At 51.4% G+C, this 143926-nt stretch overlaps 2 protein-coding genes, 1 long non-coding RNA gene and 1 other non-coding gene across 4 annotated transcripts; all 4 read right to left on the minus strand.

The window, feature by feature from the left end:
• Window positions 1-556: 556 nt before the first annotated feature.
• Window positions 557-9231, minus strand: acaa1 (acetyl-CoA acyltransferase 1). The gene is made up of 13 exons (XM_042332121.1): window positions 9085-9231; window positions 8329-8496; window positions 7222-7315; window positions 6582-6639; window positions 6254-6333; window positions 5514-5556; window positions 4850-4957; window positions 4335-4415; window positions 3658-3848; window positions 2657-2836; window positions 1746-1801; window positions 1142-1287; window positions 557-780 (listed from the first exon to the last, which is right to left on the minus strand). Exons 2-13 carry the CDS (start codon window positions 8482-8484, stop codon window positions 705-707), a joined length of 1269 nt encoding a protein of 422 aa, XP_042188055.1. The 5' UTR covers window positions 8485-8496; window positions 9085-9231; the 3' UTR covers window positions 557-704.
• A 1523-nt stretch (window positions 9232-10754) lies between these two features.
• Window positions 10755-13955, minus strand: LOC103173603. The gene is made up of 4 exons (XR_006084849.1): window positions 13890-13955; window positions 12406-12586; window positions 11797-11875; window positions 10755-11025 (listed from the first exon to the last, which is right to left on the minus strand). It is a non-coding gene; the product is annotated as an uncharacterized LOC103173603 (long non-coding RNA).
• A 13052-nt stretch (window positions 13956-27007) lies between these two features.
• LOC103188289 (sodium channel protein type 4 subunit alpha B-like) lies at window positions 27008-104838 on the minus strand. The gene is made up of 27 exons (XM_042332523.1): window positions 104539-104838; window positions 102655-102773; window positions 98173-98262; window positions 95115-95243; window positions 92255-92346; window positions 88702-88938; window positions 85146-85209; window positions 80147-80288; window positions 79796-80005; window positions 79364-79552; window positions 78525-78899; window positions 76626-76761; window positions 74371-74609; window positions 70050-70223; window positions 69069-69425; window positions 60866-61294; window positions 50533-50659; window positions 46845-46999; window positions 45760-45933; window positions 42125-42247; window positions 39889-40011; window positions 35895-36170; window positions 32731-32784; window positions 32266-32403; window positions 31874-31978; window positions 31091-31361; window positions 27008-28254 (listed from the first exon to the last, which is right to left on the minus strand). Exons 1-27 carry the CDS (start codon window positions 104800-104802, stop codon window positions 27008-27010), a joined length of 6039 nt encoding a protein of 2012 aa, XP_042188457.1. The 5' UTR covers window positions 104803-104838.
• Window positions 55728-55800, minus strand: trnaa-ugc. The gene has a single exon. It is a non-coding gene; the product is annotated as a tRNA-Ala (tRNA).
• Window positions 104839-143926: the final 39088 nt, after the last annotated feature.

Here is a 143926-nt window from a genome sequence, read left to right on the forward strand (position 1 = left end):
TGCTGTGATGGGGGTGGGGTTGGTGGGGTTGGTGGGGGGAACGGGACGGTGGGGTTGGGTGGGGTGGGGGTTCCGGAGAGGATGAGATCAAATCCAGGGGGAGACGGAGGGGGGTTGGTGACCGGAAGCACAATCAAAAAGGTCTTCAGACGGGATATGACAGTGGGGAGAGAGGGAGGGGGTAAAGCGGAGGGATTGAGTGAGATAGTTTCGGGGGGTAGTGGCTGAAGGGGACAATTCGGAGGGATCCAGTGTTATAGAAACATAGAACCTTACAGCACAGAAGGAGGCCATTCGGCCCATCGTGCCTGTGCCGACTCTTCGTAAGAGCTACCAACGGGGGAGTCCCACTCCCCCACTCTTACCCCAACTAGTCCCCACTCTCCCGCTCTTTCCCCAACTAGTCCCCCACTCCCCCGCTCTTACCCCAACTAGTCCCCACTCTCCCGCTCTTACCCCAACTAGTCCCCACTCCCCCGCTCTTACCCCAACTAGTCCCCACTCTCCCGCTCTTACCCCAACTAGTCCCCACTCTCCCGCTCTTTCCCCAACTAGTCCCCACTCCCCCGCTCTTACCCCATAGCCCTGCAAGGTTTTCCTTTTTGAAACCGTTGTCCAATTCCCTTAACCTTTGAAAGTTAGTATGTTAACTCTTTTGGGGACACCCTCTTTTCCCCCCTCACTGGCCTTGGGCTTATTCCTTTTCAGTGTCCTGGGTATTCAAAGACGGCTGCAGCTCCCATCCCCGTCCCGATACACATCGACACCACTCCATAAGCTCTGAAATCCAACACACACACACAGACACACCACAAGTCATGAACCAACAACAACTTGTGTTTACACAGCGCCCCCCCCCCACCCAAACCCCACACAGGGAGTGCCCCAGAGCGCTTGACAGTGGCGGAGGTGGGGGGGGGGGGGGGGAAGGGGAGGTGACCGTAAGCCCGGTCCGAAGAGGAAGGTCTTCTGAAGATGGCGGCGGGAAGGGGCAGGCGAGGCGGAGGGATTGAGGAAGAGCGTTCCAGAGTTAGTTTAGGTTTTAAGGCTGACTCGAAGACGGGAGGAAACGGGAGTTAGTCGAGGGAAAGAGTTCCAGAGATTAGGGGCGCTAATATTATTTCCGGAGCCACTCACTGACCTCTTGCCCCTGCGTTTGAGTTCATTCAGCAGGGTGATGATCTGCCTCGCTCCTGTACAGCCCAGGGGATGTCCCAGGGCGATGGCTCCACCGTTAGGGTTCACTTTCTCCAGAGGAATGTTCAGTTTCTCAACACAATACAGAGCCTGCGAGAAGGAGGAAGCCACGGAGGTCACAAGACACCGTCAATTCACTTTACAGTGGGTCCTGTGAAGCGCTTTGAGACGTCTTGAAGACGTGATAAGGTGCCATATCAAATGCAAGTGTTATTATTATTATTATTATACCTGCCGTCCGGCTAGTGAGAGCTCCAACCCACTTGTCGGATTTCAGATAGCAAAACTGATGACTATCCTAGCGGAGGTCGGGGGGGGTGGGGGGTGGGGTGGGGGGGGGGAGGTGGTTTGGGATCGGGGAGGGGAGAGAGGGTAGGAGGGTGACGGTCGAAGAGGAGACCCTTGGAGGCAAGGGAAGGGGGACGAGGTGAAGGGAATGTCGGACGGAGTTCCAGAGGGTGGGGGCAAACACAACAGCACGGTGAGTAAATACTAATCCCGTGCGTCTTTTCTAATCAAGCAGCGCCTTGTATAAAGCCTCTTCTTACCTGGCTGGCAAAAGCCTCATTTATTTCAAACACCTCAATGTCATCTACGGTCAGACCTGGAGTTGGAGGAAACGGGAGCCAAAAAAACAGTTAGTTCCGTTCGAAACGACCTGTTTATCGATCCCTTTTCGAGTCTTAAACCCCTTCCTTAAACGCGTAGGGAAAACTACAACAACTTGCATTTACAGGGCGACCAAAAAGTCCTGATATCGACCCGAATACCTAAAAGAAACAAAAAAAAATCATCGTTTCTTTAAGACTTATTCGACATTGTAATGGTACGGCGCCTTTTTTTGGTCACTCTGTGTATAACGCCCCTCACGCAGGTTAGAGTCGCAGAGCCCTTAGGGCTTCCTGACTCGGTGTCTGTCAGTTCCCTCTTGGCAGGGGAAGAGGGCAGTAATAACAATCATCATAGTAATAATCCTCGCATTTGATACAGCGCCTCATCACGTCTTCGAGACGTCTCAAAGCGCTTCACGGGATGCACTTGTACAGTGCAGTGACTGTGTGTTTTGTGGGCGAAACGCGGCAGCCAATTGCGCGCAGCGACGTCCCCCACAAACAGCCGTGGATTGCAGTGTCCAATTTATTAGTAATATTATTATTAATTTTATAAAGGGATTATTACCCCCGGAAAAACGATCAGCCAATCGACCAGCAACCCGGGTTCTTACTTACTGCTGGGCAAACACGGGTGTGTGTGTGTGTGTGTGCGTGTGTGTGTGTGTGTGTATGTGTGCGCATGTGTGTGTGCGCGCAGAGTAAGGAAACTTACCCAAGGTTTCGCCCTGACCAGCCCGGCCGGGAATCGAACCCGGGTCCTCTCGCTTGCGAGGCGAGAGCGCTCTAACCGCTGAGCCTCAGGGCTCCACGGATTGGTGCTAGAAGGAGAGCGAGCCCCATCTTACCCGCTTTCTCCAGCGCTGCTGGGATGGCGTAAGCCGGTCCGACTCCCATGATGTCCGGCGGAACTCCCACCACGGCGTAGGAGCGGAGAACCCCCAACACCGGCAGCCCCAACTCCACAGCCTTGCTACGTTGGGCGACCAGCACCGCAGCTGCCCCATCGCTCACTTGGCTTGAGTTTCCTTCAGAGTGTCAAAAACACAGCGCTTAGCGGCCAGGTCAGACCTGCGGCTCAGCGCTTAGAGCTCCTCGCCTCGCAAGCGAGAGGACCCGGGTTCGATTCCGGGACGGGGCCAAACCTTAGGCAAGTTTCCTTGGTTCGCAGGTTACTGCTGGGAAAGCAGAGGCACGAGCCTGGAGTAAGGAAACTTGGCCAACATTTCGCCCCGCCCGGGAGTCGAACCCGGGTCCTCTCGCTTGCGAGGCGAGGGCTCTAACCTCTGCGCTTTGGGAGCTCTCAATTTTCCTTTTCAAGTACCTTTTGAGAGTTGATATTGATCGTTCCCCCCCCCCCCCCCCCTTTCAGGCACTGCATTCCAAACCATAACAACACTGTGTAAAAAAAACATTCCCCTCATCTCCTCTAATTCTTTTGCCAATTATCTTAAATCTATGTCCCCTGGTTACCGACCCATCTGCCAGCGGAAACAGTTTCTCCCCATCTACTCTTTATCAAAACCCCTCATAATTTTGAACGCCTCTATTAAATCTCTCCTTAACCTTCTCTGCTCTGAGGAGAACCATCCCAGTTTCTCCAGTCTCGCCACGTAACTAAAGTTCCTCATCCCTGGTACCATTCAGGTAAATCTTCTAAATCACCCTATACAAGGCCTTGACATCCTTCCTAAAGTATGGTGCCCAGAATTGGACACAATACCCCAGCTGAGACCCAACCACTGACTTATAGAGGCTTAGAGGAACTTCCTTGCTTTTGCACTCAAATGTGGGGAGGACATCCCAAGGGCTCTGCACGTGAGAGGAGTGTGGGTGGTCAGTGCCAGACCTGCGGTGGTCGTGCCGTTCTCCTTGAACGCGGGCGCCAGTTTGCGGAGCCCCTCCAGCGAGGTGCTAGGCCTCACCCCCTCGTCCCGGGTCACGGTGAGGGGCTGGGAACTACCCGTCTTGCCCGAGACAACGGTGGTCACCGGAACCATCTCCACCTCAAACAGGCCCTCCTTCTGGGCACGAGCTGCCCTGGGTTTAATCCAAAACAAAAATCCTGTCAACTCTTCTCTCCTCCCCAACGTTGGACCGTCTAACGAGAGAGGTCGGGTGGGGGGGGGAGCAGGGGGGGCGGGCGAAGAGATCAAGAGGTAGAGAGTGTGAGAGAGAAGAGAGTCACACACGGTGAGACAGAGAAAGAGACCCAGACAGATCGACGGAGAAAGTTGGGGTAGATGTGTAGATGGTGTATGAGAGCGGGTGTGGGGGCGGGGGGTTGGGGGGGGGAGGTGGACAGGTTGATATGGGGTCAGTGGGTCACAGAGGAACAAGGCCTTGGAAGGCTTTGAGGGCAAGGACGAGAATCTTGAACTCTATCCTCTGGGGGTGGGGGCGGTTTCCACACAGTCTGAAGGAGGTTCCTTCTTTTGTGATAACCTTCTCCCCCCTTCCTCAACCCCACCCCCGTTTCCTGTTGCCGACCCCATTCCCGAGAGATTCCGATCCCGAGATGTTTACTTCTGGTGGGAAGTCAGAGCGAAGGCGTCTTGACGTTCCCTGGAAATTCCAAACTGTTCGGCCACATTCTCCGAGGTCAACCTGCGTGAGAGAAAGAGAGAGAGAGGGGGGGGGGTAGGACCAGGTCAGAGTCTGAGACACCCCACTCCTCCCTCAGACCCCCCAGACCCCTCTCCCCCGCTCACACCCCCACCTCCTCCTTCGCTCCCCGCCCCCTTCCCCCACATTCCCCCCCCCACCCCTCACTCTCGCTTCTCCCACACCAACGCCCCCCGCCCCCTTCACCCACACCACCCCGGTTTGCAGTCCTCGGGCTAACTGTCACACGATTATACATTTTGCGCACAAGACGCACGGTCACTACACGTGACAGCGTATCCCTCGAAGAGCTTCGAGACGTCTCGAAGATGTGATGAGGCGTTGCTTCAAATGCAAGGATTATTTTATTATTATTATTATCATTATTTCCCCCTCCCACCCGTAAAACCCAGGACCCCTGACAGAGAGGGCGTTACCCCATGGGGATGAGACACTGCCTGGCTTTCTCGTGCTCCATCATCCGGTCACTGACGTCCCCGAGGCTGGAAGGATCACCTGCGCTACGGAGGCTCATGCTCTCGACCCTACAACACAACCCGACATCAGTCACCGCGGCCTCCCTCCCCCCCCCCCACCAACCACCCCTGTGCTGTGTGGCGTCCCAGAGCGGCTCAGGGCGTCCGAGTCTGAGAGGGAGGGACGAGGCGGAGGGATTGGGGGAGAGAGTTCCAGAGATTCGGGGGTAAACAGGAGGCCGGGGCCAGTCGAGCGGAGCCTGACACCGAGCTGCGGGGGGGGGAGTGGGGTGGTGGGAGGAGGGAGAGGTGACTGTAAGTACCATCGAAGAGAAAGGTCTTCAGGCGCGACCCGAAAAGGGGGGAGGGAGGGGAGCAAGGCAGAGGGAGGACTATGTCCATTGAGGTGGACGTTAAATTCAAGGAAGTTCCTTCTCTCTGGTTGACAATTCGCCAGATAACATTGGTCACTCACCCCGTGGCTGTTTGTGGGGGCATCAGCAGTTGTCTACGGGGGTGGGGTGGGGTGTGTTGGGTGGGGGGGAAGGGGAGAAGAAGGGATATAATAGGATGTGGAACCAGATTGTGCTTCCAAAGCGTTGCTTATAGTTCTTGACTTACTTACCCACAGGCCAGTCCGAGATCATAGGACCCGTTCCTAATACCTCCTGAAATGGAGCGAGGAGCTGTGTGAATTTAATTACCACCCCCCACCCCCCCCGTTACCACCCCGAGATCAACCCACGCCCCCACCAAACACACTGAACCCCCACTTCCCCACCAGCGCACATCACTCCCTCCCTCACTGTCCGCCCAGGTCACCTCTCACTGACTCCACACCCGCTCCTCTCTCCTCCCCCCCTCTCCCCCATTCAACGTTCAGGTCTCCCACCCACTTAGTGACTGCACTGCACATCAGATCCCCCCCCACCCTCCCCCTCCCCCAGGGTGAGCCCATTAGCAAGCGAGAGGATCCGGGTTCAATTCTTCGGCGAGCTTCCTCACTCCGCGCACACGCGCACACGCACACACACACGCCTCTGTTTGCCCAGCAGGAAGTAGGATCGGTTTTCCGGGGGTAATAATCCCTCCCCCACCCCGAAAAATAATAATAATAATAATAATTTGTTGGTGGTGGAGCCCAATTCCTCCAAAAAAGATAATAATAATAATAATACTGAATAATCTGGTCACGGCTGTTTGTGGGGGACACGCAATCGGCCGCCGCCTTTCGCCCACAAAATACACAGTCACTACGCTTCACGGCGTATCCTGTGCAGCGCTTTGTGACGTGATAAGGCGCTGGGTCAGGCCTCACTGCTCCCCCCACCCCACCCCACCCCACACACGCACACAGCCACTCACCTGCTATGTTGATGAAGGCCTGTAACCCGGATGAGCATTGCCTGTTCACGCAGCTGAGGGGGACAGTCTCTGGAATGCCACTGAGAAGAGAGAAACGTATATATTTCTTTTTCGGGGGGTGGGGGGGGTGGGGGTGGGTTCGTGTCTGACGCACGGAGAAACCCATCGCCGTTGCTTAAAAATATCCAAACCGAGCTGTGGATTCCGAGCCGGAAAATCCCAGAGATAGATCATTGTCGGGATGGAATGCGCTCTCTCTCTCGCTCTCGCTCTCTCTCACGCTCTCTCTCACGCTCTCTCTCTCTCTCACGCTCTCGCTGATAAATACCTGAGAAACTGAGCCACTCTCGCCATGAAAGCTCCCGCTCCAGGCTGCAGCACGTTCCCTACGGAAAGGCAAGAGGTCCGCTTAACATTTGGCGGCTGCACTTGGCTGAAACCGCGGAGGTTCGGGATTGTTTCCCCCAGAGAGCGGAGAAGGTCAAGCGGGAGGTTTCAATAGAGGCGATGAATTATCGGCGATTTCCGTAGCGTGGGCCGGGTGTTATAATCTCACCGCAGTTGGCCGCCCGCAAAAACATACAGTCACTACGCTTAACGCATACGCCGCAAAGCGCTTTGAGACTGTGTTGTATTTTTGTGGGCGAAACGGGGCAACCAATTGCGCGCGGAGGCGTTCCCGCAAACAGTCGAGGATTGAGTGACCTTATTGCTATTAATAATATTTTTAAAGGGATTCTTGTCTTTTCACCCCGGAAAAAAAAAAATCCTTTACGAAATCTCCGCACTCCACAGTGATTCACTTGACAGTTTGTACGCTGTTCGCTACACAGACACCACGAGAAGTTTCCGCGTAAGCTGCCCGTTGGCGTCTTCACTAATGATTCCTTCCCCCCCACCCGCCCCCCGCCGTTCCTCCCCCCCAATCATCAATACAGGCTCAGTCCGTAGACACGCAGCACAGTTACCAACACAGATGTCGCCGAGGTGGTGTGGGCTCAGGTTGACATCTCTCAGTACCGCTGCCATGACAGTGGCCAACAGCTCATCGGGTGTAGTGCCCTACAGCAATGAAACGAGACCCGGTCACCCTCCGTCCCGGCAGCAAGATCTGTGTGTGTGTGTGTGCGTGTGCGTGCGCGTGTGCGTGAACCATAATAATAATAATAATAATAATCCTTGCATTTGATACGGCGCCTTGTCACACCTTCGAGAACGTCTCAAAGCGCTTAACGGAACTCCCTGACACGTGGAATCGACTGTGTATTCTGTGGTTGGGGAGACAGCGGAGCCGGGCGAGGGCGAGGGCTGGGGGTGTGAAGGGGGAGGACACGGGCTGCGGGGTGCTGAGTGATCTGCGGCTCGCTGGGGGTGGGGGGTGGGGGTGGGGGGAAGAGTCGGGAAGGACGACAAGCAGGCGGATTTCCGGAGTAAAAAAAAAATCCCTTAAAAATAATAATAATAATGATATTAATTTGGTCACTGAGTCACTCGACTGTTTCTGGGGACGTCGTTGCTGTGCGCAAATGGCCTGCTGCGTTTCGCCCACAAAATACGTAGTCACTACACTTTAAGGTATATTCCGTGAAGCGCTTTGAGACGTCTCGAAGGCGTGATAAGACGCATATATATACACACACACACAAACATGTGCACACACACACACATACACAAGCACATACACATATATACAAGCGCACGCGCACACACATATATACAAGCACACACGCACACACATATATACAAGTACACACACACATATACAAGCGCGCACACACACACGCACATATATACAAGCACACACGCACACACATATATACAAGGTCACACACACACACATATACAAGCGCGCACACACACACGCACATATATACAAGCACACACGCACACACATATGTACAAGGTCACACACACACACATATACAAGCGCGCACACACACACGCACATATATACAAGCACACACACACACAAACACACAAGAGGGGGTCAGTGACCCCCATGTCGGCCACGTCACCACACACCACGCAGAGCCCTCTGTCTCCCTCCTGCCCTCCGCGCTGTGCCCCGGATTCACCTTGAAGCACCCTCGCTTGGCTCTCCCTATGGGTGTCCTCAAGCCGTGTACCACCACCACGTCCTGGGGGCTGTCGGGCTGCCCGGCTCGGCAGGCACTCCGCTCCGGCCCGGAGCCCGAAGCCAAGTGACCGAAGATTATTTTCACCCTCTTCATTTCCTGGGATTCCTGTGGATGTTTTTTTTGTGGGTGGGGGGGGGGTGGGGGGTGGGGGAGTGGGGGGGGTGGGAGGTGGGGAGTCACATTGCATCGTTACAACACGTCGCGTTTCAATCACTGTTACAATTTAATCTTCATATTAATAATAATCCTTGCGTTTGATTCGGCGCCTTATCACGTCAGGACATACTGTAGAGTGTAGTGACTGTGTATATAGTGTGGGCGAAACGCGGCAGCCAATTGCGCACAGCAGCGTACCGCACCCCCCCCCCCCGACACACACACACATTGTTAATCGATTGACCGATGGCTTTTCCGGGGGGTAATAAACGGTTCGATAAATTGTGTGTATGTGTGTATGTGTGTGTGTGTGGTGGGGGGGGGGGGGGGTGGGGTGGTGGGGGGGAACGTGTCCTGCCAAGCGCTTGGGAGACGTCCCGATGGCGGGATGAGGACACCGGGTCGAACGCAGACAGTATTCATTAATTATTATATTTAATAACGTGCAATCACAGCAGCGGCACGAACGCAACGTGGCCACTCTGCGGAGGGACCGGAGGGGACCACCGACCCCTCCCTCAGCTCAGCTCAGCTCACCGGGCGACACCTCTGTCCGGATGCTCTCGGCCACCGCGTCTGCGCTGAGGATCAGCCCTCCTCCCTTCGTGACGTGAAAAGCAGCTCCTGTATGGCAAGCGGCTACTGCCAAGTACTGCAAACAACAGCCGGTCGGCCGCACTGCCTCCTCCCCCCCATCCCCCTCCTCCTCCCCCCATCCCCCCTCCTCCTCCTCCCCTTTGCAATCCTGTCTGAACCACGTGCCTCAAAACACACAGTCGATTCACTTTACGGAGTGTCCCGCGAAGGGCTTTGAGAAGGCTCTCGGAGACGCCAGCGTTATTATTATTATTATTATTATTAATTATTATTGACAAACCCGACAGGTTTGCGAAGCTCTCTCTCTCTCTCGAGACGTACGCAGAACATACTCTGAAGGGAATCGACTGCGTATTCTGTGGGCAGGAACACGGCAGCCAGTTGTGCACGGAGCGCCCCAAATTATTATTATTATTATTTACCCAACTATGGCCTCGGAAAGCGATCCGCCATTCCCCGAACAGCGAACCAACCGACCAACCTACCAACTCTCTGGGCTAACGAAGGGAGGCGCGCGGAGCAAGGAGACGTGCTCACTCGGCGCGACCGTCGGTCCCAAGGGCTGTTGATAACGGACGAAATAATCTCCGCGCGTAGCACAGCGCCCTTCCACGTCAGGACATCGCAAAGCACTTCAACAACAAATTATATCTGCACATAGCGCCCTTCACATCAGGACGTCCCGAGGCGCTAGTCAGGGGGTCCCGCTGAGCTGGTGGTTGGGATCAGTGGGTGTGGGAGTTGATTGAAGGCGCAATCGAACGGGGTGGGGGGGTATTGAAGGTGAGGGGACTTTGGGAGATCCCGACGCGCTGGTAACTTAATAATAATCATTGCATTTGGAAGAGCTCTTTACGGCTCGAATATACCGTGAAGTAAATTGACTGTGTACTTCGTGGGAGAACCTAATTTTTGGTGATCATTAAGCGTTGACCAGTGTCGCATCTGCTCCTCACCAACTCCCACGGTCTCCGCGTCTCGAGTTGACCGCCGTAAGATTGGGAGCCTTTAGGTCAGTTCTTCCAACGACCATTTCTAACATCTCGTAATCTTTCGACAATACTGCACGACGCTAAAGATTCATTGATATTTATTTCGAACAAAAAATATTGTTTGAAAACCGTACACTTTGTCCACATGGATTTACACAATAGAAATGTTACAACAAACACTAAAGAGTGTTTTGCGATCAGTTTGTCAGTCTTGTTTTTTTTCTTAATAGTGCTCAGGTGTCCTGTTGGGTGTTGCCAGTCTCTCCTCGTATATATTTATTATAATATTGGCATCACTTACTCCCGATGGCATAAACCCAGGTCTTGCGGGTCGCATTTAATGTCAGGACATTGGGGCTGTTCCTCCCGTCCTTTCAGTAACTATCTGATATAGCGCCTTATCACCTCTTCTGAGACGTCACAGAATACTGTAAAGTATATTTTGTGAGAGAAATGCGGGATTGGCAATTGCACACAGCAGTGCCCCACAAATAGTCGCGGATTTATTAGGATTCTTTTTTTTTGAAGGGATATTCTACCCCCGGAAAAGCGACTAACAACCGGGTTCCGGCTTACTGCCCGGTAAACAGAAGCGTGTGGAGTACATTTTGCCACTCTGGGAATCGAACCCAGGTCCTCTCGCTTGCGACGCAGAACCCCCCCCACCAATTTACGCCTACGTGGTTTCAGTTTACAGGGTGAGGAGCAGAAGAGCCATCAATAAATAGCTGCAATGGTGAACCGAACACACGCTGGGATTTACCGAGTGACACCAGGCACTCCCCAACACCGAGGGGGAGGGGGCGCGGAAGGTTTTATTTAGAACAATCCCCTGTGTCGGGTTCCGTTCACGTTTTCGTTGAGATCGGAGTATCTTAGGGCAGAGGTTCTGAAACGGAATAAGAAACAAGTTAGTCACTTGTTCTCGAAGTCCTTACGTTTTTTTCTTTGTCTTTCTCCCCCCACACCTCGTGAGACATTTCCTGCTTTCACTGCTGACCAGCCGAGCACTCACGTTAAGATGATGCCCCTCTTGTTACAAGATAAATGTGTGAAGTTTCTATAACCTTGCTTTGCGGGAAGTTAAAGCAAGGTCTCAAACAACAATCAACAACAATCTAGCAAGTACCAGGAAAGGCACAGCCATGAGCTGACTGAGACTTGCTGTAAAGACTTGCACGTGATAAATCTGGCCAACTACATCCCAGAGCCCCTCCGCCTCGCCCTCAGCTCCTCCTGGACCCTTCCTCTTTGATCGCTCCTTTGATTATCTTCCCACCATCCTACCCTCCAGCTCGGGTGCAGCGCCTTGTCTGTCCAGCGCCTTGGGACGTCCTCCCCAAGTGACAGACGCTGTACAAGTGAAATCTGTTGTTTGTTGGAGCTGCATTACCTTATCGGTTGGGCCCCATTATATTTCTTAAGGAGCCACTTTAAATTGGTAGTAGCAAATAACCACTGGCAACAGCCCAACATAATTCCTGCCACCGAATCTACCGCCAAACTCAAGACTGACAGGTTAAGATGCAACATACCCACCACACTGAGAACCAATAGCTACTTAGCCCCCACCCCAACTTTGTACCGAGTGAAAAGATTACACAAAGGTAGGAGAAAAGTAAAAACCTTAACTAACACCGAAAAGAAAGCACGAACCCACCTGCGTGCTGTGAGCTCCTCGTGAAGAAAGCAAAGAGGCACGAGAGAGCCAAGGCCCCGCTTCACCAAATACCGCCATTCTGCAACAAAAAGGCAACCGAACCGGTACATTAACAAACCCGGTCTGTGTGCTGACCAATAACATCGATGAACAGATTAACTGTGCGAGACTTCCTAACCTTTGTTCCTTAAGAGGAGTGAACAAAGCCTCAAATATCTCCCACGTCAATCTAGCAAGTACTCAGGAAGAGGCACAATCACAGACAGACCTGCCTTGCTGACACGACTTGCAGAGGGCGAAGTGATAAGAACTTGCATTTACATAGCGCCCCTCACGCAGGATAGCGCCCCAGAGCACACGGCCCTTAACAATTGGCAAGTCTCTGTAAGTCACTTTGGCAACAAACTCTAAATACTAGCGGTTCAAACCCCCAAACGTTCCCCTCTTATTATAACCATTGATGAGCACCAAAGTTTAGGGAACCACGGACCGAATGGCCTCTTCTGTGCTGTAACATTCTGGGATTCTACGATTGCAAAAACACACTATAAGACATCAAAAAAAAAACTTTTTTTTTAAAAAACCACACCAACGCGGTGAAACCTGTACCTGCTGAACGTGCTTCTTTCTCAACATGTCGGATTCAACAACGTCAGCGTACGAGCACAGGGCCTCATTAACCCAACACTGCCACCTCGCGAGAAAGCGTCGTCTCAAGGCGCCCATCGTGGCTCGGTGAGATGCTTCAGGGCAACGAGCAAACCATCCGCTCCTTTCAAAACTTGGGGACCTGCAACGGGAATGAAGACGGGTCGAAATAGGTCAGGAAACAGAAAAAAAAGTTGGTTAACCTGAAAAGTGCTCTGTAGTAATCTTTGAATTCGGTACAGCGGACTTTCACGTCCGCCCCGAAGCTCCTCAAAGGATTTACCGTAAAGCGGAGCTACTGCTTTGTGGGCGAACGCGGCAGCGGATTTGCAACGTCCCACAAACCGCCATGGAACGAAGGACCAATTTTCTTTGGGGCGGTGGTGGTGGGGGGCGGCGGGAGGGGGGGAGGGGAGGGCAAGGGATTGGATTGTTGGCCGACGGCCTGGACAGCGCGCGGCCACCGACCCTTACACCGACCGGCGGCCGCGCTCCGCCGCAACGCTAGTTTCTCCCTTTGTTTAAAAAAAAGCCCCTGAAATCTTACAGGGGGGGAGAAAAGGAAACGCAGACACCCCCGAGAGTTAATTTCGCTCCCCCCCCCACCCCCACTCCTCGCCAAAATACAGTCAATCGACTCGCTTTCCAGCCTATCCCGTGGAGCGCTTCGAGACGCCTCGAGAGAGAGACAGAGAGAGAGAGACTCTTGAGACGTGACAAGGCGCTGCATCCAATGCAAGTCATTATTATTATTATAACGCACACACACACACACACGCCTTTCGCGCGCAGAGAGCGCGAGAGACAAAGCGACGGCCTCGGCCGGTGTCTTCCCCCCCACACCCCGCGCACCGCCCGACCAAACCGCGCCTTGAGAGAGAGAGAGAGAGAGAGAGGAGACGATCGTCAGAGAGGCGATGTGCGGGGTTTTTTTTCTTACTCCCCACCGTCTCCGCGGAAAAATAAGTAATGCAAACTCGAACCCCCCCAACACCCCCCCCCCCACCCACACACACAGCCCTCCACCACCCCCGGGGTCGGGGGGGGGGGGGTCGTGAGAAGGTTGAAAAGAGCAGCGACAGAGGAGAGAGAGAGAGAGAGAGAGGGAGAGAGAGGGAGAAGTGAACAACAACAACAACAACAAAAATCCTCTTCAGTTACAATCCTCTTCAGTGATGGTCTGAGGAGGACCTCAGACTGTGTGTGTGTGTGTGGGGGGGAGGGGAGGGGGAGGGGCTTCCGCGTCACGTGACCCTCTCCGGGGCCTACAGGCGCCGCCGCCCCGTCAGAAGCCTCGGCCGCTTTTTAACCGAAGAACCAACGCCCGATCGCCGCCGCCGCCCCCCCCCTCTCTCTGGAAGAACACCCCGCGCTCGGGCGAACGCCTCCCGGGTCCGCGGTCGCGCGCTGGGCGGAGGATGGCGACGGATTGCGCCGCTTTTCACCTCTCGCCTCTCTCTCTCTCTCTCGGCGCCGCCGCCTTCGCCGCCAACCGTCAGGGAGGGAAGAGGGTGCGCATGCGCGCCCCGCCCGCTTTTAAAGGCGTTGCCCCGCCCCCCCCTCCGCCCCAGCGGCGCGTGCGCGGTGGCGCCGCTGAAGCGGGTTGGCAGACCGGATGTGATGTCACGTGCTGGCAAGGGAGCCCCGCCCCCCCCCACACTCCTTGTGACGTCAAGAGTCCCAATGATCATCAATAATAACAACGATCACAATGATAATCAATAATAATACAATAATCACAATAATCATCAGAAAAACTACAATCACAACGATAATAATAACTACAACAGTCACAACAATAATAATAACTACAACAATCACAACAATAATACAATAATCACAATAATCCTCATCATAATAATCATAATAGTAACTACAATAATCACAATAATAATCATAATAGTAACTACAATAATCACAATAATAATTATAATAATCGCAGTGATCACCATAATCATCACAATAATAATCCTGGCATTTGATACAGCGCCTGATCACGTCTTCGAGACGCCTCACAGCGCTTCACATATTGTAAAGTGAATTGACTGTATATTTTGTGGGCGAAGCGGGAACAGCCGATTGCGCACAGCAGTGTCCCCACCAACAGCCGCGGGTTGAGTGACCAAACTTTTTTTTGAAGGGATTATTACCCTCTGGAAAAGCCATCGGCCAATCGACTGACAACCGGGTTCCTATTTTACTGCTCCAGGCGACCTCAACGTGACTGTGCGATACTCCATTGATGTGCTCTGCCCCTTTGGAAGATTTTTTTTTAAGCCTTTGATTGTGTCTGTCCTTACGTGTCTTGGCCTTTGTCCCCGGTTTCGTGTGCGTCTGTGTCCGCGCGTGTCTTTGTGTGTGTTGTCGAGAGTGTGTGTGTGCGTGTGCGTGTGTATGTGTGTATGTGTCAGTTTGTATTTGTATTCTGTGGGTTTGTACGTATCCGCGTGTGTTTGTATATATGTGTGTGTGTTCGTGCGCGCGTGTGTATGTATCTGTATGTATGTTTTTGGTATGTATGTGTGTGTGTATGTGTGTGTGTGTTTGTACATGTGTGTGTGTGTGTGCGTGTGCTTGTGTCTCTCTGTGTGTACGAGTGCGTTTTCGTTGGCCACTCGACTTAAAGCTCTGCTTTGTTATCCTTTCAATCTTTGCTTCCAGGAAGCAAATCCAATTATCTAATGGGAAATTATGTTTGAAACTGAATCGCATGGGGTGGGAGCGCGGGGACCGGGGGAGCCGGGGGTGGGGGGGGGGGGGGTCTATATGTTACACTGATGAAAGTAATGCAGGAATAATTGACCGCTGAGTGCCAGGGAAGCTTTCCAGTCATTGATCCCACTGGGTGCACATTGGCAGTTCGGCAAATGAATGAGACCTGTTGTCTCCAGCGAATGGCATTAACGAGTATCGAGTGATGGGCAAAGGGGGGGGTGGGGGGGGTGGGGGCGAGAAACGTCTGATCACCTGGAGAGTGAAGGGAGCCCTCCGCCACACGTCATGTCACACTTACCGCCTTTGAAGCAGAATAAATCAGTCACTCTACCCCTCGGCTGTTTGCGGGGACGCTGTTGTGCGCAATTGGCTGCCGTGCTTCGCCTGCAAAACCCACAGTCCATTCACTTTACAGCCTATCCTGCGAAACGCTTTGAGAACGTCTCGAAGGCGTGATACGGCGCTGTGTCAAATGCAAGGATTATTATTATGATGTATTATGTATCAGGGAAAGTAGTACGAGATTCTCCAATCCTGAAATGAAGAAGAAGGACGTTGGCAATGGGATCTTCGAGGGTTAGGGTTGGGGTTAACGGGCACAGACCTTGTTGTAACGTCTCATCCAAAGGACGTTTGATGTCTCATCCAGTGCTGAACTGGAGTGTTCAGCTGATGGCGTTGTTTGCGTCAGAGAACAGTCCCAAGATGTGACCGTAGAGGGTGATGTTGGCACACGATTGTGTGGGGGTTTTTTTCTGGTCCAACCGGAGTGTCTGACACTGCGAGAACCCATCGCCGTTGCTTAAGGGTCTCCAAACCCAACTGAGAATTCCCCGCCTCCCACCTACACCTGGAAATTCCCAGAGATGGATTGTTGGAATGAAACTCTCTCCCTCTCCCCATTGAGGGGACGTTCCCCCCGCTTACCCTCCATACAGAATCGTTCCCAGGTTTCAACACCCCTTGGCGTGATGCCGGAGAACCTCGAGGCACAAGGTGTGTCTTTGTCTCCAACCTGACAATCCCCCCCCCCACCCCCTCGTATTACAGTGTCAGTCTGGAAAACCAAGGGCTGTCCTCACGCCACCGAAGGTGACCGGCTGTTCCATTCCTGCGCTCCGCACGTAATTGGGCGAACCCCGGAACGGGAGCGGAGAGCGCGGCTGTCGAAGGCTCTCGCTCGCTCCACCTCCGAAGTTCCAGCTCCTCTCCCGCACGGGGCTAACGACAATGTGATCGCTCAACCCCACGCCCGCAAAAAAACACACGGTCAATTCACTTTACAGCCCGTCCCGCAAAGTGCTTTGAGACGCCTTGAAGGCGTGATCGGGCGCTGAGTCTAGCGCAAGGATTATTATTGGTATTATATCAAAAGGCTTGAATACGTTTCAACCCTTAAGGGTCGGTCAGAAGGCAGCACTTCCTGCAGTCGCTAAGCAAATGCCTGAAACTATCTGCTTGAACCAACTCAACCTCAATAAACCAACGTCAGTACTGGGAACCCTAACGACGAACATATGGAACCCTTGAACGAGCAACACAGGATTGCGCTGTTATGTTCCGGGGTTCTGTTTGGTGTGGATTGATGAATTAATTATTAATTAATTGATGTCCTTCGATACTTAAGTATTACACAGTGCTTTGTCTCCGAGCATTTCCAGACAGAGTCCAATCGATACCGTGGATCTATGTGGCGAGTTGTCTCGGTTATGAATGAAAGATTTGAGTGGGGATGAATTATTTACTGGAACCGGGTATTATTTTACGTAAAATGACATTAGAGGACGACAGTGGTATTTAAAATCACAGAGCTCTACGCGGCTCTCCGAGTCAGAAGGTTTTGGGTTCAAGGCCCACCTCAGAACTTGGAACCAATATAATACCAATCCTTGGGTCGTTGAGACGTCGCAAAGCGCTTCACAATATACCGTAAAATGGATCGACGAGGTTTTGTGGGAAAGTTTTTGCCGGGAAACGATGCTGAGGCCAAAACACTGGGACACCCGCGGAAAAAAAAACACACACACAGCTCGACGCTGTGATGGGGACGGGAGGGCGGGTTTTCTGGAGGGATGAGATCACGTGAGCCGAAGGTCATCTTCATCCGAATCAATCTTGTTGATTGTGTGAGAGGCCACAGCGCAGACCTTTGCAGTGAAAGCACCGAGTCCCTGCAGTGATTAGAGCACTCGCTTCGCAAGGGAGAGGACCTGGGTTCGATACTCGGGCGGGTCAGGGGTTATTTTTTTGGTCAGGTACTTACTCTACACACACACACGCGCGCGCGCACACACGCACGCACGCGCCTCTGTTTACCAGCAGTAAGTAGGATTGTTAGCCGACAATAATAATAATTATCTCTTAATCCCTTAAAAAAAAATTTACAAATAATTTGGTCGCTCAATCCACGGCAGTTTGTGGGGGGGCCGCTGCTGTGCGCAATCGGCTGCCGCGTTTCGCCCACAAAATACACGGTCAAGTCGCTTTGCAGTATGTTCTGTGAAGCGATTATTAGAATTATTAAAATGCAAGGATTATAGTTGTAATGATTATTATTCTCGAAGAAGAAGAAGAAGAAGAAGACGAAGACGTAATAAGATATACGAAATGCAAGGATTATTAGTACTATTATATCAAAATGCTTGAATACGTTTCAATCTTTAAGGGTCAGAAGGCAGCCCTTCCTGCAGTTGCTAAGCAAATGTCTGGAACTATCTGCTTGAAATCAAGACAGCCTCAATAAACACAATGTCAGAGAACGCTATTGACGAATGAATGGAACGCTTGAGTGAGTAACACGGGGTCTTTCTTATTTCAAGTGCTAATTGAAGCCTTTAGTCGATGGAGAGGTTGTTATTTGTCTTGCGTTACTGGTAACACATCGGGTAGAATAGGAGAATCTCGGGTAATGACTATCCGACTTAAGTAGCATCTCCGCAATGTCAATATTGTATTCAACAGCAGATTAATTAAAACACAACGCCAAAGCTTCTCTGTTTCCGTTTACGAGATTCCCTCTGAAATAAAGGCCGCGGATATTGAAAGAATATTAAATGTCGAAGTTTTGGAATGTCGGACTGACCAGTTTTTATCTGGGGGACAACAACAATAACCCTTACATTTGACGTAGCGCCCTATCACGGTGGATGAGACGTCTCAAAGCGCTTCTCAGGATATACTGTAAAGCGGAGTGACTGCGTACCTTGTGGGTTAGGAGACTCTCCTCTTTTCAAACAGTGGGATCTTTGACATCCGCCTGAATGGGCAGATTTAACGTCTCATCTGAAGGGAGGAATCTCTCCAACTTGTCCTGACGTCACAACCTTCGGACTCAGCGGCAACAACAACAACACAGAATTACACTCTCTCTCTCTCTCTCGCCTCTGAGTCAGAAGGTTGTGGATCTGAGCCCCACCGCGGGACGTGGAAACATAAAGTCTTATCGGAGGCTCCAACGCGGCACTTGAGGGTGTGTCGCGTTGTCAAGGTGCTGTCCCTCGAGGTCCAATCCGCCTGTTCAGGTGGACGTCAAAGATCCCACGACTTTGCTTGAAAAGAGAAGGGAGTTTGTCTTTCCTGAAGTCCTGGCCAACAATTCCCCCCAAATAAATCGGCCGCTCACCCCACGGCGGCTGTTTGTGGGGGACGCTGCCGTGCGCAACTGACTGCCGCGTTTCGCCCACAAAATACACAGTCACTCCACTGCGCACTACGTCCCGTGAAGCGCTTGGAAGTAAGGCCTGATAAGGCGCCGTATCAAATGCAAGGATTATTATCATTATCGCCATCATCATCATTACCATTATTAAGGTAGAAAACGTTTCTCGGAGTGCAGGGCGGCAATGAGACAGTTAACCCCGGAGCGGGCGGGCGGGTGGGGAGTGGGTGAGGGGAGAGGAAATGAAGAACATTGCTTTCATTCCATTGACCTTGTGGACTCTCCCACCTGTTTGTGCGGGCAGGGTGAGAGGAGACATGTCAGGCCGATTACTCGTCAGACTCATGTGTCGAAAAAGCCGTTCGCCGGTTGTCTGATCCGCCCTTTCAGACTTTGCGGAGTAACGGGGAGTTATCCCAGCTCCCAGGGCAGCTGCTGAGGGAGGCAGACCTCACCGGGAGCTTCCTCCGCCCATTGATCCGCACAAGAACAACACCTAATACCGTCCTCACTAATGCCGATCGCGATGAAGCGGTAGCTCGGTGCGCTCGCCTCGCACGTGAGGTTCGATTCCCGGCCGGACAGGGCGATACCTTAGTCCTTACTCCACACACGCGCCTCTGTTTACCAGGCGGTAAGCAGGAACCCGGTGGCTGGTCGATTGGCTGATCGCTTTTCCGTGGGTAACAACCCCTTCTCGAAAGAATGTGAGCGCTCAATCCACCGCTGCCGCCTTTCGCCCACAAAATGCGCTGTCGATCCACTGTACGATGTTCTGCGGAGCGCTTTGAGACGTCGGTGATAAGGGGCTCTATCAAGTGCAAGGATTACCATCATCATCATCATTATTATTATAAATGCATAGAAACATAGAACCACAAAAAATTTACAGCACAGAAGAAGGCCGTTCAGTCCGGTCGGTGTCTGTGACGGCTCTCTTTTAAAGAGCGATCGTTTCAATCCCACGCAGCTGCTCTTTCGCGACACCCTAACCCCTCTGGCGATCAGATGACGCCCTCTCGTCACCGCAGGTTGGTGCTGCTGTGTGTGTACGTTGACGTGTGTGGCAGTGTCTCCCCCCACCCCAAACAGCCGAGGATTGAGTGAATGACCGATTTTATTTGGGGGCGGTTGGTGGTGGCGGGTGGGGGGAGGGGAGTGGATTGGGGGGGGGGTTTGTGGGCCAGGAGACAGGGTGAGAGAAACTCCTTTCCCCTTTTGGAATCGTGCCCCGAGGACTTTAACGTCCTCCTGAACAGGCGCAGACGGACGTCAACACACCCTCCCTCCCGGGACTGCATTGTGGGGTTTCCGCCGGGACCGTGTGATCCCAAAGTCGCGAACTGGGGTTTGAACCCACAACCTTCTGACTCAAGAGGCGAGCGAGAGAGAGAGAGAGAGAGAGAGAGAGGGCGCGAGCACTACCTCCGAGCCGGGCCGACACACGACGAGCTGTTGGGTTAGCTGTGAGACGAATCCATCCTCGCTTTTGGCCTCCAATTGCCCAGAGCGATGGCGCAAAAAAGCAGCCCAACCTGTCCGGTGTTTGCAGTCCACACACACCTCCATCATCCACCTCTCCTGTTCCCCTCTTTGACGCACACCTGGATAGGCAGCAGATGAGGTGACCAGGGCACTTGTCACGAGTGGGGGCTAAACTCAAAGGGGTTCACTTTTATCCCACATCCAGCAGCAAGCGCTAGAAAGACAATTCCTACAGGTGAGGCAATGCTTCAGGTACTTTGTTTCAAACCTTCAAAGCCAGAATCGTACGGTGTCGATAACGATCAAATAACATTGTGTAAAATGTGCCTAAGATTCCGTAAAAACTGCCCAAACGGCTGCCGACAAAACCCGCAATGACCTTTATTAATATTAATATTAATATTATGACGACGATGACGGCGACGATGACGACGACGATGATGGAAGGGCAACTTACCGGTGGGAGAATTTCGAAACTACTGCTGGGAAATTCCTCGGGGCTGGTGAGGATTTTTCCCCCTATCGCTGTGTACGTTAAAAAATACCTCCGTGTGTATTTGTGTCAAATGCAAGGATTATTATCATTATTATTATTATTATTATTATTGTTCTTGCTCAGTTTATTGCTTGAGGTCAAGACGGGGCAGATTTGGCCCCAGGGACACAGTAACTCATCGGAGGTCTGTTCCCAGAAATCAGGGACATATAGTCAGGGGCTTCCTGTTACCCACTCCCCCCCCCCCCCAGTCGCTGTCCGAGGGCGGACGGGCTGAGGAATCCACTCTCCCCACTTGGCAGTGTGTCGCGGTTACTTGATCTGCCCTGAGATTGCCAGGACCTCGTGTACAAATCCCTCCGTTGCTTAATTTAGGCTTCGCCCGAGCCGCCTCTCTTTACGATGTGGGCGCTAACATTCGCAATCTGTCAGGCGTTTCTGCGAATGAAACAGACACCAAACAGATGGAACCCGTTCCCTGACTCCCTCCATCCCGCCCCCCCCCCCGCCCGCCCCCTCCTCCTCCTTCCCACTCCCCCCACACCACACACACACACACACACACACACACAGCAGCTCCCTTCGTGCTCCCCCTTTCCCCCCCCCCCCCCACCACCCGTCTTACCCACCCCATCCCATCGGTGGTCAGGCTTTCAGCCAGTCTGCCCCCGCTCTCTCGCACTCCATCCTCGAGTCCCTCCCTCCCTCTCCGACCTCCTCACTCCCCCCCAATCCACCACCCGGTCAGCGCCTCCGCTCGACTGGCTCCGGCCTCCTGCTCGTCCCTCGCCCCCTGCGCCCCACCATCGGAGGTCGCGCTTTCGGCAGCTACGCCCTGAGATTCTGGAACGCTCTCCCTCAATCCCTCCGCCTGACCCCCCCTCCCTCTCTCCCCTCTCTCAAGTCCCACCTGAAGACTCCTCCACCTCTCCCCACCGGCTCGGAGTCAGTCTCCTCCGCCGTTAAGCGCTCTGAGCCGCTGCCCTGTGTGGAGGGCGCTGTGTAAGTGCATGTTGTTGTTGTTGAAAGGTGAGGACCGATATACCTGACATCAGCCCAACGACTAGACCCTGAGCTGGAGAGGCGGGGTGGGGGGTGGTGTGTGTGTGGGGGTGGTGGGTGGTGGGCGGGGGGGAGGAGAGCGGGGGAGGAAGGTAACACTGGATATTAAACGCCCCCAAATCAGGAGGGCGGTTGTTTTTTTTTCCTCTTTCGAGCCGTTTATTGCATTTCCCAGAGCGGAAGAGAGCACTTTCCTCCTTCGACGCGAGAGACAAAATGCAAACGCATTTGGATAATTGATCGTCAAAGTGCCGTTTAAGGCTGGCGACAGCTCCCACGCTTTGCTTTGCTTTGCTTTGCTTTGCTGTCCTGTCGGGGATGGGAACTCCGCGGGGCTGGTCCGTGCGTCTCCAGAGTACGATGGAAAGGAATTGACTGAAAGTGGCTTCGCTCTCGTCAGTCGCCTGTTGGTAGGAACGTAAGAATTTGCCGGACGAAAGAAGACCGAGGTCCATCCGGTTCGCCTTCCATCGCCCTGGCTCTCGCTGGCACGTGTCACGTCCCAAACTACGCACTGCATCCCCCCCCGGACGTCATCGCCTCAATTAAATCTTATTTAATTTCCTCGTGCCAACACGTTTTCCTGCCGGCTCACCGGAGTAATTCTCTCGTCTCTTTCGGCTTTGTCACCATCCATTCGCGACGGCTCCTTTCAACCCCTCGATGGGCTTAACGGGGATTTTTAACGGGAAAGTGTAGTGACCGTGTGTTTCGGTAGGCGAACGTGGAAGCTGATTTTCACACCGCAACGTCTCACAAACAGCCACGATAGTGGGAGATGGTTGGCCAGGACACCGGGAGAGAGAAATTCTCTTCTCTTTTAGGATAGTGTCGAGGGATCTTTTGCAGACACCCGGACAGCCAGACAAGACTCAGGGTCAATTACTCCCAACATTATCCAGCACGGCCTCATTTCTTTGTGGGGGGGGGGTCGGCCAGACGTCTGACACGCGGAAACCCATCACCGGTGCTTAACTGAGAATTCCCCGCCTCCCGCCTACACCTGGAAATCCCAGAGATAAGATGGTTGGAATGGAATGCGCTCTCTCTCTCTCTCTCCCTGGAGGGACGTCCCCCGCTTACCTAATTCCGGACAGTATTAGGCGCAGGTTGGGGGGGAAGGGAGGGGGGGGGGACAGAGTGTGCGTTGGGGTAACTGCTGGAGTCTAACCAGTTAAACCCACACACAGCTCGGCCATCGAGAGCGCTGTCCGGCCAAGCTTTCCCGCTGCTTGTCCGGCCTCGGACCCCCCTCCCCGCTAGTTAGTTAGTTAGTTAGTTAGTTAGTTAGGGCTTTGGCTGCGGGGTTACCAGGAGCTGAGGGGGAGGATTCCCTGCCCCCAGAGACTGTAGGTTTAGCTGGTTAGTTAGCAGTTACCAGCAGTTACCCCAACACTCCCTCTGGAGTCCTCCTTAAACCTTGGTTCTTGCCATCCTGCACCTGATGGCTCTCAGTCCGGTTTGAATACTCCTGATCACAGCCCTGGGTTTCCACACGTGTCAGATGCCCGGCTTCACCCAAGAAAACGTTACCTTCAGAGACTTTGGAAAGCAATTTATAAAGTAAAAGACTTGATTTAAGAATTCTCCACATTTCTGTGTGGTCTTAAGGCAAACGGTCTCTCAGGGGTTCCTGTCTGGGGTTTGTGGGACTCGTATACAATAATAATAATCCTCGCATTTGATACAGCGTCTTATAATAATAATAATCCTTGCATTTGATATAGCGCTTTTCACGTCGGGAGGACGTCCCAAAGCGCTTCACAGAACACACTGTAAAGTGAATTAACTGTATATTTTGTGGGCGAAACGCGGCGGCCAACTGCGCGCAGCAGCGTCCCCCACAAACAGCCGTGAACTGAAGTGACCAATTTTTTATTATTATTTATTTGGAAGGGGATTATCATCCCCCGGAAAAGCCATCCGCCGATCGACTAACAACCGGGTTCGTGTTTACTGCTGAACGTCAAGCGAGGAGAATAAGCAGAGAATAAGACTCCGGTTTAAACAGTTCACTTTTTAATGAACAATTCTTTTCTTAAAAAGCTCGATTTCGTTTTTTTTTCCAGAATTGTGTACAGAAATAAAACCGTACGGGAAAGGGGGAGAGATAGAGAGAGATGAGAGAGTGAGAGAGAGAGAGAGAGAGAGAGAGAGTTCGTAGGGATTGAAATATGATAAGAGAGCAATATAGTGAGATACGAGAGAGAGAGAGAGACGATAGAGATAGACATGTTAGAGAAGGAGAAAAAAATGATAGAGACAGAAATATGATGTGAATTCATAGACAGACAGTCAGTCAGACAGACAGAGAGATAGAAAGTTATGCCGTGGAGATAACAGTTTCGACCGACCCAATGGCCTCCGCCATTCCTCTGAGCTTTGCGTTAGTCTGACAGATTGTGGGGGCAAATCTGCGGGATTTCCTAACGGGATACCGTAGGCACAGATCTCCCAAAGTCTCAGGGGAGCTTCGATCCGGAAGTGGATCGGGATCCAAACCGAGTTCCTTGGTGACGTCCTTCAGGAGCTGGGAACCCCCCCCCCCCCCACCCCATTTCCCCTTCGACCCCACCTTCGATCATCTTCCCTCCTCCATTCCAACCAATCCCGTTAGGAAATACCGCAATTTGCAGACCCCACCGTCTTAATCTCAAATGTTATTCTTAATCCCAGTTCCCCCCCCCACCCCACTGCACATTTGGAGGCAAAACCCGGCAGCACAGTTGCACACGGCAATGTCCTACGGTTACAAAACAAAGACTAATTGATGGACCTCTCTCTGTTCACTCCTCCTTTACCCCCACGAGACCCCCCCCACCCCCTCCCGCCCCCTCAAATCGTCTAACTTCTCTCTCTCCCTCTCTCTCTCTCTCTCTCCCTCCTGCATCCACTGTAATTCCCCAGGGGAAGGAGGGTGATTAATACAACGCCTCAAAGCGCTTCACACCATTTCACTGGGAAGTGTAGTGACTGTGCTTTTTAACGTCCGCCCGAATAAGTGCAGACGGGACCTCGGTTTAATGTCTCATCCGAAAGACGACCCCCCCCCCCCCCCCCCACCCCCAGCGCTGCAATGGAGTGTCAGCCTGGACTGTGAGCTCAAAGCGCACCCCCAACCTCCGCCCCCCCACAAAGGGGCCCACTAAATTGACACGTCAGCCCTCAGTCACCTCCAGCACCCGGCACTTTCACTCTCAAACCTGACCTTCCTTTGACCTGCAAAGAAAATTAATTGATTGATTGATTGATTGATTGATTGATTGATTGATTGATTGATTGATTGATTGATTGATTGATTGATTGAGTGATTGAGTGGACCGGCACAGATCTGATCAACCAGCAATCGATTGCAGAACAGTAAGCGCTTAAAAACATGTCGCCATCAACGCAGCAGAAGGGAGGGTGAGGATGATGATGATGATGGTGGTGGTGGTGGCAGGGGTTTGTGGGGGGGGGTTTGAGAAAGGCGCTCAAACTGTTAAATCTGATGTCCGCAAGAAGACACCTTGGTGCGTAAAGCTCGACCCCCTCCCACCCACCCCCCCCCCACCCCCACCCCCATCAAAGCCCTTCACAGAATATACCGTAAAGCGAATTGACTGTGTGTTCTCTGGGCGACACGCGGCAGCCGATTGCGCCCAACGGCGTCCCCCCCCCCCCCCAAACACCCGTGGCTTTGGCGAGCGACCGGATTATGCTCATTATTTATTTTGAAGGGATCATTTACCCCCCGGAAAAGCGATCCGCCATCAATCGACTAACGACCGGGGTTCCCACTGACCGCCGGGTAAACGGAGGCTGGACGCGAGTGCGGGCTGACTGGACAGGTCGTGAGTTGGGGAAGAGTTTCCCCCTTATTCATACCCTCCCCTCCGCACCCCCACTTCCCACCCCAGAGACCTGGGGGGGGGGGGGGGGGGGGAGTGGGGGGGTTCATTAACCGAGCCACAGATCCCGACTGTTGCTGTGCGAGACTTAATTAGAGGCTGAACCTGCTGCGATGCTCAATATTCTTTATTAACGGACGTGAAGCGGACTGTGACCCTCTCTCTCTCTCTGTCTCTCTCTCTCTCCCCCCACCGCACCCCTCTCCCCCCCGCACCCCAGCCCCTTCGCTCCCCCCCCCCCCCACCCACCCCCCCCTCCCAAACCACCCCCCCAAACCCAACGGGGGAATCCTGTCGGACAAACAGACAATCAATCACATGCTTGAGTAGAAAAATATCAAATATAATAATAAATTTATGAAAGAGCCATAACATACGCCATTAAGTGTTGTACAATTTCTTTTCCGCTACGGCAGGAGGTTACGATAATGTTAACGCGAGATTTTTGCTACTTTAACCAGCGGGAGACACTTCAATATGATAGGGTTTCCGAAAAACGCAGACAGTCACCGAAATCGTCGTGAAAAAGTGATACATTGCATTTCCCCCCTCCACCCGCCCCATAACCCCCTAACCCAACCCCTCGCTCTCTCTGTCTCTCTCCCTCTCTCTCTCTCTCACACCCCTCTCTCCCCCACCCGCCCCTCCCGCCCGCCGCTCCCACCGCCACTCCCTCCAGGCTTTCACGACGTAAGACACGGGTGGGGTGGGGTGGGGTGGGGTGGGGGGTGTTCAAGAGTCGCAGTCGCTCAAAAGTCACTCGGCGTTAGGGAGTCGTGCCCCTCGCGGTCTCGCTCCGGTTCAATCGGGGACCGTGAAAGCCCGCAACCCCCACCCACCCCCAAAAAAACACACAGCGGCAGCAGCAGAAGGTCAACCAAACACTCCCCCCGCCGCCCGCTAACGGCTTGGGCTTTGACACCTGCTCACTCACTCACACTCTCTCTCTCTCTCTCTCTCTCTCGCTCTCTCTCGTTCTCTCGCTCTCGGCGCCCGACCACTTCACCTTCCGCTGTTCCGCTACGCAGTGGCGTTGGATCGTCTTCAAGTCATTTCGATTGGAAACCTCTTTTTTGTAAACAAGACATCTTTTTTTTATATATATATGTATGTGTATGTATATGTATATATATCTTAGTGTTTGTTTTTTGCCCCCTTCTGTTTTCACCCCCCTTTCCCTCCCCCCACCAACCCTCCCAACCCCCCCACAGTCGGTCTCTGTGCGCAGCCCCCCCCACCCCCCCACCAACCCCAAGTTCACACCAAAGACTCCCTGTCTCTGCCGGGGGTCCTCTCCGTAAAAGAGTCCGTTCGGCCCTCGACCTGCTCGGAGCTCTCCTCCTCCTCCGCCCCCGCCCCACAGCCCGCGGCCTGGGTCACGCTGTTGTAAGAGGGAGGGGACGAGATGCACAAGCTGGTGTCCACCGGCTCTGTCCTGGGGCCGTAGTGCTCGTTGATCATGGCCGCGATCAGCCCCTCCTTCTCCGGGGCGCTTTCCGCGAGGAAGTCGCAGTCGCTGGCTCGGTGCCGGTACAGGAAGGAAGCTTGTCTCATGGAGCGTCGCAGGAGGTGCCTGCGGTAGGCCCTCTGGATGACGATGGCGGACACCTCCTCTTGCCTCCGCCTCAAGGTGCTGGTGATGGGCTCGTAGGAGATCTTGGAAGGGTTGGCGGCCATGAACTTCTCTTCCATCTGGAGCTTGAGGGCGTCCATCTCCCCCGACTCGCCCAGCACCCGCTTGGTGAAGGCAAACAAGATGTCCAGGCAGTGGATCCTGTCCCCGCTCACCATGGGCAGGTCCATTGTGATCAGCTTGATCTTGTTGGGCCTGGCGATGCGCAGGGGCTCCTGCAGCGCGTCCGCGAAGCTGGACAGGGCCTTGTAGGCAATGAACTGGGTGGCTTCGGGGTCGAACTTCTCCCAGACCTCGTAGAACATCTCGAAGTCGTCCTCGCTCAGAGGCTCTGAGCTCTCCTCCGTGGCCACGCTGAAGTTCTCCAGGATGATGGCGATGTACATGTTGACCACAATGAGGAAGGAGATGATGATGTAGCTGACGAAGAAGAAGATGCCCACGGACCGGTTGCCACAGTTGCCCCTGACGGTGCTGCCCGGGTGAACCATGGTGGGATCGCAGTCCGGGCGGTCGCTGTTGAGGATGGGGCTCAGGAGACCGTCCCACCCTGCGGAGGTGGTGATCTGGAACAGGCAGATCATGCTGTTGCCGAAGGTCTCGAAGTTGAACATGTCGTTGATTCCGTCTTCCTTCTTGACGTAGGCAAAGTTGGCCATGCCGAAAATGGCGTAGATGAACATGACCAGGAAAAGCAGCAGACCGATGTTGAACAAGGCGGGGAGGGACATCATTAAGGCAAACAGCAAGGTCCTTATTCCTTTGGCCCCCCGGATAAGGCGAAGGATACGTCCGATACGGGCCAGCCGGATGACTCGGAAGAGAGTGGGCGACACAAAGTATTTAATGATCAGATCGGAAAGGACCAGACCTGCGGACAAGGGATGGTGAAACAACCCGGGCGTTATTCAACTCCGAGACTCGATCCAAAATCACTGCCTGCATTTGGAACGAACGGTAATTAACGGTGGCAATTAATACGCAGACTGATCCCCGGGGAGAGGGGGCGGGTGGGGGGGGGAAGGGGGGTCACTGGGGGCTTCGCGATCATTGCCACTGTCACCTAACCTCGCCTCCTTCAAGTCCCATCTCAAGACCCTCCCCTGTGACCCTCCTACCCCCTGCCCTCCCCGACCTCCACCCCCTCCTGATTCCCAACCACCAGCTCGGGTCCAAATCCCTGACTGTCCAGCGCCTCGGGACATTGTTGTTGTTGTCACCTCTGTTGCTTGCCCACCCGAGAGGTTGGTCACACCACATAATGCCACCCCACCCCCCCCAACCACCACCTCCCCCCAACCCAGCCACCCGGCGACATGTTTGTGGGACATTGGCTGTCAAGTTCGCCCACAAACTATATCCCGCCTTATTATGTCGCTGAGCAGTCTCAAAGAGCTTCACGGAACATATAGTAATGTGGATTGACCATATATTTTGTGGGTGAAGCACAGCAACCAATTCCACACAACAGTGTCCCACAAACAGTCGTGGATTTTTAAAGGGGGTTATTACCCGGGTAAACCAAGGCGTGTGGAGTGAGGAAACTTGCCTAAGGTTTCCTTCCCCCTGACCCGCCCGGGAATCAAACCCGGGTCCTCTCGCTTGCGAGGCGAGAGCGCTCTAACCACCGAGCTACGGGACTCCACGTTTAACATCTCATCTGAAGGACGACATCTCTGAAGACTTGGACAACATGACACCCTCTTTAACCCCCCCCCACCCCCCACTGCCTCCCTCTACACGCCCCACAACGTACACGGTCACAACAACAACTTGATACAGTGCAGTTGGTGTGGGGGCAGAGTCTCAGGGTAGACCCTTAATAATGGGGAAGGTTGACTCCGAGCGGAAGAGGAACAGGAGGTGATACGGTCAAAGAGCAAAGTCTTCAGGTGCGACCTGCAGATGGGCAAAGAGGGGGAGCAAGGCTAAATATCCAGTCAATTCCCTTTACGGTGTACCCTGCGAAGCGCTTTGAGAAGTGATCGGGCGCTGTATCAAATGCCGGCCTTATTCCTTGCGAGGCGGAGTGAGGGGCCTAACGGTTCAGCTGCTTCAATGTGCCCCCTGACGGCAGGGAGGCTGTGTCGGCAGTCTGCCTGCCCGCGCGTGTGAACTGACGTGGGGCTGAAAACATAAACGGATGAAAGGGCCACATCTGTGTCGCGTCACCGGTCACCCATCGGATTGGCCTCTGGCAGACAGGAGGCTTTATTTACCTCGATTAAAAACAATCATTTGTTTTGCCCGCGGGGGTGACGGGGCTTAGCTCGAAACTTAGTAACTCGCATGTGAAAAGTTTAAGCCGCTATTAGTCCTAATGAAAATCTATTCCTCGTCGGGTCGAAGGCTTCAGTTCTGCTTTCGCTGCGGCAAAGCCGTTAAAGAGGGCCGGGGCGAGATTCCGACCGGCTTCCCTTCCCGCACACCCGCAGCTCTCAACCGGATTCCTTCCGCAGAATGTTGCTGCGGAACACACCGTTCAGAGAGTAAACCAGCGGGTCTAACCCACTGGGGAAGCAAATCCTGTCTAGTGCCACACTTGCCCCCCCCACCACCCCCACCAACACCCACTCTCTAACCCACCACACATACACACGGTATAATGCGGAGGTCAAGTGGGATCGCAACCATAAAACATAAGAACAGCTGGACAGTTCGCTTTCCACCATCCCGGCATTCCTACTGACTGCCGAGGCTTGTGTGTGGAGCGAGGAAACTTGCCTCAGGTTTCTCTCGCCCTGGCCGGGAATCGAACCCGGGTCCTCTCGCTCCACAACGCTCACAGCAGCATTACCCCTCCCCTCCCCACCTCTCTTCCACGTCCGTCAGTGCTGCGTTGGATCGTTGGCTAAAGGTCTCGGCCTGCAATCGAAACCCACCCCCCCGAGTCTCCGGGGGGGGGGCAGAGAGCGCTACTGACTGACTGAGCCTGGCTGACGGAGAAGATTGCATTGCTGGATGAAGGGAAGATTTCACTAACAAGATAAAATAATGCACGTAACAACAGAGAGGCAAAAAAAAAAAAAAAAAAAATACGAATCCTTTCGATTCGATTGGCTTTAAGCAGACCTTTTTGGTCTTTGAAGGATTAGGTTGAACCTAAGCAGATTACACGACTTTAATGTAAAGCCTCAGTCAACTTTGGAACCCGTCCCAACAATACGCCGGGCGAAGAAATCATCCCCCGATAAGGAGGGAGGGAGAGAGGAAAAAAAATAATAATAATAATAATAATTTGGTCACACAATCCACGACTGTTTGTGGGGCACGTCTGCGGGCGATTGTTGGCTGCCGCGGTTCGCCCACAAAATACACGGTCACTACGCTTTACAGTATAACGCACGGTCACAGAGATAATAGTAATAATAATAATCCTTACCTCCGACACAGTGCTTTATCGCAGGGTCAAAATGCCTGGAAGCGCTTTGCAGGATATGTTGTAGAGTGTAGCGACTGTGTATATGTGGCAGGAATGTCTCTCAATCGACAGACAACCGTGTTCCTACTTACCGCTATGTAAACAGAGGCGTGCGTGTGGAGTAAGGAAATTTACCTTGCGCCCTGCCCAGGAGTCTGGCTTGCGAGGCGAGTGCTCCAACCCACTGCCCTACAGAACTCCGGGGTCTTAAGGTTGGGAGGGGAAGGATTTGAAGCAGAGATAACAAGGCGAGTTGTCTATTGGCAAGTGCGATTCATTAACCTACCAACAACGGAGAGTATAACCACCACAAAATCGAACACGTTCCAACCCACTGTGAAGAAGTACTGCCGGAGGGCGACGAGTTTGAGGGTGCACTCGGTGGTGAAGATGACAATGAAGATTATGTTGATGTTGAAGAGGATATTGATGGTTTGCTTGTCCATGTCGTCGCTCTCCACCATCATGGTCACCATATTCAGGCAAATCATGATCATGATGATGATGTCGAAGGCTTGCTTCGAGACCAGGTCAAAGATCAGGCCTTGGAATTTGTTCTGCACCGGGGGGGTGGGTGAGGGGAGGCCGATGGGTGTGGGGGGCGGGGGGGGGAAGAAAACAAACACCATATGTGAGTTGGACTGTGACTACAGTCTTTTCTACTCTAGGCTCCATGAGGCTAGTACCTCCACTGTCTCACTTGTCTACACATCCCTTAGTTTTATCTGGTTAGACTCCAGCAGTTCCACCCAACGCACTCCCTGGGCTTCCCCCCCACCCCCCCCAACCTTGGCTCTCGCCCACCTGCGCCTAATGCTCTCCGGAATTAGGTAAGCGGGATGTGTCCCTCCAGGGAGAAAGAGAGAGAAAGAGGGAGAGAGCCCATTCCATTCCATCTATCTCTATCGTGGGATTTCCACGTGTAGGTAGGATGCACGGAATTCTCCCCCCTGGGAATCGAACCCGGGTCCTCTCGCTTGCGAGGCGAGCGCTCTAACCACTGAGCTACAGGACTCCATGACTCCAATACAAAGTCGTCCTGGGGAGCTTCGTTCACTCTTGGGCTTACCGAAGGTCTTGGGATTGGCTTTTGGGGCTTCTTTGAGCCCAGCTTTTTCATAGCATTGTAATACTTCTTCTGTTCCTCCGTCATGAAGATGTCCTGACCTCCAAGGTACAGGGGAAGAAAACAAAAAGGCCAAGTTATTTTTTCAAATCAATCACTGTAAAGATTTCAATAATAAACTTTCGAAAAGGGAATTGGATATTTACTTGAAAAGAAAAACGTTTGCAGGGTCTTTGGGGGTAAGAGCGCGGTGGGGGGGGGGGGGCAGAGTGGAATTGATTTGGGGAGCTCTTCCAAAGAGGGACGCACAGGCACCATAGGCCGAATGGCCTCCTTCTGAGCGGTAGGATTCTACGATAACTGAGCCAGGAATAAATCAGGGTTTTGATACTTATCTTCTTCTTCTGCTGATTGAAGTTGTCGATGATGACACCGATGAAGAGGTTGAGAGTGAAGAACGAGCCGAATATGATGAAGATCACAAAGTACAGGTACCAGTACTTGCTGTACTCGTATTCCGGCTGTTCGTTCAACTGCGTCAAACCATAAATAAAAAACAATGGTTGCATTTGAAGGTAATAATAATAAATAATAATAATCCTTGCATTTGATATGGCGGCTTATCACGTCAACGAGCCTCACAGAATATACTGTGAAGCAAAATGGATTGACCGTGTATCTCGTGGGCGAAACTCGGCGGCGAATTACGCACAGCAGTGTCCCCTACACGATCAGTCGCGGATTGAGTGACGTCCATTTTTTTGGGGGGGGTGGCGGGGGGAGGGGGGGGGGGGGGAGGGGGGGCGGGGGGGGGGATCATTACTCCCGGTGGGTAAGGTATTTAAGGTCCATTTCCTTACGTTTCGGGAATCGACAGCAGCGTACATTATGCTCATCCAACCTTTGAAAGTTGCCTGGAAAAGATCAAAAGGGAGAGATGTCAACAGCTGGAACTTACATAACAACCCTTTCATTTAATGCAGCCCCTGAACACCGCTTCGCAAACCTCCGCACAGAACAGCCACCGTGTATTTTGGAGGCGAACCACAGCTGCCACTTTGCAATTAACATCCCACCAACAGCCATGAAGCGAGTGATCAGTTTTATCGCGGGTAACCTCTCTTTGAATTGTGCCCCGGGATGTTTCACCTCCACCTGAACAGGCAGATAGGACCTTGTTTTAATGTCTCATAGGAAGGACGGTACCTCCGACAATACAACAGCACCCGCCCACCCCCCCCCCCACCCACACACTCGTGTAAGCCCCCTCCACATCGGGAGGACGTCTCGAAGCTCTCCACGGAGCTGAAGACTTGCCACGTAATAATAATCCTTGCCTTCAATGCAGCGCCTTATCACATCTTCAAGACCCAAAGCGCTTTGCGGGATACACCGTAAAGTGAGTTGATTGTGTATATTTGTGGGCGAAACGCGGCGGCCGATTGCGCCCGGCAGCGACTCACAAACAGCCGCGGGGGCGAGCGGGCAAATTATTATTTTGCTTGAAGGAAGAGCGATCCGCCAATCGACTAGCAACCAGCTTCCTCCTCACTGCTCGGTGAGCGGAGGCGTGCGGAGAAAGGAAATGTTTCGCCCTGCCCGGGAATCGAACCCAGGTCCTCTCGCTTTGCGAGGCGAGCTCTCTGCAACATAAGCTACAGGGACTCCGCCGCAACTGAAATGCTTCACACACTCCACTTGTTGGGAGATCTCCTCCATCAAGACGCGGAAGGGAGGGAAGGAGGGAGGGAGGGAGGGAGGCTGGAGCTATGGTCGGGGCCAGCAGTAAGTTATTCCAAACAAAGCGACCCACACGCCAGGCAACAAAGGCGGGCGATATCACTGCTAACCACCTCTGTTTGCTTCGCTGTCAACGGTGTTAATTTTAGACCGCGCCGCGCAGATGGGCGATTGAATGCCTCTTAAATGCAAATGCTGCGTTCTGTCTGCATTGTTACTCGGGAGCAGAAAGGGGCGGCAGATACCGAGGAAGCCGGTTGCCAGGATACACAATAATATTAATAAATCAATTTGCCCAGCCATTCGAACCGCGATAAGGTAATCAGGTGAAAGGGGCCTTAGCATTGCTCAATCACCAACCGTGCGAAGCCACCTCGTGATAAAATATCCATGATATTTTTGCAACGGGGACCTGCATTTATACGATACAGCCCAGACTTATACGTTACGCCTCGTATTATAATACAATACAACGTGCGCGGGAATAGCGCCTTTGCGTGGTCACTTCGCTTAGCGGTAAACGCCGGCGAAGCATTTCGAGACCTTTCGTCGGAGTTGTAACGCAAAAATACTCGGATGTCGGCCTGGCTCAGTGGCCGCGCTCCTGCCTCCGGGTCAAAAGCTTGTGGGTTCAAGCCCCACGTCGGCACATGAACTCGCAGCCGAAGTTGACACTCCAATGCAGTGCTGGGGGTGGGGGGGGGGTGGTGGTGGTGGGGAGAGGGGGGTTATCGGAGGTGCTGTTCTTCAGTGAGACCTTAAACCGAGGTCCCATCTTCCTGTACAGGTGAACGTTAAAGGTCTCACTGTTTGAAAAGAGAAGAGATTTTTCACTCTCTCTCTCTCTCTCTCTCTCTCTGTCCCGCTCTCCTGGCCAATTCCCCCCCCGCCCCCACCAAATAAAATTGGTCACTCACTTCATGGCTGTCTGTGGGAGGTTGCTGTCACGGTTATCTTACAAACACACACCAACTTGCAGTGGAGTTATCTTACAAACACGTCACCATAAATCCCGTGAAGTGCTTTTGATGTCCTCACAACGTGAAAGGCGTTATACCAAATTCAAGGATCGTTCATCATTTTTTTGTTTTGTAATCACCGACGGCTTTGTGCCACGTGCCTCTCTATACCCCTTCAGTGATTCACCTGCATTATCCCCCGAAGGCTCTCTGCCCTTTTAAAACACTACCATTCGCAAAACACCGAAACTTTACACGTCCTCTCCCGATTCTTCCTTCCAAAGTGTGCAGAAAAAAACAAAAATCACACTTTTCCACATTAAACTGCATCTGCCGTCGCTCTGCCCGACCCTGTAGTCCGTCAAACCTCTTTATAATTTTAAACGCCTCTGTTAGATCCACCGAGAAAAGTCTCTACCCCTAGCGACTAAAGGCACAATATAGCCAGTCTATGCCAGTCCTGATATCATCTATATTTTGCATTTAATATCACGCCCCTCATGCAGGGGAGTGTCCCGGGGGGGGGGGGGGGGCTCGATGTGACGGCCATCAAGTTGTCGTGTGATTGCGCGTATTGTGAGGGGCGAACATGAAAGCTATTCAAACTGCAGCCGCGTTCTCTCTTGAGTTACACACCCACACCTGTGTCAGAACTGCACCGGATGACTGTATCTCACTCACGAGGAGCGGAAATATGCAGGCAAATATTTAGTCACTTGAGAGGGAGGGAAAGGGGGGGGTGGGGGGCAGGTGCGAACAGCGCAACGACTAACAGACAAGAGCGTAGAACCACATCCGTGTATCTTACAGTCGAGTCGACTTATTTTTAGTTATTATAGGCGTCAGCGTTTGAAAGCAATCCTTGTCTCGTGAGTCCGAAGGGTTTTGTGTGTGTGTGCGTGTGGGTGTGTGTGTGTGTGTGTGTGTGCGTGTGTGTGGCCAAAGTAAACGACAATAATAACCTTGCATCCGATACAGCGCCTTGTCGCGTCGTTGAGACGTCTCCGAGCGCTCCTGTCAAGCGAACCGACCGTATAACTCGCGGCCGAGACGCAGCAGGCGAAATGCGCGCAGCGGAGTCCCGCAAACAGTCGTGGATTCGGTTAATTATTAATCTTAACGCGGAGGGAGAATTACCCCCAAGAAAGCGATCCGTCCGCCAATCGACTAGAAGACGTGGTGGGGGGGTGGGGGGAGTGCGTGCGGAGTAACGAAAGGAGACTTGCCCTAAGGTCTCGCACCCACCCTCCTCCCCCCACCCACCCAACCCCACTCCCCAACCCCCCATCCTCGGGCGCTCTAAGTCCCGGCCAAAGAAAACTCACCACTTGCAAGAGCGCGAGGTATCCCAAGGCGACGTTGTCGAAGTTGACCTTCTCGTTGATCCATCGGATGTCGGTGTTATTCAGGGCCTGGCATTCGGTCTTGTTGTTGACGTCGTGGACGGGCAGGAGGATCCCGCTGGTCATGTTCTTGCACCTGTAGAATTTCCCTGCGAACAGGTTCACTCCCATGATGCTGAAGATCAGCCAGAAGATGAGGCAGACGAGGAGGACGTTGATGATGGAGGGGATGGCCCCGATCAAGGCATTGACCACCACCTAATCCAGATTCGAGGAAGAGCGTTACACATCTACTCAAATGAGGGGGGCCGGGGGGGGGTGGTGGGGGGGGAGGAGGGGAGGTGGTGGGGAGGTGGGTGGGGGAGGGGGGAAAGCATCGCGGGGTCGATTTTGCCGCATTAATCTAATTTCGGAGCGGGAGGAGAAGGAGGGGGGCAAAAAAGAGGGGGAGGGAGGTGGTTGGATATTCCCTCTAAGCTGAGCGACGCAGTCCCAGTTCCTAAAATAGCCCACACTCCGAGTTTCCTAATTAGGAAATCGTTAGGAAATACCGCAAAATTGAGCTCGGCAATCTGTTCAATCTGCACCCCTCTGGTCACCTCTATCTACTGCCTCTTTCCCTCTCTTCCCTCCCTCTCTCCCTCCCTCCCTCCCTCCTCTGTTGCCTTTTGGAGCAAAGCTTCATAACGATCACTTTAATCTATTTTACCTATAGAAATTTGCAGCCCTTTCAGTCCCATTTCCCTGCCCGTTCCCCATTCCCTTGTTGTTGTCTCCTTTTCCTGGATTTATCTAAAGGGTGTCCACAAAGCCCTCTTACCCCCCGTGACAGCGAACATGAGACTGCGGAGGAGCTGAAACAAGCTCCAGGAGATACACGTCACCTCCTCACTCCATCGTGTTCCGTGGACCCGGAACACTATGAAAATGAATACTATGAAAATGATGGCACTCACTCACACACTCACACACACTCACGCGCACACTCACTCACTCATACACACACACACACTCACTCACTCACTCACTTACACACACACTCATTCACACACACTCACGCATACACACACACACTCACACACACTCACTCATACATACACTCACTCACTCACTCACTCATACACACACACACACTCACTCAGTCACACACACACACTCACTCATACATACACACACACTCACTCACATACTCATACGCACACTCACTCACACACTCATTCACTCACACTCACGCACACACACACATATACTCACGCACACACACACACACACACGCGCAATGCAGAAAACAAAACCACCAAATGGAGGTAACATGTCTTTGTGGACACCCGGTGTGGATTCAAATGTGGGTTCTGCCTCGACCATCAATCTGATGATAATAATAATAATAATAATAATAATAATAATCTTGGTAGGGCATTACATATCCTAATACAATACAAAATTGACATTTGTATATTACCTTTCAAGGCACTAACTACCCTGTGTGAAAACAACTCTAACCTCCCCATTTGCTCGATCGCTAACCATCTCAAAGTGATGCCCTGGTCTCTGGCCATTGACTCAAAGCCGTTTGGTTTTTTTTCCCAACCTTTACCGCCTTCCAGCACAGTATAACATCGGGAAAGAGAGAAACGAGATTACAACTGCAATCTATTAACTATTACTAATGAAATTCAGGCAAGCAAAAAAAAAAAAAAAGCCTTTACTGCACTTAGGCTTGCCGGTTTCTGATTTTAATCGGCAGAAATCTTTATTCGTCGGGTTTGCTGATTTCCCCCAAATCGCGGGAAATGAATTCCCAACCTTAAACAATGGTTGCTTTGCTCATCGAAACGTGGTTCGATTTCGGGTTTGATTTGCACCCCCACCCCCCCATCCCCCACCCCCCAACCCCTAAAAAAAAACAGCCGAATTCCGGGTTGTAAGGTCCCGGCAGATGTCGCTTCCTGCGAGTACATTGGAGGGGGGGGGGGTGGAGGGGGGGGGCGAGACCTTACGAACCGGAGGGCGGCCCATTTTGAAATTGAAAAGGGGAGAGAAAAGGCAAAGCGAAGCGTGAGTTTTATCCGTCGAAAGCGGTTGCAAATTCACAGTCAGAAACCGGCAACTCTAACCGCCCCACACCACGTCTCAACGGCCATTCACGGTCATGGAAATTAAATGCATTCGTGAGTTATCGATGGCCGGAACTCCCGCAATTCGATTTAGCTCTTCGAAACCTTTTATTCCAATGCGGAATGGTCATTGCTAAGAAAAAAAATGAATAAAAATGACGATTTTTTCTTTTTTTTTATTATTAGTAGTAGTAATAATAATAATAATATAATAAAAAAAGAAAAACAACAAATAAAATAAAACAAATAACCTGCCAGGGTGTGCAACGGGACCATCGGTCTCTGATATGGGGCATTGGAGGTGAAATTTTCATCCCCTCCTCCCGTTCGTCGGAGCGAAATTTCTGATCATTTGATCCCATAAATAATAATAATAATAATAATAATCCTCGCATTTGATACGGGGCCTTATCAGGTGATTGAGAGACGTCTCAAAGCGCTTCACGGGATACACCGTGAAGTGGATCGACTGTATGTTTTTTTTGGGGGGCGAAACGCAGCAGCCAATTGCGCACGGAGTGGTAATCGAACGCGGGCAGAAGAAGCCACAAAGGAGTATCAGAGATTCCTTCAAGTAACAGGAGCGCGGGCCGCTGTTTAGCGAATGCTCCCGACTCTCCCGCACGGAGCACGGGTTATTCTCGAAGGAGTTTCGGGAACTGGGTTAGCAAACGACCGCTGTGCTTCCCGAGACACTCTGGCTTGTCATCCGTCACATCAGTACGTGTCACACAGCAATGTAAGCAAAAAAAACCACACGCCCGACGGTACTCAGAAGATAGAGTGCCCAGTATAAAGCACAGAGGATCGAGGCTGGCTCTCGTCTCCTACGCAAACTCAGAGGCTAAATGCGTGCCATTTGTGTGGCTTTTGGCCTTATCTGAAATGCCAGACGGTGACTCTTGTTCTCAGTGAGGCTTAGCCTCTCTATTATGATAATAATCATAATAATAATAATCCTTGCCTCTTATATAGGACCTTATTACGTCTCGGGCCTCCCTACCTCTGCGACCTATTAAAAGTTCACCGACCTGTCCTCTCTCTTTAGACGCTGGCCTTTAGCCTCTCCACCCTCTGAGTCTCTCCGCCTCACCCCCCCCACCCCCCCCTCTCTCTCTCTCAAGCCTTTCCTTTTCGATCGGGCCTTCGGACATCTTCCCATCAATGCAATTTATTGTTGTTGTCGTTGTACCTCTACTGTTACATCTGTTACGTCACCGACGCTCTAGTTTGAAACGAAACTCCTCTGCGCTTCGAACGACGTATTTTCACCGTGAAGCAGCGTGGCAATGAATGACAACAACGACAACAATAAACAAGTCACGTTTGTGTTGTTCCTTTCACGTTGGGAGGACTTCCCGAGGTGCTGGGCAGTCAGATCCTGTGATGGGAGTACCGTAGGGTAGGTGTGTTCTGGAGAGGTCGAGGGGATCTAACAGGACTAAGGAAGGACTTTATCTCTCTCCCCATCATCCGCCCACACTCTCACTTGGTCTTCCCCTCTCCTACTGTCTGCCCAGCAATGGAAAACCCACTCTCTCGCTGTAGAGCTCACACGAAACAGCCCTCGCTCCAGACGACAGCAGTAAAGGCAGCTCTCCCACCAAAGAGGAACCCACAATGAGAAACGAGTGAAACTAGAAACCTTCTAAAGGACTAAACTACTTGACACACAATTGCATCCGTTTTGGTGGAGAGGAGAGAGAGAGAGGGAGAGGGAGAGAAAAGGGGGGGAAGAGAGAGAGAGAGAGAGAGAAAACGAGCCAGAGAGGGATTTGGGGGAAGAGGAAACAAGGGGGATGCAATTTGCCCAACATGCTTTATCCGCATGTTGTCTCAGGAGCTTTCCTCCGTCTTACCCTCATCCCATCAAATCGTGACAAGGCCCTGAGTGGCCTCAAAGCTCTTAAGGTCCGTAGAGATTTAATGGCACCTAGTTCCGAATATCCCAGGGCATTAGCTGCCAGGCTGACTAAAGAGACCTAATGCAAGAAACACAAACACGTAAACCTGAGGACTGTTTCCATTGGCAACAAACTTTTTTGTTCCCTTTACAGAAGAAAAAGGGAAGAGTTAAGGGAACCTGTTTTGAGAAGGAGCAATAAAAAGGTTATTATTTCAACCTGTTAAAGGTGGGGAAAGGAAAAAAAANTCTCATTAATTGACAAAGGCGACTACAAAGCCTTAACCAAAGTCCTACGCACATGTTGTCCGGTAAACCCTCAGTGTCTCCTTCTAACTCAGAAGTGACCTTTTCGAGGAAAACGCAATCCTAAACTTGATTGAGGAGGGAAACCGAGAACATTGATGTTCAGATCCCACCCCTCCAACACCCACCCACCCACCCCAAGGCAGCAAGACATTGGAGCACAGGTTCAGGAGCAATTTCAGGACAGACACAGAACAAGCCTTTTATCACGTCGTCGAGACGTCGAAAAGCGCTCCACAGAATATACTGTAAGATGAGTTGACTGCGGGTTTTGTGGGTGGGCGAAACGCGGCAGCCAATTACGCGCAGCGGCGTCCCGCGAACAGCAGTGGATTAAGTGGCCAGGTTTTGTTTCTCAGAGAGTTTATTATGATTTCCCCGGAAATCAATCTGCCGATCGACTATCAATCGGGTTCCTACTTGCTGCTGGGTAACCAGAGGCGCGTGGAGTAAGGAAACTTGGCTGACGTTTCGCCCCCCACTGCCTGCCCGGGGAAACAAACCTGGTTCCTCTCGTTCGGGGGTTGCAAAGGGGCTAAAATTTCGGGACAAAGACACCAGAGGGGAAGTTAACAGTGGAACAGGGTTGCCAGCACGGGTGGTTGAGGCGAGACCCTTAGGGGTTCCTTTAAGCAGCAGCTCGATGATGGGCGGATGGTTGGACGGCTGTTCTGGAGATGAGACCAAATGGGCTGAGGGGCAAAAGGGACCCGAAGCCGACAGGTGGCAAACTCCACATTAAAGGGGAGGAGCGCCATTCCCTCTCCCTATAATTAACCCGGCTACCAGTTGCCAAAGCAACCGTCTTCCTCTGATCCTCTCGCTCTCGCTCTCTCTCTCTCTCTTTCTCTCTCTCACCTGAGCTAACAGGGGGGGAGATTTCGCTGTTTACTGAGCGAGACCGTGTTTCCATCGCAGTGACCTCGGTACTGTCCTGAGGTACAGCCTCCTCGGTTACCGCTCGTCAGCTGTGGCCACGGATCAGATAGCACAAAGCGGGAGTTGGTGCAAATAATAATAATAATAATAATAATCCTGGCGTTTGACCCGGCGCCTCATCATGCCTTCGAGACGTCTCGAAGCGCTTCGCAGGATAGGCTGTAAAGCGAATTGACTGAGCGTTTTGTGGAGCGGCTGGATTGCGCAAAGCAGTACCCAAACAGCTGTGGATTAAGTAACCAAATTAATATTTAAAAATATATATTTTTTTGGGGGGTGGGGGAGGGATTATTACCCCCGGGAAACCGATCCGCTAATCGACTAACAACCGGGATCCTACTGACTGCTGGTAAACAAGAGGGTGTGGATTAAGGAAACTTGCCCAACGTGTCGCCCTGCCCTGCCCGGGAATCAAACCCGGGTCCTCTCGCTTGCGAGGCGAGAGCTCACCTGCCCATTGAGTGAACCCATCGTGTGCTCCATCTTGGCCTGGCCTTCAGATGGCCTTTGAGATTCCCCCCCCCCCCCGCCACCCACCCATCGCCTTTTCCATACACCACAACATGTGCATCAAACTGAGGTTAAGACTCCATGTGCCACACTTAAGACTATAAGCGCAGACAGTAATAACTTTGATGGTGGGTGATTCTTAATGGGGAGATGGACAAGGTGGGGGTGGGGGGGGTTGGGGTGGAGGGTGATTGGGGGTGAATCCGAGTAATTCAACCTGGCTCCCCGTTTGCTCGTGTCCTGTTTTGTGAGTCCGCGAAGGCGAGGAGTCACATCTCCGTCAAGAAAGCCAACTTACAGTCAGAAGAGTGGGAAGATGGGGAGGTGGGTTAGCACATGAGTGTCAGCACATTTGTGGTCCTGCACTGCTTTAAGGAGTTCCTCAAGGCGATGGCCTTTCCACATGGTCACAGAGCTACACGTATAGGTGGCCTTACCCTCATGCCTTCAAATCTGGACAAGGCTCGGAGTGGTCTCAGTGCCCTCAGAGTCCTGAGCGATTTCATAGCACTCAACTGGTCGTAACCCAGAGCCGTGGCTAACAGGCAAACCACGGAGATCTGCACAAGATCGAACGGAATGGAGTTATAATAATAATCATAATCAGAATAATCCTGGCATTGAATCATAGAATCTTACAGCACCATTCGGCCCATCGCGCCCGAGCCTAGCTCTTGGCGACAGCTATCCAACTAGTCTCCCTCCCTCCACTCTTACCCCACAGCCCGGCAAATGTTTTCCTTTTTTNAAGTACGCCGCATTTGAGATTGCAAAGCACTTCATCAAATGGTTGAGACATCTCCAAACGCTTCACGCGATATACCGTTAAAGAGGACTAACTGTATATTTTGTGGGCAAAATTGGGCAGCCATTTGTGGGGTCCCACAAACAGTGGTGGATTGAATGACCACATCTTTTTTGGGGAAATTATTACCCCCTGGAAAGCGATCCGCCAATCGATTAACAACCGGGTTCCTACTTACTGCTGGGTACACAGAGGCGTGCGTGTGGAGTAAGGGAAACTTGCCCAAGGTCTCACCCTGCCCGGGAATTGAACCCGGGTCCTCTCGCCTGCGAGGCGAATGCGCTAACCACTGAGCTAACAGTCTGGTCCAGTCCATCATTGGGTTCGGGAAGCAGAAGGATTCTCTCTATACAGGGAATGTCCAGGCGACACGGTTCTCATTATCAGACTGACCCCAGAGCCGCTGTATCTCTTGACGCAACACTTTGGACGTGTTAAAATAACAAGTTAATTATAGACCCCCCCCCCACTCCGCCCTCCACCACCAACCGCCCACTTGAGCGTTGTTCACAACAGCTTAACCCTCTCCCACCAGCCGATATTTCAGGGGAATCCAGATCAAGGCGAACATAGGGCGGGTAATAATCGTTGCATTTGATACAGCGCCTTATCACGTCTCAAAGCGCTTCACAAAATAGACTCCAAAGTGAATTGACGTCGTATTATGCGGGCGCGATGGTGTGTATGTGGCAGGTGGATTGAGCCAGCACGAGTGCTGGAGCTCTCCACTTCAAAACCAGTTCCCTGGGCCCGTTTATCCCGCTCCTCTTCTTGGGGTCCACAAGCCTTGGCCTTGGCAACCTGCGCCTAATACTCTCCGGAATTAGGTAAGCAGGGGGGGGGGGTCTCTCCAGGAAGAGAGAGAGAGAGAGAGAGAGAGAGAGAGAGAGAGAGAGAGAGAAAGAGAGAGCGCATCCCATTCCAACAATCTATCTCTGGATTTCCAAGTGTAATTGGGATCCACTGGATTCTCAGTTTGGTTTGGAGACTCTTTTGCTACGGTGATGGGTTTCCGCACGTGTCAGCCACACCCGGCTGGGCAAAACAACATTCAAATCGCCCCGGGGCGCTGCACAGGGCGAAGGGGCGCTATACAAATACAAGTTGTCGTTGTTATTCGGTTCCGTTTTATATGCTCTCACGATCTCAACCTCTTGTAGAAAGCGTTCCATCCTTTGGCAACCATCTGTGTGAAAAGATCTCTTTCAAACTCCCCCCACCTCCTCCTCATCTCTTAATGCTGTGTTGGGGAGGGGCGAGCGGGGTGGTGGGGTGGGTGTGTGGGGTGGTGGGGGGAGCGGGGGAGGGAGGTGGTGGTGGTGGCATTCTAATTTAACAGTACAATAAGAGTAAATAATCCTGGGGTCTTGGCCAACTCAACTAAAATGGATCACTTTGTGACATTACTACGCTCCGCAGTAAAATCCCGTGAAGCGCTTTGAGACGTCTCGATGACGTGATAAGGCGGCGTATCAAATGCAAGGATAACCACAATAACAATGGCACCCTCGTCACGCCGTTGATACTTATTCAGGATCGTCGGACGTGCCGACGGGGAGTCCTTCTGCATTGAGGATCTGCGGCTGGACACTGCAGGAGTTAAACACATTCTGCGGCTTACTCTATAGCATCTGTTGCAGATCGGAGGACGTGTTGGAGAGCTCACCCGCAGGGAGATGGAGTGGGTGGGCGGGGAGCATGATAAGAGGTAGGTTTGACGTAGACTGTGGCGCAAGCAAAGCTGGCGTCCGTGCCTCATTCCGCCTTGGTCTCGTGGTCTCGTTCTAACACGCAAGGTTCTTTCCCATCCAACCCCGAATGATAACAGCAGAATGCCAACTTACGTTGGCATTTACGTGGGCATTTACGTGGGCAACTTTACCATAAATTCAACACCTGAAAGGGCTTTAGCTAAATATATACCTCAATAAATTGATTGGATCAGAAAATGGATGTTACATAGACTTAAGGTGGACAAGCATTGTGGATTTCCACATCTCCTTGAAAGACTGGAGACTTCTAGTTTGGCCAAGGACTCCTTCCTCTAACACTAGAGATAAACCTCATTACTCTACTCTGTACTGCCTCCAGGCAGCCACCTTGGGGCACATCAACCGGAGGAACAACAACAACTTGCATTTATACGGGTCCTTTCACGCGGGGCAGAGAAGTGTACGTGGTGAGGACTGGGGTGCTGGGGGCGTAGAGAGTTTGGTGAGCGGTGAGGACACGGGCGACAGAATTCTGTACAGGATGGGCTTTGTGGACGAAGGAACTGGGAGACCGGGGACGAAAGCGTTTGAGAAATCAAGGAAGGAGGTGACCAGGGCGTGAATGAGGGATCGATTCATGGGCGAAAGGCGATGCGATCGGTCGGAGGCGGGAGACGGAGCGCGCAACCAGGAAACCTTTCCCCCAGGCGCAGGGTCTGCCACACGTGGAAACATCCAATTGAGACATACGGACGCCAAACAAAGTTAACAACAAGAAAAACAAACGGTATTCACAGCCACACTCGTGTGTGTGTGTTTTTTTTCACGTGCGCAATAACGGGTTTTCGACCCGACAGACCGGAGAAGTCGTAGGAGAACTTCAACAACGACTCGTGTTTATACGGTGCCCTTCCCGCAGGGGAGGGCCTCGGAGCGCGTGAATGCGGAAGGCTGCGTTTTTAGGGCCGAGAACATCAAACTCTCTCGGGAGAGCAGCGCCGTGCGGAGGAACTCTCATTTTGCACGTGAAACCCAGCAGCCATTTTGCAGCTCGCCAACGGGGCCCCCACAAGCAGCCATTGTGTTTTTGGAGTTATCGTCGACCAGGACACCGGGAGAAACCGCCTCCCCTTTCCAAAATAGCACCGAGGGGGTTGTCAACGCGCAGCGGAACCGGGCAGACCGGACCTTGCGCTTTAGTGGCACAGCCGAAGGACGACGCCTCCTACAATACCACTGGAGCATCAGGGTGGGCTGTGACATGGCGGGGGAAAGGGTTGGTGGGGGGGCGGGGATCGAACTCACCACCTTCTCGCCTGGTGGAGTGGGGGGTTGAGAGAGTTACTGACTGACTGACTAAGGCGCAGTGATGACAACAACAGGAGACATTTACACAGCGCCTTTCACGTCGGGAGGACGTCCCAAGGCGCTGGACAGTCAGGGATGTGCACCTAAGCTGAGGGTTGGGATACCTATATATATATTATATATAAAATGGACGTGTCATGGATACACAGTGAGGAGGAGAGAAAGAGACGTCTGTGTTCATACTTACATCCACGATGAGGAAGTCCAGCCAGCACCAAGCGTTGGTAAAGTACTTCTTGAAGCCGTAAGCCACCCACTTGAGGAGCATCTCCAGCACGAAGACGTAGGTGAAGACTTTGTCCGTGTACTCCAGCAGAATCTTCACCACCTTCTTGCTGTCGATATAAATGTCTTCAAACGCCTGCGGGCGACGAAAACGCCGATCAGGGCTGTAGAATGGTGCTCGCACGCGAGCGCACAAGAAGCGTTTGCCCTTCACGGTGCAATTTTCCGCGTGTACGAGTTTGGGGGAAAATATCGTGCGCGGTCTCGGACACTTGGACTCCGAATAATAATAATAATAATTATAATAATAATAATCCTTGCATTTGATGTATATAACGCCTTATCACGTCTCACAGAATATGCTGCAAAAAAGTGACTTGACCGAATATTTTGCGGGGCGACACTCGGCAAAGAGCCCGCACAGACACGACGGGCCGAATGGCCTTCCTCCGCGCTGTGAAGATCTCTGGCTGCCACTCTTCGCCTACAAAACCAGGCAAAAAAAAAAATCCGCACGCGATCCCACATTTGACGGTAAAATCCTGCGCGACATCTTGCCGCGTGGCGTCCTTCGGTCCCGAAAGGAACGGCGACCAATGCGACGATTGCTATCGCTGTCGGTCGGTCGGGGTTCAGTCTGCGTTCAGCGCGTTTCGCCCGCAAGACGCACAGTCGCCCCCACTTTGCGGTATCTCCCGTGGAGCGCTCTGAGGCGTCTCGAAGATGTGATAAGGCGATGTATCGAATGCAAGGATTATTATTATTATTATTATTCCTTCGCACTAAAGCTGTTGCAATACACGGACTGACCATTGGTGACACTATCTCACCCCCCAATTGTATGATAACTCTCGCGTGACACAAGCACCTTATCATCTCGTCGTTGGGACATCTCAGAGCCCTTCACGGGATTTGTACGGTGACGCGTAGTAACTGTGAATCTCTATTCTTTGGTGTGAAGTCTGTTTGCCACGTTGGCCTACAAAAAACACACAGTCCACCACAAAGACCACAGGCTACAGGAAACCCAACCGCTGTCCAGCTTACCAAAGCCCCGCTGCTGAGGAGAATCATGAAGATGATGAAGGTTTCAAACCAGTTGTGCTCCACGATCCTGAAGCAGGTCTTCCTCAGGTTCCACCACAGCCTGCCTATCCCCGACAAGGTGTCTATCTGGCAGCAGGAGCAATGGCGCACGCACACTGGCAAAAAAGAAAACAAAACAAGGAATTGTTGGTTGGGAGGGGGTTGTTAGATGATCCACAGACCCTTTTCCTGCTGGTGTTCACGAGGCACAGCCCAGGAACATACGCTCACACCAAACAGCGGCTTGTGGTGATACAGTTGGCACAGTGACACAGGAAGCGTGTGTGTGGAGTAAGGAAACTTGCCCAAGGTTGCGCCCGGGAATCGAATCCGGGTCCTCTCGCTCGCGAGGCGAGCAGCGCTCTAACCACTGAGCTACAGGACTCCGAGCAGAGACTTCTCTCACTGTCTGGCAAGCTTTCCGCTGCTTGTCCAGCCAGGACCACCCTTAGCCATTAGGGATGGTAGGATTAACATTTTGCCACTCAAAGTGTTGAACTGCGGTACAATTGTGGGCAAGGCATCGCCAAGGGGCCATGCCCTCCACGAGCTGAGCAGGAATGTGCTAGGCCTGTTATCCGCTGCTTTGGAGATGGGCCCCGTGACCGGGCTGGTTATCAGCTGGTATGAAAACAATCTGCAGAGTGCCTGGCACATTACTCTGCAATATCACTGCGCACAGTCCCAGGCAAATGACCCAGTCTCTCTTTATTCAGCCCCCTGAGCCTGTTCTGTTGGTCGAATAATAATAATAATACTTGCATTCGTCATAGCATGTTATTACATCGTTGAGACGTCTCGAAGAGCTTCACAGAATATAGTGTAAAGGGAATTGATGGTGACTGAACTCTTATTCCTAGAATTGTCTTCCTCAAAAGGCCGTGGATGCTGAATCCATTAACATTTTCAAGACTGAGGCGGATAGATACATCTGTTTGCTACGTCAGGGAATCAAGGGATATGAGGAAAAGGTGGTCAATTGGAGTTGAGGTACAGATCAGCCATGATCTAAGAGAATATTGGAACAGGCTCGAGGAGCTGAATTCAAGGAAAGGAACAGCCTGGGGGTGTGGGGTGTGGGAAGAGTTCAGTTCAGATGAAACAGATTGCGTTCGGAGGTGGGGTGGGTGGGGGGGGGGGGGGCGCGCGGGAGGGAGATTTCAATTTAACAAATAACTCCGGTCTCACTTATGTCTAATCCAGCATTAGCAATAATAATGCTGAGGCCTTTCAGTGTGATTACTGAGGTTATGTAACTGATCTCCTCACGTTTCCTGCTCAGAGACTTAATGTCCTACATGCAGAGCAATCAAACAATTACTGCAAGTGATATGATTATATCCTCCTTCCAGCATATCGGAGCCAAGGAATCATCCCACTCAGCCTCTGTTAACCCAGCACAACAACAGCCCAAATGAGTAGGATGGTCATCGCTGGACAGACAGGAGGAAGCTTACCAGACAGTGTTCTCGATGACAATCTGTGTATTTTTTGGGGGCTGCAAAAACTCCAGCTGCTAACCGTGCCCCCCACGTGCCCCCCCCCCCCCAATCCGCATTCTTGGGTTTCCCCCAAGCCTTTGCTCTTACAGAACCTGAGCCTAATACCCTCTGGAATTAGACGAGCGGGTTGAGAGTTCACATTCCATTCCAGACACGGGAATTTCCACGTGTAGGTAGAGACATGGGCGCATAGAAACGGGAGGAGGCCATTCAGCCCCTCGAGCCTGTTCCGCCATTGTATAAGATCATGGCTGATCTGTACCTCAAGTCCAGTTACCTGCCCTTGCCCCGTATCCCTTAATACCCCGACCTAACTTGGAGCCATTACTCCATTACTTGTGTTGAAACCCAACCCAATGAATGTGCTCCTTCCCCTCCTCTCTCCCTCATCCCCCACTCCCCACCCCCCCTAAGGCACAATTACTGAACCAAAGCAACTTAAGACATAATCTGCTGTAACATTTAAGCCTTCCCTGCATATTGACTTCCACTGACTTTACATGCTCAAAACCGATCCACACACACACACACTGCCTTCTCTCTGCCAAGAGATTGATATGACTGGGAGGTTAGTTTGAGGCATTAATAATTGATATCAGATGCTTTACAAGTCCATTAAGCCCCGACGATCCCATCATTTCACTTGCAGAGTGGCTCACGTATTGTTTAACGGTGAAACCAGGTGAAATGAGATACCCTTCGTTTAGATGTCCTTTGGATTTCCAGGGTTCACTGTTCGTTCTGATTTCCCTCCTCCTCCTCCTCCTCCTCCTCCTCCTAAACATGGTGACTGACTACCTTGCCGTTCATCTCACGGCAGTTTGTACTGCACTCGAATTGGCTTCCTCAACAGCAACAAAATTACATTTATTTTGCGCCTTTCACTTCGAACGAGGATGTCCCAAGGCGCTAGACAGTTAAGGGTTTGCACCCGAGCTGGGTGTTGGATTCAAGAGGCGTGGAAGGGTAGGAGAGGTGGCCGAAAGCAGAACAACCAAATCTATCTCCACTGGAGCGATCCAGGAGAACCAGCGGACAGAAACTCAGCGGTTATTACTGTCTGGCCAAGCTCTGCTGCTTCTCGTCCACCTAGGACCAACCTACCCGATTTGGCTTTGGTTTGCAGGGGTAACAGGAGCTGAGTGGGAGGATTCCCCGCCCACAGTGACTGGTCTGCCTTTCCAGGTCCTGCCGATGAGCCAGACAGTTGGGGCCCGGAATACTGTGGATCAGGAACCGGACAACCGAGACCACCATGGGGGGGGGGGGGGATTCAAGGATCCAAGGATAGCTCTAAGGATACGATTCTCACCTCCCCCCTCCCACCAGAAGATAGTCACTAGTTGGTATAGGCGTCATTACAAGGTGCGATGAGAAAACACGGTGCTAAGGTGGGCTATCGTTCGTCAGCTAAAGGCTCAGTTGGTAGCAATTGCCTTTGTGTCAGAAGTTGTGGATTCGAGCCCCGTGAACGCATGTAGTCGAGGCTGACACTCCGATGCAGCGCTGGGGGGAAACGAGCTGCATTGGCGGAGGTGCCGTCCCTCTTGCGAGACGTTAAACCAGGGTGCCATCTGCCCGTTGAGGTGGCCATTAGAGATCCCTGGCCAGCAATCACACCCCAGATAAAGTTGATCATCCACTTCGTGGCTGTCTACCGCTGTGCGCAAACCGACCGCCGAGTTTGCCTACAAACTACACAGTCACAACACTTCCCAGTAGGTCCTGTGAAGCGCTTTGAGACGTCCTCCCCGATGTGAAAGGTGCTGTATCAAACTGCGAGGATCGTTATTTTTTTTGTTGAGTTTCACTGCTCAACATTTGCGACCGTTGGAAATTTGCGGGCGAAGCGCGGCAGCCAATTTGCGCACAGCAGCGTCCCCACAAATGGTCGTGGATTGAGTGACCGAATTATTATTATTTCTTTGAGGGGATTATTACCCCCAAAAGCGATCCATCAATCGACTATAACACTTGGGTCCCTACATACTGCTGGGTAAACAGAGGCGTGTGTGTGTGTGTGGAGTAAGGAAGACTTGGTTAAGGTTTTGCCCTGCCCGCCCGGGAATCGAACCCCGGGTACTCTCGCTTGCGAGGGTTTAAGCTACGGGACTCCGCACGCGTTAAAGACCCGGGTCTCTGCTTACCTTCCGTGAAGCAATCTTCCGGGTCCACGGCCTCTTCCGTTTGCTCAGAATACTGATCATCCGCATCCCCAGCGTTTTCCAGGTCCACCGTGCTTCCTTCCGAACTGCTGGAGAGTTCATCCAGTTTCTGGAGAGGAATAGCAAGCGCACGGACACACTTAATCGCTTTTGTTACCAACCGGATTAATGCCCACATACACACAAACAACACCCAAACCTAATTTCCCACTCTTGATTCCGTTCTCTCTACTTCCCTGCCAGACAGCGCTCTCGATGGCCGAGCTGTGTGCGTGGGTTTAGCTGGTTAGACTCCAGCAGTTACCCCAACGCACACTCTGGGCTCCCCCCCCACCCCCCACCCCCCACAAGCCTTGGCTCTCGCCAACCTGCGCCTAATACTTTCCGGAATTCGGTAAACAGGAGGAGGAAAGAGAGAGAGGGAGAGAGAGAGAGAGAGAGCATTCCATTCCATTCCAGCCATCTATCTCTAGATTTTCCATGTGACGCATGAAATTCTCAGTTAGGCTTTGGAAACTTTTAACCGTGGGGATGGGTTTCCGCCAGTTTCAGACACTGGACTGAAAAATCTGCTTCCCTGTGAGACATCAAGACCTGGATGAGCCACAGTTTCCTGCCGCTTGTCGCCCTGGCTCGGTTGGCAGCGCTCTTCCCTCCGAATCAGAAGACTTTGGGTCCACGTTGGGAACTTTGAGCAGGTAGTGAGATTGAATGGACAGTTTGCGTCGAGAGCCAGTGCAGAACTCGATGGCGCACATTTCCACGATTCTACGCTTGCAGTGCTCGGACGTCAATTAAATGCGAGCGCTGTATTGCTTAATTGACGTTCGAGCACTACAAGCGTAGAATTGGAGGTTGGCCACGTTCGTTGGAGGACCGTTAAACCGCAGAACATTGCCAGATGTTCCGTCCCTTCACATCAGCAGCTGGCTTGAACTGGAGCAGGTTGATTTGGCAAATGCTCGGTGGGGATTTATCATTCTAAAGTGAGTTCTCCTGGTTAGTGAGCGAGTCTTGATCCAAGGGGCACGGATAAACTGAACTGCAATAATATCCTTTATATAACCGCGAGCTCCAGAGTAAAGGGTGCATGGGCTTACGCACACAGGGTAGAGGCAACTACTTTTCATGGCAGTAACTATAGAACGGCCTTTCCCTCCTCCAATAATTACCAGTGCCCCTCTCTAGGTCCCGTGCTGCCATTTTGTTTAACCCTGAGGCAAGGGTTTATTTATTTTGTTAATTCCAGGCCTGACGCTGGGCTCCAGGTTGTTTTTTTTTCCCCTCGACATCTATCTACCTATACTAATAAAGACGAAATGTCGGTCTGTCTGCCAATAACCCAACAACCGATTGACGTAGAGACATGATTTATAGCTCATCAGAAAGGGCTTGTGTGCGAGAGTGCCATGGGCATATTTTTCTGGGGGGGAATCTCCTATCATTGATGATCTATGATCTAAAGAAGCTCATCACATATGTATGGCAGTTTTGCTTAAGGTACACACAAGCTCCTCCCCTGGCTGCAAAGCTCCTCCCCTGGCTTCAAAGCTCCTCCCCTTTCTTCAAAGCTCCTCCCCTGGCTTCAAAGCTCCTCCCCTGGCTTCAAAGCTCCTCCCATCGTTATAAACCCCACCCGTCAGAACAAGCCCCGCCCATTGTTACAAGCTCCGCCTGCACTGCAAGTAAATAACTGAGTCCCGCACAGAGTACCTGCAGTGACGAGATTACAACATGAGGGGCGTCAACGAGGCAATCGCCTCACAATCAAAAGCATTAATTACATTAAAATTACATTAAAAGCGCCTTTCACGTCAGGAGGAGTTGTTCAAAGTGTGACTGTGTATTCTTGTAAGCAAAGGCGGCAGCTCGTCTACACGGCAATGGTCCACGAACAGCCATAAAGTGCATAATAATAATAATTATAATAATAATCCTTGCATTTGATCCAGCGCCTTATCACGTCTTCGAGACGTCTCAAAGCTGCCTCACGGGATACAGCGTAAAGCGAATCGACTGCGTATTGTGTGGGCGAACGGTCATTTGTGTCCGGGGGAATTGTTGGCCAGGACACCGAGGGAGAGAGAGAGAGAGAGCGAAACTCCCTTCTCGAATCGTGCCCCGGGTCCCTTTAACGCCTTAACTGTTGGTCTTATCGCCTTAACGGGGTGATGGTCTTCACCCTGGCACGGCTGCTCACACGACCTTGTCCACTATCTCCTGAGGTGCCAACGAAACCTTTTTGACTGACGAAAGAGGTTCAACGTAAGCTCTTTAGAGCAGCTCTCTCTCTCTCTCTCTCTCTCTCGCTTTCCTCGAATCACCAGGGGACAGAGAGAGAGAGAGAGAGAGAGAGTGAGAGTGAGAAAAAATATAGTGTAATTACAGTAAGAGCTTAATGCATGAACGTGATTTATTACCATAGCAATGGGTTCAGCTCAGTGCAGTGCACCCTTAAAATGACGGCGTTTCCAGGGCTATTGCTATCTCCCCTGAGCTCACTGGTTTTGCTCGAGTTACTGGCTCAGGCTCAGAAACACCACCGCTAAAGGAGTAATAAAACACACTCACGGTGTCAGGAAATATTCATGTTAAATATTAATTTGGAGTCCTGTAACCCAGTGGTTCAGTAGGGAGAGGACCTGGGCCGGCACGGCGAAACCTTAGGCAAATTTCCTTACTTGTTCGTCGATTGGCGGATTCCGAAGGGTAATAATCCCTTCAAAAATAATAATAATCATAATAATTTAGTCACCTCAATCCACGACTGTTTCCGGGGCATTGCTGTGCGCAATTGGCTGCCGCGTTTCGTCGACAAAATACACACTTTACAATATGTTCTGCAAAGCGCTTTGAGACATTGGAACAATGTGATAAGGCGCTCTATCAAATGCAAGGATTATTATTAAATATATATATTGTTATCAGACCACAAATAAAGGCGCTGTATAAACATAAATTGCAATGTTATTTCCACAGGGATGGAAGTTAGACACGAGATAATAATAATAATAATAATAATCCTTGCATTTGATACAGCGCCTCATCACATCTTCGAGACGTCTCAAAGCGCTTCACAGGAGATACTGTAAAGTGAATTGACTGTATATTTGTGGGCAAAACGCGGCGGCCAATTGCGCACAGCAGCGTCCCCACAAACAGCTGTGGATTGCAGCGCCCAATTTTTTTTTTGGAAAGAATTATTAACCCCCGGAAAAGTGATCCATCAATCGACTAACAACCGGGTTCCTGGGTTAACAGAAGCTTGTGGAGTAATTTGCGAGGCAAGTGGTCCAACCACTGAGCTACAGGACTCCACTGTGGGTTTCTCCTGGAGGGTTTCAAGACTCCATGGGTGTATGAAAGATAGAGACTTGAAGGGATATGGATAAGCCGAGTATGAAGACTGAATCGACTATTTACGAAGGGAAACACTTGGGACTCTTCCCACTCAGCTCCTGTTAACCCTGCAAACTAAAGCCCTAACGGGTAGGGTGGTCCTAGTTGGACAAGCAGCGGGAAGACAGGGCTCTCAATGGCAAGTTATATGGTTTTAGCTGTGGTTAGACTCCAGCAGTTCCCCCAACGCACACTCTGGAGGTCCCCCAAGCCTTGGCTCTTCCCCCCGACCCCACGCCTAATACGCTCTGGGATGAGGTGAGCAGGAGGCGTCCCTCCAGGGAGCGAGTGTGCATTCCATTCTCTTGTGGGCACGTTCTCGGTAGTTTGGTTCAGATACTCTTTAACCATGAGGTTTATTGGCTTAAGCACCGGGAGAAACTGCCTCCTCCTAATGAAGAGTGTCACAAAGAACATCTTGTTCGTGGCGATCGATTCACACTTTCCATCTCAACACCCACCCCCCAACTCCTCCGTTTCCCCCCTTCCTCCTCCACCCCTCCTCCTCTCTTCCCCCACGGCCTCTCCTCCGTCCAACTCCTCTGCTCTCCACTTCCCCTCCGTCCCTACTCAATTCCCTCCCTTTCCCTCTCCGCATCCTCTCCCTCCCCTTCAACTTCTTCCCCATCCATTTCCTCCCTCTCACACCACTTCCTCTCCGATTCCCCCCCTCCCCACTTCCCCCCCCGCCCCACCATCCCTCCCTTCACTTTCCGCTCCTCGTCCTGCCACATTCTCCCTCTTCTGCTCTACTTCATCTCTCCGCTCCCTCCCTCTCCCATCTCCCCTCACCTCAAACGAAGCCCCCTCCCCCCCGCACTTCCTGCCATGATACCCGCCACCCCACCGCCCGGTCGGCCCCTCTCAGGCTTATCAGAGAGAGAGCCAGGATTTCCTTTTACGGATCCTTGCGTCCATCAGACCTCAGCAGCGTGACATGTGCTGAAATGCCGAGCCGGGCTGCTATTAATACCCGACTGAGAGCATTGTTTTCTCATCTCTCCTCTGCTGATCATCCACTGAGCGCTCACTCGCTCACCAGCCAGGGCCCGGTGTCCCACACAGGAATGCCCGGCTCGGTGACCCTGGGAATGCCAAGCATTGTGCCCGCTGTACATCAGGTCGTTTGTGCCGTGAGGGGGTGGAGGTGGGATGTCAGTCAGCTCCTGAGAACAAGGCAGCTCTCAGCCCAGCCGACGGCAGAGACCTTCTCAATACCGGGTGGCACAGAGAGAAACAGCCTTGTTCCCCACCCTTCAAATGTCTAACACAGGGGTCTCAATACCCCACTCCCCTCCCCTGCCGCCCCATCTCCCATCCAGTATGGGGCTGTGGAGCGCAGCAGCATATAGTTACAGCGCTCGCCTCGCAAGCAAGAGGACCAGGGTTTGATTCCCGGCTGGTCAGAGAAGTTTCCTTACTCCTTTACTCCACACACAGACGCCAGCAGTAAGTAGGAACTCAGTCGTTAGTCGATTGGCGGATCACTTTCTGGGGCTAAGAATTCCCCCCTCCCCACCCGCCCCCGAAAAAAAATGTTTTCACAGAACATACCGTAAGGTGAATTGTGTATTTTATGGGCAAAACTCAGCAGCCACTTGCGCACAGAGGTGTCCCACAAACAGTCGAGGATTGAGTGACTAAATTATTTCTTATTTTTTTGAAGGGATTATTATCCCCGGAAAAGCCATCCATCAATCGACTGACATCCGGGTTCCTCCTGACTGCCACTAAAACAGAGGCATGGCGTGTCGAGTAAGGAAACTTGCCTAAGATTTTGCCCTGGCCGGGAATCGAACCCGGGTCCTCTCGCTTGCAAGGCGAGCGCTCAAACCACTGAGCTACAAAAACTTTTAGAAGGGAAGGGGGGAACTGGGACTCTTTGCTCGTTGGATGGGCTCTGGCAAAATGCCATTTCAAATTCAACACTCAGACAGTAATCCTTATGGAATCTTGTTTATGGCTTGGGACCTCACGGACAAAATACTGGCATACGAGCAGAATTCCCGAACGGGGATGTTATATCAGTACCAAATCATCACAAGCAATAGGGGCAAAACACCTTTCCAGTGATATCTTAATTGTGCGCGTTCAGGCCCAACAGGAACACAGTGCGTCACCCTTCATTATAATAAATAACAATAATAATAATCCTCGCATTTGATACAGCGCCTTATCAGGTCTTCGAGACTTACCAAAGCGCTTCGCAGACTACACCGTGAAGTGTAGCGACGGTGCATTTTGCGTCCCCGCAGACAGTCGAGGATTGAGTGGCCAAATTCACAGAATTGTACAGCGCAGAATAGATTGCTTTTATTCATATTGGATAGGAATTATTACTCCCGTTAAAGCCATTCGCCAATCGACTAACAATCGACCTCCTACTTACTCCCTTCCTATTTATAAACTCATTGGAAACCTTAAATTGACGTGATCAGAAAGCTGTGGCTGCACTCATTTGAGTGGAGAATGTTAAGAGGGAATCTAATAAGAGACCTCTTCAAAATGATGCCAGGTTTTAAGGAGAAAGCGTGACAGATTATGCTGACTGCGTGCTAAATTGCCAAATTTAGAGCCTCGAAAGGGGAAGGCGACAGATTTTTTTTTTTCGAGACATCACAAAGGGCGATTGTGATGTGAAATGCATTAGCGCAAGTGGCGACTGAATTTTGGGTCAATTAGCTCATTTCAAAGGGAATTAAGTGAACTCTCAGCGGGAAAGTGTGAGGGAGGGAAAGAGCAGGGGCTGTGCGGATGAGTGCCGAGAGCTCCAGTGGGGCATCAAGCACCAATCTAGGCTCGAGGTGCCAAACGTCCTCCTTATGAACTGAAGTTGCTACGATTCTAAGAATAACTGAAGCCCCGGGTTACAGATGCGCACTTCCCTCACCACATACACACATATGCATGATAATAATAATAATAATAATAATCCTTGCATTTGATATAGGGCCTTATCACGTCGTTGAGACATCTCAACAGTCACACATACACACACACACACACGCACCTTATACCACATACATCGTGCACAAATACACACTGGAACCCGGCTCGCTGGTCTGTGCCTGTTCTTGGGTGGATATTTTGGATCTCGCGGCGCTATTTTGAAAAGGGGAAGGGAGTTTCTCCAAACCAAATCGGTCGCTCACTTTGTGGGCCGTTTGCGGGACGTCGCTGCGTGCGAATTGCCTGCCGCGTTCGCCCGCGAAATGCGCGGTCACTGCGCTTCCCATTGCAACGCTGCATCAAGTGCGAAAGGGTCCCTGATCGTTGATTGCTATTATTATAACTTGCGATACACGAATGTTCCATTTCCAGCCATGCCACCTGCTCCCCCCGTGCGGACAGGAATACACAAACATAAACAAAAGGGCCTTCTCACGACTGCTCTTGGCCCCCAGATGCAGGCGAGCAAATTGGCTGCCAGGACCCAATAAAGTGGTGGAACAAGCCGCATGGTCTCTCCCCCGCCCCGTACCTGTTGGGCTGTGTTCCATTTGCTTACAACAACAACTTGTTGTACATAGGGGGTACATAGGAACAGGAGGAGGCCATTCAGCCCCCTCGAGCATGTTCCGCCATTCTATAAGATCGTGGCTGTCTGTACTTCAACACCGGTTACGTGCCTTTGCCCCGGGATCCCTTGATCCCCTGACCTAACAAACGTTTATCCACTTACAAGGTGCGCACTGCACTTTACGGTAAAATCCCGTGAAGCCCTCCGGGACGTCCTCCTGACGGGAAGGAGGGCGCTGAACCAGACGGAAGGATTATTATTACTAACAGCCAACGGATATTATTAATGACACGTTAATAAACACACGGTACATTTTCTTCGAGGTGGAGCACTTTCGAGACGTCTCATAAAATAATTACAACATAATAATAATCCCTGCGTTTGATGCAGGGCCTGGTCACGGCTTCGAGACGTCTCAAAGCGCTTCACAGGATACGCTGTGATGGGAAGTGACTGTGTATTTTGTGGGCGAAGCAACGCAATAAGGCGCTCTATCAAATGCAAGTATTATAATATGATTATTAACATCGACCGGGAACCAGGCAGACTGGCCGATCTGTACCTCGATTCGATTTGCTCCGTAATCCCTCGATGTCAAACGCAAGAAGAATTACCATTATTATTATTTTTAAAACTATTACCGTTGTGATTACGAACAAGAAACCGGAGCCAGGGCTCGATACCTCTGGCGTGACCGAGGCTTGACGTTTCGAGAAAACTGCCCGGAGCAGCTGTAAATTGAAGGACAACGGTGCAAAGAGAGACAGTGTGACCCAACACATTCCAGGAAGCTATTCGGCTCCTCAGGGAACTGACACATGGCAGTCAGCATCCGCTCACGTGGGCACAAATGCCTCAGCTCAGCCTCATACTTGTCCTCACCTTTAAAGCCTTTCACGGTCTCTCCCCTCCCCGCTCTCGGCTCCGGCCTGCTCCATATTCCCCCCCCCCCCACCACCCCCGTGCATTTCAACCTCTCCGTCCCCCCCCCCCTCCCACTCCCCACTCCCCACTCCCCTCCACCCATCCTTTGGAACTCCATTCCACAGTCCCTTCACCTCCCCCCTCTCCCTAACCCTAACCCCCCCCCCACCCCTTCCCCCACCCACCCACCCACCCTCACTTGCCTATTTCAAGGCCCGTCTGAAGACCCTCCTCTTCGATCGTGCCTCCGGTCACCCTCCTACCCCCACCGTCCCTCCCCTCTGCCCCCTCCTGATCCCAACTCCCAACTCGGGTGGAAATCCTTGACCGTTCAGTGCCTTGGCACGTCCTCATGATCGATGTGAAAGCTGCATATAAATGGACTTTATACCCCTCCTCCCCCTGTCCAGCCCAGCACAGCCCACCACAGCCCAGCACAGCCCACCACAGCCCAGCACAGCCCACCACAGCCCAGCACAGCCCAGCACAGCCCACCACAGCCCAGCACAGCCCACCACAGCCCACCACAGCCCAGCACAGCCCAACACAGCCCAACACAGTCCAGTACAGCCTAACACAGCCCAGCTCAGCCCAACACAGCCCAGCACAGCCCACCACAGCCCAGCTCAGCCCAGCTCAGCCCAACACAGCCCAGCACAGCCCACCATAGCCCAGCACAGCCCACCACAGCCCAGCACAGCCCACCACAGCCCACCACAGCCCAGCACAGCCCAACACAGCCCAACACAGTCCAGTACAGCCTAACACAGCCCAACTCAGCCCAACACAGCCCAGCTCAGCCCAACACAGCCCAGCACAGCCCACCACAGCCCAGCTCAGCCCAGCTCAGCCCAACACAGTCCAGCTCAGCCCAGCTCAGCCCAACACAGCCCAGCTCAGCCCAACACAGCCCAGCCCAGCACTGCACAGTCCAGCACAGTGTAGTGCAGCGCGGACCAGCCCAGCAGAGGCCAGCCTTACGTGCTTGACCTCGTGTTGCAGCAATAACAAATCGACAACACCGCCCCCCCCCAAAAAAAAAAGAGCATGAACCTTTGCGCTAAGTATAGTGCATTGGCTGGAGAAATCACTGCAGGGCAACAGAGTGAGATGAAGCCTACCCCTCACCCCCCCACCACGCCCCACCGCCCCCCCCACTCCTCCCCCCCCAAAAAAAAAAACAGCAAGAAAAAAACGAGAACAAATGTTTTTTCCATAGACGGTAACGGCTCCGAGACCTGTCACTGTCTCTTTGCTTTGCCGTCTTCACCTGCTCCGGCTCTCAGTCAGCGGTAAGTGACCCCACACAAAGGCGTCTGTCACCCCCGGAATGGAGCACCTGCTGCTCACACGGCCCTCAGTCAATGCTTCCGATAGCGCTCGGTCGAAAAAATGTTAATCCCAGCATTTGGGGAGGGGGGGGCAGGGGGCCGCGAGGATGGGGGGTTAGGATTGGGGGTGGGGGGGGGGAAGAGGAGGGTGGGGGAGTGATGGAGGAGCGGAGGAGGAATGGGAGCCAGGAGGGAGGGAGGAGGGGAGGAGTGGGGGGAGAGGAGGGAGATGGGGGGGAGGAGGGGAGGAGTGGGGGGGAAGGAGGGGAGGAGTGGGGGGAGAGGAGGGGGGAGGAGTGGGGGCAGAGGAGGGGGGAGGAGTGGGCGAGGAGGAGTTTAGGAGGGGGAGAGGAGGGGGGAGGAGTGCGGCAGAGGAGGGGGGCAGAGGAGAGGGGAGGAGTGAGGGAGGAGTGGGGGAGGAATGGGAGTCAGTTTGTGGGGACGCCGCTGGGCGCGATCGGCTGCCGCCTCTCCCCCCACAAAACACACAGTCACTCCACTTTGCAGCATATTCTTCGAAGCGCTTTGAGGCGTGTCGAGGATGTGATGTAGCAAACGCGAGGTTAATTTTTTTTTTCGGAAACAAAAGGGTGATGGCGGGTGGTTTTTTTTTTCCCCTTCCTGACCCTTCGCGTCGCAAATCACATCGTCCCCTCACGCCAGCGCCAGGACACGAGTAAACGTGAGACTTCCTGCCAACGCCAAAGGCCTTAGGTATTAATATAAATATAAATTGTCTCCGAGAATCCCCCAAATTCTCCTGAGCCGAACGGGTTCACCAAACTCCAGGACACCGCTGTAAATCCCTCCCATTCCTTGCACACTCAGCCCAGAAGGCAACCCTTTCCTTACACACTCGGATCTGAGACCAACCCTTTCCTTACACACTCGGCTCTGAGACCAACCCTTTCCTTACACACTCGGCTCTGAAACCAATCCTTTCCTTACACACTCGGCTGAGAGCAATGATTTCCTTACACACTCGGCTGCACTGGGCCGGGCTTGACGTCCCTTGGGGACTGAGGAACGGGTCGCTCTCACGCCTGAGCGCGTAAGGAGAGGGTTCGCCCCCACGACCCCACGCTGACAGTCCCCCCCACCCACCACACACACACACACCTCCCACCCGGCCCCTGCTCACCTCCTCGCTGATTGCGTTCTCGGTGAAGGTGCTCAGCTCCTCCTCGTCCTCCCGACACTCCGAGTACGACTCCACAGCGGCGATGGGCACGCACACCGTCAGCCCGGGAGCCGCCGCGGCCTCCAGCCCCAGCCCCACCGCCGTCCCGTTCCCGTTCTCGTTCCCGTTGCCCGAGACGGGCTTCCCGTCGCCCGGGTGGCTAATGACCCGGCAGGTGGGCAGCTCCAGGGCCTTCTCACCCTGTCCCCGGCCCGAGGGCTTGCACATGCCCAGGAAGAGCTCGCCCGCCGCGCCCTTGGCCACGGAGAATCCGTGCTGGATCCTGGCGAGCGCGATCTGCAGGTTGTTCATCTCCCCGTCCTCGTCTGGCGAGCTCAGGTTGTCGGCGCTGAAGGAGCTCAGCAGCAAGGCCAAGAAGAGGTTGAGCACCTGAGGGAGAGCGACAAACCCCACCACAAGTTACACAGCAAACCACAGCGTCACAATAGCAAACACCCTATCGCTCGGCCCACGGCTGCCGCGTTTCGCCCGGAAAAAACGTATGGTCCACTTCGCTTCGCGGTCTATTCCGCGAAGCGCTTTAAGACGTCTCGAAGACCCGACAAGGCCCGGCGTCGAACGGAAGGATTGTTAATTATATTATTATTATTATTTGTACAGTAAGCGTGCAAATAATAATGACGTTATTATTATCAATAATAATAGACACGGAGAGAGAGAGAGAGAGACGGTGGAAGCAAATTCGATAGGTTTCCGTTAGGAAACGGTAGCTTGGGGTACAGAGTGTCGCTTGGGACACGACCCCCACGATGGCGGAAGGTGAACCGAATGGCTTTGACCTCGAAGTCTCCATCATGGTCTCCACGCCTGGTTTAGGCATCCGACTCCAGAGAGGGTTGACTCGATTCCAACACCCCGCTGAACTCGGAGGAAGTTCAGCTCTGTACAGATCCCCAACAACCCCCTCCCCAACCACCCTCCCCCCCCCCCCCCACCCTCACCCCACCACCGCACCCTGTCCCCAACTCGTGAGGATAATTATCCATAAGTTGCTGTAAATTGTCAGCAAGTTTCCGTGCGGGACATTGTGCAGGAGATAGAGTGGGAGTCTGGTTTTGTGAACCAAGTGGTCCTAACAATAATAATAATAATAATAATAATCCTTTCTTCTGACCTTGTTATCGACCTGAAACGTTAACTCGTTTTCCTCTCTCCGTAGAGGCTGCCTGACCTGCCGCCTGTTCCAAACTGCTTCCGTCTTTGTGCTAATCCTCGCGTTTGACGCAGCGCCTTATCGCGTGGCTCGGACGTCTCAAAAGCCCTTCTCAGAATGCATCGCAAAAACGTAGATTGGCTGTACAGTGGTGGGCGAAACGGGACGGCCAATTGCGCCCAGCAGCGTCCTCACAAACAAATCATTATTATTATTTTTGAAGGGGATTATTACCCCCGGAAAAGCCATCCGTCTCCGGGGTACCCAACTAGGTAAACAGAGGGGTGCGGAGTAAGGAAACTTGCCTAAAGTTTCGCCCTGCCCTGAAGATGGGGAAGGGAGGGGGCAAGGCAGAGAGCGAGTCTAAGCCACATCGCCATCTCCGGGCTCGTGGAGGTCAGACTTCTTTTGCTACTCGCGTTTCGTAGTGAGTGAGGCACTGGCAATGCTACCGACGCTCCACAACTATGCAGGAATGGCGATTTCGGGAATGTCCCCTTGCCTTCCCCCCCTCTCCCCCTCCCCTCCCCTCCCCTCCCCTCCTCACCGCAGGGTAAATAAATACATGTTAAAAAAAAACGCCCCATTAAAAAAAAAACAGGGCAAAGGCAGTGTAGTAGTCGGACGGCATCTGTCTCTGCGAGGGATTGGGGGCTTTGAGGTTAAATATAGGCGGGTGATGGAATCCCTCACAGAGCGCTGTGGCTCCAGTGAGCCTCACCACAACAATGTCGACTGTGGAATGCCACAAGTCAGCCCAAGAATCACTGAACCGCGCAGCGTTACACAGCGCTGGGTCACCGCCTGTGCCTGTGCCCGCATCACCTGTCTTTTCATCCTCGTGAGTCGGCCTCACCCGCCCCTCTCTACCCACCCACCCACCCACCCACCCTACCCACCGCGCTCCCCGCACACTTCACTGCACCTCCCGGTAGCAAGTCGGTTAGAGCGCTCACCAGCAAAGGGGAATGGAGAGGGTGGGATGGGGGGGCGCGGAGAGGGGGGGACAGAGGGGTGGGGGAGATGAGGGTAGAGGGGTGCGGGAGAGGGGGATAGAAGGGTATGGGAGAGGGGAATAAAGGGGTGGAAGAGAGAGAGAGGGAATAGATGTGAATGTAAACACCGGCACAGATGAGCTGGGCTGAACGGCTTGCGTGTGCGTGCGCGTGTGCGTGCGTGTGTGAGAGACTGGCTAATTCCACGCGAGTTGCGTTCCCCCCCTCCCACCCCCCCCACCCTCTCGTCAGAAGGACGGAGGTGCCAGGGTTCGGAGCGGAGTGTTTGAAGCCCGCTGGCTTGAAAGAAAAGCAGCGAGCGCCTTTTAGTGTTAATTTCAGGGCTGGTAACTAAGGAAACCCACGGCCCTGTGTAGGTGCGACTGCGGACGTACTCAATGGCCCGAGGCCTCATTTTGTTGCCATCGATTCAGTCCGTTTGCGCTCGTACAATGAACCTGACTCACGGCTCACCCTCCGAGGTTGCCGTCTGCCTTGTATTTATAGAACATTAGCGCAGGCTATGAAAGAATGTGCGGCCATTATTCATTCGATTAATCTTCTGGAGTTTGAATTACGATTTGGATTTGCACTGGATGCATCTCCAACACACACACACACACACACAGAGACACATACACACACAGAGGTGACACACACATAGAGACACACACACACACACACAGAGAAACGTACATACATAGAGAGACACACACACATAGAGACACACACACAGAGACAGGTACACACACAGAGGTGACACACACATAGAGACACACACACACACACACACACAGAGAAACGTACATACATAGAGAGACACACACACATAGAGACACACACACAGAGACACATACACACACAGAGGTGACACACACATAGAGACACACACACACACACAGAGAAACGTACATACATAGAGAGACACACACACATAGAGACACACACACAGAGACAGGTACACACACAGAGGTGACACACACATAGAGACACACACACACACACACACACACACAGAGAAACGTACATACATAGAGAGACACACACACATAGAGACACACACACAGAGACACATACACACACAGAGGTGACACACACATAGAGACACACACACACACACAGAGAAACGTACATACATAGAGAGACACACACACATAGAGACACACACACAGAGACAGGTACACACACAGAGGTGACACACACATAGAGACCACACACACAGAGACAGGTACACACCACAGAGGTGACACACACATAGAGACAACACACACACAGAGACAGGTACACACACAGAGCACACACATAGAGAACACACACACACACAGAAACGTACATACATAGAGAGACACACACACATAGAGACACACACACAGAGACAGGTACACACACAGAGGTGACACACACATAGAGACACACACACACACACAGAGAGAAACGTACATACATAGAGACACACACACACATAGAGACACACACACACAGAGACACGTACACACACAGAGACACACACACACACACACACACAGAGAAACGTACATACATAGAGACACAGACACACACACAGAAACGTACATACATAGAGAGACACACACACACATAGAGACACACACACACAGAGACACGTACACACACAGAGACACACACACACACACACACACACACAGAGACACGTACACACACAGAGAGACACCCACACACATAGAGACACACACAAACAGAGAGAGACACACACAGACACACACAAACTCAGCCACACAAACACACACACAGACTCACACACTAAGACACACATACGCACAGACACACCCACACACACTGTCAACATGTCAACACGCTTCTACTGTGTTGCTAACATAGGATCAACAACAACAACAACTTCCATTTACACAGCGGCCCTCACGTGGGGTAGCATCTCGGAGCGATTGACAGTGGCGGAGTCTGACCCCGAGCCAGGAGGGGTAGGGAGGGAGGGAGGGGGGGAGAGAGAGAGAGGGAGGGAAGGGGGAAGGTGACCTTAAGGACGATCAAAAAAGGAAGGTCTTCAGGTGGGATTTGAAAGTGGGGAGGAAGGGGGCGAGGCGGAGGGATCGAGGGAGAGAGTTCGGGAGTTTCGGGGCGTAGCGGCTGAAACATCAGCCGATCAGTCTGGCTCAGTCCTCGTGTTTGCAGTTTATCTAGCGGACTGGGTATAGCGTCTTCGAGACGTCTCAAACCTCTTCACAGGATATACTGTAAAGCGGTTTTCACTGCGCATTTTTTATTGCATGAGCGAAACGCGGCAGCCAGTCGCGCACAGCGGCGTCCCACAAACAGCCGAGCAGTTGGGCGCTGGTGTTTTTTTCCCCCGGAAACCCTAGACTCCCCAGTGTTTGCAAACATCGTTGCCGGATCGATTGACCCCAGGAACCATCTCTGTGCCAGACGTCAGGAGCGAGAGGGACGAGAAACTCGAGACGAGAGAGAGAGAGAGGAGCCAAGGAGACTGCAGAGCACAGCCCTGTGTGTCTGAGCCGAGTAACATCGGTGCTGGCTGTAAACCCTGTCTGTTAACACATCAGAGTTATAAATACATCTTCCTTTACAACTGCTTCCCAGCCAGCGAGAGAACAAGAACGTTAGGCGGGACTTGAAAGAGGGGAGAGGTGGTGGGGGGGGGGGCAGGTGGAGGGATTGAGGGAGAGCGTAGCGGTTGAAAGCGCCACCTCCGACGGTGGGGCGGAGGGGCCGAGGGACGAGCAGGAGCCGGGGCCAGTCGAGCGGAGGCGCTGACCGGGTGGTGGATTGGGGGGAGTGTGACAGGGAGGTCGGACTGGACAGGGAGGGGAGACCGACGAGGAGAGCGTTGGAGTAATCCAGGCGGGAGGTGACGAACGCAATGCACGAGCGTTTCGGCTGCGTTTGGGGTGAGGTACGATCGGTAGACGGGCAATGTGGCGGAGGTGGGAGAAGGCGGGCGGTCCCGGTCAAGGACCGGGTGTGAGGGGAGAGAGGACAACTGTTATAACATTATCCGTACAAGTTTCTTGTTCAATAAGCTCCCAGATTCCTAGGTCACTTTTTCACCTGCGTCTCTTTACTCCGGTTCCTGTCTGCTTCCTGTTAAATCCTCGCCAGGCTTCCCTGGGTCAAGGTCCTCACTCTCATTTACAAACGCCTCCACTCCCTTGCACTTCCTTACCTCTCTAACCCGCTCACTCCTCTGCCACTCACGCCCCCCCACCCCCCCCATTTGCCCAACGCAGCCCAGAACCAGTTGACCTCCTTCGCTGCCCGGACTCTGACGGCTGTTGGTTGACAGTGAAGGTTTGCCGAGGTTGTGGTGCGAAACAACGTGCCAGAGATTCCCTGCACATCATGCGGCAGAATCTGTGGTGGAGCGAATCATGCTTTATCCAGCCTGCGTACCGCGGGGGGGGGGGGTTGGGGGTGGTGGTGGGGGGTCGGTGGTCAGAGGAACACAGGCATGCATTCTGTCTGGGATAAGGTTCCATAGACCGGAGAGAATGGAGCCTGCGATCTATTTAGGTCAAGGCTTTGGGTGGGGGGTAAGATCACACGACACAACTGAATGCCAATCATCCTGATTCAGAGCAGCTGTCAATCACTTGGAGGGGGCGCAGTGGAATGGCGAGTCAGAAAGTTTCAAGACCTGACACGCGCGCACCCACCACCACCAACAACAACAACAACACAAATACATTTACTTTCACGTCGGGAGCACGTCCCAAGGGTCCGGATCGGGGAGGGCGGAGGGCAATGGGTGGGGAGGTAGGAGGGCGATCGAGAGCACTGTCGACGAGGGGGGTCTTGAGCCAGGTCTTGAAGGAGGCACGGGAGGGGGCGAGGCGGGAGGGACTGCGGGATGGAGTTCCAGAGGGTGGGGGCAGAGAGGCTGAAGGCACACACACACACACACACGAACACGCGCACGTACATGTAGACTTTGCGTGGGCTCTCACCTCGCAAGTGAGAGGACCTGGGCAGGGCAAAACCTTAGGCAAGTTTCCTTACTACACACGCACACACACGCACACACACACACACGCACGCACACACACGCACACACACGCACACACACACGCACGCACGCACGCCTTTGTTTATCCAGCATTAAGTAGGAAACCTCGGTAATAATCCCTTAATAAAAATCAATCCACGACTAGTGAGCGGCGTTTACGAAATACGCTGCACTTTACAGTACACCCTGCGAGGCGTCCTGAGATATATCTCTGTATCAGTATTGTTTTACGGTCAGCCGGGCACCTGACACACACACACACACACGCGCGCAGAGTTCAACAGATGTAAGCCACCTGACAGAGTGAAGTTTTCCCCGTGTGTGGAATGGAATGCACACTCTCTCGCCGGAGCGAGAGCGAAAGAGAGAGAGAAAGAGAGAGAGCGAGAGAGAGAGAGAGAGTGCATTCCATTCCTAGAATTAAACAGGGTCCTTAAACCTCGGGGCTTTGGCCGCGGGGTTAACAGGAGCTCCCGGAGGCTGGTTTCTACTCTTCCAGGTTCCTACCATCGAGCTGCGCTGCGCTGCGCTGGGCTGCGATCAGCAAGTGGACTTCCGGCACTTTATATCGAATGCAAGGATTATTATCATCATCATCATCATTATTATTATTATTATTATTATCCTCTCTTTTAGCGCTGCCTTAGCTATTCGAAGCGGCTGCAAAGCCCGGCCACTTGGCTAGCGATTTCGCTCGTTTTCCTTCACAGCGTCTTGAAATGTCACGTCTCTCAGCCCGACGAGCAGCTTAAACACCGGTCTGTGCAAAACGAGGGGGCAGCATTCTCTCGCTAACAGGTCCCAATCATCTGTCTCCTTCACCCGGGTTGATTGTCCCCCACCTCCCGCCCACGGCTCGCCTCGCTAATGGCCGCGAAATATAACGGCTTAAGTACAGCCTTGTTGTCACGAATAAAAAAATAAAAAAAACAAGAAACGAAAAAACTTCCGCCCATTTATTGCCCAAAATAACTTGAGAACTTGAGCAGCCGTCACCACTAAGACCAGAGGGGGCGTTCAAAGGGTTTAGTAAGGGAATAAATAATCCTCGCGCTGGGAAAACGTCTCGAAGAACTTCACCGGAAAGTGCGGCGACTGTGTGTTTTGTAGGCGGAACGCGACGACAATTGAAGCGTGACAGCCGACGAGGTGTACGACGGACTGTGAGCCAGGAACAAGGCGGTGTCTTTAAATGTCCACCTCGACAGTACCTCGGTGTGTGTGTGAGTGTGTGTGTGTATGTGTGTGAGTATGTGAGTGTGTATGTGTGGGAGTGCGCGCGCGTGTGTGTATGTGTTGTGTGTGTGTGAGTGTATGTGTGTGAGTGTGTGTGTGAGTGTATGTGTGTGTGTGTGAGTGTGTGTGTGAGTGTATGTGTGTGAGTGTGTGTGTGAGTGTGTGTGTGAGTGTGTGTGTGTGTGTGAGTGTGTGTGTGAGTGTATGTGTGTGAGTGTGTGTGTGAGTGTGTGTGTGTGAGTGTGTGTGTGAGTGTATGTGTGTGAGTGTGTGTGTGAGTGTGTGTGTATGTGTGTGTGTATGTGTGTGTGTGTGTGCGATACTATGTGTAAGACACACTGTATGTTAAGCGTCTGCGCAACACTGTGTAGTAACACTGTACGTAAGATTATTTTAGAGTCTAGTAGCGGCGATAATAACAATAATAATATGATTAACATTGTGGTAATAACAATAATAGTATTATCCTTCTGGTAGTAATAATAATAATAATATTATTATTGCTACCAGAAGGACCGCAGCTCCGACAATGCAGTACAGCCCCCGGCACTGCATTGGAGCATCAGCTCGGACTGCGATGGAGCCTCAAGGCTTGACATGGGGGCTTCAAACCACCGCCTGCTGACTCGGAGAGCGAGCGCGAGCGAGAGAGAAAGAGAGAGAGAGAGCGCGCGAGGGTGAGCGCTATACCACGGCCCCAGGCGTGTCGGGCGCCAGCGTCCCTTGCGGGTCGGAACTCACCACGAGGTTCCCGATCACCATGACCAGCATGAAGACCAGGATACACCGGGGCTTCCCAGCCACCTCCATACAGTCCCACATGGTCTCGATCCACTCCCCGCACAGGACCCGGAAGACGATGAGGAAGGAGTGGAAGAAGTCGTTCATGTGCCAGCGCGGCAGCTTGCAATTGGTCCCGATCCTGCAGACGCAGTCGAGGTACTTCTTGCCGAAGAGCTGCATCCCCACCACCGCGAAGATGAAGACGATGATGGCCAGCACCAAAGTCAGGTTGCCCAGGGCGCCCACCGAGTTGCCGATGATTTTAATGAGCGTGTTGAGGGTCGGCCAGGACTTTGCCAGCTTAAAGACTCTCAGCTGCGGCGGGTGGGCGAGTGGGCAGGGGGATGGAGAGGGGGGGGGAGGGGGGAGAGGGGGAGAGGGGGAGGGAGAGGGGGAGAGGTGGGGGGGGCGTGACAAGAAACCAAACAAATGGGTTAAAACGTGCCCCGCTCACATCGGCACTGGATAACACTGTAATTAACCCCACGTAACACCGTATGTTAGACTGTACGTTTCGCCCACAAAACGCACAGTCACTACACTTTACAGTGTATCCTGTGAAGCGCTTCGAGACGTCTCGAAGACGTGACGAGGCGCCGGGTCAAAGGCGAGGATTATTATGACGTGTACGATTATGTTAGACTTACATTACTGTGTAAGATTGTTAGACTGTCTGTCTGTCAGAGTCTGAGAATAATAATTATGAATAATATTATTAGCGATTATGAGTGATAATGTATTAATTATTATTACGCTGTAATAAATTATTATCAAAAAACTCGAATATATTAACAAGAATAATAGATTGTGTTACATTTTTATTATTAATAATAACTACTACAGATATTATTACTCCCCCTGCCCCCTCACCCCACCCCCCCATCCTCACTTGCCGGCCACTGAAGAACAGACGGACATTACGTTGAGTAAAATCAGTACCAGCCTGAAGGATCGCAGCACGGAGAGTCCATCGACGTTGGCCAGGCCCAGCTCCATGAGGCTCAGGCTGACGATGATGCTGTCGAAGATGTTCCAGCCCTGCTGGAAGTAGAAATACGGATCCAAGGCAATGATCTTAAAGATCATCTCGGCAGTGAATATCCCGGTGAAGACCTGCGGAGGACAGGGAATGACACCATGGGACCGAACCCACGCTCCTTACCTCCCCCCCCACCGCCTCTCCCACTCCCCACGCAACACCGCACATCCCAGAACGGACTCCCACGGCAAGTATCGGGTGTTCCCAGTGACTTCCCCCACCCCACAATTGTCCCTCCACGGACGCCCGCCCGGCTGACCAAAATCCAACTCAATAAGCAATCAATTAGCATTGGTTTCTCATACCTACAAATGGCTCTTCTCTATTCATTACTGCATCTGATTCCCTAAAGTAAATCTTGGCCCTCGTGTGAGTTTCGTAAGTGAGGGCTTTATTAAAAGATGATGTTCAAAGAAGATCACGAGATTGGTTTGGGCGAAGAAGGCCCTTTGATCTCAACCGTCCAGTACATCTGCCAACTGCCCTCCCACCACAGCCTCAAGCCATTTTTTTTGTTAAATGAGTTTGAGTGTCCTGGTCTCAACCACCCAACCACACCTCTTTAACTCATCATCCCCCGTCCTCTACCCTATTTTCTCCTTTGTCTTCCTTGCCCTGCTCTCCCCCCTTTCTCTGTTAGTCCTTCAAAGCCTCTGCCTTGCAACATGTCCTACTTCTGATGAAAGGTCGTGGACCCAAAACATCGACTCATTTTCCTTTCTCCATAGATGCTGCCGGACCCTCTGCTGAGTGTTCGCAGCGACTTCTGTTTTTGTGTTAAATACTTCCCGGTGTCCGGCCTAAAATTGATCTTTGCGACTCTACATTTATGCCCTCTTGTTCTACTGACTTGAGGTCAATTGGACGACAATAATAACCAAACAAAAACAATAACAACAACAACATATAGCGCCCGCGCCCTTTACGTGGGGTAATGTCCCAGAGCGAGAGAGACGAGGAGGCCATTCTGCATTTTTTTGGTGTTGGTATTTTGCTCTTCCAAGAAATCTTTCCAATGGAATCCCAATTTTCCATCCTTTCCCTATTCCCAATATACCTTCTTCATGTGCTTATCTAATCTCTTTTAAATGTCCCCAATTGACTCTACTCTAAAAGCTGCTCATGCCAAATCTTATAATAATAATAATAATTATACTTGCATTGATACAGCGCCTTAGCACATCGTTGGGACGTCTCAAAGGGCTTCACAGAATATATTGTAAAATGAATTGACTGTGTATTTTTGGGGGCAAAACATGTCAGCCAATTGCGCACACCTCTTTCTGTGCTGCAAACTCTATTAATCCAACACTTCTCCCATGTCATCATCCCAAATTATTCCTCTCTTGCCTGCAAGTCAGGTGGTAGATTTAAGCCTCGTACCAGGACTTTGAGTTTGTAGTCCACAGTTTGAGTCCACGGAGGGATGGAGGGTGAATTGTCAGTCACTGGCTTTCAAATACACACACACACACTGTCAGAGAAGACATCAAACTGAGATCCCATCTGTCTGTTCTGGTGGACGTTAAAGATCCCATAAGTTTTTCCCCCGTGTCCTGACCAGCAATTCACTGGATAAAATTGATCACTGACCTCGTCTGTGAACGTTTAAGGGAATTGGGCTGCGCCAAAATCAGCTGCTTTGTTCCTTTGCAGAACAGACCCTCACGTCACTTTGATTTAATTAGCACTGAAGCACTTTTGGGACTTTGACTTTGATGGTACCGACTCGCAGATTGCAACGATTCAAAATAATGCCAATCCCCCAGATTTAACCCGGTCATTACCGTCATGGCTGTTTGTGGGACGTGGTTTCGTGCGAATTGGCTGTTGTGTTTCCCTCGAAAAATTACACAATCGCTGCACTTTACAGTAAATCCCGTGAGATGTATGTACGTCCTGATCTCTTGTAAGGATGATGGATCATTTATTATCCAGTTCGGGAAATTTGCTCAACATTTTTATGAACGTTGAGAAAACAAAAAACATCCAACAAAAGGCAAACCCTAAGGATCTGATAAACTCCGGAAACCAGTTCGGGAGCGGATTATTATTAATAACAATACCAATAATCCTCGCTTTCGATACAGCCCCTTATCACGTCCTCGAAACATCTCAACAACAACAACAACTTGGATTTATATAGTGCCCTCCACGCCGGACGGCGTCTCAGAGCGCTTCACAGTAACGGATCACGGGACCGAGCCGGGAGGAGTGGGGGGGAAGGTGACCAAAGGTGCGGTCGAAAAGAAAGGTCTTCAGCAGAGACCTGAAAATGGGAAGGGAGGGGGCGAGGCGAAGGGAGTGAGGAAGGCAGTTCCAGAGCCTCAGGGCGCAGGGGCTGAAGGCACGGCCGCCGAGGGTGGAGCGGAGGACTCGGGGGACGAGGAGGAGGCCAGAACCCGGAGGAACGAAGGCAATGGGTGCTGTTTTGAGGAGAGAGGAAGTCAGAGAGGTCGGAGGGGGTGGGGGTTGCGGAGGAGTGCAGGGACTTGAAGACGAGGGAGAGGATCTTGGAGGATGTAACCGCAAAGCGAATTGACTGTAATGTCTTGGGGGCGAAACGCGGCAGCCCGACTGCGCCCAGCGGGGGTCCCCGCAAACAGCGAACGGTCGTTATAATATTGTTGGTAGTCGTTGCCATTTTGGATTCCTCCCTCCCAAATCTCCAGACACCTCCGCTCGCGCAATCTGGGTCGGCGCAGTGATTGGCGCTCTTCACTCTGGGACATCAAATAACACATGGGACACTTGGCAGCCCAATCTCAGAATGCCACACATCTAAAGGGGAAGATTAGATTGGCTCAATAGTTTAGCAGCTCGGACCATTCATTTCACACTCATGTGCTTGAGTGCTCCGTGTCACAGCGCTGGCAGCTGTTAGAGGCCAGACAGACAGACAGACAAACGGACACCTGCCCGTCGAGTATTTCAGAAGAACAGCTCTCTTCGCCCTCCCTCTCGCTCGCTCAAAGCTTACTTAGTGCTCAGAAACTCTGATCTCCGATCAAAAGAAAACAAAAAATCGCTCGGACTTTAACTCGCATTTGTATGGCGTCTCCTCACAGTGACAGTGAAACACACACACAATGTCCCAGAGTCATTACTGTCGGCGATGCTCATCGGGACTGCCGAGAAGTGAAGGGCGCTAGTTTTATATATATGTGTGTGTGTGTGCAAGTTGTTGTTGTTAATTAGTATAATAATTATAATCAGTGGTTAGAGTACTCGCCTCGCAAAGGGAGAGGACCTGGGTTCGATTCCCGGCAGAGCGAAAGGCACGTTTCCTTACACGCCTGATAATTATCCCTCAGGAAAAAAAACAACGCTAATAATTTGGTCACTTCAATCCGCGCCTGTTTGTGGGGGACGCGATCGGCTGCCGCGTTTCACCCACAAAATACGCAGACGGTTAATTTTACACCGTATTCTGTGAAGCCCCTTTGAGACGTCTCAACGACGCGATAAGGCGCTGTGTCGACTGCAAGGATTATTTATTGTTATTTGAAAGCCTCCACAATCTCACGTCAGGACACCCCGGCAGCTCGACAATCCGGGAACTTGCTCCTCTCCCTGAACATGGCCCTGCTTCATGTCCCCAGCGCTCTCCTCCCTCCCCATCCCGTGGGCAAGCTTTGCTGCCCCCGTTCGATGGAATTACATCCCGGAGTCCTTCTTACTCGGGCTCTCCCTCCCCGCTCACAAAGCCTGCTTCAAGCGACATCTTGAAATCCCGTCTCGGAGTGGTTAGCACCCTCGCCTCGCAAGCGAGAGGGCCTGGGTTTGATTCCCGGGCAGGGCGAACCCTCAGCCAATTGTCCTTACTCCGCACGAATCTGCTTACCCAGCAGTAAATAGGCTGTTAGTCGATTGGCGGATCGTTTTCCGGGGGTAATAATCCCGGAATTTGTTTCGGGATTGAAACTACTTGTTTCCTCGCTGTTTGCGGGACATTGCTGTGAGCAAACTTGGCTACAGACACAGTACCTCAAGTCCACGGTTAAAGTCCCTTAGAGATCTTAGGGATGTATCGATGAGGTGCCTTCAATCATCCTCCCAGCAGTAACTCCCACCCGCACTCCCACCCCCCAAACTCGAGCGCGAACCCTTCACCGTCCAGCGCACTGGGACATCCTCCCTACGTGAAAAGCGCTGAACACGTGCCATTTGAAGCACGGCATCAAAGGCGAGGACGGTGGTCGTTCAGAGAGCTCTGCTCACCAGGTTGCCCACGTGGAGCATGTTTTCGAACTCCTTGGACATCGGGTAGTGCTCCAGGGACATGAAGAGGGTGTTGAGCACGATACAGATGGTGATGCTCAGGTCCAGGAAGGGATCCATCACGATAACCTTCACCGTCTTCTTGATTCGGATCCACTGCGGACTGCAGTTCCAGATCAGGTAGGTCTGGGAGAAGTGATACCAGCAGCGAGGGCACTTCTGACGAGATTCTTCCAGTTCTGGGGAGGGCAACAACGACGACGTCAACAACAACAACTAATTACATTTGGACGCCGCTTTTCACGTCAGGAGGACGCCATTTTTTTTATATGCACCGAACATAAGAATTCCATCCATCCCGTCTACAACCACAACGACAACAATTCCTTGGATCTACACAGCGCGGTTCAAGCGGGGCACAGGGTGTTGGAGCGCTTAACAGTGGCGGAGGCTGATGCCGAGACGGAGGGAGAGAGGGAGGAAGGCTGTGGGGTTCAAGCCCCGCCTCAGGACTTTGGAAGTCACACACTACGCTGTGTTGAGGGGAGCACTGCATTTGCGGGAGGCTGTGCCTTTCGGATGAGAAGTTAAACCGAGGAGCCACCTGCCCGGTCAGAGAAGACAATAAAAATTCCGAGACGCTATTCAACAAGAGAAGGGAGTTTCTCTCTCTCTCCCCCCCACCCCCACCAACCGCTCTCTCTCTCTCTCTCTCTCTCTCTCTCTCTCTTTCTCTCTCTCTCCCGGTGTCCTGACTAGCAATTTCCCCAAATAAAATGGCACATCCTCTTCCTATTGTGTGTGGGACGCCGCAGGGTGCAAATTGGCTACAAAATACACAGTCACTACACTTTACAGCCAAAGCAGGATGCGCGAAGCTCTGCAGAAAAATTGAAGAATTATTATGACGATTATGTGTTATTATTTGTTATTATCACACTCTGCATTTTTTGACTCTGACTAAGGCACTTAGTGGGAGGGGGAGGCAGGGGAGGGGGATGCGGGGGTTTGGTGCGGGCGAGAGGGGGGGCGCGTAATCCTTTGGGACCCTCCACTGCTGGGAGCTTTGCTGTCATCTGTGAACAAAAAAAACATATGCCAGAGGCACTTTACAAGCCTTGGGGAACAATCAGGAGAAAAACAAGGCAAGTGAAGCTGAGTAGGAGCGTTCTTCACACCAGCCTTTGTGTGTGCGCGCGTGTGTGTGCACGTGTGTGTGGGCGCGTGCGTGTGGGCGCGTGTGGGGAGGAAGGGCAGGGGTTGGGTTTGGGGAGCGCAGGTTCACAGACGTGGGTGAGGGAGAGGTCTGCGCACTCAAGTAGGCTGAGAGGAAGCAACCATTTTGGAAGATGTCTACGGGGCCTTGTCGGGAAGGGAGGCTATTTTTAAACCGGGCTATTTTCGGAACGATGGGGAGATTAATTGTGCGCTGGAGAGAGAGGGGGGGAGCAAGGAGGAGAGAAAGCAAAGGTGGGTGGAAAGAAAGAATGGGAATAAAAGAGAGGAAGAAAGAAAGAGAGAGAGAAAGAAAGAAAGAGAGAGAGAAAGAAACAGAGAAAGAAAGAGAGAAAGAGAGAAAGAAAGAAAGAAAGAAAGAAAGGGTGGAAGGAAGGAAGGAAGAGAATGAAAGAGAGAACGAAAGAAAGAGAGAAAGAAAAGCAAGCAAGTAATCAAATGTGACAACTATTTTGTTAACTCCAAGGTCTTGAAAACACCCATTAATGTCCAGGTCAATACATTTGACGTCTCCTCTGACAGAGGGAGAGAGAAATCAAGGACTTTCCTCTTTGCCCGTGTCCGTGGTCACCTCCCCTTCCTCCACTGCTCAGCATCAAACCACACGCTTATACACGTACCCCACGTGCTGAATTGAGCGAGTGACCTGCTCACTCCACACAGACCTGTCCGCTCCCTCCGTTCTCCAGTCTGCTCCACGCCCCCCACCCCCCGCCCCACCATCGGCGGTCGTTCCTTTAGCCTCTCCGCCCCAACCCTCTGGAACTCCATCCCATAGTCCTTTCCCCTCGCTCCCTCCCTCGCCTCCTTCAAGGCCCGTCTCAAGAACCTCCTCTTCGACCCCGCCTTCGGGCCCCTTCCTATCCCCCCACCCACTCTCCCTACCCTCCACCCCACCAGCTCGGGTCCAAATGCCTGACCGTCCAGCGCCTTGGAACACCATCCCGATGTGAAAGGCGCCGTGTAAACGTAAACTGTTGTTAGTGTTGAATGTTCCTCCTTCCTCTGTATGTTCTCACCTTCCATGGTGTTGGTAACGACACTGGATGCACTGACCGCCCGGTCTCTTCGGTGGGACTCCTCAAGGTAATCCATGGAGAGGCAATGATCAACCAGCAAACGTTTCTTACTCATTTCATTATCGGACGGGGAAGACTGGGGAGAAGAAGGAAAGGATGAGACTTCATCACTGTAGACTTCATTTCTTCACCTGCACTGGGTCCAATGCCTCAAACAACCAGGCAGTGAATGATTTAATCTGGGCTGGGGGAGGTGGGTGGGAATTGTCAGCCATATTGGCTTCCTTCTGTGCCGTGAAGTTCTGTGGGCAGATCAGGTTCGATGGGGCCCTAATAGCTTCCCTCTCGTTCCTAAATTTATGAACCTTGGCGGCGAGGACATTATTCTTAGTGTAACTTGATGAACGCCATTCGAAGATAACATTTTTAGCTTTTTCCAAAGTTTATTGGCCTTCAGAGAACCCGTTCCTTACAAATCATCCCAACAATGCCTCAGAGAATTGTTTAATGCTTTCCCTTCCCCCCTCCCCCCCTCTCCCTAGCTTGGAGATTTATCACGAGGATCTTAAAATGCTTGTGTTTGTCAGCTGTTTGTTTGTGTGTGTGTCGCAAAAAATGTGTTGTGGCTCTCACAAACAGATAAATGGCTGACAAACACAGGAAGCCGTGATTAAGAGCTCCAAGAGGGTCCAACGGGGGAGAGGGTCTGGGGTTGCCGTGGGGTTGTCAAATCTGAGCCACAGTAAATCTTCGGGGACATGATCAGGTGTCGTTTATCCTGGTCGGATTAGGATGGAATATAATTGTCCCTCTGGAAAATGATTGACCGTCAATCTAATGGAGAGGTAGTGCCTTGAGTCGTACACTCCGCCTCCCTTTAACACGCCAGGCTCAGGGAACAGCGAGTGAGCAAATGGCCCCCCTTTCGATCCCGAAAGACTTCTATCTCTTCACTCGCGTCCTCTTCCTTCAACCTCCTAACACGCTTGGGTTCTGCTTTCATTCTGCCCGTGGGAGGCAGCGGGGATTAAGGACCGGCGCTGGTTAGGGATAAGGGAAAAACCTCAACCGAGATCAAATGAGCCAAATGAACAGGTGCAAATCGGTCCGAGGCAAAGAGCATGTACTCGCGCGTTCAAAAACGTCCCATTACGTGCCACTCGGCAACGATATTCCAATATTCAGCAAGGGTTTGGCTGTTCATTCTGAACAGTAGCCAGTGATTGACGCCGATCGCTAATTCCCTCCGAAAGAACGAATCAATCGATAAAATAATAATAGGCTGGTCACTCAATCCACGACTGTTTGCGAGGCACTGCTGTGCTCACAAAATACACAGTCGCTTCACTTCACACTATATCCTGCGAAGTGTTTTGAGACGGCCACATTAAAGGCGCTGTATCAAATATAAGGCTATTATAATAATAATAATAATCCTTGCGCTTGATACCGCGACTCACCATGTCGCCGAGACGTCTCAAAGCGCTTTACTTCGCAGGATACGCTGTCAAGTGAATTGACTGGGTATTTTGTGGGTGAAACGCGGACAGCCGATCGCGCACAGCAGCGTACCCGCAAACAGCCTTGGATTGAGGGACTAAATTATTATTATTATTATTTTTTTGAAGGGATTATTACCCCCGGAAAAGCCATCCGCCAATCGACTAACAACCGGGTTCCTACTGACTGACTGCGTGTGCGCGTGTGTGTGTGTGTGTGTGTGTGTGTGCGTGTGTGTGGGGGGGGGTTAAGGAAACTTGCCTAAGGTTTCGCCCTGACCTGTCGCGCCCGGGAATCGAACCCGGGTCCTCTGGCTCGCTGACCCCTGACACAATCGATAATCAAAATACTTTGTCCTGACAAACGAAGGCAAAGCTTTAAAAGCTTTACGTCTCTTACGTGGTCTTCTGTGCCAGGTCTCTCGACAATCACTTGTGGCAGCGGCAGGAGGCTGGGCGAGGCTGGCAGCACCCCCACCACAGACACCACTCCGTTCTGGTCCACCGCGCTGTGCTTTTTCTTCTTGCCGTTGAGGGCGAGGGTGGGGGTGGCGGGCACGGACCTCTGGCTTGCCCAGCTGTGGGTGCTGTTAGTCCTGTTCAGCAGGGGCGGGCACAGAGACCCCCGGCGGCTCCCCGCGTCCTCGAAGGCGCTGCCCTCGTCTCCGCCGAACTCGCTCTCGGAGCCCAGGTCAGCGGGCTGCGGCGGGAACCGGAATATGCTTCCTCTTCGAGGCCGGTGGTGGTTCGAGAAGATCAGAGGAGCCGTGAGAGGCTGCGAGAGAGACTCAGTCATAATGAATCTGTGTGTGTGTGTGTCTGTATGTGTTGTGTATATGTGTGTGTGTATGTGTGTGTGTATATGTGTGTGTGTGTGTTGTGTGTGCGTGTATGTATGTGTGCGTGTGTGCGCATGCGTGTGTATGTGTGCTTGCGTGTATATGTGTGTGTATGTATGTGTGTTGTGTATGTGTATGTATGTGCGTGCGTGCGTGTGGGGGCGCGGAAGTTCTCATTGTAATTACAAGAGGTCTCACCGTCAAAATAACAGGGGGTCTCAGTGTTATAATAGGAGGCGTAGCCACACTGATGGGTTCTGGCCATTATAACTATATTACTGTTATTTTGTGGCTCTATTATTTTATTGCGATTATTCTATCAATGTTATATCATATTGTTTGCCATGTTTACATCCATGTTAATTACTATTTCATTATGTTATTAATATTCATAGATCACCTTCCGCGGGAGACTTTCCACTGAGGTTGACCTGAAGGCCCTTTCCTCGTCCATGCTCTCCTCTAACCTTCCCAGGAACTTCCCTTTCTTGGTCTTGTGGCTCTTGGGGTCTTTGGCGTTCCTTGCGCTCAAATGGGACCTCTCCGAGGAGCTTCTCGACATGGTCTCGTTTGCCAGGCCGCTCAAAATCTGCCAGGTTAAAAACAAAAATAATAACAATACTGGCGTCTGACCCGGAGCCTTATCACGTCTTCGAAATGTCTCAAAGCGCTTCGCAGGATACACCGTGCGGTGAATTGGCTGCGGATTTCGTGGGCGAAACCCGGCAGCCAATTAAGCCCACAAACAGTCGTGGCTTGTGGGGGCGCTGAGGGCTGGGGGCGGGGGGTGGGGTGGGGAGGTGGGGTGGTGGTGGCCAGAGATGGACCCTACCTGCTCCTCCTGTTCCTGCTGCCTCCGAAGCTGCTCCATGGTCTTCTGGAACTCCTTCTCCTTCTGCTCGTTCTCCGCGATGGTGGCCTGGTTCTGCTCGTCGTAAGCCATGGCCACGACGGCCAGGATCAGGTTGATCAGGTAGAAGGAGCCGAGGAAGATCACCACCACGAAGAAGATCATGTAGGTCTTTCCAGCCGAGCGTAGGGTCTGCAGGTCAACGACGGCAACAAATTACACTTGTGCAGTCAAACTGCACCCTCGCTTACAGGACCCAGGGGAGGGGAGGGGGAAGGGTGGTGGTGGGGGGGGGGTGGAGGGGGAATACTCAGTCTATTGGGAGGCACATACCTGCTGATAGAGATTCTCCCAGAAATCCTGGGTCATCAGTCGGAACAGAGACAGGAAAGCCCAACCAAACGTGTCAAAGCTGGTGTAGTCGTAGTTTGGGTTCCTCCCCGCCTTCAGGCACGCGAAGCCTTCAGGGCACTTCCTGTAGGAGCGAGTGACGTTTACTCAAGAAAAAAAAATGCAGTCCTGCCCGAAATCCCTTCACCGATATAAGAATCGCAACGCCCGCAAATACGCAGTCAATTTGCAAATAGTAGTGACGGGGTGTTGTGTACGGAGTGTCTACAAAGTCCTGTTAACCCCATGTTTTATTCAGGACAAGTTAGACTGGATTTAGACGTCCAGAGGGGATCAGTGTGTGTGTGTGCGTGTGCGTGTGAATGGGTGTCTGAGTGTAAATGTGTGTGACTGTGTGTGTGTGATTGTGTGAGTGCGATTGTGTGTGTGTGTGCGTGAGCGCAAGTGTGTGTGACTGTGTGTGTGTGTGTGAGTGCCATAATAATAGTAATCCTTGTATTTGATATAGCGCTTTTCACATCTTCTCGACGTCTCAAAGCGCTTCACAGAACACACTGTAAAGTGAATTGACTGTATATTTGTGGGCGAACGCGGCAGCCAATTGCGCACAGCAATGCCCCACAAACAGTCGTGGATTGAAAATGACCGATTTATTATTGTGTTTTGTTTTGGAGGGATTATTATTCAGGGGTGAAAACAGAACAGTTTCGCTCGGGTGAAATTTCACGCACTGATCGACTCTGAGAAGCCTGAAATTCCACCTAATCTTAGCCTGCGATCGATCTTAGAAGTCCCACGGATGCACACTCCATCCTCCACCTCGCTGAGCCAACCCGAAGCCTTGGGAGTCTTGTTTGACCCTCAACTCTCCTTTCTACCCCCCCCCCCACCGTCACCCGACCTCCGCCATTGCCTCACCCCTCAAACCCTCGTCCAGGCCATTCATCACATCAACTACCACCACCGAGGCTCCCCTAACCCAACTCAACAAGACACCTCGGTTCCCGACTGTCTCAGTGAGGTTGAGTCAAAACAAAAGAGTCAAACATCTTCCAGAGACGCAGTTACATGTCTCACTGTTAAAAATAACGTCAATCTTGCCACTCGAAAGCTCCTCCGCAAAGTGGTCTCTGCTGAAAGTACCATTAGGACCGGCTTCCACTTATCTGGTTCGAAGCTACAGACAGTTCCAGCCGCACCTAGTCATTACGGCGCCTGCAGGGAGCTTATAATCACCATGACAACGCTAGCTCGGAGGAGGTTTCTTGTGCGTTGGGATGGCTTTGCTTTGCCCAGTCAGTTTCCGGGTCGGTTGGAGCTTGGGAGCGTGTGGAAATCCCACACTGAGAAACAGCCACCCAGACCGACACTCCAGCCCCAGGGATGGGGTGGGAGGTGGGTGGGAGGTGGGTGGGAGGTGGGGTGGGAGGTGGGTGGGAGGTGGGTGGATGTCACAAGTGAGACGTTAAACCCAGGCCCCGTCTGTGCCTGTTCAGGTGGACGTTAAAGATCCCGTGACCCTGTTCGAAAAGAGAAGGGAGTTTCTCACTCTCTTTCTCTCTTGCTCTCTCCCGACAACTTGGCCAGTTGTCCACGGCTGTTTGTGGGGCTCTGCTGTGGAGTATGAACACTGGTTGGCCTGTTTCCGCGCTGTACATTCTTTGTAAGCTTTGTTGCATCCACCTCAACATTTCCTTATCCACACTGAGGCAGGTCCCCGTGAGGGTGGATGGTAGACTCTGCGCTCTACGCCGTCTGTTGAGTGGTTACGTAATTCCCATTGGGATGACAATTCAAACATCTGCCGTTCCTGCATTAAATTGTGTCGTACGTGACACACTTAAGAGACAATAAAGCAAATTAAACGGTCTTCGAAATGAGTCTCATTTAGGAAACATCTCCCAAACTCCCTCACACAAATGCTCCCATCAATAATTTAATCGCTGGCCCCAAACTCTTCAGGCTTGTAAATTGCTGCTGATAAATAAATAAAATAACCAAATGGTAACAAAGCCTTGGGAGGACGTCTCAACCCTCTTCGCAAGAAACGCTGTGAAGTGTAGTGACTGTGCGTTTTTGCAGCCAATTTGCCCCGCGGCAGTGTCGCTCAAACAGCTATTAAGTGGCCAATTTTATCTGGGGGATTGTTGGCCAGGATGCCGGGAGGAACTCCCTTCCCTTTTCAAACAGTGAAGCATAGAATAACGTCTCAGAGCTTTACATTCCTTTAAAACGATGGGGTGGGGGGGGGGGGTTCGATGGAGTGAATAGTCGGGAGGACGTCTCAAGGCGCTAAGGTTTTGCTCCCTGATTTTAATAGTCCTCGTACTTGATAGAGCGCCTTATCACGTCACTCAGACGTCTCCAAGCGCTTCGGGGAATTATACTGTAAAGGGAATTAGTCGTAAAATTTGTGGGAGAAACTTGCGTAACGTTTCGCCCGGGCATCGAACCGGGGGGCCCTCGCTTACCTATCTTACCCCACTTACCTATCCCTAGTGAGAGCGCTAAACCATCACTTGTTGGCAGCCACTCTCTGTTATTTTCCTGACGTAGAGCTAAAAATATCAAGCCCATCACTCGCCCTGAACTTTGACTCACACCCAGTGCGCTGTGCATTGCTCTCTCCTCCTGCGAGCGAGTGGGGGTGGGGGGGGGGGGGAGGAGAGAGAGAGAGAGACAGAAAGAGGAAGCTCTACACAAACCAATGGTGAAGCCCATTGACCCTACTCTGCCTCTTAACAGCTTGATCACGGATTGTTCTGATGTCAATGAGTCAGTCTGCCGGTGACTCACTCACTTAACGACCGAAAGAGGAGGGTTGGGTGGGGGGGTGGCGGTGGGGAGAGTTAGATCCTGCGTTTAGAATTCAAAGCCATTTCCTCGCACCTCCTGGAGTTTCGCATCAATGCCTATCGTATAAAGATTCCTCTTTAGCCACCGCCACTTAACCTCACGGGAGCAGTTCCCGCGGTGTAGCGTATGCTGCGAAGCGCTTTGAGACGTTTCAACGACGCGATAAGGCGCTGTATCAAATGCAAGAGACTTCACACTCGGCTACGGGATTTTACAGAAGGAGAAATTAACAGCACGAAAGGCATTCAGACTAGTACTTGCCTCTTAGAAAGAGCAGTCAGTTTAGTCCCGATTTATTACCTTCCCTCCCCTATCCCCCACACACGGAGACGCAAACCCTTTTATGTTTTTCCCTTTCAGATATTTGTCTAATTCCCTCTTAAAAGCTTTTATGGACTCGAAATCAACCACAATCCCACGAAGGGCTTTCCGCATCCTGTGTGTGTAAAAAAAAACACAAACTCTCTCCTTTGACTCTTCTGCTAATTATTTTCAATCAATGTTGTCTCGTGACCAAGTCGCAGACCGGTGGGAATCATTTCTCCTCGCTTACATTATTTATTTACCTATCCGTCTATTTTAGGCGAAGATACATTTATTAGAACTTCACTCAACCTTCTCCTTCTGCTGCGCACAAGAGTAAGAGAAGTCGCGCACAGGAAATGTCCCACAAACAGCCATAAAGTGAACGATCAGTTTTATCGGGGGGTGGGGCTGGAGGTGGGTGGAATGCACTCCCTTTTCTTTTCACTGAGGGATCTTTAATGCATAATTGAACAGGCCACAGATGGGACCTGGGGGGTAGGGAATCATCACACTCAGCTCCTGTTAACCCTACAAGTCAAAGCCCTAATGGTCCTAGTTGGGCAAGCAGTGGGAAAGCTTGGCCAGACATTGATATTAATGGCAAGCTGTAGGGTTTTAGCTGGTTAGACACCAGCAGTTGCCCCCAACGCACACTCTGGGCTCACCGCCCCCACCTCCTCAAGCCTTGGCTCTCGCCAACCTGCGCTTAATACTCTCTGGAATTAGGTAAGCAGGGGACGTCCCTCCAGGGAGAGAGACAGAGAGAGAGAGCGCATTCTAGTCCAACAACCTATCTCTGGGATGTCCACGTGTAGGTGGGAGGCAGGGAATTCTCAGCTGGGTTTGGAGACTCTTAAGCAACGGTGACGGGTTTCCGCGTGTGTCAGACACCCGGCCGATCCAGACAAAAAAGTTTAACGCCTCTTCCAAAGGACGGCATCTCAGTATTGGAGCATCAGCCTGGACTGTGAGATCAATACAACACACCTTAACATTTCTATAATGCCTTTGATGTCAGGAGGACGTCTCAAGTTACTTCCACGTCGAGACATGGGGCTTCAACCCCCAACCTTCTGACTCAGAGGAGAGAGTGCAGCGGCTGCAGTTGCCTCCAATTATTCACTGTAACATAGTCCTGAGCTTTCGGAAGCTACATTCGGTCACAAATCATACGGGTACTGCGATTAGATTATGGCGCCAATAGAGTCCTGAAATTGCGCTTAGTCCAAGATCACATTTGTCTCCAATTTAAGAGGTTTGCAAAATTCTCAGACTCAGTCTTGATTCAGAGGCCGGTGCCTCTCTCTCTCTCTCTCTCTCTCAGCTGTAGAAAACAGGGTGTCGAAGGAACAGCGAATTGCTGCGTTTCGCCCACAAAATATACAGTCAATTCACTTTACAGTGTATCCTGTGAAGCGCTTTGAGACGTCTCAATGATGTGATGAGGCATTGCATCAAATGCAAGGATTATTATTATTATTATTATAATACCCTCGTGTTTCAGTTTCATTTCACCAACAAATGGGGAACAAGCTTATTAATATCCACCCCATTGAACACCATCATTTAAACATCAGATCCCTTCTCAATCATCTCATCTCCAGGGGGAAAAAAATTCAGGCTTTTCTTGATCATATCCTCTCATCCCTGGTCACATCACAGTAAATCTACTCCGCATAAACCCTCCCCCCAGCCTCCCCACTTCGGAGGAAATGTTGGGGCGGGGGGGGGGGGGGGGGAGGGAAATATGAAATACGAAGCTGCATTTCACAAGCCACAGAGATAATTACACGTGACATCAAGCCATCCGAGCACTTACCCAGTATCTGAGTTGTTTCCGCAAATCAAGGCATCCTTATCTCCATCGCGATGGAAGTAGTTTTCTAGATATTAAGGAAAAAAATGGCAGTCAGTACATGGGATGCCTCCAACTCACATCCCAATATAAGGAGCTGGAGCACGATTAGGGAAACAGAGAGCAATTCCTTTCTGATACACCAAACCTCAAGGACAAATGGGCAAAGGAGGTAGACGAGGTACTGGGAGCAAGGATTACTCCCATTCCATTAACCCTGCAAAGCCAAAGCCCTAAACCCCAGGTTTCCATTAACAACAATCATAATCATTGCAGTCACAATCCACTGCCTCGTTTCGCCCCACACAAAATACACAGTCAATTCACTTTACAGTGTATCCTGTGAAGCGCTTTGAGACGTCTCGAAGACGTGATAAGGCGCTGCATCAAATGCGAGGATTATTATTATATTCACTCTGCAAGTCAAAGCCCGATCGGGGTAGGGTGTTCCGAGTTAGAAACTATGATGAAACTCCCTTCAGATCCGTTCAGAAGAAATTCCTCCTCCTCTCCCCCTCTTCCTCCCCCCACGGGATAATATTTTCCGGATAAGGAATTTACCGCAGCTCAATATGTAAAAGCCCAGCGATCACACAGCTGGTTTGGAGCCACCTGGTCTGCCTCCCCTTCCACTGAGGTACAGAAGTGATATGAGGGCACAGGCTGCTTGACCCACAAAGCCCTTTCCTTCTCAGCCAGACCCACTTTCCCCGAGGTCACCCCGGGCGGGAGCGAGGACGGAGAGGAGGGGGGGTGGGGTTTGGGGGTCAGGGATGAGAGGTGGTGGGGGTGTTGATTGACAGCCAGAGTCTCGGCAATATTGAGACAATTACACTATTGGTCGGGGCAGAAAACACTCGACGAGGTAAACTCCGTTGTGGAAACAGATTAAGAACGTTTTGATAAGGCTCCAATTCAAACGGTAATCCGCTGATTTATCATAAAGCTTTCGCTGGTGGATCAGAATACATCATCTCCGCCGGGCTCCCAGCGTATCAGGACATTTATTTCTGTCCGCAAAGGGAGCATCAGATTGAAGTCATCTTCTCCCGCTTCCGAATCTACTTTGTTTCCCTTTCCTCCAATGATCCTTGCAATTTCCGCACAGCGCCTTATCGCGTCGTTGAGACGTCTCGAAGCGCTTCGCAGGACGTCCTGTAAAAGGGTAACTGGCTGCATGTTTTGCGGGCCAAACGCGGCAGCCACTTGCGCACAGCAGCGTTCCCCGCAAACTGTCGTGGATTGAGCGACCAATAGCATTTTTTTTTGTTGTTTGGAGGGATTATCAATCGCGGAAACTTGGCTAATGTTTTACCCTGGAATCCAACCTGGGTCCTCTCGCTCTAACTCAATACGCCACAGGACTCCACGTAGAATATTACAGCACGGAAAGAGACCATTTGACCCAACTAGTCCACACACCACACAAGTCGCTATCCCACCGATTCCCTTCTCCTACACCCCTCTATCCCCCCCTCCTCCAACAACTCCTCTCTATTCCCCTCTCCTTTCCCTTCACCTTTAACGAGTTTAATCGCTCTGGGACGCTACCCCGAGTGAGGGGCGGTGGGGGGGGGGCGCTATATAAATGCAACTTGTTGTTGAATTTCTGCTTCATCCATAGCCTCAGCCCCAGCACATTCTCACCACCCTCCAGGTAAAAAAAAAAGGTTTCCACCTAAACTCCCTGTTAAATCTGCCGCTGTCTGTTTTAAATCGGTTGAGGGACGTGCGCAGCAAGAAAAAAAGGAAGCAGATTACAAGTTCAAAACATCAGGCGAGCGGAATCCAAGGAACGCAAAGCGAAACGAAAAAAATGAAGGCCTTTAAAGTTCGGACATATGCTATGATCAACTCAGTCCTCCATGACAGGTCAAGGACACGGAGCAATAATCATGCCAGAAGCTTAACAAGAGCGGAGGGTTGAGTCATTTTTTTTGCTCTCGGTCGGCAGCAGTCAACAGAGTATCATCTGTGCATCCTATCATTTTAAAGACCTCTCCCAGGTCACCACTACTCTCCTTAGGGGACAAATTCCGTGCAGTAGTGGGTGAATGATGTTGAACCTGAACGTTATGATTTCCAGTCACACTCGCGCCTCCCTCAAGGTGTTGGGTGTTACCCTTATCCCCAAGTCTCAACTTTCCTTTACAGCCAGGCTCGGCTGTTTACTATTATTATCAATAATAATTATTACCATAATATGTCGTATGTCGTAGAGCACCGTCCATGGTGGGAGGATGTCTCAAACGCTCTTGGCAGGATTTTTTTTTACTGAGAAGCGAAGTGACTATGCTATATACGCGCACACAAAATGGTTTGGGGGGTGAAAGGCAGTTTGGGGCTGCCAGAGGGGGAGGCAGTAGTTGCGGAGATCTGGGGATGTGGAGGTCATCGTTGGGGGGTGGGGGGAGTGGGGGAGGGTGATTGGGGAGTGAGGGGAACCTCAATGGGGGTGGGGGTGAGGGGAGGGGAGTTCTCTGGGCGCTTATAACAGGATAACGCGGGGCGGATTTTTGCACAGTCACACCGTGGGAGTCTCCTGGTCTCCTGGACGTTGTGGTCGGGTAGAGAAGACCTCTCGAGGTCTAGCGATACCCTAATGCTTCCCCCACCCCCCCTCCCCCCCGTTCTAACCGAGACTGAGTGAAACAGAAGCCAGGCATTTTTGGACGGCAACTCCAGAGAGCTCGCCTGGCAAGCGAGAGGACCTGAGTTCGATTCCCGGGCAGGGCAAAAACCTGAGGCAAGTTTCCTTATATTTTAGTGAGCGAGTGTCAGGATTCAGACCTCTGGAAGCGCACACATGTTCTCAAGAAGCTAGTTATTTCGGCTCTGTCTGTGCCTCTCTCTCTCTCTCTCTCTCTCCCTTTCTCTCCCTCTCTCTTTTCCTCCCTCTTTCTACCTTCACAAATCCTCTTAAAAACATATATCTCTCCAACATTGTGGTCAACATCCTTAAATCTCCTTCTCCCCCGCTCGATGATATTACTTTTCCGCTAAGTGGTTTGACTCATCCAACATCGAAGGCACTCCATTAGTGCAGACTGCTGCTTCTGAGGGAGGATTAGGGCCGTCACAGTCTATCTATGCAGCGCTGTAGACTCTGAGACTCTACCCTGTGTGAGGGGGTGCTGTGTAAATGCAATTTGTTGCTGTTGTTACTTGTCCCCTCTCCGTGTCCTCCGTTCCACCATCGGCGGCCGTGTTTTCAGCCGCTAGGCTCCGAAACTCTTGGACTCTCTCCATCAATCCCTCCACCTTGCCCCTCCAATGCCACAAGTTTTCCCGGTATCCAGGTCAACAATTCCCAAGATAAAAGCAGACGTTCCCTGCACGGGCTATTTGTGGTGACCGTGCGCAAATCGGCTGGTGCGTTCGCTTGCAATATACACAGTCACTGCACTTTACGGTATATCCTGCGAAGCGCTTTGAGACATCTCGATGTGGGTGACATCAGATGCAAGGAATATTATTATTATTATTATTATTATTAACGTGGTTCATGGCGCTCGCTCACTCGGATTAATGATGAACTCCTCATAGGTCTCGTTCCAAGGCCAGGAGATGTTCTGGTTGGGGTCCAGTTTGGTGTTGTTGACTATGGTCCAGTCCCGCACACACTTCTGTCTCAGGTTCCCCATGAAGAGCTGGAGGCCGATCAGGGCAAAGACACTTAAGCAGAAGACGGTGAGAATCATCACGTCAGCCAGTTTCCTCACCGACTGAATCAAAGCCCCCACAATGGTCTTCAAACCTGGGGTGAGGAGCACAGGGTCATCAATCAGGTAAGGGAAAAGCAACAACAACAACAACAACAACAAGGCTGGAGTCCTGTAGCTCAGTGGTTAGAGTCCTCGCCTCGCAAGCGAGAGGACCCGGGTTCGATTCCCGTACAGGTCGGGGTGAAATATTGGACAAGTTTCCTCACTCCACACACACACACACACACAATCCTCTGTTTACCAGCAATAAGTAGGAACCCGGTTGATAGTTGATTGGCGGATCAAATTCTGGGGGTAATAAACCCTCCAAAAAATAATAATTTGGTCACTTGGTGTTGTGGTATATCCTGTGAAGCGTTTTGAGACGTCTCAATGATAAGGCGCTATATCAAATGCAAGGATTATTATTATTATTTTATTATTATTATTATTATTAAACAGCGATGGCCTTCTCTGAATCTGTTAAAAACCCTCTGTCCCCCATTTATCTATCTCTAATTCCCAGTTGAAGACACAGTTCACCCACACCCTAAGACTTGAATGAGATGAGGGAGGGTGTGGGGTGAGAGGAGGGTGGGGGTGAGGGAAGGAGGGTGGGGGTGAGAGGAGGGTGGGGGTGAGAAGAGGGTGGGAGTGAGGGAAGGGGGGTGGGGGCAAGGGCAAGGGAACAAGTTGGAGGGACACCAGGATGGAGTTCCAAGGAGTGGGGACAGAAAGGCTGAAAGCTCACCCACTATAAACGGGGGGGGGGGGGGGGGGGCGACATTATTGATGTAAACTGTGTTATATTGTGCGCCATATTATACTATATTGTCCCTGCAAGACTGCACCCCTCGGCCTCTGACCCTCCACTGTGTCTCTACCCTTCACCACAGGCTCGATGGAATAAATCGGAGGCAGCCAACGCGCTTTCCAGAAATTTTATATAGATTTCATTGTTTCCTATTGGATTAACTTGGTTTGTTTTCAGCTCGACAGGCCATGTGGACTCTGCTTTATCGCATCGCGACTGGCTGTAATGAGATTCCCCTGGCGTGCCAAACACCGCTGGCCTTTCTCACCACTCCCCCACTCCCTTCCCCCTTCCCCCCACCCCCACTCTTCCCCTCCCTCCCATCTCTTAACCCCCGGAGGACCACATTTCTCCAGCACCTGGTTGGATGTCTGACCCACTCAGAAACGTGTGGCCTTTTGGTTTGGAGAGTCTCCCGAGACAATTGGCAGAGAGTTTGCAGGGATGTGGGGGAAATCGGCAGGGGTGTGTATGGGGAAAGAGCGGGGTGGGGGGGGAAGGAAGGGGGAAGAGTGGGACTGATTGGGTAGCTCTTCCAGAGAGCTGGCACAGGCACGATGGGATGAATGGCCTCCTTCAGTGCTGTAATGTTCTATGAGTTACACACTTGCAGGAACATCCTCTCTCTCTCTCTCTCTCTCTCTCCCCTGGAGGGACGCACCCAGCTCTCACCTAATCCTAGGCTTGTGGTGGGGGGGGGGTGGGTACGGGTGGGGGAGAGCCAGAGCGTGCGTTAGGGGGTAGCTGTTGGGAGATAACCAGCTAAAACCGCCGCTGAAAGAACTGGTTTATTTCACTGATTCAGGGCTTATTTCCTGCCGTTTAATCAGATCTTTATTCTGGTCTGTTTCTTGATCCTGTCGTCAAGGAAACACCATGCTAGTTAATCATCAGCGGTCGCGAATACTTTGTGTTCAGACAGCCTTGTTGTCTGGCACACTTGGAAACCCATCACTGCGCTTCGAGACTCTCCAAACTACTGAGGATCCCAATCACAGAACCATAGAATTATACAGAAACACAGAGAGAGAGAGAGAGAGAGAGGCCATTCGGCCCATCGTGTCTGTGCCAGTGCTTTGAAAAGAACATTCCAATTCAATCCCGCTCCCCCCCCCCCCCCCACCCCCTCTGCCCCCGCGCTCTAAAGGGTAGCGTCTACTGATGAAACGTCTCAAACGTCTCTTCTCAGGTAATTGCTGTCGGGTGCAGTGACTGGTTGCTCTGTCAGCCGTCACCCCAGCCAATTTACGTCTCGCCAACGTCCCCACGCACAGCCAAATTGTGACACTCTCGCCTCGAGACGCCAGTGCAGTGTTGGGGGGAGGGCCTTGCAACGTCAGAGGTGCCGTCCCTTTGCCCGAGACGTTAAACCCCCAACCACATGATACTGCGGGACCTCAGTTTAACATCTCATCCGAAGGACGGCACATCTGATCCCCCGCCACCCCACCACCCCCACTCACACACACACACACACACACACAAACATCCCCTCCTCCCCTCCCCACACAGCACTGGAGTGGTGGGCGTAGATTAACAGAACTGAACATTGGATTAGCGTCACTTGTCCAACTTAAATTATAACATTGACCCTTTGTCCCCTCAGTTTTTCTTGTTTTGTTTGAAAAGCCAAACCTATGAGTCTAAAGTATTACTGTAGAGCTGTCTGTCTGTGTCTGTCTGTGTCTGTCTGTCTGTCTGTCTGTCATTACAAATAAATCTGTTCTGAAATTAAGGACACCTGTAATTACCTCCGTAACCATTGCGCTCACACAGGATTCCCAGCATAACACACGCAATGCATAACACACGCATGCTTACACCTAAGTTGGTACATGGATTGCATGCCACACAGAACAGGCACGCATTTCCGCAACTCACATCATGCACGTGCTTTTACACGTGACTTTGCACAACCCGCATTCCAGATGCGCACACTTGCACAGGGTTTACCCAACTCGCTTAATGCCCCATTACCACATCGGCCGATTTGCAGGAAGAGTAACCACACAATGAGATTGTACATAGCCTGGCCAGTCCCCTCACACCTCCAGATCACCAGGAAAGAACCTCTCTCTCTCTCTCTCTCTCTATATATATTATTCTAACATTTTAAAAGGGATTGGAACAGTCAACCGGGAACCGTTCCTCCCAAGCACCGAAAGTAGAACAAGACGACAAGATTGCAAAGGGGCGATTTCAGGATAGACGTCTTTACCCAGAGCGTAATTAATGATTGGAACAGGGCTAACAGAAATGTTGGTCGAGGCCGGCACATTTTGGGGTTAAATAATAATGGTCCTTGCCCGTTTCCACAAATTCAGTCACATATCTGCAACAAGTGAAAGCCACGCAAACACACGCACGCGCGCACGCACACACACACACACACACACAACGCACACGCAGGGAAAGACACACAGAGACAACGATAAGAGTGGCATCAATAACAGTATTGACATTGGGGCCAAGCGTCAGCAATGGCAAAGGGAAGGGAGAGGGGAAAGGGAGAGGTCAGACTCACTTAATAGGCTATCGCGTCACAAGGCACTTACCTGGGATAACTGATATAGTTTTCAGAGCTCGTAACACCCTGAAAGTTCGAAGTGCTGAAACATTGCCTAGGTTTACAAACTCTGTTACATACCTGCAGAATCAAACCACAGTTATTTAGGAGCAGGAGAGCGACACGTTAGTTTTATGTACCTTTAGCGCGAACCGTACAGAACCAACGCCAGTCAGAACGCGCCCCGCTCCGCCACACATACAGGGAGTGAAGCAAGTGTCTGGCCTCGACCGGTCGGCTTCCTGCGTGCCCACAGCAAGTGACATCGGTACAGCCTACGCCTCAGCTGGAGCATGGCGTCCAATGCTGGGCACCGACACTTTAGGAAGGGTGACAAGGCCGTGTGTAGGGCGTGGAGGAGATTTATCAGAATGGTACCAGGGATGAGGGACTTCAGTTACGTGGAGAGACTGGAGAAACTGGGATGGTTCTCCTCAGAGCGGAGAAGGTTAAGGAGAGATTCAATAGAGGTGTTCAAAATTCTGAGGGGTTTCGATAAAGAGCAAATAAGGAGATACTGTTTCCACAGATTCAAGGTAATTGGCAAAAGAACCGGAGGGGAGATACCGAGAAATGTTTTTAAGCAGCGAGTTATTACGATCTGGTGGAAGCAGAATCAATAACAACTTTGAAAAAGGGAATTGGATATTTATTTCAAAACCAAAAAAAGACAATGTGCAACGGGCTGTGGGGAAAGGTCGGGGGAGCGGAACTGATTGGGTGGCACTTCCAAACAGCTGGCACAGGCACGATGGGCCAAATGGCCTCCTTCTGTGCTGCAATCTTCTATGATCCCATGAGCTTCCTGCGCTGCCCGCGTGCACTGTGTGGAAGTGGCATCGGCAGGAGGTCTCTGAGCGTAACGCACAGGAAGTGATGTCGGTGGCGACCTAGCGATCCAGAAGTGCGGCCATTTTCATAGCGCGTCCAATTATAACGCAGGGATCTGCGTTCTAACACAGTTGGTCTGCAGCGAGTGAAGGACTGGTGGGAGACAGCAAGTGTTTGAGTAACGGGCAGTATTCGACGGTGTGAAATGATTGCAATGAGGATTTTTTTTAGAAAAAGGTGATAAATTACAAATTTCTTACTATTCTCTCTTGGCCCAATACTGTGTCTCACACTTATCTCTCAGGAACACTCTCATGTTACTACCGTGTTACGAGCTCTGTGGAGGGCGCTGATGTCGATGTTCTTCTTGTTCCACATTAATCGAATGGGCGGCCTTTCTCAAGACCACAGTCAGTCCATTAGTCACCAAACCTGATGTTAACATTAGTTGCCAGGAAGTCTATGGTAGAATCGGCCCAGACACCAGCACTCCCTCCCTCAACTCACCATCAACGATGGAGCAATCAGTTTATCTGCCCCTACTCTCTGGACCTCCATCCCGGAATCCCTCTGACTCATTCCCTCCTTCCAGCTCTCAAGATCCACCTGTTTGACTGCGCTTTCGGTCATCTTTCCCCTCCCTACCTCCCTCAGTTTCCACCCCTAGTTCCAGAGCCAAGCCAGGATAGCTAAATAAGAACGAGGAGCCCTTATCTCCGGTTCTCATGAAAGGACATCGACCTGAAATGTTAAACCAATATTCATAGATGCTGCCTGACCTGTTGTGTGTTCCCAGCAACTTCTGTTTTTATTTCAGGATAATTGTCATTATTAGCACATCCTCCCACTATATAAACATCTATTGTATTTAAATTGTTATTGGTGTTCCAAATTAACTGCTAATTGCTGTTGCTGTTTTCCAAAAGTCCACACACGTGCGTAAGATTGGAAGGTGCACGTATCTGAGCTTAATTTCAAGCCCCAGAATAGAGATCAGACTTTACAAGAATAACCCTTGAAAGCCTCAACAGCGATGTAGTAAGAGAGGAAGCGAATCTGATTGCAGAAGAGGTGTCCGACAGAGTTGAGATGCAGAGGAGGAGAACATAAAGGTTCACCAGGAACATAGAAAGCACAAACACCACCACAGGGTGCCATTGTGTTCATCCGATTTGCTCCCTACCTCACCTCTTTCAAGTCCTGTCTCATCTTTGACCACCCTTCCTGCTCTCACCCCCAGTTCAGGTGCCGAGCCAGGATTGTTAAGTGCCTTTGGACTTCCTCCCGCCATTCTCCTTTGGTCAGCCGAGTGTCTAACACACGCTGAAACCTGTCAACGTGCTTTAGGGGAATGCAAACTAGATGGAGAGTTGTAGGCCATGTATGTAGACCACCTACATGTTGAAATTTCGCTGTGTCTGGAACGGAATGCGCTCTTTCTCTTCTGGAGGGATAAACCCTACTTACCTAATTCTGGAGAGTATTAGGCACAGCTTGCCGGTGCTAGGGGGACTCCAGCATGTGTGTTGGGGTAACTGTTGGGAGTCTAACCAGCTAAAAGTATGTTCCTGCTACTGAAGGCACTATTTGGCTTCTCCCCTGTTTAACCAGCTAAGACCACCTCACCATGGCTTGCTGGGTTAACGGGAGCCGAGTGGGAGTAATCCCCACTCCCAGTGAATGCTCTGGCCCTCTAAGTCCTACTGACAAGGCAGGCTGGACTGGCCTATCATCAGTAGTGACCTAGAGTACTGTGGACCACCTGGCTCAGGAGCTGGACTTCCGAGACCGCCACAGAGGGAGGACTCAATTGGGACATTCCGTTGCCAAACTCAGCTGCAAGGAGCCCTCCTCTCCTCCCCATGGAGGATAGTCACTCGCTGGTAGCACCACTGCATAAGAGGCGCTTTCCCTGAACTTAGATCAGAATGTGAAAGAGCAGTGGGGACACAGATAGACAGGAAGCACGGGATGGGGTTAGTTAGTTAGTTAGCTCTTGATAGAAAACCACTACTTACGCCATCAAAATAACACTGAAATCCAACCAATTCCACGGGTCTCGAAGAAAGGTGAATGGATCAACGCAGAATCCTCTCGCCAATATTTTTATCATTGATTCAAAAGTGTAAATGCCAGTGAACGTGTACCTGAGTGGAAAAAGCATTCGGAAAATAAAAGCCATCAAAGCAAGCTGATGGAGAGGGACAACTGGCAATGGGTTCCTGCACAGTACGTGAAACCTTTTCCTTCTCATGCCGTGTCTCAGGTCTTAAATGGGCAAGAAAGGGATTGGTGATAGGGAAGGACTTTTGTGGGTGAGATGGGGAAGCGTGTGCGAGCGTCAGCCTTACAATCACTGCAAGCCCCAACGACACGTTCGCGATGGAGCGGTCAGCCCGACCACCGATCAATGGACAGTGTCTCTGCGTTCGTCTTCAAAAGCATTACCTCTTGACAAGTCAATGAAAGGGAGGTGAGATCATGGAGCATTCTGTGTTATCCTGGTTTAGTGGCGGGGTGATTGATTTCTTTTTTCTCTCTCTCCATCACATCTCTCAACTGGGTCACAGAAGGCTTTAACTGTTTGCTCGCGGCACACAAGTCCAGTTCCCATTACCCGCTTTCCCCCGCCCTCCCACCCCCGCTCCCCCCACCCCTCGCACCCGATATTCAGGTCAGGATTTTGACGTGCCCGAGTTAAGTTGCAAGACAACCCCAACCTCTCCCCCCCCACCACCCCCAAAAACCCTCCCAGAGGATAGCGAAGGGTTGCAAGGTCACTTTAACTCAAAACTGTTGCAATGGCTGGTTCTACTGAAGTCAGGGATAACTGGAAGAACTTTGGATCTAAAGGTTCACAAAGGTTCCCACTCTTTGTAGACTAATCCATTACAGAATTAATTGCTATCAACATCTCCATTACTGTAGCATGCGACGACCAGACCAGAAGGGAAACTAGCTTGACCTTGGTCTTTTTCTGTCTGGCAATTCCCATGTTCCTAAGTGTTAACTTGTGGCTCTGGGCAGGGCTGGGGTGGAAGAAGGGTGGGGGGGAGGTGCGAGGGGAAGTGTGTGACATTTCGCGTCTGATTCCATGCGCTAATTGTCACATTGCAACTGTCATGCACGTACTGCAGTGAGAAAAATGACTTGCACCTCCTGGCTTTGGCACGAGCTGTGCTCAGATCACGCTACCGTTGTCTAATCAGTGCCTCCAATGTCATCGCGATGCTAACATTTCTCTCCCTGATAATATCTGCGTTCCCTTCAACATCTAGAAGTGGGTTGGCCTTTTCGAACTATTCATCTGAGTAGCCTGCAGCCACGTAGAATCGTACAGCGTGGAAGCGGGCCATTCAGCCCAACTAGTCCCTACCAGAGGTAGAAAGGAGCACAGCCCTCCATAGCATTGCTCCTCCCTACCTCTGAGATCTGCTAACTCCACACAGACCCACCTGCTCCCTCCATTCAGTGGGCTCTGTGTCCCCCCTGTCCAGTCTGTCCCACCCTCAGCGATCGGGCCTTCAGCATTTCTGTCCCCCCACCCTTTGGAAGTCCATCCCTCAAGTCCCTTCGTCTCGCCCCATTCCTTGCCTCCTTCAAGGCCAATCTCAAGACCCTCCTCTTCAACCACGCCTTCGGTCACCCTCCTACCCCCAAACTCCCTGCCCGCCTCCATCTCTATACCCCTCGGCTATTACCTCCCCTCTCCCACACTGACGCTATTTGCTTCAATCTACTAAGTGTGCCCTTGGTTGAGAGGTATGTTCGAGATTGATGTCTGAAGGGGATGGGTGTTTGGGTGGGAGGTGGGAATAGAAATGATTCTCGAGGTTCATCTCATGCGAAATCACAATGAACCCCTTTATTTTTCAGAGAAAATCACATTTCGGTTTCCTTTGGCGATGGGAAAATACACTGGACCCTTCATTAAAGGAATAGTGTGGGCGAACCTCTGGGAATGTCCAATTCACAGCAGTAATAATAACTCTTGCCTTTGATGCATCATCGTATCACGCTGTCGAGACGTCTCAAAGGGTTTTACAGAATTTTATTGATTGTGTATTTTGTAGGCAAACACGGCAGCCAATTTTGCGCACAGCAATGTCCCCACGAACAGCCGTGGAGGGAGTGACCAATTTATTCCTGGGGTTTGTCAGCCAAGAGGCCGGGAGAGAGAGAGAGAGAGAGAGAGAGAGAGAGAGAAAATCTCCCTGCTCTCACCCGCTCTCATAGTGTCGTGGGATATTTTAACATCCACCTGAACAGCCGCAGACAGGACCTCGGTTTAAAGTCTCATCCGAAAGTCTGCACCCCCGACAATATAGCACTCCACCCAGCACGGTAACGGAGTGACTGAGTCGAAGGTCCCAACGTGGTGAAGGGAGGGCGGGGAGGAGAAAGAAGGCCGTTTTTTTTAAAAACTTAAAACATCATTATTCTGTGTCACGTCGAGATGTGAAGTAACAACAGCAAAAGCTCACTGCGAGCAGGACGGGGGTTTCAAAGCAATTGGGGCTTCAAAAATATCATCGCGATAATCTCTGCATCTGATACAGCGCCTTGTTACGGCGACGAGGATATAGCGCAAAGGGGATTTCTGCGTATTTTTGTGGGCGTTTTGTGTGTTGTGCGTGTGCGGGGAGGTGGGTGGTGGGGAGTGGGGTGGGGGGGTGTTGGCTGGCGGGGGAGGAAATCAAGCGTGATTGTTTTCCATCCCTTTAATGAAACGTCAGGAAGAGGACACACTGTTTTATCTGAGTAATGAAGGAAGATTCAGCATTCCATGGTATCGGTGCGATGCACGGTAACAGCAGGTGCGTGGCGTAAAGCGAGTTCATGAGTTGAAGTGGACCCGTTAAAAGTGTTAACTTACTTGCTCTTACCGAGACTCACAAGGCAAGATACACCTGGTAAAGCATTTCACCGGGACAGACAGGGCACAGGTCAACAAGGTCAAGATTATTTTAAGGACGTGAGAGGGGAAATAGCATCAGAATAAATAACAGAGATTTTTTTTTAATTAAATAAAAAAGACTTGTTCAAGGAAAGCGTCGAAGACGCTTGGATACTCACTCAACATTCTTTGTCCACGGAGGGGGATCTGACATCGCCATGAATACACAGTTGGTCAAAATAGTGCACATAATGAATATACTGAATAACTTGAGGAGGGGGAGAGGGTTAAGGAGAACAGCACCCAGGGCTGTGCAACCAACAGCGAGTGTTGCTGGAGTTCAGACGTGTTGCAATTTCAACAGACACTCACGCACGTTTGCGCGCTCACCCGCTCTCACCTGTTCTCACCCGCACTCTAGCGCTCTCACCTGTTCTCACCCGCTCTCACCCGCTCTCACCTGTTCTCACCCGCACTCTAGCGCTCTCACCTGTTCTCACCCGCTCTCACCCGCTCTCACCTGCTCTCACCCGCACTCACGCGCTCTCACATGCTCTCAACCACTCTCACGGACACTCACGACCACTCATGAGCTCTCACCCGCTCTCACCCGCTCTCACACGCTCTCACCTGCTCTCACCCGCTCTCACGCACACTCATGCACACTCACGACCACTCATGCGCTCTCACCCGCTCTCACCCGCTCTCATCTGCTCTCACCTACTCTCACGCACACTCACGAACACTCACGACCACTCATGCGCTCTCACCCGCTCTCATGCGCTCTCACCTGCTCTCACGCACACTCACGAACACTCACGAACACTCACGACCACTCATGCGCTCTCACCCGCTCTCACCCGCTCTCACCCACACTCACGAACACTCACGCACACTCACGCGCTCTCACCCACTCTCACACACACTCACCCACTCTCACGCACACTCACGAACACTCACGCGCTCTCACCCACTCTCACACACACTCACCCTCTCTCACGCACTCTCACGCACTCACACTCAAACAGACACACAACCTCAACCTCACGGTAATAATAATAATTGTATCATCATAACATATTGGTAGAATTTTGGATCTGGATTGACCCGTTTCTTTTGCGAGGTCCAGAATTTTGGCAAATAATAAATAAACATAATAATAATAATAATAAATCTACATGGTCTGCGCTTCACAGGATTTACTGCAATAAATAGAGGCTGTGTAGTTTGAGGGTGAAACAATTTGAGGTGATCAATCAGCTTTATCCAGTTCCGGGGGGGGAATTGTTGGCCAGGAAAATAATAATAATAATAATAATAATATTAATAATCCTTGCATTTGTTCCAGCGCCTTATCACGTCTTTGAGACGTCTCAAAGCGCTTCATGGAATATCTCCCGTCTCCAGTCTCTGAACGCTCTGAAAGGCTAAGAAAATAGAGTAAATCTAGAACAGTCCAAAATCTCCCTCCCTCCCTCCTCCTCTCCCTCCCCCCATTCCGCACCCTACAAGAGGCCCTCGAGAGAGAGAGAGAAAGAGACAGGTTCAGAGACTTGACAAGAATAGGCCACGAATAGGCCTGTGTGACCCGCTCTGGCCGCTTTGCACTCTGCCCCAAGAGGAACGTCACCACAAGCCACAGACCTCAGCGCCGGGGGAACATCAGTCCCCGGTCACTCAGCGGACGCTATCAGCCCGATTAGCAGCTCTTAACACAACATGGAAACTTGTGACAGGCGACGACGTGGAATGTGATTTCGGGAAGTCAGAGGTGGTGTGGAGAGCTCTAAATGCCTGCAAACCCCACCCCCCCACCCACCCCCACCCCAACCACCAAACCCTACACCCCGCATGGCTCATTCCCCACCCCCCCCACCCCCTCACCCGCGCCTCACTCCCCCCCCATCACTCGAACCTTGACGTTCCCTAACAATCGCAGAGTTGTGTTTGTCACACGGCGGGGCTGGCAGAAGAATGCGGAATGCCTTGCGATAATATAAGCCATTGACACCGCACTTTATCGCCTCGTTGAAACATCTCAAAAGCGCATCGCAGGACATACTGTCCGGTCCAGTGCAGCGACTGCGGACGTCCTCAACCCAACGCGGCAGCCAATTTTGGACAAGGCAACGTCCTACAAACATCTCGGGAGTGAATTTCATACCGGGGGATTGTCAGCCGGGACCCAAGGAGAAACTCCCTCATTTTTTTTCGGTTTAACGTCTCATCCGAAGAGAACGGCACCTCCGGAAATGCAGCACACACCCCCTCCCGCCAAACCCCCCCCCCCACCCCAGCGTGGCTCTGAAACATAAACCTTCAACCCACAACTTTCTGACTCAGAAAGTGCGACCCACTGAGCCAGGCTGACACCTACTGTTGAAATCAATGCAGCATTTTTTGGAAACCCTTCTCTCTTTCTCTCTCTCTCTCTCTCTGCTCCTGTCACCTCCCCGTTACCGCACTGGAGCATCAGCTGAAACCAGCTCACAGTCTCAGGTTCACACTCTAATGGGGTGCTGGGTGATGGGAGGGTGGGGGGTGGGTGGTCCTCACTGTCGAAGGTGACGTCAATCATTAAATCAAGGACCCCATCTTGCCTGTTCCTGTGGACGTTAACGCTCCAATGACACCGTTCGAAAACAGAGGGGTTTATCCCCCCCCCGCCTGGTATGTTCCACATCACTTTCCCTCGCAACCCCCTCCCTCGCCTCCTTCAAGGCCCATCTCAAGACCCTCCTCTTCGACCAACGCCTTCGGTCACCCTCCTAACCCCCCCGCCCCCCCCACTCCCCCCCATCCTCCCTGACCTCCCATCCCTCCCTGATCCCAAGCCGCCAGCCCAGGTGTAAATCCCTGATCATCCAGGGCCTTGGCACGTAAAATGGCGCCACATCAGTATAATCTGTTGTCGTCCTAGCCCACAATCTCCCCGATAAAATTGATCATTCACTTCCTGGATGCTTGTGGGGCGTTGCCTCGTTCGCCCCCAAAAAAAACCCGCAGACACTGCACTGCATTCGGTCACTACACCGGGCAACATTCACCTGGGAAGCACTTTGAGAGGTGGCAATGTGGGGGAGGGGGGGAGGCGGGGGCGGGTGGGGTGGGTGGTGGGGGTGGGGGGCGCACGGGAGGTGGAGAGGAAGATAAGAGGAAGGTAAACAACGTCCTAAGATTCGCTCGTTCCCCTGTTGCTGTCGAACCAGTGACGGGGGAAAAAAAAATAGGTTTCCCAATCGACCTTTAGTGAGTTATATATAGAACAATAGAGGCACAGAAGTGAGTCACAAGACCGAACAGAAAAGAGCTCAGGTGTTTACAAAGAGCAGTGCACGTGAACCTCGAGGATGGGTGGGGGGGGAGGGTGGGGTGTTGTTTATTCATTTAAAATAAAAGGGGTTATCCTTGCAGGACACAAGCGGGGGTGCGGGGGAGAGGGTGTTTGAGGCGGAGGGGGAGGTAATGGGCTTAAGCCGCAGGTCGACTCGCTCTTCTCTGCTCTGCTCAGCTGTGTCCGCCCGGTGACCTGGACTGGGACAGCCTGACTCCCTGCTCTCAGCAGCTCAGCACGTTTCTCCTCCCTGAGCTCATCGCTAAAGATGTCAGCGCCACAAGCTGAGAGGGCGTTAAAGAGCCCATCCCCTCTCCGCCCCTCATTCTATTAGATCGCGGCTGATCCGTACCTCAACTCCAATTACCCGCCCCTCGCCCCATTCCCCCTCGTTACCCCGACCTGACATAAATTAGTTCGAAGAGGAAGGTTGTTGAGACGGGCCTTGAAGGAGGCAAGGGTATGGGGGGAGGGGGGGGGTTTTGGGGCGAGGGGAGGCGAATAGAGGGCGGACAGCAAGCATTCAGGCTTCGGGGAAGGCGGCTCAGAGGGGACCACACAGGGGTGGGACACTGCTACGTGCAAATTGGCTTTTGCCTACAAAAGCTCCACCCTCAACTGTCGGACATCAAGTCCTGGATGAGGGCAAATTTCCTACAGTTGAATGTGAACAAGACTGAGGCCCTCCTGATTGGCTCACACCATCGCTCCAGCACCTCAGGCTCTGGCAGCATCACCCTCCATGGTTGCTCACTGCAACTCACCAACTCACCAGCCATTCAGGAATCTGGGGGTCTTGTTCGACCCTCAACTGTCTTTTCTTCCCCATATCCAGAACTCTGCAGCCCACGTCCTCTCCTGCACCGAACTCCGTGATCCCATCTCCCCCACTCTCGCCCGACTCCATTGGCTCTCTATCCTTCAGAGGATCCAGCTGGTCCTCACCTACAAAGCCCTCCATGGCCTCACCCCACCATACCTCTGCGACCTCCCAACCCTAACTCCTGAAGAGCCTTTAGCCACTCTGCCCCCAAACTCTGGCACTCCATCCCCCAATCACTCCGCCTCGCCCCCTCCTTAGCCTCCTTCAAGTCCCGCCTCAAAACCCTCCTCTTCGACCGTGCCAGTGGGGGGGAGGCGAGTGGGAGCCCGAAGATGTGATAAGGCGTTGTATCAAATGCAAGGATTATTATTATCATATCGTTTGGAGCCGAAATTCGGGAGCCGCGCAGGCACACCGCTCGCTCTCGTGCGCTCAGATGTCTCTTAAGACCCCCCACCGCCCCCCCACCCACCCACCCTCGAGGGCCCAACAGCAAAAGGATATGAATGTACTAACGTTTTAATAGCTATCCTTCTAGTAAGGTGGAAAGGCGTCAGCATGTACAGTGCGGAGTTAGCGCTGAATCGGAAAATGGTCTTTCCTCTGTTCAGTACTATGAATGTCTGTAAGAGATAAGACAACGGACGTTAGGAGAGACGGACGCAGCAGCAAAACTCAAGCCAAACCTGGACGAATCGTTCGCAACTAGTTCCGCTCCCCGAGACCTCAGCCCTGCCCAGCCGCTACCCGCTGGCTCTCCGAGGCCCCCCACCCCCTCTCTCTATCTCTCTCTCTCTCTCTCTCTCTCTCTCCGCCTCACTCACCTCTCGCACGGAACCCCGAAAACATAGAAAACTGCTCGTTTTTGAGCAAACCTGCAGAGCTGGTCAGAAAAAAAGGCCACACTTCCTGTGTGCTCCCTCTGCAGAATCCCCCGCGTGTCAGAGACCGCGCGCGCACACGCACACCCGCATACGCGCATATGCACACACACCTGCACACACACACATGTGCACACACATACATAATATATACACGCATACACACACGTGCGCACACCCCCCCCGCATACATAGACACACACATACACATGCACACATGCGTGCACACACAAGCAGGCGCACAAATACATGATATATACACCCGCACATATACACACACCCACACTCACATACATAACATATACACCCATACACGCACATACACACGCGCGCGCGCCCGCACAAAAGGTTGTGAGGACGTGCTATGCCTAACCTAGCGTGGTGCCTGAGAGAGAAAAATATTAGCTTTTGTGGAGAGAAAATTAAGACAAATAACTAAAAAGGGGCCATTTAGAAATGGGAGTGGAGGTGGGGGGAGAGGGGGGGGGGGGAACGGGGGGAGAGGTGGTGGGCGGGAGGTGGGGGGAGGGGGCGGAGGTGGGTCTGAGGGGGTGGGTGGGGGAACAATGGACTGAATGGCCTCCTTTTCTGTAGCTTATCCCTCCTGCCTCTCCTCTCCCGCTTCCCTCCGCGACTCTCCAGAGACCCGGAGCCCGAATATCTGTGACGGATGTGTCCTGCGATTAGATGCATCTTATTCTCGGGCGTTTATGTAAAACAGAGCAATAATTGTCCCTAAACACCTGTGTTCCCCTCCCGCCCCCCATCCCTGACCCCACCCGGGCCTCTCCCCACCAGTTACATTTCTGCTATTTAAAAAATGGTGTCTTCGCAGCCGATTTCCCGCCGGTCGGTACTGGCACAAGGACTGGATGTTTCCCCGGCCCCGTGGGGCTTCCAGTTTACCGGCACTGCCATCTTCAACCCCACCGCCTTCTCCCCACGGGGAACAACCCCCCACTGTAAGACGGCTGGAATATTCCGGGACTATTATCCCTGTCGGGAGGAAGTCTCTCTGCAAATCTCTTTGGTCTCCCCTATCCCCAGAGAGTCGAGGGGCGGAAATATCAAACTGGTCGGGATATCAGGAGACGTGCGATAAAATGGCTGCCGGTGACGTCACTTCCTGTGTGCCGGAAGACGCCAAAGGAGAATAAAAATGGCTACCGATGATGTCACTTCCTGCACGTAGGAAGAGCCCAAGGAGTGTAAAAATGGCTGCCAATGATGTCACTTCCTGTGTGTAGGACAAGCCCAAGGAGAGTAAAAATGGCTGCCAATGATGTCACTTCCTGTGTGCAGGAGGAGCCCAAGGAGAGTAAGCATGGCTGCCAATGATGTCACTTCCTGTGTGCAGGAAGAAGGCCAATTTGAGAGTAAAAATGGCTGCCAATGATGTCAGTCACCACCAGCAGCCATCACAGGCCTACGGCACACTGTGCTCCACACTGGGAACTCAGGACACACTGACTGCACCGCTTTGCTCTTTATGTTTCCCGGGACCGACCTTCCTGTTCCTGTAGAAGGTATCGAGGTCCTCCAGAGGCTGGCCAATGAGATGCGAGGGGACGTCCCCGTAGATGAGTGGCAGCTGTTTCCCCGCCTCCAGGTCACAGTGAGGACTGGGCGTTTCCTCCTCGCTCTCCTCCTTGAGGTCTTGATTGGCTCTGTCCGCCTGTTCCTCAGCAATCCGCTTCTCGATAGCAGCCAACGACTCGCGAGTGAGACGCCGCAAGCAGTGGGGACCTGGCGGTACCAGCAGACGGACCATCTTTTCATCCTGCACCTTCTTGACTAGTTTTTACTCCCAGTGATGGAAATGGTTTTTCTGTTCATGTAACAAGAGTTTCGAGAGAGAGAGAGAGAAAAAAAAACGATCAGATTATTGGGCTTTCAGCTTTCGGTCCAACTCACTGAATCTCACGGGAATTTTCCATGTGTAGGTGGGATGTATGGAATTCTCAGTTTGGATTGGAGACTCTTAGGTCCTACCTTGTGATGGGTTTCCATATACATCAGACACCCGACTGATCAAAAAGAAGACTATTAATAATAATATAATAATAATCTTTACATTTGATGTTGTGCCTTTCAGGACTGTAGAACGTCTCCCAGTGTCCTGATCGGCAATCCCTCAAAATAAAACTGGTCTCTTACTCCTGACTGGTTTTGGGGACGTTACTTGGTACAAATTAGCTGCCACGTTTGACGACAAAATGCACACAGTCACTACGTTACAGCTCGTCCTTTGAAATCGCTGGACAGCACGGGAAGACTCTACACCAAAGGCAAGGATTATTGGAATGGCAATACAAACCTACATTTAGATAGCGCTTTTCATTTCGGGAAGACGTCCCAAAGCAGTGGATTATCATTATATTATTTTCTATGAAGTGCAGTGACCGGCATTTTGTAGGAGAACGTGGCAGCCGACTTACGAACAACATCTAATAAACAGCCATGAAGTGAATGTCCGAGAACAACACAGACAATTTGCATTCATATAGTGTCCCGAACGTGGCGTAGGATCTCAGAGTTTTACCTGGAGGGGAATGTTGGCTCGGACACCTGGAGATATGTTTTGCAGTGCAGTGGATATGAGCCCGGTAATACCGAGCTCTCCATCGGCACAGTTACACACAGCAAAGATATCCGACCACTTCCTCAAACAACGGAATGAATTTTCCACCTCTCAAGACCTGTAGCTCAGTGGTCATAACCCTCACCCCACAAGCGAGAGGACCCGGATTCGGTTCCTGGTCAGGGCGAAACCTTAGGCAAGTTTCCTTAATCCACACGCCTCTGGTTAACCAGCAGTGAGTTGGAAACCGGTTGTCGGTCGATTGGCGGATCGCTTTCCAAGGGTAATAATCCCTCAGGGAAAAAACATGTGATCACTCAACCCACGGCTGTTTGTGGGGACGCTGCTGTGCCCAATTGGCTTCCGCTTTTCGCCCACAAAACATACAGTCAATTCACATTACAGTATTTTCTGTGAAGCGCTTTGAGACGTCTCCAAGACGTGATAAGGCGCTGTATCAAATGCAAGAGTTATTATTATTATTATTATTATTATTAAGTTTACAATGGGATTTCCTGGCAAAAGCAACAGTGTAATGTTTCCATTTCCTGCAACTGGCTCCCTCTGTGGTCTCCGTCCAACATTGATTACTTTCAACAGTCATTGCTGTCCCTTTAATCCACCTTACTTCCCCTTCATTAAATACTTCAATAACCCTGCAAGCCAAAGCCCGAAGGCTAGAGTGAGTGGTCCTGGCTGGACATTTAACTGTGAAATTTGGACCACTTAAGCACCTTGAGGAACATTACTGTCTCGTACGGTGACTAGTGCAGTGATATTGCAGGCAAAGGTAGAGGCAATCCACACACAGCAAGGTCCCACAAACAGCCGCCCATTACCAATCTTACTAATAATAACCTTTGCATATGATACAGGGTCTTACCGCGACACATCTCAAAGCAGGATTTGCTGTCAAGTGTCGTGATAATATTCCCACAAACAGCCTTGAAATGAACGGCCAATTTTATCTGGGGGACTTGTGTGACCAGGGCACAAGGAGAAATTCCCTCCTCTCTTTTTGAGTAGCCCCAAAGTAGCTTTAATGTCCACCTGACTAGTTAGATGGGACCTAGTACCACCCCCACCCCCACCCCCAGTACTGAACTGGAGTATCAACCCTGCATTTGCCCACAAAATACAATCAGCAACTTGGATGAATATAGCGCCCTTCATACACGGTAGCGTCCTGAGTGCTTAGAGCGGGGTTTAAACGCTCCAAGTTCAGAACATAGCCAACAACAAAACAACAACAACAAAAGGAGGATGACTGTAGCTCAGTGGTTAGATGTCCCTCGGTGACATCATCCGCAGACGTGGGTCAACTGCCATATGTATGCAGATGATACCCAACTCTATCTCTCTGCCTCCACCTTCAACTCCAAACCACTGCTGTCCTGACAGACTGTCTGTCGGACATCAAGTCCTGGATGAGGGCAAATTTCCTACAGTTGAATGTGAACAAGACTGAGGCCCTCCTGATGGGCTCTCGCCAGCGCCTCCGCACCTCAGGCTCTGGCAGCAACAACCTCCATGGTTGCACACTTCAACTCACCAACTCACCAGGCAGTCAGGAACCTGGGTGTCTTGTTCGACCCGCAACCGTCTTTTCTTCCCCACATTCAAGCCATGACTCGCTCTGCCTTCCCTCACCTCCGTAACATCACCTGACTCTGCCACTACCTCACCCCTTGGGCCGCTGAAACTCGTGTTCATGCCTTCAACACCTCCAGGCTCAACTATGCAAACGCCCTACTTGTCGGCCTTCCCAACTCCTCCCTCCACAGATAATCCAGAACTCTGCAGCCCGTGTCCTCTCCTGCACCAAAGTCCGTGATCCCATCTCCCCCACTCTCGCCCGACTCCATTGGCTCTCTATCCTTCAGAGGATCCAGTTCAAGATCCTGGTCCTCACCTACAAAGCCCTCCATGGCCTCTCCCCACCCTACCTCTGTGACCTCCTAAGCCCCCACCAATCCGCCCGTTCCCTCCGCTCAGCTGGCTCTGGCCTGCTCCACGTCCCCCGACCCACCCGCCCCACCATTGGCGGGAGAGCCTTCAGCCACTCTGCCCCAAACCTCTGGAATTCCATCCTCCAGTCACTCCCCCTCGCCCCCTCCTGAGCCTCCTTTAAGTCCCGCCTCAAAACCCTCCTCTTCGACCATCGGTCACCCCCCTTCCCCTCCCCTCCCTCCCTGACCCCAGCTCGGGTCTGAAATGCCGTACACTGTCCAGCGCCTTGGGACGTCCTCCCGACGTGAAAGGTGCTATACAAATGTAATCTTGTTGTTGCTGTAATGCATTCGCCTCGCAAGTGAGAGGACCTAAGTTCGACTCCCAGCGTGACAAAATGTTGGGCATGTTTTCTTACTTCACACACGCGCCTGTTTAGCCAGCGGTAAATAGGAACTGAGTTGTTATTCAATCGTCGGATCACTTCCGAGGATAATAGTCCCTCAAAAAGAAAATGTGGCCACTCAATCCACGGTTGTTTGTGGGACACTGCCGTGCGCAATTGGCAGCCGGTTTCACCCACAAAATATAATCAATCCTCTTTCTAATACATTGAGTGAGGCCGTTCGCAGTTCCAGAAGGGTAACTAACAGAGTAACCCAACAGTGGGGCCAAAGCCAAATAATCCTACGCCTTATCGCGTCTTCGAGACGTCTCAAAGTGCTTCACAGAACATTACTGTAAAGAGAACTGTCTGTGCATTTTGCGGGCGATAAAGGGGACGAACTGAGAGAAAGTCCCTTCTCTTTTCAAATAGCAAGACCTTTAAGGTCTTCCTGGACAGGCAGACGAGGCAGGAATAGTTGCTAAAAGGGGCAGCGTCAGCTACTGATGGGGTGAGAGTTTATCAAGGGGGCAGTGTCAACCGTTTAGGTTCAACGGCTCATCTGAAGGACAACACCTCTGACAACACAACCAGCCACCCATTGCCGCACTGGAATGTCAGTCTGTGCTATGAGAGTTAACGTTGAGGCTTGAACCATCCGAGCCAGGTGATAACTTGAGAGTAGATAATTATTTGGGGAGGACAAGAGTGCAGGGCTACGGGGTGGGGGGAGAGTGGGGGGGAGTGGGATTGAATTGGGTAACTCTTTCCAAAGAGCCAGCACAGACACGATGGGACCGAATAGCCTCCTTCTGCGCTTCTGTATAATTCTATGATCCTACGATAACAATAACGCAAGTATTATTATTCTTATTTTTACGATTTCTTGCTATTGAAACTTCCCTCTCAATAACAGGCGAACAGCTTGATGTTGTTGTTCACTTCGAGTTGGTAACTGGCTCCGTTTGCTATCCTTGTGACAGTAAATGACTGGGCCAGACAGAGATAGTGAACAGGGGTGAATCATGCTGCGATATTAGTCATGGCTCTGATCTTTTAATCTCTAACGCAGAGATTAGATCCATTTCCAAAAGAAATGTTTCCCAGATCAAAGTCACCTCTCAGGGACTCTTTACCCACGATTCATCCACAAGATATACAGTCAATTCCCTTTACAGTATATTCTGTGAAGCTCTGTGAGAGGCTTCGAAAATGTGATAAGGCGCTGTATCGAACACAAGGATTATTATTATTATTATTATTATTATCCTATCGCACTGTAGCTGCAATTCATAACACGTAAATCAACAACAACTTGCATTTATGTAGCTCCCTTCATGAGGTGCAGAGTCTCGGAGCACTTGAATCAATCGCTGGACAAGTCCTCTTTGGCCGGGGGGAGGAGGGAGAGGTTGGAAGAAGGTTGTGGGGTTAAATAGCTCTGACCTGCTTACCTGATTTGGGGAAGGGGTGGTGGTGGGGGGGGATAGAGGGGGGGAAGGGGGGAGTATAAAGCCCGTACACATGGCAACCTCCCCCTTCTCCCTCGCTCAGTGGCCAACCGTATAGCGCTCCGAGACGCTATATCCAATGCAAGTTGTTGATATTATTGACCAGTTTTATCTTGTTCTGAACAGTAAAACCAAAGGAGATCGGCCTACGATCGAAGTGTGGGTGGTGGTGGGGGGGAAGCAAAGGCGTTGATTCTTTCAAGAACAAATGAGATAGATTTCTGTTAGGAAGTAATATCTGGGGGAGACAGTATAGAGCTTTGGGCGCGACATGTCGAGCGACTGCGAGGACGATGGAAGGCGAATTGGATGGACCTCGATCTCCTTTGGCCTCGCAAGTTCTTATGTTGTTCTTGCAGTGTTGTTCTACAAAATGTCTGAGTCTCACAGTCTTCGAGCTCACAGTCAAGGCCGACAGTGGGGCTCCCAGCTGGTCAGGGGCGCTGTTCTTCGGATGCGACATCAAACGGAGGTTCTGTCTGCCTTTTCGGGTGGACGTTAAAGTTCTCGTGGCAACTGCTCGAAAAGAATAAGGGGATTTCTCCCAGTGTCCCGGATAAAACTGGTCGTTTTTAACGGCTGTTCGGTGGACGCCGCTGTAGGCAAACTTTAACCGGGTTTAACTCGCCCTGAAAAGAATATTTTCAGCTGGTGCTTATAGCCATGGGATCTTTAACATCAACCCGAACCGCAGAAGGGTCAGCATTGGAGCGTCAGCTTAGACGGCGAGCTCAAAGCTCTGACATGGTTGGTGGGGGGGGGGGGGGTGTGTGGGGGCTTGAACCTTCTGGCTCAGAGGCGAGGGCGTTTACCTGCTGAGCCGGGCTGTCACCTCTGCCCGAAAAGAATCCGAGGAATCTTGGCTCTGAGCCTGAACTGTCAGGACCCAGATTGACGTGGGACTCGAAACTACAATCCTGCGAACCGCTGGCGAGGATTTGCTATCGGCAGAGAGCCACGGCTGACACCGGGATTCCAGCCTCGTCACCTCCTGGAATTCCAACACACTTCGCTTCGGGAGTTTGGGGAATTTTCTAACCGAGGTCAGAAACTCACGATTCCCCCCCACCACCACCACACCACCACCACCACCACCGCGTCAGGTCGTTTACCTCACGCAGTCGATGCCAACTCTCGGATGAGAGCTAATTTCCTGCAGCTGATGGTCGACAGGACCGTGGCCCTCCTGCTCGGCTCCCGTCCCACATTACTTTTAAGCGCCGTGACCCGTTCTGCCCGTTTCCCCCACCGCCGCGACATTGCCCGCCTCCCGCCACTAACCCCCTCCCCTCAGGCCGCAGAGGGGAGAGGTAACGCTTTCACCTCGACAGGCCTCGAATAGCCTAACTCTCTGCTTGTCGGCCGCCCCAACTCTTCCCTCCACGAGCTGCAGATCAGTCAGAACTCTGCCGCTCGCGGCCTCTCACGCACCGAGCTCTGCGAGCCAATCACCCCCCCACCATTCTCGCCCGGCTTCACGTCTCCCAGAAGGATTGACCTTAAATTCCTTTCCTGGAAAGCAATCCCTCAAAATACAACTTGGAGTAGGCTGTTTGTGGGACTGAGCAAATTACCGTAGTGTTAATTGACTTGTACATTCTGTGGGCGAAACACAACGGTACGCAGCAGTGGGGATTGAGTGACCAATTACTCTCGGATTATCACTCCCGGAAAGTGATCCATCAATTGACTAACAACCAGGGTCCTACTTACTGCCGGGTAAACAGAGTAGGGAAACTTGCCTAAGGTTTCTCCCTGCCCGGGAATCGAACCCAGGTCCTCCGCGAGGCGAGCGCTATAACCTTACGCTAACGGACTCCACTTATTATTATTATTATTATTATTATTATTATTATTTATTATCATCATCATTATTATTATCTTCCATCAAGTCAACAAAGAGATGTCCTTGTCCGTGCCCTTGTGGTGGGATCTGCTTACCTTGCAGACGATGGAGGCTGGTTTGAATTTTTGGATAAACGGAGGGGGCGTTATTTATAGAAAGTGGCGGCACCATAGATTATTTTCAATTTAAAACTCGAGGCGGAACCTTGGGCTAACCTCTGCTGCTTTGGAAAAAGATGGTAACTGGGGGCCTTGCAGTGAACCGAACCTCAGGGACCAGAGGGACATGGGTTATTTCATGTAAACAGCGTTGCGGTGTCGAACATTGACACCACTTGGAAGTCAGCCCACTGTTGGAGAGGACTGATCTCAACGGTAATATCCAGTCGGCAATACCTTTCGCCTCCCGACTGCTGGGAAGCTGCGAGTTACGCCCACTCGCACAGGTCAATCGACCCACAGCGGCTCTGCACTTGACTCGAAAGCCGACGCATGCACATTTGAAAGGATTCAACTTCAAACAAAAACTATAATAATAATAATAATAATCATCATCTTTGCATTTGATATCGCCCCTCCTGTTGTCAAAGGCGGTGTATCGAACGTGAGGGTTACTATTATTGGTCGGGACACCTTTTTTTTAGGCACATACTGTATCTTCGCTAACAAACATCAATGGATCTTTCATTAGGATTTTAAAACCCTTTCATTAGTTTCAATGGTACGATGCAAACGTAACTGTCGGTTATTAATTATTAAGTGAGAGATGTACACTGTAAAGAGCATTTAATACCGCGTCTTGCGCTTCGGGAGGATGTCTCAAAGCGATTCACTGGTTTTACTGTGACGTGTAGTGACTGTGTATCTGTAGGTGAATGCAGCAGCATTGCCTTCTTTCGGTTCAGACGTTAAATCCTCTTCAGTGGGCTCCAGCCTGCTCCACGTTCCCCCCACCCGGCCGGCCTTTCTGTCCCCACCCTTTGGACCTCCCTCCCACAGTCCCTTCAACTCCCCCCCAACCCCCACCCCCCACCCCACCCCCCTGCCCACCTGCCCCCACCCCCCTCCCTTACCTCCTTCAAGGTACATCTCTCGAAACACTTTGGGACATCTCAGTGACGTGATAAAGCGCTGAATCAAGTGCAAAGATTATTATATCATTACTCTAAGCTTATGCTCATGGTTACTGCAAAGCTAGAAGCCGTAAATAAACCGGTGTTAAAGCTGTTAAAAGGTATGGAAATCAGTGCGTAAATTGATGGCCAGCTGTTAACACGCTGCCAACATGATCTAAATAAGGTTTTTAAGGGGTCACCAGTCATTTTCCTCTCAAAAGAGCTTCTGCATTTTGTAGTTAAGTAAACACTGCTTCCTCTCTCCCTCTCTGACCGATTCCCACCCCGCTCGTTTGCGTCTAGCACGCTCACCTCGCAAGTGAGAGAGGACCCTGGTTCGATTCCCGAGCGGGACGAAACCTTAGGCAAGTTACCTTACTCCGCGTGCCTCTGTTTGCCCAGCAGTAAATAGTAACGGGTTGTTAGTCAATTGGCGGATCGCTTTCGAGGGGTAATAACCCTTCTCAAAAAAAATGTGGTGGCTCAATCCACGACTGTTTTTGCGGGGACGCCGCTGTGTGCGATTGGCTGCCGTGTTTCGCCCACAGAATGTACAGCCACTAAACTTTACAGTGTATCCTGTGAAGCGCGTTGAGAGGTGTCAAAGCCGAGGATTATTATTACTATGGTTCCAAGACACTATATCAATACAAGTTGTTCTTGTTTTACTCCCCGCCCAATTATGTCACCCGCCTCATTTAACAATGTGCCTCACAGGCATCTCACCTTAAAGAAATCTGACAGGGAACGTAATAGAGCACAACACACTCATTGTATAGCGCCTTTCATGTCAGGAGGGCGTCCCAAAGCGCGCGCCGGCCAATTCTGTTGAAAACATTTCGTTAAAGTACAAGAATTTCCACTGCTCGTGAGTCAATAGCGGGGCGGGGGGCGGGGGGTGGGGGGGGGGTGTGGTATCGATATAATTATTACTTGAAAGGAAACTAAAGTGGGTGGTTCGGTAACTGGAGCACACGGATTCAAGATGATTGCCAAAAGAAAACAGATTAGGAGTGAGGTGAGAGCAATGGAGTGGAGACTCATTGGGGTAAGAGCGGGGGGAGTGGGGACTAGTTGGGGTAAGAGCGGGGGAGTGGGGACTAGTTGGGGTAAGAGCGGGGGGAGTGGGGACTAGTTGGGGTAAGAGCGGGGGAGTGGGGACTAGTTGGGGTAGGAGCGGGGGAGTGGGGACTAGTTGGGGTAAGAGCGGGGGAGTGGGGACTAGTTGGGGTAAGAGCGGGGGAGTGGGACTAGTCGGTCGTTCTTTCAAAGACCCGGCACAGGCACGATGGGCCGAATGGCCTCCTTCTGCGCTGTAAGATTCCACGATATCTATGAAAGCGAGCGGGTAGGGGAATGTTTTTTTTTACACACACAGACAAACACACGCGCACACGCGCGCAAAGCGTCGCCAGAACATGGCGCAAAGGTGGTGACTGAAGCAGAAACGCAGAATAGTTTTTCGAAGGCAATTCCCCCCCCTCTGCGGATAAAATCGCTCACTCACTTCAGGGCCGTGCGGGCAAGAAGGATTGCTAACCTTCGAGAGAGAGCTGGGGGTGTGGGCACAATGGGCCGATTGGCCTCTTTCTGCGCTGTAAAATAACATCCACTGTGCCACAACCACTTGATGACTACTCAGGGGTCTTAAGTGAGTTAAGCTCAATGCCACCGATGCTTTTAGTCTGTCAAAAAAAAAACAGCTTGGAAGCAAGCGAATCAATAGGGAACTTCTTTCACAATCCCCATCACACGGAGAGAGAGAGAGAGAGAGAGAGAGGGAGAGAGAGTCACCATCAGAATTTCTTTCGGAGCGATCGATCGCAAATATTTACGGTTGTTATTTTTCGGGGGGGTTTGCCTGTGTCGCTCTGTTTATCGCTGTCGACCTGCGCCGATTACGACAGGCAGTAGCAATGGCAACTTGCATTTACTCGCCGCCTTTTCGCTTCGGGGAATTTTATTCCGCTGCTTTGACAATAGTAATAATAATGATAATCATAATAATAATCATAATAATCCTGGCATTTGATATGGAGACCTTATCACGTCGTGGAGAGGCCTCAAAGCGCTTCACAGAACGTGCGGCAAAGTGAATTGACTGTGCGTGTTGCGGGCGAAACGCACAGCAGCGTCCCACAAACAGTCGAGGATTGAGCTTACACACCCCCCTCCCCACCCCCTCCCTCCAACTCACTACCCGCTGTCTCCACTCGAGTGGCTCCAGTCTCCTGTTTGTTGCCTCCGCACTTTCAGCCACTACGGCCCGAAACTCTGGAACCCTCTCCCTCTATCTCCCGGCCTTGTCCCCTTCCTTCCGCAGCTCGAGTCGCGGTATATCTCGACCGTCTCTCAACAAGGGGACCTTTAACCGTGGCCAGAAAATGGACGTCGTGGGGTGGAGGGGGTAACGGAGAGAGAGAGATCACGACAGACAAAGTCAGTGTTCCCAGTCAACGGTCAAGTTTCAGTGTCCGTTAATCACAGGGTCACAAGAGAGATTCGGATGAAAAAGGCCCTTTCGGGCTATAATAATAAAGTCTGATCAGGCGCCACGTCAAATGCAAGAAGATTATTATTGTTATAGTAATAATAACCCTCGCATTTGATACGGCGCCTGATCACGTCTTCGAGGAGTCTCAAAGCGCTTCGCAGTTTACGCTGCAAAGCGAATTGATTATATATTTTGTGGGCGAAACCCGGCAGCCGATTGGGCACAGCAGCGTCCCCCCACAAACCTACTTACAGAGGCGTGCGGAGTAAGGACACTTAGGTTTCATCCCGCCCGGGAATCGAAGCCCGGGTCCTCTCGCCTGCGCTACAGGACTCCTCCAATGAATAGCATTTAGGAGTACAATCCTCAGTACATCAGGTGCAGTCGCGGTACTTTCAGGCGTGAGATCCCATCAGAGCCGAGCGTTCTCAACACAACACAACACAACACAACACAGCACGGCACAGCCTCCAGGAGATTCCCTGGGGAGAATACTCTCGGGAGCCTTTGCAGGCGAGAGGACATACACCTCCTGCCGTGTGTGAGTACCTTCCTAATCGTGTCAGCCTGGCTCAGGTGGTAACACTCTCTGCCCCGGTTCAGAAGGTTGTGGGTTCGAGTCCCACGTTACGTTGGGATTTTGAGCTGCGGCGATGCTCCAGTGAGGGACTGGACTGTCGGGAGGTGACCAGACATTTAACCAAGGTCCCATCTGCCTGTTCAGTTGGACGTTAAAGATCCAATGCGCTAGTTGAAAAGCGAAGGGAGATATCCTGGGCCTACGAAACCCCAGATAAAGAAACATGAGAATCTGCCGGGCAAAAGAAGTCCGAGGTCCATCCAGTTCATCTTCCACCATCCTGGCAGCCGCTTGACATGTCGTGTCCCCCAAAACTGTACGCCGTATATCCTGAGATATTATTTCCTAACAGAAATCTATCTCATTTGTTCTTGAAAGAATCAATTCTTTCTGCTTCCACCGTCTGTCTCCCTATTCCATTATTATTATTATTATTATATAATCACATGGATTATTATTATCATTATACTATCATTGCAACTGTTGACTACGCTGACACTCCAGTGCAGTGTTGGGGGAGCGCTCACGAGAAAAAGAAGGGAGTTTCTCTCTCTCTCTCTCTCTCTCCTCTCTCTCTCCCGGTGTCCTGGCCGACAAATGCCCCCCCCCCAAATAAAATTGCCCACTCCCTTTCGCGACACTGTTTGCGGGCCACTGCTACGCGGAAGCCCCCCAAAGATATACACGGTCTCGGCGACGGAATAAGGCGGTCGGTCAAGTGCGAGGATGGCTATCGTCGTTATTCTATTGCACAAGAAGAGAGAGAGAAAAAAAGCAGGCGCAGGCGCGGGGGGGGCCTTAAAATCAACCCCCAAATAGCAATGTCTCTCCTTTCCATCCTCACAAAGGGATTTCGCGATAGATAGAGACAAGAGACTTGCGTTGTGGGGACTTCACTCGCCCGCCTGAGTTGCTCATCCACTCAGAGGTCTCCCCGCTTGACTCTTGACAGCTCAGATATCTGCCAGGTAGCGGCAGCAACAACAACAAAAAAAAAAAATTGGCTCTTGTAAGCTCCTACGCAGCTAAGCCCAGTGATGGAGTAAGATGAGCGTGTGACAGGCAATCAATACAATACCAGGAAGGGCTTTAGAGAGAGAAAAAAAAAGGCAAATTGTATCATGCGGTTATCAGAGAGAAAAGAGCAGCGGAATCCCAGCAAAGTAGACAAAAGGACACAAAATGCCCTTGTCCTTTCAATCCCCCCCCCCACCACCCGCACCCCCCCGCCCCGCACCCCGCACCCCCGCCCGCACCCCGCACCCCCGCATAAATCCAAAGGCAAAAACGTTGAAACGTCAGCCACGACGGCCCGAAACTCTGGAACTCTCTCCCTCAGTCGCTCCAACTTGCCCTCCCCACCCCTCCCCACCCCACCCCGCGCCCCCTCCATCCTCACGTTCCGAAGACCTTCCTCTTCGGCCGCGATTCGTGGCGTAAATCACGAAATAGTCAATCAAGAAAATGTATTCTGTTTGGTCGACCGAAAGGTTCGGCCGCCACAGCTCTATTTAAATGCGAGTTGTTGTTGTTGTTGTTGTTGCTGTTGCTGTTACCGCTGCTGTTTTCTGGTTAAGTGGAATTTTCAGTCTGGTTCGGACACTCTTACTCACGGAGATAGACAACCCAACTGACCACATTACATCTCCGTTACAACAACAACAACTACATTTGTACAGCGCCTTTCATGTCAGGAGGATGTCCCGAGGCGCCGCCATTACAGGGTCACTGATTACGTTACGCCTCCATTACAGTGTCACTCGCACTGGTTTGGTGTAAGATTTTTTCCAACAAAAGCAAATGTTAAATATAAATCGCAGCGGCAGAATCAATATTTAGTTTGCACCAGAACGAAGCGGTGAAATTTTCTTCCTGTCTCTCTCTCTCTCTCTCTCTCTCTCTCTCCGCCTGCGAGTGTGAGGGGGTAAGAGTAATCCTTTGCGCCTTATCACGCCTTCGAGACGTCTCAAAGCGCTTCGCAGGATACCCTGTAAAATCAACCGTCTGCGTGTTCTGCGGGCGAAACCCGGCAGCCGGTTGCGCACAGCAGCGTTCCCCACAAGCAGTCGCGGATTGAAGTGACCAAATTATTATTGGGCTGACGAGACTGGAGCGAAAAAATAGCTGAAGAGCGAGAGAACGCATTGCGAACCGGGCATTAGAAAGGAGCAGGAGGAAGGGACAGAGGAGGATTTAGTTACGTCGGCAGCTTAGTGTCATTGTAATTTCACCCAAACCCACTTCTAGGATACCTCAATCCGTCAGTGAACTTGCTCTCAGACATCTGCTGAAAGCTGTACTCCATGACCTGGGATTACCTGCCACCAACCCCCACCCCCCACCCTCCGCCTCACACACACACACACCGTACAGTAAAGTCACAGATGCAGGTCAGATAAGGATATTATTTTATATCCCTGGTCCATAGCATCCCAGGGCACTCACGGCTGATGGCAGCACAGCCCGGCCCTGGCTCATCCATCGGCAGGACCTGGAAGGGCCGACCAGTCACTGGGGGCAGGGAATCCTCCCCCTCAGCTCCTGTTAACCCCACAGCCAAAGCCCTAACTAACTAAGTAACTCACTAACTAACGGGGAGGGTGGTCCTAGGCTGGACAAGCAGCGGGGAAGCTTGACCAGACAGCGCTCTCGATGGCCGAGCTGTGTGAGGGTTTAGCTGGTTAGACTCCAGCAGTTACCCCAACGCACACTCTGTGCTCCCCCCCCCCCCACTCCCCACCCCCCACAAGCCTTGGCTCTCGCCAACCTGCGCCTAATACTCTCCGGAATTAGGTAAACAGGATGTGTCCCTCCAGGGACGGGGAGAGAGGGAGAGAGAGAGAGAGAGAGAGAGCGCATTCCATTCCAACAATCTATGTTTGGGATTTCCATGCGTAAGTGGGAAGCGGGAATTCTCAGCTGAGGTTTGGATACCTTTAGGCACGGTGATGGGTTTCCGCGTGTGTCAGACACCCGGCTGTACACAAATAAATAAACCGGGGGATATGACACATCACCGTGTCTAATGGTATCCGAACCACATTAAAAGTTCCACGAATGCCACCTAAACATGGAGGTTTCTGTGTCCGGAATGGAATGTGCCTTGGGACGTCCTCCAGCAGTATAAATTTAATTTATTGTTGCTGTGGCTGAATGTCCTTCTTCCTGGAGGGGTGGATCCTGTTTGCCTGATTCTAGAGCGTCTTAGAATAATAATACCGGTCATTCACCTCAATGGCTGTTTGCGGGACTTTGCTGTGTGCAAATTGGCTGCTGTGTTCGTCTACAAATCCACAGTCACTGCACTTTACAGCCATTCCCTGTGAAGCACTTGGAGACTTCTTCCCGGTATGAAAGACGCTGTTTCAAATGCAAGGACTATTATTAATTATTATTATTATTATTAACATTCAAAGCTTTGCAAGCTCAACGACCGCACGTTTCTCTTTTTGAACGGTTGGGAAACTGACAAATCCAGGCACACGAGTAAAATAAACAGCCACACAATAAATACACAAGTCGTAAAAGTGAACTCGAAGGGATAAGCGACGATAAGCAACGGCAATTTTGACGGCTGGCGTGTTAAAGTCCACACCTGACTGCCTTCGTTTAACAACCAGAACCGATAATAATCCACCCGACCGACACAGCGTCCTTAACATCAAGCGTAACACGCCTGCTAACACAACATGTTTTATGGAAGTTTAGCGACTGGGGTGTTTGTTAGTCTAAGCTGGCAGCCAGGTTGTCCCGCCCACGGAAGTCACTTGCGCAGCGTGCCAAACGGAAGGCGTCTCGTTATTCGAGACGTTCTCGAAGACGGGATGAGGCGCCGTAGCGACGAAAAGGCACGTGGCCGCCCAAACAACATGAGCACAAGCAATCCTCTCGAAAAAACGTAGCCCTCCAGCCTCGACGGGACTTTGTCTCTCCCCCGTGTCCCTGGCCAACGATCCTCCAGAGATAGTCCTCCGCGGCCACCTGTGAGGCATCGCCGTGCGCAGAACTTAGTTGCCGGGCTTCAACCCCCAATATTCACAGTCACTACACTTTACGCTACATCCTGGGAAGCGTTTTTGAGACACTCGACGACACAAGGGTAATTATTATCCAGCGCCATTCGCACAGGGCAGCTTGTCGGACCGCTGAAATCCTCAGAGGAGGTGGAGGAGGAGGAGGAGGAGGGCAGAGAGGGCAAAGGTCCTCGAAAGCCACAGAGAAGGGCAACATCTGGAGAGATAAACCGAGACAGATGTGCCTGTCATAAGGAGGTCAATCCAATGAATGAGAGAGAGAGCGAGAGCGAGAGAGAGCGCGAGCGCGAGAGAGAGAGAGAGAGAGAGTAGAGAGAGAGAGAGAGCTCCAGGAATATTGCAAAGTGGGTTTAAAGGATTAACTGACAGATCAAGGCCATTCGCGTTGACTAGCGATCGCCTGCGACCAGCAACAAGGCAGGTCCAGCGTCGAAGGAAAGGTGATGGCAGAAGGCGGGGGGTGGTGGGGGGTGGGGCTCGAGGTCAGGATTTGACCGTCCTTAGCCCTTGGTGGACTGGCCAGCCAGTCAGTAGGCGGGCGATGTCGAGTCCTACAGCACAGAAGGAGGCCATTCGGCCCATAGTGTCTGCGTCGGCTCTTTGGAGGAGGTGCCCGATCAGCCCCACTCCCCCTCTCTTTCCCCATAGCCCTGCAAAACTTTTGCTGCCCCCTCCCTTTTGAAAGTTATCATTGAATCTGCTTCCACCAGTCTTTCAGGCAGTGCGTTGTTCCAGATCCAGATTGGGTCGGGGGGGGGCGCGGGGGTGCTCATGAGCCACCATGACCTTCACCTGGTACGTCGGCAATGGCCTTTGACCCACTTGAGGGCATCCGAGGCCCCAAAGTGCTCTTCGTCTTAACCTCAACGCCGTTGTCTCAAACTCTGAGATCTTCAGATCCTTAAATTCAGCCTTAAATTGGAAGCCGTTTCCTTGAGAGATGGGCGGTGGGTGTGGGGGTGTGGGGGGGGGCGGGGGGGGGAGGTGGGGGGAATAGGGTGTCCAATGGAGCCCAACGAGAATGGGGTTGATAGGCTCGTGGCGCCTGGGACTGTAAAGCCACACAATAGTGTAGGATTTTGTCGAATTCTTATATTCAGCCCCAATTTGTGGAGTCCCTGTAGCTCAGTGGTTAGAGCCCTCGCCTCGCAAGCGAGAGGACCCGGGTTTGATTCCCGGGCAGAGGCGAAACGTTGGGCAAGTTTCCTTGCTCCGCACGCACGCACACACACGCCTTGTTTACTCGGCAGTCAGTAGGAACCCGACTGTTAGCCGAGTGGCGGATCGCTTTTCCGGGCGGTAAATAATCCCTTCGGAAGAAAAATAACCGGAGAAAATAACGGCAACAATTCGGTCACTCGTTCCTCGAGTGTTCGCGGGTCGCTGCTGCTTCACCCACACAGTGTAATGAGTCAATTCAGTTTGCAGCATATCCTGTGAAGCGCTTTGAGACGTCGGTGTCAAATGCAGGGATTGTTATTGTTGGACTTTCCGGAATGGGGGAAGCGGGATGAGCGCGCGCATTCCATTCCAGACACGAGAACATTCTCTGCCGAGGTGACACACGTATGTGGAACTCACATTACACGTCGCTTGGACATTTGCTGCTGGGCTTCTGCACGGTTGTGCCACCGGACTGCCCCCCCCCCTCACCCCCCGCGAAAAAAAAAGTCTGGATAACAGAAAATAATAACAATTACAGTAATGATGATACTCACTTAACGTAACAACTACTTAGAGAGAGCTACCCATTACTCACAGAGACGCACAGTGAGACACTGTCAAATCCCTAATTATTAGCTCGAACAGATTACAAACAAGTCTTCGTTACAAATCATCAGCGTGCGTCCATTTATTTACTTATTTACTTACTGATGAATAATAATAAAAGTAATAATTGCCTTTGCAGTTGAGATACGCTTCACACGTTGGGAAGTCTCAAAGCGCTACAGGGTTCGGCGTCAAGTACAGCGACCGCCTACTTTGTGGGCGAATGCCCGGCTAATCAAATGCACGGATTATGATTACTATTATTAGTAATATTATTGTAACCCACTCATAATTTAAGACCAGGTTCCAGTGGGATGGAGCCGGGAGAGAGCTGCATTAGTTGCAGAAGTAAATGAATAATCCTTGCGCTTTGAAGCAGCGTCTACAACGTCAAAACGCCTCAAAGCACTCCATGGTTAATTGCTATTAAGCCAAGTGACTTGGTTCAGAGCCTGAAAAGCCTCAGCTTTTCAATCATTCCTCTTAGCCCATTGCTCTTAACACTAACCGCTCTCTCCTCTGCTCTACCTCCAGAGCACGGGCAACAACTTGCGGAAAGTTGCTGGTGGAACAGACGCTTAAAAAAAAAGAGGATGGAACGATAAGAGAAAGAGAGTGGCAGAAATGTGATATCAGCAAGGCTCACAGTCACCAAAAGAAGACCGAGGAAGAGCTATGGGAATGGAGTTTAAGAGGAAAATTAAGATTAGAAAAAAAACACGCACGCGCTCGCACAACAATAATAATCCTCGCATTTGGCACAGCAACTTATCACATCACCAAAACATCTCGAAGCACTTCATAAAACATCGCTGGAGAGTGCAGTGATTGAAGACTAACCCGGCGGCCAAGTCGCAACCAGTAATGTCCTCAAACAAACTGCCAAGAATTGAATTGAAAGGCTGATTTTTATCCGGAGAGGTTGTTGGCCAGGACGCTGGGAGAAACTCCCCCCTCTTTTCCAGTAGTGGCGCAGGAGTAAACATCCACCCCGAGCGGGGAGATTAACAACCATTACAACCCGTAACAGATCTAACAGGGATCTTAGGAGGAAGCTCTCAACATCGTATCTCAGAGGGAGAAAGAAAGAGAGTCACAGAATGGGGATGGGATCACCGGAAGGGGTTTGGGATGAAGGAAATCCATCTATCCAATGTATATCCCATCCATATTCGATGTCAACCGTGCAGAACGCGCAGCCTACTGGCTGCCCATCACAGCTGTTTCTTCAGGAATTTTAGAAATTTACAGCGCGGATGGAGGCCAGACGTGGGGTCCTGTGGTTCAGTGGTTAGAGCCCTCGCCTCGCAAGCGAGAGGACCCGGGTTCGACGCCCGTCAAAGCGAAACACTGGGCACGTTTCCTTACTCCACACGCCCACACGCGCCTGATTACCGGCAGTAAGTGGGAACCCGGTTGTTAGTCGATTGGCGGATCGCTTTTCCGGGGGCAATAATTCCTTCTGAAAAAAATAGGAATTGTAAATTGGTGACTCAATCAACCCACACCTGCTTGTGGGGTCACTGCTGTGGACAATTTCGCCCACAGATATAGAGTCAATTCACTTTACAGGGAGCGCTTTGAGACGTCTCGAAGAAGTGATAAGGCGCTGTGTCAAATGCAAGGATTATTATTATTATTATTAAGTCTGCGCTGGGTATAGAAGAGGGGAATAGGAGAGGTGGAGGTTCATTCGGAGTATCAACACCAGCACGGACTAGTTGGGCCAAACACCCTGTTTGTGCGTTAATACAACAGGAGCAGCAACAACAACAACAACAAATTGTATTTATATTAGTTAATCCCAGAGAGAGTATTGGGCACAGTTTGGCGAGAGCCAAGGCTTGGGTTGAGGGAGGGAGGGAGAGAGGAGAAGAGGAGGAATATATCATATTAATAATATAATAATAATCCTAATAACATTTACATTTTGTAATAATCCTCACAATTGATAAGAGCGCCTTATCACGTCTTCGAGATGCCCGAAAGCGCTCTGGGAGAAGGTCCGAGCAACACCCCACCCCTACACGCACACACACACATATAACTGCTGAACACCAGTGAGTACTATCAGTTATACCTCCAATGATATTTCAGTTCCGATACACATTCCACGTTAATATCAGTTAGCTCAAGCTTATTATTTTGGGGTTGTTTTCAGCTGCTGCTCTATACAGCAGCTGCTCCCATTATTGCAGCTCCATTGACTTCAATCACAAACCAAGTCGGGTCTCTGGTATCACGTCTGTCCATCAGAAATGCTTACAAAGGGCTTTTAATGTCAGTGATCTGCCAATTGATTAACAGCTCGGTTCCTATTTACCCTGGCTAAACAGAGGCGTGTGCGTGTGTGTGTGTGTGTGTGTGTGTTCGGGTGCGTGTGCGCGTGGAGTAAGGAAACTTGCCCAATATTTCGCCCTGACCAGCCCGGCTGGGAACCGAACCCGGGTCCTCTCTCGACGCTTGCGAGGCGAGCGGTCTAACCACTGGGCCACCAGAATCAAAACGTAATATAAAAATAATAGTCCCTCCAAAACCAAAAACAATAATGAATTGGTCATTTTCGATCCCCGACTGTTTGTGGGACATTGCTGTGCGCAATTGGCCGCCGCGTTCGCCCACAAATATACAGTCAATTCACTTTACAGTGTGTTCTGTGAAGCGCTTCGGGACGTCCTCCCGACGTGAAAAGCGCTATATCAAATGCGAGGATTATTATTATTAAAAATATATAGAGAGCGAGATCCCGAGTCTAGTTATCCCTCGTCCCCTCCACTCCACCATCAGCGGCCGCTCTTTCAACCACTTACGCGCCCCCCCCACCACCAAGAAGCTTTGGCGCTCTCTCTCCCCCAATCCCTCTGCCTCGCCCCCTCCTTCTTCTAAGAAGACCCTCCTCTTCGACCGTGCTTACGGTCTCCTCCGCCCTTCCCCACCCCCCCCCCACCCCGGCTTGGAGTCACTGTTAAGCGCTCCGAGATGCTGTCCCGTGTGAAAGACGCCGTGTAAATACGGTGAGCGACAATGGTTAATGTTTCCGTTTGTTTTATTGCCGCAGATAATCGGGGAGGAGGAAATCAGAAGAATTGAAGAATAAACAAGTCCCCGTGAATCTTATTGATTTCCAGATCTCGTCTTCTCCTCCCTCCCTCCCACCCTTGTCACACCCCCCCCACCCCTCCCACCCCCCACCTCCAACCCCGCCCGACCGCCCTTTCCAGTGCGTTGATCCCGTCTGCCTCGTCATCCGAGAATGATGTAAAATCTTCCCCCTTAATCCTAACCACGTCATCATCCCAAGTGGCCACAGAGTCAACTCCAACACTCACTGAGCAAAGACCACAACCTGAGGATAGGGACAAAGTTCAATCACAAGAGAGAATGGAGTAAAGACTTAGCTCAGTCGGTTACACTCTTGCGCTCTGAGTCAGGACATTCAAAGACCTGTACCAGGGAGGACTTTTCAACTCCGTCTGGACCAGCGTTGTCAGAGGGGCCATTTTTTTTCAGATGAGATGTTCAACCAAGGCCGCATCGTCTACCTGCTCAGATACGTTACAAATTTCCGCTTACGCACGAGGACCGTACACAGGGCCTTTCAAAAACCGGGAGGGCGTTCAAGGTGGCCTAACGGTTCCACTGAGTGAAGCGGGCGGACGGGGTGGGTGGGTGGGGGGACTGTGGAATGGCAGCGGTATTTTGCCAAAAATAAACAGCCGATTCACTACGTAAGCTGTGAGGTGTTGAGATGTTCAGCGGGGTGAGGGGTATAAACCACGCGGAATGTCCGCGACGGAGGGGGGGGGGGGGGGTTTTGGGGGGGGGGGGGGGGGGGGGGGGGGGGGGGGGGGGAGGTGCATACGACAATGAGGGATTTGAAGTGGGGGAGGGAGGGAGGGAGGGAGGGAGGGGGAGGCAGAGGGATTGAGTGAGGGAGTTTCGGAGGGGGGGGGTTGTGGCGGAGGGGACGAGGGACGAACAGGAGGCCGGAGCCGGTCGAGCGGAGGCAACGGGTGGGGGGGTGGGAGCAGGGTGGGGTGGGTGGGGGGGTGGGGAGGGGCGTAAGCAAGTCGGAGAGAGAGGCAGGGAGGTGCCAGAGAGTGGAGGGATCTGAAAACGAGTGAGAGGATCTTGAACTCGATCCATTTGGGGCTATTAAATGCAACTTATTACCATTATTATTAGACTCGCGGTTTCAACCTGTGGCTATTTCGCTGCCCACAACTTGGGGAACGGACGGAAACTACAACAACAAAGGCACAGCCCGAGAATAGCCCTCACCGCGTAAGGAGCGGTTGGGAATGACACGGGGGGTCTCGTTGGGAGACTTGGGAGAGTTTCAGGACCACAGAGTGAGAACAGCTCCAACTTCCAGAATACGCCTCACAAGACATACAGCCGATGGATGACAGACACACACACACACACACACACACAGACACACACACACACAGACACACGCCACACCGAGACGCAGACACACACCACGTAGAGACACACACACGCACAGAGACACACGCAGATAGACGCACACCACACAGAGATACAGACATACACAGAGACACAAACACACACACACAGAGACAAAGGCACACGGACAGACACATCACACAGAGACACAGGCGCACGCACAGAGACACACAGAGACAGACACCCCCCCCCACCCCCCCCCCCCCCCCCGCAGAGACACAGAGACACACACACAGACAGACACACACACACAGACACACACACACCACATAGAAACACAGACACACACAGAAAGACAGATGCGCACACACAGACACACACACACACACACACACAGACCACATAGAAACACAGACACACACACAGACAGACGCGCGCGCACACAGCCAGACGCACACAGATCGACACACACGGAGACTGAGACACACACAGAGACAGAGACACACACAGAGACACGCGCAGACTCTCCCCGCAAAGAAAGAAAAGCACATTTTAAAGCACCCACGAGGCTTGAGGTTGTCAAACTTGTTTGCACCGGTGACTGCCACGTAGGAGGCTGCGCTTGACTGATCAACACCAGCTTTCCGTCTCTGCCTCTCTCTCGCCCACAAAATACACAGTCACTCCACTTTGCAGTCTATTCTGCGAAGCGCTTTGAGACGTCTCGAAGGCGCGGCATTGAGTGCCGGGATTATTATGAAGCACGAGCTGCTGCGGGACAGTTTGTTTCCGGTCATTTTAATATTTTCTGTCGTCTGTTCACCGCATCGGAAAAGGAGATCGAGTGAAAGCCGAACCCGAGTGAAGGGCGAATTCCCCGTTCGCTTTTCTCTCCCCAAATCGCGTGTAGAGTGTAAAGGAGGGGGTGGGGGGGGGGGGGGGGTGGAAAAAAGTAACCCAACAAATCCTCAAAAAAAAAACCCCACGAGGAATAGAGTCGTTGATAGATATGCAACACGACCAAACTGACACACACCCAAACACGCATGAACACACGCACACACACCTACACACCCCCACACACACGCGCGCACACGCACACACACACCTTTCCCTTTGATCTGTAACAATCTAAGGCTTTGATTTCTCGGCTTTGTACGCGGATTGAATGGAACGACCTTCTCAACGCTCACTTTTCTACCCGAGAGAAAACAACCGACTCCTGACGCAACAAGTGTTCGGGCACAGCGCGAGACTCCTTTTGTTTTTGGAGAGACGCGGCACATATTTTTTTTCGGGGGGTGAAATAATTGTACTTAAAGGGTAGGAGCCACCGAGAACACAGACACACACACACACACACACTTCTCTCCCTCCCTCCCTCCCTCCCTCCGCGTACACACACACTCCCCGCCTCACACACACACACACACACACGCACACGCACACGCACACGCACACAAAATAACCAGATTCGGTCAAAATACACCAGGTCACGCGATGCACACGTATCCCACAGGGTTCGTTCACAATAACAACAATAATAACGATAATAATCCCGGTGTTTGACGCGGCGCCTCATCGCGCCTTCCCGGCGTCTCAAAGCGCTTCGCAGGACACGCCGCGAAGCGTAGTGACCGTGCGTTTGGTGGGGGCGAACGTTACGGTGTCGACGACGACGACAACAACAGCACCAAAAGCGGTTCGTGTGTGCGCTTGAGTAAACAAAGCTGTTTGATCCAGGAAATCATGGAACCCCCTTGGCAAGGTCATGTGTATATATATATATATATATATGTTTGTGTGCGTGTGTATGTGTGTGCGTGTATGTGTGCGTGAACATGTATGTGCACAGATTTCAGAAAAAAATGTCCAATAATAAATCACTTTCATGGGCTCTTCCCTTTCTGGAAGTTTCCATGTATACCCTTGAAACAAACAGATCTCTCTCTCTCTCTCTCTCTCTGCTTTTTTTTTCTTTCTCTTTTTCTCTCTCTCTCTCTCTCTCTATCTGTCTGTCTCTCTCTCTTTCTCTCTATTCCACCATCAACTAACTCCATATTTAAAACCCCAAACATTTTTTTTTTGCAAAAGCTTCAATAACATGAGACAAGAGGGAAGGAGAGTGAGTGTGTGATAGATAGAGAGAGAGAGAGAAAGAAAGAGAGAGAAAGAGTGAGAGAAAGAAAGAAGGGGAGGAAAAAAGAGAGATAGAGAGATAGAGAGAGTAGAGAGAGGATGGGAAAGAAAAAGGGGAAGAAAAGGAGAAAGAAAATCACTGACTTACTTCAAGTTGTCTTGAATTCAAACCATCACGTTTTGTTTTCTTGGTGGTGGTGGTGGTGGGGGTGATGGGTGGGTGGTGGGTGGTGGTTGAGAGATGGAGATAATGGGGAAATTAAATCAAAGTGTTTTTTCTGAGCCCAACTCTTTTCCACAGAGAGTCAGCAGGAAAGCCCAGTGCTGTCATGGTAAAAAGAGAGTGTTTTATACAGGTCCCACTGTGGTGGTCAGAGTGATGCTGAGCATCCTTTCCCTGTGCGTAAATGTCCCTTTAATTTTTAAATGCCTCCCTCTAAAAAAAATAGAAATAAATCTTATTTCTCTTCCTCCTTCTTCTCTCTCTCTCTCTCTCTGTGTGTGTGTGTGTCCTTTTGGCTTCTGCTTTTTGATTAAGATCAAACACACAGTGGTTTTTTTTTTCCTCCCCTCTCTCTCTCTCTCTCTCTCTCTTTCTCTCTCCTTGTCTCTCTGTCTCTCTCTCTCTCTCTTTTTTTGAGGGTGGGGGGAGGAAGGAATTAAAAAAAAACAATGCAATTAAAAAGTTGAAGGACTAAGTGATAGAGACCTGTCTGTCTGTCTGTCTGTCTGTCTTTCCCTGTAGAACCTCTTTGACAGACTGTGACACATGCAACTCACTACACAGAGGCGTTGCCCTGTGCCCAGATCCACCCAGAACTAATATTCCTTTATTACCATAGTCCGTTAGGAATTTGCAGAGAGAGAGAGAGAGAGAGAGTGTGTCACTGTGTGTCGGAGAGAGAGAGAGAGAGAGAAAAGGAATGGGTGAGAGATAGAGGGAGACACAGTCAGGGATATAGACTGTGAGTGAGAAATAAAGAGAGACAGAGACAGAGAGAGGGAGAGAATAATAATGATAATGATATAATAAAAACAGTGAGACAGACAGAGAGAGACACACACACACATTGAGTGAGAAATAAAGAGAGAAAGGGGGAGAGAGATACAGACAGAGAGGGAGAGAAACAGTGAGACAGGAAGAGAGAGAGACACACACATTGAGTGAGAAATAAAGAGAAAGAGACAGAGAGAGACAGAGAGGGAGAGAAACAGTGAGACAGAAAGAGAGAGAGAGACACACATTGAGTGAGAAATAAAGAGAGAGATACAGACAGAGAGGGAGAGAAACAGTGAGACAGAAAGAAAGAGAGACACACACATTGAGTGAGAAATAAAAAGAAAGAGACAGAGAGAGACAGAGAGGGAGAGAAACAGTGAGACAGAAAGAGAGAGAGAGACACACATTGAGTGAGAAATAAAGAGAGAAAGGGGGAAAGAGATACAGACAGAGAGGGAGAGAAACAGTGAGACAGAAAGAGAGAGAGACACACATTGAGTGAGAAATAAAGAGAGAAAGAGAGAGAGAGAGAGAGACAGAGAAACAGTGAGACAGAAAGAGAGAGAGAGACACACATTGAGTGAGAAATAAAGAGAGAGATACAGACAGAGAGGGAGAGAAACAGTGAGACAGAAAGAGAGAGAGAGACACACATTGAGTGAGAAATAAAGAGAGAGATACAGACAGAGAGGGAGAGAAACAGTGAGACAGAAAGAGAGAGAGAGACACACAATGAGAGAAACTGAATGACACAGAGAGAGAATGAAAGAGATAAATAGTCAGAGAGGGAGATTGAGAGAGAAACAGTGAGAGAGATAGAGCGAGAGAAAGACAGTCACACACAGAGAGTGACACACACACTCACACAGAGTGAGAAGGAGAGACAACAGAGAGAGAGTGAAAGAGAGAGAGCGCGCACTCGAGAGAGAGAGAGCGAGAGAGAGAGCGCGAGAGAGAGAGCGCGAGAGAGAGAACGCGTGAGAGAGAGCACGAGAGAGCGCGAGAGAGCGCGCAAAAGAGAGAGCGCGAGAGAGAGAGAGAGCGCGAGAGAGAGAGCGCGAGAGAGAGAGAGAGAGAGAGAGAGAGCGCGCGCGCGAGGTTACCCCAGAGACAGCAGCGGAGACAAACCCCGCAGTATCTACAGTATTTCTTTGCCGCCAACGACCCGCGACAATCAAACACTCTCAGATCTCTGCCCGTGTGCGTGCGCGTGCGCGTGTGACCCTAGTTGGGTCCAAGCCCCGCGGGGAAAGGAGGGGATGCTGTAGCGCTGCACGTTGTTGTTGTTGTTGTTGTGGTGGTGGTGGTGGTGCTGGTGGTTGAGATGTCTGAGTTGGGTTCACGGGTCGGGGACGGGCAGAGCCTCGTGGTATGACAGCGACCGGTCTCGTTACATTCCAGGCTCTCGCCGGATTCTCTCAACAACAACACGATCATATCGTCACGCACACGCACATGCACACACACGCGCACACGCACTCACTGACACGCGCGCACACGTCACCTTTCGTGGTTGGAGGGGGGACCTGGACAGTCAGTGTTTCGGACCCCTGAGCTGGACAGGGAGCGGGGGTTGGAGAGGGCGGGGGGTGGGGGGGGCCAGGGTGGGGGCGATCGAAACCATGGTCGAAGAGGAGAGTCCTTGAAGGAGGCAAGGGAGGTGGGGGGTGGGGGTGAGGGGAGGGGGGAGGGGGGGTGGGCGAGGCGAAGGGGCTGCGGGATGGAGTTCCGGAGGGTGGGGGTGCGGGAGTGGCTGAGGGTTGTGGGGCGGGCGGGCGAGGCGGGGACGTGAAGCAGGGCCGGTTTCTCCTGTTAAACTGTTTTCTCCCCCACCCCCACCCCCCCGGCCCCCACCCCCACCCTCCCAACCGATGAACCGCTAATTAGTTACGTCGACACCCTCCACCTCACGTAAAAGGCATTGTATGTAAATTGCATTGCGCAGTAAATTCCTGATCACTCGAAACCTGCCTTAACTTGTCACTGCGGCTTAATTTATCACACGGCAATATCCTGGCCACATATTTTTATATATATATATATATACATACACATACACCTAACTCGTGCCTCCTGATAACTCGTTCCCGACACACACACACACACACACTCACTCACTCTCTCGGAGTGTTGAATTATCAGGAGTTTACCGTATATGTCTTGTTTGTCACCCAATTGTGTTTCTTTCCACCCAACCCTCTCTCGCCCCCCCCCCCCCACCACCACCACCACCCCCACCCGACGTGATAAGTTGCTATAAGGATAATCTATTATTATTATTATTATTGATATAAGGTCTTTCTGCAAACGGGAATTTAAGATACGGAACTTATCCCTCTTGCCTTTAGCAGCTATTAATAATAACTATTAACGAGTAAACCCGGACCGACTCGAGGAGAGAAGGGAAGGGAATTTCTCCTGGTGTCCTGGCCAATAACTTTGGCACAGTCGCAGTGAACCCTGAGGTGTCCTTCCCGTGTGAAAGGCGTTGTGTCAAATATAAGGATTATTATTATTAATAATATAGCAACAACAATATTCTCAGGTGCGTCCAGGCAGCAGGACAAGGAGACACAGGTTCAGGGTTGCCAAGGGCAATTTTATTCTGGGTGGTGGGGGGTGGGCAGCGATTAATTCAGGGCGTCAGTCGTAAATATATCTGACGCACAAGTAAATCGCTGTGCCCGAGAGTAACCGAGCCGGACTGAGAGTTGTAGAATATAAATACTAACAATAATAACCCTCGAGTTTGACCCGGAGCCTTAATCACGTCTTCGAGACGTCTCGAAGCGCTTCACTGGACACTCTGTAAAGTGAATCGACTGCGTATTTTGCGGGCGAAACGCGGCAGCCGATTGCGCACAGCAGCGTCCCCCCCACCCCCGTCCCCCCCCCCGCCAACAGCCGTGGAATTGAGCGGCCGAATTAGTATTATGTTTTGTGAAGGGATTATTACCTCTGGATAAGCGATTCCCCCGATCGACTAACAACCCGGTTCCTACTTACTGCTGTGTAAACAGAGGCGTGTGCGCGTGCGCGCGTGTGTGTGTGGTAAGGAAACGGTTCGCCCCGACCGAGAATCAAACGCACGTCCTCTCGCTCGCGAGCGCTCTCGCTCACTCCACGTACCAGAAGTAAGTACGAGACAAACTTAAGCCACGGTGCAGCTGGAGCAGCGAGCCCGGGGTGCGCGGTAGCCCGAACCTCCTGAACAGCGGCGCCGGTGGCTAATTAATACGAACACAATTTATTCTTGACGCTGGTGTCTTGGGCGTCTGACACGCGCGGAAACCCATCAAACCGTGTACGTGTACCCTGTGAAGATGTGAACGTTACTGTCTAAGCGGAAATTGCCGCTGCATCTGCCAATTTACAAGGAAGTAAAGTGGTTCCTTTTTTCTTTACACACACGCACACACACACACACACGCGCGCGCACGCAAAGACCTGACATTTAAATACAGATCCAGAGTGTAAAAATATTCCTCCCTCCCTCCCTCCCTCCCTCCCCCCCACTGAATGAATCGCTGTCTGTTTCGCTCCCTCAATCCTTCCTCAAATCCCATCTCGACATTGCTAACCACTCGCACACTGCGTACGTTACTTCAGCTGCTGAGTGCTTGAAAATGCAGTCGTTGCTTGGAGGAGGGGGGGGTTTTTTGTTTGTGTGTGGGGGGGCTGGGGGGGCTGGGGGGGCTGGGGGGGGGGGTAAGGTGGGGAAGAAATTCAAGTGTTTTACAAAGGCGTGGCTGTCCGTCAAACCCTTTCACTCAAAGACTGAGGTGGAGAGATGTTTGTTGGGTCAGGGGATCAAAAGCGGTAATTGGACTTGAGGTACAGATGAGCCGTGATCTTATATAATGGCGGAACATGCTCGAGGGGCTGAATGGCCTCCCCCTGTTCCTGTGTCGCTAGGTTTCTATGACCCTCCAATCATATTGACTTACTGGTCGTTTTAATTCCCTCTTTGATTCTTGCCTCTCGATATAAACATTCCCACAACACACTTCTTATAATAATGATAATAATAATAATCCTTGCATTTGATGCAGCTCCTTATCACGTCTTCGAGACGCCTCCAAGCGCTTCAACAACAACAACAACAAGATTCCATTTATTGAGCGCCTTTCACGTCGGGAGGACGTCCCAAGGCGCTGTACAGTTGGGTCAGGACCCGAGCATTGGGGGGGAGATGGTCAGGGGGAGGGGAGGGAAGGGAGGGAGCGAGGAGGGGGTAGAGAGTCGAGAGGGGAGCTGAAGGCTGAAGGTCAAAGAGAAAGGTCTTGAGACCGGCCTTGAAGGAGGAAAGGGAGGAAGCGAAGGTGAAGGCACTGGGGATAGAGTTCCAGAGCCTCGGGGCTGAGAGGCTGAAGGCCACCGATGGTCGGGCGGTTGGGGCGGGGGATGTGGAGCAGACCGGAGCCAGAGGAACGGAGGGTACGGGCAGGTAGATAGGGGGATAGTAGGTTGGAGAGGTAGGAGGGAGCGAGGCCGTGAATGGCCGTGTAGGTGAGGATGAGGATCTTGAATTGGATACACCGTAAAGTGTGGTGACTGTGTATTTTGTGAAGGTATTTTCTTCTGCCAGCAGACTCAGCTCGAAGTCGGGTCTGGGAACTCACGCAGTCCAGCCACGGGCTGCTACACAGCGCTGTGGTGGGGGGTGGGGGGGGGGCCGCGATGTTGGAGCTGCCGTCCTTCGGGTGGCACATCAAACACAGGCCAGAGCCCCACGGAGCGGAGGGCGCAGACAAGACCCGGGGGAGTAAGCCGGAAGGCCGGTATAAAGAGACTGGCGTAAAGGAAGCCAACGACGGTGCTTGGACTTGCCGACGGGATTGGGGACACATCTTTGGGAACATTCGCCTTGAATCGTTTTCCTTCCAAGATGTTGGTAGGATTTTTTTCGGTGAAAACAGCAAACGAGCTTTTGTGTCGGGCCTCCCTCCCTCCCTCCCTCCCGCCCTCCCTCCCTCCCCTCGACAGAATTCCCTGAACACCCACTCCTTTCCCCATTTGGTGCCTTGCGCCCATCAGCATTCCTTGTCATTCCAACGAGGAATACCGCCCTCTGGTGGACAGGGATCGCCCGTGCGGCCCCGGGAATCTCCACGCTTCTGCATTCAGTGTCCAGTTGCAACCGGGAACTCCCTTCCTGGTTAAGTCTCCAAAAACATTGGGATGGGACTGTGCGCAACGGCATCGTGCCTGGGCGCTGGGACACACAGCGTGGGCTAAGGAAACGGAATTAAGCTCTGTAGCCTTTAAGATTTTAATAATGATGATATAATGATAATATAATACGGGGGGGTGTTGTATCGTTGGAGATGCCGTCCCGCGGATGAGACATTAAACCGAGGTCCCGTCCGACTGCTCAGGTTTCGGCCCGCAAAATACGCAGTCAATTCGCTTTACAGGGTTTACCCTGTGAAGCGCTTCGAGACGTCTCGAAGACGTGATGAGGCGCCGCATCAAATACGAGGGTTACTACGATTGTATATTATTTTGAGCATTTGATACTTTGGGATGACATTTCAAAGAGCTTCACTCACCCCCACCCCCCTATTGATTCTAACCCCCGGCTCGGGGGTCAAACCCTTCACTGTCCTTGGGACTTGAAAGGCGCTGCGTAAATCTGATGTTGTTGTTGTTGTTGATGAGAGTTCCACATGTCTCTCCCACCTACACACGGACATTTCCTGTGTCTGGAATGGAATGGGCACCCACTCCCTGAAGGAGCACAACAGTGACAACAAATTACACTCGCGCCACGCCTTTCGCGTCAGGAGGACATCCCAGTCACTGCTGGAGTCTAACCATTGATATTCCTGTCTGGCCAAGCTTTCCCGCTGCTTGTCCGGCTGGGACCACCCTCCCCATTAGTTAGTTAGTTAGGGCTTTGGCTCCGGGGTTAACAGGAGCTGAGGGGGAGGATTCCCTGCCCCCAGTGACTGGTCGGCCCTTCCAGTTCCTGCCGATGGATGAACCAGGGCCGGGCTGTGCTGCCATCAGCCATGAGTGCCCTGGGACACTGCGGCCCCTCCTGGCTCAGGAACCGGGGACTAGAGACCGGCACAGAGAGAGGTGGGGGGGGGTGGGCTCGACTCCCACATTCCATTGCCAAACATCTCACCTTGGGGGCCAGTCCAGCTCCGAGGAGATCTCGCTCACCTCAGACATTCACTAACGTCTCCAGTTCAATGTGAACAAACTGCTTTGGGACCTCGACAGCCCCTGTGCTGCTGGGTCACCAAACCATTACCGCATCGGTATCATCCATCAGAGAGAGAAAAAAAACCACCCAACAGCAGCTCCCTCGCTTAATTCATTAATTAATGAAGCAACCTTACATGAAGCTCTTCGTTTACCTGAGCGTTGAGGGAGTGGAGTCGCTTACGGTTCCTGGAGGACATGCCGGAGATGACCGTGACTCGTGTGCGCGCGTGTGTGTGTGTGTGTGTGTGTGTGTGTGTGTGTGTGTGGTTGCTGACACGCTGAGCGCCCGGGAATCCTGCGGAATTCTGATGCCTCCACGGTGGCCAATTTCCTCTTCCGTGAAGGATTGCGTGAAGAGCTGAGGATGAGCCCTGATCAACGCCTGCACACAACGTCACATCGCACTCTGAGCACGGGCGCCGTAATCTCCACAAAGGCCCTGTAACACACGCAAAAAAGGGGGTATTCAGTCCGGGCTTCGCGCAGTCTAGGAAGACACCCCGACGAGCTGCTAATGAATAATCCAGATTAAAATCGGTCGCTCACCTCATGGCATTGGTGTGCGCAATTCGGCTGCCGCATTGGAACTGAACAGTACATTCGATGAAGCGCTTTGAGACATAATAATGGAATAAATAATACTTGCCTTTGATGTAGGGCCTTATCATGTCTCAAAGCTCTTCCACGCCGTAATACGGACGCGACCGTGTGGCCGAAACGCGGCAGACAATTTTCGCACCGCAGTGTCCCACAAACAGTGGTGTATTGAGTAACCGCATTTTTTGGGGGGGGAGTGGGGAGGGATTATTACTGCCAGAAAGCGATCCAAAGTATCTTCAATTGTACATTTGATAATCCGAAATGCGTCTCTCTCTCCCTTGTGTATATCTCCTCGTCCCACAGCAACACACTCAACCCACCGCCCCCCCACCCCCCCGCCGCCGCCCCACCCGTTACCCCCATCCTCGTTCAGCTCCCCATCTCCCAGCAGATCCAATTCTAGACCGATGTCCTCACGCTCACCTTTGAATCACTCCCCGCGAGCTACGGGACTGTCTTGCAGGAGGTCGCAGAGACATGGAAACAGGGGTTCATTTCCAGTGAGTTCAGTTGTCAGTATAAATTTCAGGTATAAATTAAGATGGTATTATTTAATGCCCGTCATATGTACCCCGGGATTGAATTACTGTCAAAACAGTCTATAATTAACCTCAGTATCCTTGGCTCAGGATCCGACCTGGATTCCTGTTTGCCTGACTCCACGAGCCAGCCTTGCCAAGGAACGTGCCATTTAAGGACGGCTGATCTCATGGGTCTTAGCCTTAAGACCTCAGCAGAAATTTAAGACCATGGCCAGAAAGGAAACAAAGAGAGCGTTCGGGAAAAGCGTCAACACAGAGAGCTGTTGGGGAACGTGGAAGTCATATTACCGATCGCACATTTGATCAGCGCCTCATCAGGATATTGAGACGTCTCAAAGCACTTCACAGAATACGCTGTATATTTATTACCCCCAGAAAGCGATCCCCCAATCGACTAATAACCGGGAACTACTCACTGCTACTTCCTACCACTTCCTCCTATTTGCCCCTCGTGTCCCTCTCTGCGCTCCACCATCAGCGTCCGTGCTGTCAGCCACTGCGCCCCGAAACTCTCTCCTTCAATCCCTCTGCCTCGCCCCCCCCCCCGCACCCACCACTCCACTCCCTCCCTCCCCACCTTTAAATCCCACCTAAAGACCTTGTGGAGTCCTGTAGCTCAGTGGTTAGAGCACTCGCTTTGCAAGTGAGAGACCTGAGTTCAATTCCAGGCAGAGGGCGAAACCTCGGGCAAGTTTCCTTACTCCACACAGAGCCTAATAATAATCCCTCCAAAACCAAAAACAATAATAAATTGGTCACTTTCAATCTACGACTGTTTGTGGGACATTGCTGTGCGCAATCGGCTGCCGCGTTCGCCCACAAATATACAGTCAATTCACTTTGCAGTGTGTTCTGTGAAGCGCTTTGGGACGTCCTCCCGACGTGAAAAGCGCTATATCAAATGCGAGGATTATTATTATTATTAAAAATATATAGAGAGAGAGATCCCGAGTCTAGTTATCCCTCGTCCCCTCCACTCCACCATCAGCGGCCGCTCTTTCAACCACTTACGCGCCCCCCCCACCACCAAGAAGCTTTGGCGCTCTCTCTCCCCCAATCCCTCTGCCTCGCCCCCTCCTTCAAATGCAAGGATTATTATTATTATTATTATTATTATTATTATTATTATTATTATTATGTCTATCGTTAACTCATCGAAACAGGATGTTCGGGGGAATCTGCCGTCTGGTATACCCTTTGCAGTTCAAGGATCCTTCCCTCCCACATGAAGCCAACACTCCAGTGCTGCCACCACTCACCCACTCTGTTTGTTACAGGATGCCAGAGCCAAACATGTATGTGTGTGTGTGTGTGTGTGTGTGTGTGTGTGTAAAAAAAATTCTCCTACCCTCTCCCTTTCATAGAATCGTACAGCACAGAAGGAGACCATTCGACCCATCGAGCCTGCGCCCGGCTCTTCGAAAGAGCTATCCAACTAGTCCCACTGCCCCGCTCTGACCCTGCCCAGCCCTGCAAACTTTTAAATAGATTTAAATAGAACGTTTAACAGAATAGGATGTTCCCACGACTTGTAGAGTCTGTAACCAGGGGACACAAGATCTTTCCTTTCGACCGCGCCTTTGGTCACTTCCCCCCCGCCCTCCCCCCCCTTCCCCCCGGCTCGGCCCCGGCATCCATCACCGTGAAGCGCTCTGAGACGCCGTCCGGTGTGGAGGGCGCTATATAAATCCAAGTTGTTGTTGTTGTTGACACAAGTATATGATAGTGACTAGGGGATCTAAGAGAGAATTTACAACAACAACAGTCAATCGTAAGTCAATCACCGCGAAAGGTTTCAGCGATCTACAGCGGACGTGACTCTGAGTAAAGCACAACCATTTTACTTTCCTCTAACCCAACACCCCCCCTCCGCACCTCCCACCCCCACTCCCTCCAAAAAAATAAAGCTTGTGGCCAATTTTCACGAGCGTCGAAATAAGATTTGATCTCTACAAGTGGTTTGGGAACTCAAACCAATCTTCGGCCCGATACATTTCGGGACCGACAGAGCGTTATGAAAACATCTGACGTGAATTACAGAAACTCAAGTAACTCAAAGCAACAGAGCCCCTCCCATTTCCTGCATCAAAATAATTATTATGTATTGAGATTAGGCTGAAATGTCATTAGATTCTTTCCCGTAATTGTAGCTAATGGAGTTCTAAAATCAAACGACCATTGTAATAATCTCATTACCATCTCCGTGACAAATGAAGAGTAGCTTCCTTCCTTCCTCATTAAATGCTTTTCTCTCCCTGGCTTAATAGGTCAACATGTTAAGCAAATAATGCGGCGATAAAGCCATCACGATGCGACAGCATCCGAAGGGAATGATCGGACAGATTAGCTACAGACAATAATCCTTGCAACGCGATACGGAGCCATTCGTGGTGGAGGCTCGTCTCGAATGGGCTTCACGTGGGATCAGAAAAATACAAGGCGACCAAAAGGTTGTGCAATCTACCGTATTATCTGAAAAAAAAATATCAAAAATAGCATCATTTCTTTCAAGGCTCTCATTGTAATTGGTATCACGACTTTTTTGGTCACCCTGTAATAATAATAATAATAATATGGTCCCTCAACCCACGACTGTCTGTGGGACACTGCTGTGCGCAATTGGCTGCCGCGTTTGACTGTAAAGTCAATTCACTTTACAGTGTATCCCGTGGAGAGGGCTTCGAGACGTCTCGAAGACGTGATAAGGCGCCGGGTCAAATGCCAGGATTATTATTATTATGATTGGCTGTGAAGTGTAGTGACTGGGTATCTGTAGGCAATTTGGCTCAGCAATGCCCTACCAACACTGCGTTGGCAACTTGATTTTGCCTCCCAAACTTTTCGTTGAGAAAGCTTGTGGTTTCTAACACAGAAGGAGGCCATTTGACCAACATATCTGCAATGATATCAGCTGCAGCACTGCAGATATCCGCTCTCAGCCCATTCCCTGCTCCTTTTCCCAGATCCTGAGATATTATATTATTTCCCTCAAGTGTTTCCAATTTCCTTATAAATATCTAATGCAGTGCTCAGCAAACTGCAGCCCACCCAACGCCCCAATTTTTTTTGTGTGGGCAAAATGGCAGGTAAATGGAACTGAGTGCTCTCTCAAATAGAGACCACAAAAACAATAATAATAATCCTCGCTTTTGATTACTCGTCGAAAAAAAAACCTCATAACCCTTGAAATCGTAGCACTCTTCACGCCTGTAGGACTTGAGAGGTCCGCAGAATTCGCAGGGAAGTGTAGTGACTGTGGCATTTGAAGGTTAGTGCCGCCAGCCAATTTCCTCACAACAACATCCTATAAAGAGCCACAAAGTGAATGACCAAATCTTTTTTTTTAATCTGGAGGATTGTCAGTCGAGGCACTAGGAGAAACTAAACAAATACTAAGGACGAAGAGCATAAGGCGCTGCATCAAATGCAATTATTATTATTATTACTATTATTATCATCATATCTGTGTCTGTGCTAGAAGGGACTCTTGTGCATTAACTTTCAAGGTGGAAAATGGGAAAATAAATCATTTCTGAATATCGCAAGCAGGGAGATTTATTCTCCGCCGTAACACTGGTTTGAAATTTGGCCGCCTCACACAACACCCGCGCTCCCCCCACCACCCCCACACCCCCCGCACTCTTTTTTAGAGCTTTTTTTTAGACCTTCCTCTTCAACCGTGCTCACGGTCACCTCCTGCCGCTCTGCCCCCCACTCTGGCTCAGTGTCGAGCTCCGACACGGTTAAGTGCTCCGGTACAGTATATTCTGTGAAACCCTTCGAGACGTCTCATGATAAGGCGCTGTATCAAATGTGAGGATTACTATTATAAATTCAAGCTGTTGAATTATTGAGCTGGGACCACGGACTTGTTTAGTAAGCAGTCGGATGCTGTGAGGCAAGGACAGTAAGGGTGGGATGAGATCAGATGGGTCCGTAAGGGATTTCTTCATCCGAACCGATCTGGTGAATTTGTGCGTCTTTGCAATATTTTCCTACAGTTGAAAGCTTTCCTTTCACCCTGATTTACATGAATTAAGTTGTAACAAATGGGAGCCCATGAATGATTTTTTTACACCCTGGGTCAGGAAAGCGTGTGATCTAAGTCTACTAGAGAGCTGTAAGAGCGAACAGATCAGGGTTATCTCGCCAACAATTATCCACTTGGCTCTTCCCACATCTATTATTTGCTAAAGAGGTAACAATTAGACCAACGCTGACCAACCTTTTTTCGGTCCACCAACAAAATAAATGATCTTGAATGAATATTCCTTGATTTATGCCGTAAAGCAAGAAATATTCAATCAGGAAAATAATGGAAACAACACTAATGATTGAACCTAGACCGGTGCGAATGTTGGAGGGGGTGGAGACTTTTCTTGACAGCGCCACAGACCATGGGACAGGCCAGAGCCCACTGAGTGGAGGGAACGGACAGGTTGATATGGGTTTAGTAGGTCACAGAGGTAGGAAGGAGCAAAGCCGTGAAGGGGTTCAGAAAGTAAGGTCGAGGATTTTGAACTCTGGGAAGCCAGTGGAGCCAGACGAGGATAGGGGTGAGCAGAGGTAGGTTAACGGAACTTATATAACAACAACAAAATAATAATAATAATAATAATCCTTGCATTTGATATAGCGCTTTTCACGTCTTCTAGACGTCTCAAAGCGCTTCACAGAATATACCGTAAAGGGAATTGACTGCATATTTTTGGGCAAAACTTGCTTCAAACCATAAGTTTCAACCCTTGTATGATTATTGTTGTTTTACCACAAAATTCTCCCGCAGTATTCCTGGACCCGGCTCAACCTGCCTGTGGCAATCTTACTACTTGTGGACCTCGTGAGGGTTCAAGCCCCGTATCAGAACTTGAGCTCACATCCCAAATTCGCACTCACTCCAACCCAGTACTGAGTGGAACTCCGCACTGTTAATGATCCTTACATTTGATGCGGCACCTTTCGTCTCGCATCGCTTCGCGGGATATTCTGTCAGGTGCAGCGAGTGTATTTTGTGGGCAAATGAAACGGCCAAATTGGCTCACAGAAATATAACACAAACAGCCGCGAAGTGAATGAGCCATTTCGTCTGGCGGGTTTTTAGTTTGGCCAGGACACAGAGAGAGACTTCCTTCTCTTTTCAAAGTAGTGACTTGGCATCTCTATCGACCACTTGCTCGGACAGACAGACGGAGCCTCGGGTTCAACATTTCATCCGATGGGACCTCCAACAACACAACAAAAAATTACATTTGTGTAGCGCCATTCACGCCGGAAGGACATCCCAATTACACAGGGCTCCCCAGACACTGTGCTGGAGTGTCAGCCTCGACTGTGAATTCAAAGTCCCGACGCGGTGCTTGAAATCCCCAGCTTTCTGACTTTAAAGGCGAGAGTGCTATCGACTGAGCCAGGCTGAAACATTCTAAGGAAACAAACAATTACACCTCGAAGCACAGAGGAGAAAGGAAAGTTCAGAAAAAACAAACTTGCCGTTGACTGAACTGGTTCCTTCAGCACGAAAATAACACTCCCGCTCTCCTCTTATCCTCTATCCGGCAGCACTGTTGCAATTGGCGTTCTGCGGTACCACATCAGGAGATTTCTGTTTATTTATTATTATTTATTGAAGCTTATTATTGCACACAGGGAAGTATATTTACAATGGGTTGCAGCCCGAGGGAAGATGGGCGACTCATCAGAGTACAATAACACCGAGCTGGTATGTCATGGGGTATAACTAATTGATTAGCACACTACACAAGTGTCGGCAGAGGTACATGAGGCTGCGTGTTTTTGTACCCGCAAGTCTGCACAATGGGTCCTCCCTCTCACGTGAACTGTTCAATTTTATGAATGGATTTCTCAAGTCCCGTATTCCCAGCCCCGAGCCCGAAACATCGCAAAGAGCTTCACATTTAAGTTGACCAGGTGTGCGTGTCGCGACTGTAACTGAATGCAATAGCCACAAAGTGCAGGTAGATCAGAGCCAAGGCTTAGGCTGTGTGTGGTGGGGGGGGTCCTTACACACGATGGGTTGGGGTAACTGTTGGAGTCCAACCAGCTCAAACCGTAACTAGCCACGGAGAGCACTGCCTGACAAGCTTCTCGCTATTTGTATAGGCTAGGACCACCCTATCCATCAGGGCTTTGGCTTGTGGAGTTAACGGGAGACAAAGGGAATAATAATCCCTGCCCCCAGTGACTGATCTAACCCTTCAAGTCCCTCAAGACAATGAGCCATGTTGGCGTGTCATCACCAATGCCCTGAAGAACCAAAGACCCATCTGTATCAGGAACCGAACCCCCCCCCACCGCCCACCCCACCCCACTTATTTACTCCCACAGGAGGAAACTTTTACACCGTGTCATGTACTGGCTGCAAACTACAGTACCTTCAACAGTATACTTACTTTCCAATAGTGGCACAGAGCCAAGTTGATAAACCAGACAGTAAGGATCTCTGACTGAGTGGAAAGTGAAGAGCCGCGGTGAGGGAGAAGCACATAAAAGGGCACTGAGAAGAAAAACTTTCGAGTTCAGCTTATTCCTCAGCGCAGTTTCCAATGTAGCATCTGAAGGCACTGTTAAAGCCTCATGTGACTTTCATAAGAATGTAACTGTAAACCTGAAGCTTCTGATAGTTTGCTCTTGAAACTGAAACTCCATCGCAGACTCCCTCCGGCCCGCCTCCTCCTTTCCCCCACTTGGGACGCGAAAGGCGCTATATAAATATAATTTGTTGTTGTTTTTGTTGTTTAAAGCCTGCCTTAAGTCCTAGTTTTCATTCATTTCCCCTTCCATCAACATCAACAACTTGCATTTATACAGCAACCTTCCCTTTCCCCTCCCAGCTCGGATGCTCACCAAGCTTTGTAAAGTACTCGGAGACGTCCTTCGACGTTAAAAGGACGCATTGAAATGTAAAATTGCGAAGCAAGTCGCAGGTTGCACTCGGTTAACTGGCCTCGTCTCGAAGAGCAGGTACCACAACTCATCTCAATACTTCCAGGTAAAAGGGGGGGGGGAAAAAAATCTAGCCAAAGGCACCTCATTGTGTCATTTGTACTGATGTCATCTCCTACAATACTATGTTCGAACAAACGAAAGCGTTGCGAAACAGGAGTTTCACCAAAGCAGATTTTCAACAAAAGGCGACAATTTCAGACGTATGCGTTCAGACGATCTCAGACGAGACGCGGATAATATTTTGTAGATAATAATGATTAATCCTTGCACTTGGTACGGCAATTACCATGTCATCGAAACGTCTCATTAAAGCGCTTCACGGGATTGTGCATTTCTAAACGAACACAGTGATCACTCGGCACACAGCGAAGTCCCACAAACAGCCATGATGGGAGCAGATGAGCAATTTTGTCTGGGGTGGGGGGAGGTATCGGTGGGTGGCGGGGGGTGGATTGTTGTTCAGGACGCTGGGAGAAACTCCTTTCTCTTTTCCAATAGCGCCAACGGGATCTTTAATGTTCAATTTAAGCAATGAATCAGGGAGTCGCATCAAACTTGCCCAAAGTTTCGCCCTGACTGACCTGTCCCGCCCGCAGGCGAGGGCTCTGACCACCGAGCTGGAGGACTCGACATATATAAAGTGAATCGACTGTGTATTTTATGGGCGGAATATCATCTGGTAACTGAGTGATAGCAGGGCCGGGGGTAGGTGGGGGTGGGGGGGTAGGGATGGAGGGGTGTAGGGATGGAAGGGGGG

The sequence above is a fragment of the Callorhinchus milii genome, unplaced genomic scaffold (genome assembly GCF_018977255.1).
Source record: "Callorhinchus milii isolate IMCB2004 unplaced genomic scaffold, IMCB_Cmil_1.0 Scaffold2, whole genome shotgun sequence".
Taxonomy (NCBI): Eukaryota; Metazoa; Chordata; class Chondrichthyes; order Chimaeriformes; family Callorhinchidae; genus Callorhinchus; species Callorhinchus milii.

Excerpts from the sequence above, each read along its gene's own strand:
- acaa1 (XM_042332121.1), bottom strand. The coding sequence starts at position 8,484 with ATGAAGAGGGTGAAAATAATCTTCGGTCACTTGGCTTCGGGCTCCGGG. Across the intron at positions 6,334-6,581 it reads AGAGTGGCTCAGTTTCTCAG|TGGCATTCCAGAGACTGTCC; the intron begins GTATTTATCAGC and ends CTCTCTTCTCAG. Across the intron at positions 4,416-4,849 it reads CAGTGTCTCATCCCCATGGG|GTTGACCTCGGAGAATGTGG; the intron begins GTAACGCCCTCT and ends TCTCTCACGCAG.
- LOC103188289 (XM_042332523.1), bottom strand. The coding sequence starts at position 104,802 with ATGGTCCGTCTGCTGGTACCGCCAGGTCCCCACTGCTTGCGGCGTCTC. Across the intron at positions 42,248-45,759 it reads TGGACTTCCTCATCGTGGAT|ATCTCCGTGGTTTGCCTGTT; the intron begins GTAAGTATGAAC and ends GATCTTGTGCAG. Across the intron at positions 36,171-39,888 it reads CACGATTTGATGGGATGAGG|GTGGTGGTCAATGCCTTGAT; the intron begins GTAAGACGGAGG and ends AATCTGGATTAG.